Raw genomic sequence first — 116,726 nt, forward strand, 5'->3', positions numbered from 1 at the left:
TGAGAATGATGCCAAGACATCAGTAGAGGATTTTGAACGTAAGTATCCCTCGGGTAGCCCTCAGTAGCCCTCGGGTAGCCCTTGGTAGCCCTCAGACCTAGAAAGGTTGGGGACCCCTGGTTTACAGTATGAAGTTCAAAGACACCCTCAAAAGCCAGAGGAACTGAGCCAGAGGCCCTTAGTGTCATTTGTTCTAAAATCAACTCATTACTCAGAAATTGAAACTGTTCATGAAACTTACCCCTATCATTCTCCAATTTGTTGTGCCAGCAACCAGCAATCACCAATGATGCTGATTGGATGGGGGAAAAGCCACAGGACCCAACAAATGGCAAACAGCTCCTAAATTCAACTTCATCATTTATCATTCACCATGTTTTCTATACAGCTATAGCGCAAACACTGAATCTCTTCATGACTGGGTTTTTGGAAGACTAGATATAATAACCCAACCTGGCTGATTATGATAATAGTGATGGATATTGAAAATTGTAATTCACACACATTATAATTTGTTAAAACAACATACCATAGGTGCAATTGCCATGTTATATGTGAAGGATTCTGAATGCACTATTTGCATTCTTTTCATTGAACAGTTAGTGTCATTAAATGCTAATTTCTGTGAGGGAGCTGACAATTGACATTCTGAGAGTTACGTATCCTCTTGACCTCTTGCCTTGTCCTAATTAATCTTGTTTTCAAACACTTGAGTGTCCACCTCCTGTAGATTGAGTTGAGCCATTTTTGCAACCAAGACACTATGGTCTCTATCAAGATCTAATATGCCTGGTCAGCCATTGAATAGTACTTTCTGAAAATAACATCCACATGCCCATCAACTAATCATCCACAGGGTGTCAGAAACTTTTTTCCATAACTGCAAGTGGGCTATATGATAAAAGGAGACCAGGCAACATTTTTTCACTTCATGGGTGACCCAATACCATCAGTGCTTATGGGTTTGAAGTTCAACAAAACAAAATTGCCAAAAGAAAATATCATTTCATGTAACAAAGTAAGCTTGATCAAGTTTGTATCGATAGCACTCTGGCCCATTTTAGGACATTTTAGCATGCATCTCCAGCACATGCCTACCATCACTTTAATTTATTAGAAATAGGCCTATAGGCTAAATGTGTCCTGACCCACTGACTGAAAAAAAGATTATTTAACATAATGTATGTAACTTAGGTTTTCTAAAGATCCATTGGATGTGACATGTGTGTTGTGATATCTCCCAACTTCCTACATTCCTCTACCTTAGTTCTACAATGTAATTGCAGAACGCGCATTTGCAATGCATTTCAATGGTCAGCATCTAAAGTAGCTGAATTATGTGCATTTAGCAATCTAATCCATATATTTTCCAAAGGTTCATAATGTGCATTGAAACATCTCCCAACTTCCTCTATCCCTACATAAGCTCTGTAAAGTCCTAAAGATTTCATACTTTTAAATGCATTGATTTTTAATGGACGGCCATGAGTTCTGGGTCTAAAATAAGTGGGTTATTTGTAGTAAGCTATCCAATCCATATATTTTCTTAGGTCTATACACTGTAGATGTGATATAATGTGCATTGAGGCATCTCACAACTTCCTACATTCCACTATACCTCAGTTATGTACTGTGCTTTGCATTACATTGAAATGCATTGATTTCCATTGAAATCCATTGGACAGTTATAGGTTTTGGGCCTAAATAGGTGTATAATTTATATTAAACTAGCAAACCCATATATTTTCTGAATGCCCACACCCTACAGATATGATATAGCAATCATTGGGATTTGACCCACCCTCCTACAGGCTTCTACATCAATCTAACCTTGCATTATATTGCTGAAAAAGTGTACGACGGATACATTTTGACTTATATAATTCATAGGAAAGTACATTATCCATCAAAACTGTATATTTTTAAAATCCCTAAGGTGTCTACATGTGATGTAACATCTATAAAAACATATATCATCATCACAGACACTTGCATACGCCTACATCCATATACAGGCATGTATTGCAAAATGCACTGGGTGTCATTATAAAAGTGAGTAAAAATATAGGAAAGCTACCACTTCCAGAGGGCTATCATACCAAATAATGTCCCTCAGGCATGGAGGATTACAAAAAACATTGATAGACTTTGCCACCCCAGGTGATACCAATATGTGAAAATTTGGCCTCTGGCTCATGCCCTAATAAGGCACTCTAGGGATATCATGCTGAAATGTTCAGTGGTTACAATAAACTAGCGAAGCGCTATCAGTTTTAAATCACAAACATTTTATGAGTTCACTTTGCTGAATGTGTGCATGTGATTTCTTTGTAATGAATATATACTAATAAGCAATCCTGGTTTAATACACAAACTATTAAAGTACTGGGGAGTTTGAACATTTTCTTCATTGGCAACTGCAGTCTCACCCTTAACATCAACAGTGAAAACAACTGAGGCTACATGGAAGTTTTGTTAATCTTACAGATTATTTGTCCCCGATAATTGGCAATTAACCACATAAGGAAAATGTTTCAGTACTGTAAATAAAACTGTCAGGGCACATGTGCTATAATATTTGGATGTGAAGTAACTGAGTAACTGGGTATTCTGCAGAATTAATTGAGCTATGAATTGAACAATGCCTACTCAGGGTGTAGTTCTGGCAAAAAAAATACTTGCACCAGTATATTTATTTCACACATTATTTAGTCAGATACAAATACACCAGGAAAACATCAGTATTAAAAAAACAACTGCTTCGTGTTCTTCTATTCACTCTGCACTTGAAATTGTCTGTCAACAAAAGTGAAAAAATGAAAGAATTACAAACGTGTAGTATGTACAGTGTTACTTACACCTGTTTACCTTATCTGTTCTGATCTACTGTAAATCCATCAGTTGGATTGAAACTCACCCAGGCATAGTATCTGCCACCTGTCCGGAAAGACAAGTAAAGATCAGTGAAGAAGTGTCACCACAACACTGCAACAATCTTGAGGACAGGTTAAAGCAGTCTTGATCATCTTAGAGTAAAAAGAATACAAATCTACACACAAATTTGGTCACATATTTTGGCAAACAACTTACATCCTCTGAAGGTTACGCGTCCATTCTCGCAAGTTCCAACAGCAGTACGATAGTAATAGCTGGATCTGTCTTCACAGTGAAATGTCTCTTCTCCACCTCCATTGATGAACTTGGCAGAGGCTAACGGCATCAGATATTCTACTTTGCCCTCCACCTTGCAATAGTTTGCTGAAAGTACAGTTAAGTAAAGTACAGTAAAACATCACAAATCTCAATCCATGCTGTAAATATTGTGTTCCAACTCCGCTAACACCATGTGCTCCCTACATGCACCAATACTTCTTGTGTCAATACACTTACCTTCACAGCTTGGTGTTGTACTCCAATGACCATTTCTGCAGGTGATCTTTGCAGTACCGTTAATCTTATAGTAATTTGCACACTGGTATGTTACTGTATTTTTGTCACTGCTGACAGTAACAATATCACCATGGTGTATTGAAGGAGGTTCAGGGCACCGTTGACCTGGAAGAAATGTCAAGTTGTTTCAAGCAGGCCTAATCTGTTTTATTGTCCAAATCGTTGGAATTGTACTTAAAGGTACACTGTGTACACTAGTTGTTTATTTCCAGAATTCATGCTACCCATTCAACGTTACCTTTTTCATGAAGACTTACCACCACCATCAAATTCTAAGCATTCATTATGACTGGAAAAATTGCACTTTTCATACATGAAAAGGGGGATCTTCTCCATGGTCTGCCATGAATGTCCAGAAATAGACATTTTAGCTGCAAAAATTACTGTACTTGGGCCATACTATAAAGTATTAGTTTATTACTCAGTAAACTTTCATGAAAATATCAAATATGATAATAGGCAGCCCAGTTTCAATGAGCAGCATAGTTGCAGTACCCTTTTTGACCATTTCCTGCACAGTGTACCTTTAAATTAATAGCTGTAAATGAGATAATTCTCAGCACTAGCCTTACCTGCACCTCCACCCTGAGAAGCACCTGCATCTCTATCTGGAGCATTCCTTTCCTCTAAAAGGGAAAACAACCATGTTGAGTGAAAACAACCTTTAACATCCCATATTTACTGACAATCGAGCAGTGGTGGACAAAGTAAAAGTAAAAGTACTTTCTTGGTGTAATTACAACAGTAGCACATGATATTACATAGCTGTTACACCTTTTACTCCATTTTACCTACCTATTGAGATAGACTTTGTTATTACTGAAAAACAATAAAAACCCAACAAGGACCCACCACAAACTCAACCCAACCTTTGCAGAATCAGCGTATTGTAAGACAAGTACATTGGTCTACTTTTTACTCAGATAAGTTACCTGTGTTGGAAAGAAACTGTGTTTCTTTTTTTTTAACTTTTACTTTTACTTTGTCCACCACTGCAATCGAGTTACAAATAGAACAAGGACAATGCTGCTTACTTTCTGTTTTCCTGGGACACTAAAACCAGTCTCCAACAAATATTTCTGTACAGTACTCACTGACGAGGGTCTAAATATGTGTCATATCCCCTTTTATTACATGACTACACCAGGGTACAAATGTAAGCAAAACTGTTGTTAAACACGATGCAAAACATGATTGGACATATTTGAGAATGTTACAGTCCACATTGTTACATCAAACAAATGCACAGGAGTAAAACTCACCATTATGTCCTCCCCCGACATCTTGTGTGACTGGCACTGAAAATGGCATTTACCATTAAGCAGAAATAATTATTCATGTGTGATGTCTATATCAATGCATCTATATTCTTTCACGTTATACCACTCACAACAACTCAAACATTTACAGAAGTTGACGATTTTCCTCATACACATTAACCATCAACGATATATTCTTTCCATCTGTCTCAAACACACACAATACACATCCACACACACACACACACACACACACACACACACACACACACACACACACACACACACACACACACACACACACACACACACAAGCCCTTACCACATTCACCAGCTTCGGTCCATTTTCCTTGATAACAATCAGAATATGAAGGCCCGTTCATTTTGTATTTATCCATACATAGGTACTGCACCCCAACCCCGTGATTAAAAATGTCCTTATAATCCGCTTTTATTATAGCATTGGGTCGTTCAGGAGGGGCTGAACATGAGTTTGGGTTGCCTGTAAAAAAGACAAATATATTGGCAAACAAAGTAATTTTGTCGATAAAGGCGGGTCTTTATGTGGGCTACAATGCATCAGTGATGCATAGGCTTTCTCTTCTGCTGACATTAAAATGACAGATCATAATTCATGATAAAATGATAAAAAAGTACAAACTACAGTAGGCTACTACTAAGGCACAGGTGTAAACCGTTCCACCAGGCCAGACCAAAGCCATGGAAGTAAGAGTTGGGCTAATCCCATTGACAACTGTATTGCATTTTTACACAATACACTGTAGATGGCGGCTCATGGAGCCTTTCACACGCAGACTGCCATTGAGATAGTTGCAAAATAGTTCCAGGAAGTGAGCGTCGACCACAGAAAGTGCCGTAAAGGTAAATGTTATTCATTTGAACTCATTTTTACATCATCTTGGCTAGTTGTGTAGTGGTCCTGTGTGGGGGGCAACCGCCATTCCGACATATCGCCATTCCGACATTGACGTTCAATTGTCGGAATGGCGGTATCTTTTTTTCCATGAAACGTCCTGCCATTCCGACACCCCCACCTCCTTCCCTTGGAGCACGATTTACACAGATTTCAGCACCACATGCGTGGAGAGCTCCGGACATGCCGAAGGTTTATGCTGGCTCCCCTAAAAGCAACTTGGTCTCGGTATGGCGGAAGGAAAAAGTGAGCACGATTTACCATATTTCAGCACCACATGCGTGGACAGCTCCGAACATGCCGAAGGTATATGCTTGCTCCCCTAAAAGCAACTTGGTCTCGGTATGGCGGTATGAAAAAATGTCGGAATGGCGGTGTTTGTCGGAATGGCGGTATGTCTGAATGGCGGTATGTAACGTTGCTCTCTAGCGAAAAGAAAGTCGCTGCCTAGAATTTTTTGAAGCGGTGTTAATCACGTCACCAACTGACGTCCTGTACCACTGTTGTCACAACTCTGAATTCCATGGCTCTGAGCCAGACTATTTGTAGGCTACACATTCTTTCTGCATGTACATTAGACTTGGCTATTTGCATGTAAAATACTTTGTAAGGCTATATGTTAAAGAATTAAGAAATATTTTTTCCCAAACTTCATCAGTACAGTCCTGCTGATAATAAAATAAAAAAGGTGAATATTAAGCCAGTGTCAGGTGTCAGTGTAAACATACTGTGACTCACGTTGGCAGACAGGCAACGGTTCCCATTTTCCTTTGCGACACTGTACATAGCTTCCTTGTAGTACATAGCCCTCATTGCAATTAATGAGCACATACTCTTCATTCCTATAGTGTTCCTTGCCAAGACGATCTCCAATTCTACCATTGGAAACCTGAGGAGGAGTGCAGGCACTGCTGTCTAATAAATCAGATCATAGGAAATATATAAAAGGTTAATGGCACAAATGGTGTAATCTATGGCATCATTTGTAAACAGCTACGACGGAGAACAACTGGATTATAGTTTGTATACCTCTGAGGTGTAGGACTCCATTGTTTTTTTTTATGAATTGAAACAGTATCTATCTATCTAGGTTATCTATCACCATAATAATAATAATAATAATAACAATAATAATAATAATAACAACATAGGCTAGGCCTACACTCTAAGAAAATTTCCCTGCAAAATAACGGCAGTTACTGGCAATTATATTTACCTGTAATTCTACTGTTATTTCACACCAAAAATCAAATACAGCTCATTGCTGTTTAATGTATCACAGTATATAACATTTTTTCAGCAGCAATTGAACTGTTAAATAACAGTACTCTACAGAAAAAAACAGTACATTTCAGTTAAAAAATTGAATAGTACTGTGTGATGACAGGAAAATACTGGGTCATAGTTGTATTCATGAATATGGCCATGGCAACTTCCCACCCCACCCATCATTCTCCATAACTGTGGTACCCTGGCCATGTTACCACCCCACCCTCCCATCGTTCACCATGACTGGAGTGCCTTGAGCATGATACTATGGCGCTATGCTGTATTGAGAAAATGGTTTGCGGTGGTCCTTTGAAAGTGTGGGCATGAATACAATTTCAGAGTACACAGTGCTATGTTACAATGATAGTGTGCAAGGTGGGCTTTTTACTGTATCTCTTGATGAGCCAATGATGAATATAGCATTGGTCAGTCTTTAAAAAAATATTTTACACCAAGTAGCACAGCAAACAAGCAGAACAACAAGCTAGCTCTCAAAGCAATGCCTAATTTGCAGCAGGCACATTATATGCAACAATGCCACACATGATGCCACATACAGCAAGCTTTCACAAAGAGGAAAGTGTGCAAGCATGTAAGCAAGCTTGTAGGCAAGCTTGTAGGCAAACAAGTGCTATGCTGTGCCATGCAGGCCAGCCAGCAGGCAGGCAAGCAACTGAAGTGTTGATAGTCCAGATTTATATACAGGTGCAAGAGTACCATGTGACCAGAGTCATCAGGCCCTTGGCAGGTGACGCCCGTAATTGAATAATGGCATAACAGCCCTACTCAGGTGAGGCCAGGCACTGATTAGCAGATTGGTTTAGATGGGGCTGCTTGTTGCAAGAAGTTCTTAAAATGTTTCAGCCATTCACACTTTCATCACTATCAAAATGCATGTGCTACTCACACTTTGCTGCATCAAGCACTTTTTAAGTATTGTAGTTTCCTTAGAAATTGTTTCATCATGCTTGATAGTATCAGATAATCTTTAACCAGTCAGAATGACTTCAGTTCTTCAGGTGGTATTGAAGTTTGATGGTGATCACGGACAAGTGGAGGATGAATGGGTTTCAATGGTGCTGCCTAAAATAACATGTTATTTTCTAGAGATGCACCGGATCCGGTTCCGGTTCCGGATCCGTCAGGATAATAGAGTTTTTCACAGGGTCCGGGTCCGGCAGGATCTTAAGCAGTGGATCCGGTATCCGGCATGTTACCTAAAAATCAGGGTCTGGTGCATGTCTAGCCTAGGCTTTTCAGTCTTTCACAACCCCTATCACTGCATGGAGTGAAATCCCTTTGGAAGCGGCTATTGCAGGCAGTGTGGCAATAAGCCAATGAGTCTAAAAAATAGTTTGCGCCAACGTAATAAAAAGGGCCCACGTGTGCGAGTAGACTATATGTTTCAACCCTTTTGTAGGATCCGGTATCCGGTTCCGGATCCGGCAGGATCTTATTCAGTGGATCTGGTATCCGGCAGGATCCTAAAAATCAGGATCCGGTGCATCTCTAGTTTTTTCCACAACGGCGAATACTGCTATTGTGCAGTAGGCCTACTTACTGTTTATGCTCAATATGTGACTGAAAGTAATATTTTCACAGTGGTTGTCTGTTTTTTCGAAAAACAGTAGAATGCTGTTGCAGAATTGCCGTAAATAAACAGCTATTTGTTACAGTGTACCTAATAATAACAGTTGTAGTAATAAAGCTGCTACCTGTACACCGCTTTAAAACCAAGAACATTGGTAGGCCTACACTAAAACAAGATACTGAGTAGGCCTACTGACATAGACATAGGCTACTAACAGATGTTGTCCCCTCCTTTAAACAGTAGCTAGGCCTATACTATTCTGACAGAACTTGGATATTGAAGCCTACCGATGCAAAGAGGATCGTGGTTCCACTTTCCTTGTTCACAAGTGATGGTACCCCACCATCCGCCAGTAATGGGTTTGAACCCTTTGTCGCACCTGTAATTCATCATTCCTGGACGTCCCGGCTGCTGCTCAACAGGGTGAAGGAAACCGTTGTCCAACGGAGGCTGTGTACAGGGCTGCGCGACCACTGCAAAAGGGTGACACGTTGTATGACAAATCAAATAACTGGTTTCGAGTTCTATTTTAAGAACACCAGACCAGGCCGATTGTTGTTGTAGACTTGCTACAAAACAGGATTTTTACCTGCAGCTCTCGAACAAGGTAAAAGAAACACGAAGTGCGCAAAGTAGATTGTGATGTGGTAAAGGTTCGCCATCTCCCCCTGGATAGTGGTTCTCTGGCGTCTAAACAGCTCTCTGAACACGTTGTAAATGGGCGCTTGGGTCCAGTCAGACTTTGTAGCCTAGTCACTTTTTGGGGAGGGGCGTGAAAAGGGAAAGCAGTGGGGGAAATGAACTTTGAATTGATACAGTCTGGACACCCAAAAATAGGTAGTTTGAATGACAATATGAAATCGAGTCTTACACCCAGAAACGGCTTTATTGTTCTGTATAGACTAAGCAGCATGCGTTGCATGTAGTAGTAATCACTTGAATGAATCTGGCTGATTTAAAATAACCGTGAAATAATGCAACATTTTAGTAGACTCTTAAGAAACCTGTTTCACGCTTCCCTCCAAGAACTCTATAATGCGTTTGGTTTTATGACTGAGGTTTGTGGAGAAGCTTTTATGAAGTGGGTGGGCTGGTAACATAACTAAGCTTGCTTGCGCCTCGCTTGGGTCATTATGCCTTCCTTGAACACGGATTCCGTTGAAACGTAGTTGGTGAACATTTGTGTCCATGGACAGGGACTCCACAAAGATCTTTGCGGAGATGGTTGATTTAGAGAAGGAAGTACCCCCTCTTCCTCCCAGGTACAGGTTCAGGGATCTACTCATCGGAGACCAGAGCTGGCCGAGCGACGACAGGTAAGCTGGGAGTAATTTTTGAACAATGACAGCATGATACAGTTGATCGAGCACTACTGCCTTGGATGATTTTCTTGATCAGTGTACCTTGTGTTATTGCAGAGTGCAGGTCTGTTATGTAAATCAAAATACATTGAAAGAAAGACTCAAACTGTTCTTCATCAAAAACCAAAGATCAAGTACGTATACATTTTCCTTTATTTTAAAGATATGTTTTTTGATGTCATAGGCTATATAGGCACATGTCCAATTAACAATGACCAATTAAAAATATCCTTTTTTCTTCAAACAACAATTTTCCTCCCCTGCCCTCCTCAATGCAGTACAATGTGCATATAACAATGTGGTTAAATAAGCTACCTTCAGAGATGCACAGCCTAGATATAGGCCCAATGGGTGCATATCGGAGTGAGATGTGTTTTTGTGTGATTTGGGTGTAATGAAAGTGGCTGGCTAACTCCAAGGTCCATAGGGTTATTTTGTAGAGCAGTAACACAATTTCTTTTTCAGGTCTCAGGATCCGCGTGTTTCATTTCTCTCTTAAGGTCTTAAGCTGCATTTTCTACATAGCTCGAGTACTAGATGACTCTGAGCCCAAGTATGCATGGTAATTGAACTGCACATGCACTCTGACTATACTATCAAAATGCCTTTTATTGCATAGTAATAGTATTACATTACATTACATTAGTAATAATCATTAGTAATAGTAACAGTGTCATGTATAATACACAGTTAGAGTTATCAGTATAGTGTGGATTGCACAGCCTATGTTTGCCCGTTCTGCTCCTCTTTGGACCATTGCATCATGACTCCATAATGCCATACTGCACCTTTTCATTACAATGTTTTTCACAGTATATCTTTCACTATAACTTTCAGATAGGCCTACTTCTCTAGTGTATAAAAGCTGATGGTGAACTAGCTACACCGTCTGCCACCCAATGGCAAACTTGAGCTTGTGCGTGACTGATAACATCTTCTTTACCTTTGTACTTACTTTAATCCGTTTTGTCTACTCTTTTGTCAGCTGGAAATGTGATTATCAAAACCACACTCTGTTTGGGATAGACTGGTGAGTGGAGTCTGGGGATGAAGCAAATGTATTAATTTAAAAAACGATGAAGCTTCAACATTGTTTGTTTGGCTGTAATATTGATAACTGTCCACTCTGTTTAGGGCTCCAGTGATATGGGTGAAAAGGAGTATGGGTCTCTGGGTTTTACAGGTAATAAATGTACTTGGTCCTGCATGAACAGATGTGTAGAGCTATGGTTTGACACCAACATCTAGCGTCATTTTACAGTTGGGAAAGGGGTTGCAACAATATTCTTAGTCCCCAATCATTCTAGAGCACAGGTAGGCCACAAGTACATGTAAGTGTTTCACTGCTCTAATAAAGTAAGGTGATGACTCTTTTTGTAGGTGTTGGTTGCACTGATAGGTCTGTTTGAAACCATCCTGCTGACCTATTTAAGTTACAAGGTAAGCTATCCGTGAGTGAGTCATCCCATCAATGTTGATGTCAATAAAATGTCTGTTGTGAATTATGCAGCCAGACTCATGGTTTCAGTACTTGTACTCGTTTTACATTAGCTTCTGTATATTTATTTCTGGGCCTCTGAAAGTTAACTTTGATGATAACATTCATACTGCGGTGTACATACTTTTCATACTACATTATCTACATTTTTATTATGACAGGGTAATATATGGGAACAGGTCCTTCGGAGCACATTTATTTTGGAGATGGTAAACAATGTTCCCTTTTTACTCACGGTAAGTGGTCTCCAGGTTATATTAATAACTTGATAAATGTGTAGATTAACTTTAAGAGTGTGGGTTTTTGAATATTCTATAAAAAGAATATGTTCTATAACAATGCAAGATTCTAAAATTCCAAATTGTATTGTATGGCGCCCAGAATTCTATAGAACTTTCACTTCCCGAACATTCCCGTGACGATACACTCTTAAAAGTTAATAAGAACCCATGATACATCTTTCCCTAATAGATAATGTCAATAATATATAGGCATATGTGCTTGAACAACAGCATTCCCATATTTAATATACACATTTTTTTTTAGGTTTTGGTTGCTCCACTGAGAAACCTTTTTATTCCTGTGTTCCTGAATTGCTGGTTGGCAAAGCATGCCTTGGAAAACATGATAGTAAGTATTCAAATATCTAGATGATGCTACGAAGTTCATAGTAACAGGGCTCACATTTAAACGGACACTCCACCCATTTGCATTAGGCTTTCCATTGCTAGACACCCAGTCATACTTTCGAATGGTGGTGCAACACTCTCTCAATTCCCCCTGAGACAGGAGAAATCCGTATTCACCTCTTAACACTTCCTCCTACAATGATGTAAAAATCATCATTTTGCATCATTTTAGGCGGAAGTGTAAGAGAGGTGGATATCTGTTGAGACTACAAGCCTTTTCCCCACCCTTTCAATCCCGCCCATTAGGGGTTGGACCTAATGTGCTAACACTAACAGACATATCATAGATCAGTGTCCCAGTGATTTTGAAATCACTGGCATTGAGGCTCCAGTAAGTCACTGGCAGAGCTGCCTGGGTGTGGCCTGTGGAACTTGAGCATTGCAATGCATTATGGGGATTGTTGTCACAAATCCACAAGCACTAAAAAGTATTTTTCTGCCTTTTCTCGGCCAAGAAGGCACCCAATTAGACTACATATATGACCCACTTTCAATACATATTCATGTCTCCACCGGTGGAATGTCCCTTTAAGCCAAGTTCATTTTATCATAAATGCAAGTTTTGTTAAAAAAACGAAAGTTCGAGAGAAGCGTAATGAAATTTGGCATGCCTACTTCATCACTTGCATTATGTTCTCCACTCAACTGTCATTCACCTGAATTCAGCGCAAAAAGATAGGCACGCACTGGAATTAGCGCACTGGAATATGGAACGCCCCTTAATTAACTATACAGCATTTATTCTCCGCTCACCTGTCTCCAGTCAGAAATGTTCTTTCTCGCTCACACCCATCACCTCCCCTTTAGCCTCCTTTTCGCCACTGTTCAATTGATTCATCAGGTGTCTTGCCCTAGCTTCCTTCCAGTTCACCTCGCTCCATTGCTCTCCAACCATCTGCCGGGGGGTGTCCGCTCAGAGTTCGTACATATCTGTGGGCGCAGATACTGCCCGAGCTCTCAGTGGCGCCCCGTACTCCCGAGGTCGAGAATGTTTCTCTGCAGTGACAGTACTTCAGCACTAGGGCCAGCGATCTTGCCCAGTACGCCACATAATCTATCTCAGCTTCTTCAGTGCAGTGGTCTCTGCGGACCAAGTGAAGCACTTTGATGATCAGTCCACCGCGTGGAAAGCCACTCTCCTGCAAGAGTGAGAGTCAGAGAGTGAACTAATGAAAAAAGAATAACTGCTGCTGCTACTACTAATGCTACTACCATCACCACCATTACCAGTACTATAGGCCCTGCTAAAGTACTGACTACTACTACTGAAGCAACCACTTGTATCTCAATTGCACCTATCGACTCAACTACCCTAATGCCGTGTCCAGACCAAGAGCGAACTACGCTGCCTGGTAGCGTGGGTAGCAGAAGAAGTTTTGCCTTGAATTCGCTGTATTCGCTCCAGACGCAGCATTGACATGTTTGATTCAGCTAATCACATAACGGCCCTGGCTTGACAGCCTGGGACATTCGGAGATGTGAACGTTCCGATTGGTTTTCGCCGAACAGCGTCGGAGCGAATTCGCCTGCGATTAGATTTAGTTTAATCGTCAAAATTCACTCTGGTCGCGCAAGAAGCTTCGCTCCTGGCGAATTCACTTTGGTAGCGCAGGTCGCGTGCCCTCCATAGAGAAATAATGACTTCCGTCGCTTCAGTCGCTCCGTTCGCTCCTGGTCTGTACACGGCATAATGCAACCACTTCTAATAATCCAACTAGTTACTGCAAAACTGTGCAGTTTTCCTACATTACAATAGGCCAGTCCATCAAAATAAGCAGCATGATCAGGTCAACAAGGTGAGCTGGTGTAATGAACTTAAAGAGATGTCGGTGGAAATACACACTGATAGGTGGTTTATGCCTCGAGATCAGCGTCCCTGCGTCGTGATGCAGTGAGCCGCGCAGTTAACGGAGTGAAGCCCCCCCCATCACGCAGGTACTCTGGGGCACCTCCCCAAAATTGTGTCTCGACGCAGGGAGTGATGCAGACAGCGACGGAGTGAAGGGCGAAAATAGGTCTCTGATTGGTCTTCTCGACCAGCCTGCTCTGTCCTCAAGTCGAGAACAAGCTACTTCCTTGTTCTAACCTTCGTCGGTCTACGGACTGTGAGCTCTTCATTATATAAGTTGCCCGTGCTTTGTCGTTTCATTTATTTACACAAACCAAAGACAACACGTGCGCTTGCAAGTTACGACGCTGAAGTTATTTGGACAGTTGAACAGTGTTTCAGAGGTCGAGGAAACATTCCGCTTCGTCCTCGACAAATGAGCCACTTCTTTGTTCCAAACTACCGCGGTGGCTGCCAGTGCGATCAAACATGCACGTGATATAAAGATTTAATGTTTCATTTTCATTGTCATCGAGTCTGTGAAGCTAAAAAACAACCGACACGTCTAGGTTACTCTTTGTATTGAAGGCAGTTTGAGCGTGGAATGACATCGCGCAGACCGTGCTTCAAAACAGGGCATAAATCAAAATTAACTGCATCATGGCTGCGACAAGCTCACTCTGTGGCACTGGCAGGAAGCATAACCCACCCTTGACACTGAACAGTTTTCTTTAAGCAGAGGAAAGTTAAAAGTGTGGCCTGTGCTTCCATGTCAGTCCCATTCTACCATATGTGATTACAGTGTGTTTGTGTAGAACTGTGAACACTTGTGTTTCTTAGTATTTAGTATGAAGTATTTTTTTTGGGGGGGGGGGGGGGGTTGGCCTTCCTTTATTATTACAGGACAATGTGAGAGTAGACAGGAAATGACTGGGAAAGAGAGATGGGGCAGGGCCGGGAAATGACCCCGGCCGGCCTCAAACCGGGGTCCCTGTGGGCAATGTAAGCCCAAATGTGGGGGGCTGTGTTTTTTATAATGGAATGTGAGGAATTGTAATGTGACCATTTCTTTTGTTTTACCCTTTTTTCTGTCCTAATCCCCCAGAATGACCTTCATCGAGCTATCCAACGAACCCAGTCAGCCATGTTTAATCAGGTCCTTATTCTCATCACTACTCTCATCTGTCTCATGTTCACAGGGTAAGCTTTTTAACCCATTAAGACATGGCGTTATACAAATGCTGTTACCAGAATGACAATGACCAAGTCGTGGTGCATTACTAAAGGCTTTGTATTATGTGCAGTACTATGGTAGTTAACTTCTCAATGACTACTACAGCGTGCCACTGGATGTATGGCGTGCATTAAGGGGCAACAACACATAGAGTACCCAGCATGACTTGCCACTGCACAAGTACATACTGTATTAGTATGATGCACAAGCATCGGGCAGAGCACAATATGAGCTGCCACTGTTGCTGCTGCACCCTTTTAGGCTAATTCAATAGATGGAGGAAGGCACTGAGGACCATCCACTCTTTCAGTGGCATTAATAACAATATTGTTCCTTTGCGTATTAAATTGCTGCTCGTTTTCTGTGGTTTCCTGTCCCTTATGAGATGCACTTAGCATCCCCCAAACATGTTTTGTGCCACGGGTTACCACATGTCCCTTTTGCACTTCTGTAAGCACTTAGTGGAGCACTCCTCGATTTGAATAAATATGTCTTAGTATGTCAGCGTTTACAAGCAAGGGCTGACGTATCCATAGAGCTCTGCACTGTAATAATGTATGCAATATGTACGTGAATCAGAGGTACTTGCATAGGGATTGTACAGCAGTGACCATGCATGCATGTGATATCAGAGTTCATGCTAAGTTCAGGCTTGTTGTGTTCTTTAGTTTGACTGAATTCACCTGTGAAGTACGAGTAAGCAGCAGTTCTAAACAAAATACTATGGAATGATCAGTTTAAAAGGAACAGTCCACCATGTTTTGATTTTCACATATTTGCAGTATTTCTAAGCATTATTAATGAATGTGCATATCATTTTTAGGGGCCAAGCAGCGAAGCTGGCGAAGGCCCCTTGAGAGTTAGTAGGTTTTCTCATTATTTAGGGGCCAAGCAGCGAAGCTGGCGAAGTCTATGGCAGCCCATAGAACCGTATGTAGGAAAATGCTGTATATTGGCACACATTCGGGCCCGGCTCAGCATTACCCACAGCGATTTATAGGTCCCCCAGCCCCAACGCTCTAGCGCCACCAGCAGGTCAAAGGTGCAGGTACATTTCTGCTTGTAACTTTTGAACCGCTGGGTCAATTTTCAAAAACGACGAATCCAATGCACCCTATATGTCAATTTCCGCCTGGATAGTTTTCCCGCTATTTTGAATTTTGTGAAATTCTATAAAAATTCTACTTCTCCCACAATTTTTGACTATTTCGCCCAAAATTCTGTATATTGTATCTGTGTACTGAGCTCTCTAGGAAGAAGGGGTCTCAAGGAATATTGGATATCTTTTATCGTTCCGCCGTGACAGCCAATCAAAATTGTCATAAAAGTGGCGAAACAGGAAGTGAGGTGATATCTCAGCAACCCTTTGTCGGTTTCGGCTAGGATATTTTACACACATAGTAGTCAATCTCATTACCTCCCATAAAAAATCAGATCCCCAGTTCAAACTCTGTAGCGCCACCAACAGGTCAAAATATTAGCTACATTTTTGCCTGTAGCTTTTAAACAATATGCCCGATGTAAAATATATTACTATCACTATAATCCTTGGGCCAAGCCGAATCCAACGCACTATATGATGTCATGTCAACCCAGAGGAGAATTTTGTAAAATTCAATAAAACGCTACTTGTCCGACATTTTTTGTCAGAATGACCTGCAAAAAGGTACACATCACCTTCAGACTGATAGGCATTAGGCTATTGACAGAATTTTTTATACCTCTTATCGTTTGGTGGTGACAGCCAATCAAAATTGTCGTAAAAGTGGCGAAACAGGAAGTGAGGTCATATCTCAGCAATCGTTAGTCATATTCTTTTAGGATTTTTTACACACATACTAGTCCATCCCATGACCTCGAACAAAAAAAATAAAAAATTTCAAAATTTCTGTCCAATTGTGAAAACTTGGTATCCCTGTAATGCTTGGGCCAAGACGAATCCAACGCACCCTATGATGTCATTTTCCGACAGGATAGTTTTCCCGCCATTTCAAGGAATAAGGGATATATCTTATCGTTTGGGCGTGACAGACAATCAAAATTGTCGTAAAAGTGGGGAAACAGGAAGTGAGATCATAACTCGACAACCGTTTGGCAGATTCTTCTAGGATTTTTTGCACACATACCAGTCCATCCCATTACCTTCCACAAAAAAATCCAGATCCCCAGCTAAAAATCTCTAGCACTACCAACAGGTCAACATTTTAGCTACATTTTTGCCTGTAGGTTTTAAACCATACACCTGATTTTACAAATACTGCCATCATTAGAATCCTTGGGCCAAGCCAAATCCAACGCACTATATAACATCATTTGAACTGGAAGAAAATGTTCACCATTTTGAATTTTGTGAAATTCAATAAAAATGCTTATTTTCCTACAAATTTTATCAGATTTTCTCAAGATTTGGTACAGATGATCTCTGGACTAGTCTGAAAAGACACCTTAAAGAGTTTATTACATCTCGTACGGTTTGGCCGGGACAGCCAATCAAACGCGTCTGAAAAGTCGCATAACAAGAAGTGAGCTCATATCTCGGCAGCCCTTTAACGGATTCAAACTAAACTTGGTTCACATGATCACCTTCCCCTCCAAAGGATGCACAACAACATTGGTGAGATTTGGCCTAAAGGGGGTGCTGCAATTCATACTGTGGCCGTGGCGACTTGGGCAAGTTTACTGCTTGGCCCTGCATTGCTGCTTGCAGCTATATTTGTCTATGTGTTTGCATTGCCTAGTTTAACAGCATAGCCAAATTAAGTGTAGCAATGCAAGTCTATGGGAACAAACAAAACATTCTCAAATGTACTTATAAACTACTTATAAATATAATGTAAAATTCGCCAAAGTGCAATACAGCTATTTAATCCCGTCCTGTGATTACTTGTGGCTTGATGCTAATGTTCCTATTTACTTCCAGTGATTATGCTAAGCTATGCTAATAATTCTGATCCATTAAATCTAAGTACTGAAAACACTGAGAAGAAAATGATAGGCACATTCATGAATAATACTTGGAAATACTGCAAATGCTGTATGTGAAAATCAAAAAGGGGTGGACTGTTCCTTAGCATTGAGTATTCTTAGAACAAATATTTTGCTCTTTTGGTTTTGTGCTTGCAAGTGATGTCCTTTCCAAGTCTCCTTGCAAGTGTCCTTTGCTACTTCTCTCTTTGGTCTGTATTTATGTATAATGTTGTTGGTCATCTGAAAGACAGAATACGAAATCGGAAGTATTCTTGCGGTTTGACTCAAGCAGCTGATTGATTTAGTTTAATGACTGCTAAGTGACCACATGGCTGCCATTAGCTGTGACTGTAATGTGGCTTTCTTGGCTTTTAGTGTCTGGTGTATCTGTTTGCCCCAGTTGCAACACTCAGGGGGATGGGAGAAAAGATGAAAAGGAACTGGCGAGGTCCATTTACACGGCATTGCAAAAAAAAAACCTTTTGGATGATGCAATAACCTTTCCGGTCATCTCGATGTTGTTTACACTAGCATCCCAGTATCTGAGTCTGCTAGCATACCATAACGTGGCAGCTATGTCCCAAATAATATTTGGTCTAATTTTGATGTAGAATATTGTTCAAGTGGCATACTGTGGATGACAGCTACAGTGCTTATAAAAGTTAATTATATCTTTAGATTAGTTGATGTTTTTTTTTTAGATTAGATGCTTATGCTGCAGTATCTAATGATTCACTAAAAATCTATTAGTTAAACAAAACAACTCTCAGGTTTTGTAATGTGCTGCTCTCCATATATGCTCATTGGTCAATGTTAGCAGATATCTCTTAATAGCACTTTTGCTCTAAAGTAAACACATGTTGATTTCATTTTTTTAAACTATTATTTATTATTTTATGACATCCAAGCTAGTTTCAATTGGTTGATATTGATTATATGCCCCTGCTCTATAGCTTAGCTTACTGTTGAACACTCAACATGTGCATTGCAAATGGAGTTTCTCTGTCATCTTATTGTTTTTGTTTGCTCTGATGTGTAATATTTGCCATCAGGGCTGCTGACAGCTTTGGCTGGGCCGGGACCAGGACATCTGACAGGGCCCCAAACCCAATACATGCACAATTTAATGGGGATCTAATTCTGGGGCCCCTCTCTCTCTGGGCCTGGGACAATTGACCCCTTTGTCCCTCCCTGTCATCTTCCCTGTTTTCCATAAAACAGAGATAGCCATTGTTATATGCTGGCCTTAGGTGTCACTTGTTTTTAAAATACGCTTGACGTGTATTGAGACAACCTGTGCCATTCTGATATGCCATGGTGTTTTACAGTGCATTTTCTTTATTCTGATTGACAAGTTAATTCTTACACATCCTTTTGTTTCCTGTGGAGCAGTATATGTGGCATTCAGCATCTGGAGCGGGCTGGAAAAAAGCTGACATTGTTTGACTCATTCTACTTTTGTATCGTGACTTTCTCCACGGTCGGATTTGGGGATGTGGTGCCGGAAATATGGCCCTCCAAACTACTGGTGGCCATCATGATATGCTTAGCGCTGGTGGTTCTTCCCATTCAGGTAAGTCAGTTGACTAGACATGCAAATTATCGATTAACCCATTAATTGTTAGTTGATTGCCTTATCGATCGACTTACGATTAACTGATAAGCAGAGTTTTCCCCCCGAAATCTCAATGCTTCTCGAAAAAACCCTAAAATCTAAAAATTGAAATGAAAAATTGAGATAAAATACTACATTTAAATTAGTTCTATTAAAATTATTTAACCCAAAGCTGATTTAAATATTCCCACTATTCACACCCCTCTTCACACACACTCTTCACATGCCCATTTCACCTGGGTCTCTTGTCAGTTGAACTGGCGATTAATTGAGATTCATGTTTTTTTAATCAATTAACACATTCATCGATTAAAGTCGATTAGTCGATTAACCGTTTGCACCCCTACAGTCGACACAATAACTTTTCTCTTATCATCCATTTCATCTCACTCAGCAATGACTGTATGTACACTTTGTCTTTGATACAGTTTGAACAGTTGGCCTACTTGTGGATGGAGCGTCAGAAATCAGGTGGGAACTACAGCAGACACCGCGCTCAGACAGAGAAGCATGTTGTGCTGTGCGTGAGCTCAATAAAGATGGACCTGCTCATGGACTTCTTAAACGAGTTCTATGCCCACCCTCGACTGCAGGTTGGTGTTTCTTGAGACACGTTTAGTCAACATGTGAAGAGCCGGAGCCCTTGCCTTAAATTATATTTTATAATAATAATAATAATAATATAAATAATAATAATACTCTATATTATAATAATGATATAATAATAATATAGAACAATGATTGTTGTTTGTTATAATAATAGATGACAATTTGCTGTTCAATGACTTTTGATGATTGGATATTTGTAATCTTGTCTCCCTGATTATGTCTCAATGCCCGCATACCCCAGAAAGCAAGCTGTATACTGTAAAACAACTGGAACTCTCAAAGGATCATTTCAATACCCATTACAAACCTACAAATGGGAAGACATTGTTAGTCTCTAGGCCAGATATGCTGAGTGCAGTACATGTCATACAAAACCCCACACAGCAGTCTACATCCAGCCAGGACCGCTGCTAGGGTTTTGGAGGCCTGAAGCATAACTGGTCAGGAGGCCCCCCTCATAATTAAATAATAATAATTAATAATCTTCTTGACTTGAGTAATGGAATACACATTTTTTTTCACGAAAAAATGATGGGCCTTTTGATAACTAATACCGGTCATTTAATTATTTTTCCATGTTATTGCTTTTTTAGCTTATCTCCATTTAGGAGACCCCAATTTTGGGGGCAAAGCATTCTCTACTTATGCCTAGCGGCGGCCATGCATCCAGCTCTTATGAATATTTCCGCATGCCTCTTGTGTGTCTGCAGGATTATTACGTCATCATCTTGTGTCCTGCGGAGATGGACGGCTCGGTGCGCAGGGTGCTGCAGATCCCACTGTGGTCCCAGAGAGTCATCTACCTGCAGGGCTCAGCACTCAAGGATCAGGACCTGTCCCGGGCCAAGTTTGTCAGCCCAGACATATTATTTCACTGTGATTGAGCTTACACAACAAATATAGTACCGCACACACACACACACACACACACACACACACACACACACACACACACACACACACACACACACACACACACACACACACACACACACACACACACACACACACAAACAAACACACACACACACACAGTGATTGTGACTACACACATGTCCCAGTTTGTGTGTCTGTGTGTCTCGTTTGTTATTTCAAAGTTGGGACAAACATTTCGAAATGGCCCAATTTCCCCAGGTCAGGGCAGATGTGAAGAATTCACAGACTAAGCATTTTGGCTCATGCGCTCCAAAAACAGCCTGTGTCACAACCGTTTCCCGAAAGTGCTGTTGAGCAATCACCAAGTGAACTGTTTGCCCAACAGCAGGGGTCATTGGCAATTTCGGGAAATGCTCCTTGTGTGGGATTTTGTAGTTAATATACTGCCACCCAAAGGACAATTCTGGAAGTGAATTGCAGCGTTTCCAAATAGTTGGTCTACAACTGTGATACTCTGTGCTGCTATGTTTCAAACAAATGTTTGTTAAAAAAAAAAAACGCTCATACTTTGTAAGAGTATGATAATGAAACATTTTAAAAATTCCATCCGTATAGACTGATGACAATCTATTCCTGTATTTTTTTTCCAGGCTGGACGATGCTGAGGGGTGTTTTATACTCAGCAGTCGCTGTGAAGTGGATCGCACTGCTTCGGTAAGCTCACTGGGGAGAAATTATGCATCAGTGTATTATTAACATCCATATGTAATGCATGTCCAATGTAAATGATTTAACATTGGGTTCATTACCAGGATCACCAAACAATATTGCGAGCATGGGCTGTGAAGGACTTTGCACCTAACTGCCACCTGTATGTGCAGATTCTCAAACCAGAAAACACATTTCATGTGAAATTTGCAGGTAAAAAGACACTATTTAAAAAAAAAAATAAACAAATAAAACTTACTGACTTTACTAATATTGTTAACATTCCTGTGTTCCACACCATTCCATCGCATTCGACCCCAGATCACGTTGTGTGTGAAGAGGAGTTTAAGTATGCTCTTCTGGCCCTGAACTGCATCTGTCCTGCCACCTCCACACTCATAACCTTACTGGTGCACACCTCCACTGGCCTGTGAGTGAGGCTGGCCTCTCCAGCTATACATACTTGATATCTTATAGTAATGCAGTGGCAAATCCTGAAGTAGACAACTTAACTTGTATTTCATACATTTATTTGTCGATTCAATTGTTCATTCATTCATTCATTCATTCATTCATTTTTGAAAAAAAAAAAAAACACAGTCTCTCACTATTCTGCTATGTAATATTATGTGATGGGCTGATCAATTGAACTGAAGATGCCCCATACTTTGTTCTTTGCTGGTTTTATTAAGTGGCAATTTAGCCGTCTGACCTGTTTTTAAACTTTGACTTTCAAACATTATGGTGGACTGATGACGTCGTTGTGTGACAACCTTATAGAGAAGGCCAGCAGTCACCCGACGAGTGGCACAGAATCTACGGGAGGTTCTCTGGAAACGAAATCTACAACATTGTACTGCAAGACAGTGTGTTCTTCTCAGACTACAAAGGAAAAAGCTTCAGATATGCTTCTTTTCATGCACATCAAAAGTGAGTGTGCCTTAACTGAAAATGCACCTGATTAAGACAATCTAGATCATCTGGTTAAGACTATCTAGGCCTTAGAACAGAATTAAATACAAACGCTTGAAAAAGTTAAAGCATGAAATTACCAAGGATGCAAGGGCAGTAATGTACCAATAAGGTATGTTACGTACCAGTAATGTACCAGCTACTACTAGATGAAGTCCTGTATCTTTCAAAAATCTTGTTTTTCCAGGAGCTATACTCACTCAGATTTTTCGATGTACATCACTAGGTATGGCGTGTGTCTAATCGGGGTGCGTGAAAAAGGCAAAAACATTCGACTCAACCCTGGGCCGCATTTCACCATGAGTTCCACAGACACTTGCTTCTACATCAACGTGACCAAGGAAGAGGACACCGCGTTCAAAGCAGAGGAAAAGGACACTGGGAAATGCAAGAAAAAAATACATCTTCCTGTGCACAACATCATAGCCAACATGGGTAAGAAATTATTGTTCATGCTTTACCTTTTTCAGGACAAACCACGTTGTTCTGTTTATTAGATGTATTAGAAGGTTAGGGCAGTATTCCTGGTGTAGGCCTATAAATATATAGTTATCCTCTTGCACCTGTAATTAATCATTGATGCTGGATGCTGCATACACGCTGCATTGACCTAGGCGCCTGGAGCGACAAAAACACAGCATTCAGACTCTTGAGATTTGAGATTTTTATCAAAAATGTGGGTATGGTAGAGCTGAATTAATGTTTTGTAAACATCAACCTGATGCCCTGACTCGGACACATCATCAGTGTTGTTTCCTGGAGTCACTGTGTGTTTCGGGTCTTACAACAGACACCCTCAACCAGGCGACCCGACCAGGGCTGATCAGACCCCGGCCTGTGTCCGAGTGGCATTCTACTCCCCCCACCTCTCTCCCCTCCTCAGCCAGAGCCATCTGGACGCTTTCTCAGCTGCCTCTGTGTTGTTGTTGATGGCTCTCTTCCGATTGGCCCCTGTTATGCCTAGTGTTCTGTAGGCCTTGCTCAGGGAGTGGCTGGCAAATCCCTGGCTCCCTACCTCCACTGGCATACATCTAGTTCTCCAGCCATTTCGGCGACTGTCCTCCACTAGCTCCTGGTACTTCTCCCATTTCCTCGTCTGCGCATCCTCCATCCTATCTTCCCATGGAACTGTCAGCTCGAGCATGACCAGTTGCTTTGTAGCCTCAGAGACCAGGATGATGTCTGGTCTCAATCTGGACTGGGTGATGTGTGGTGGTATTTTCAGCTGCCTCTCCAGGTCAACTGTCATCACCCAGTCTCGGGCTATAGAGAGCACCCCTAATGCAAGACCATTCTAATGCAAGAGGATGGTCTTAGCTTTTAAATGCAACTCATTTCATTTCTTTTTTATGTGCTTCGGAGACTGAGGTATTTAGGTTTTTGAAGGCCAAAGGCACCTTTTCCCAAAATAGGGCTTGGGCATTTAACAGATATTCTTTGCAGGTGCCGTAGGCTAAAATGGGTTAATACGGTATGTAATTGGGATCTACTCTGCGCTCCGCCAGGCACTGTGGTTATAGACCTGCAGGACACCAGCAGCAGCCGTGACTCCACCCTGAACCTGCCGTCGGACTCCACCAGGGCCGGACGTAGGAGCAGCATCATGACGGTGCCAGAGAAGCCCGACACCTCCTCGCTCCACACCTGCGACTTCTCCAGCGACCAGTCTGGCGACGAGATGCTGCCTTCCTGTGACGACCTGGCCACCGAGGGGTACTGCACAGTTACATTACATTGTTACATTACATTACACTTCGCTGACGCTTTCATCCAAAGTGACTTTTACGGTATGTATTAGGTTCATTATGTCTAACTGTTTAACTTAAAAACTTTAGATTTTCTTTTGCCTTAAGACTTGTAAAAGTTTTTATCTTTTACCTGACATGTTTGAAGTAACACCGTCGAACTTAATGGCAAAAGAAAATCTAAAGACTTTTACGGTATTTAACAGGTATTGGTTACAGTCCTTGGTTGCACTGTGGGTCTAGGTGCCTTGCTCAATGGCACTTCAGCAATGGACCACCTCCGTAACCATTTGGCCACGGCTGTCCCCATTAGGCTACGGCTGCCCCCAATATGGCTGGCCAAATTCGCAGTTTCAAAGCAGTACATTTCCCTTGGATGACTTTCCCTTTGATACGTATGTCGGTTTGTGTTTTGCTATGTTAGTAGGTACACAAAGGGATATCCTCCAAATCTGCCGTACATTGGGAGCTCACAGACCTTCTGCCATTTGCTGAAGACCAAAGCATCATATTGTTGCCTGAAACTAGAAAAGGTATATATTCTTACTTGTGCTTTCCTCTGTGTCTGACTTAAAATTATCTGTTGTAACACCTTACAGTTGAAAACATGTCTTGTTTGTCATTTGCTGTGCAAGTGTTGTCAACTAACTAACCCAAGTCAAGCTTACGCCATCTGATCAGTGTTTATGTGAATCTGTGGCAAACCTTCACCGTAGGAGTGTGCCCATAACAGTAATGAAGAGGCCAGAGCTCACTGCTTCAAGAACAAGTTGATAATAGTGTCTGCTGAGACAGCAGGAAATGGACTGTACAACTTCATAGTTCCCCTCAGAGCATCGTACAGACCTAAGAAGGATCTCAACCCCATAGTGCTTCTGCTAGAGAATAAGTAAACCTCTTCCTCTGCCTGTCCCATCTGCTAGTGCATTATTCCCCTTGCATGGGTTACGTGTTGTGTTTTGTAGGGCTGTAACGATACTGTATCGAACCGAGAAATTGTGATACGTAGTCACGAGTCATGAGTAACGAGTCACGATACTGTATCGTGGTGCAAGAAGGCAGTATTGTGATAAGCCCTTTCAAAGTTCTGTTACCCTTCAGTCACGAAAACTAGTGCAGTGGTTCCCAAACTGGGGGTAGGGGGGGATACTGGTACCTCGAGGTACTGAAGGGGGGCCGCGGACAAAAGGGACATTGCATAAAATCGGGAAATCCACAGGTTAACAGCTAATAGATGTATTTGCTGTCCTGGATTTCTAGCAATATTAGCGGACAAATACTTTGTCTCCTAATATTGCTAGAAATCCATTTCTAGGCTAAGACCATGGTGGATGGGGTGTAACGCCGCATTATGTAATAACGGTGCAATATGTAATAATGTAACAAATTATTACATAATGTGGTGACAATCGCCGCATTGTGTAATAATTTACGCATTTCGTAATACATTTCTTGAACGCATTTCGTAATAACTTTTTTCTCATCTTGTAATAAATTATTACAAAATGCGAAATTTATTACGGAATGCGGCCGCAACTTTTTTTTTTGATGGAAATGTAATAACATGGTGCATTATGTAATAATCTATATGGATATGTTTTTTCTGCACTTGGATTCAGTAGGCGCAGCACACACACATAGTCTCAGTGACATGGTATAGTCACTGCCCTCTCTCTCTCTCTCTCATTCTTCTCAGTTCTCAAACTGCTCGAGAGTCGCGAATGATGCGGTTAAAACCGTCAAGAAATAATTTCACAACTTGTTGCGTGCAACGAGTCCAACGAATGTCTCGCACTTTCTGCTACATTACACCAATTTACAGCGACATTAAATAGGCCAGGTCTAAACACTTCACGAGGTGGTGAAAACTAAATTAAATATCTAAATTAAATATCTTGGATAGCCTATATAGACCTAGGCCTAACTAGATTTGTTGCAATACAGATTCATTTTCTAGAGCCAGAAGTGTTCCGCTGGACTGACGAAACCAAACACGATCAAGTTTGCAACTTCTTTCCCTCGTGCGCTGTCCGTCAGCACCACCTGTCATTAGACGTCCGATTAGCTTTCATTACGTGCTGAGGGAAAAACTCTCGCCATTAGGCCTATGTGCTGTTGCACTGTTGTGAGGGATATCACCAAATAATTTAGATAAAAGTCAGAACATTATTTTGGCAATGAAAGGCACACAGGTGGCTGGAAGCTCAAGCAGTCTTCAGTCTGTTCATTTAAGTTTTTGGGTGCTCTTGGATATCGGGGATCAGTTCATGTAGAGAGAAGAGTTCATCCAGGCACTCCAAAATAAGGTGCCCAAACGATAAGTTACATTAAAAAGCCTTTAATGGGACTGGGCTGGGGTTACATTAAAAGGCCGACATGTTTCGACCTCACCAGGTCTTCATCATTGAAAAGAAAGGCCTCCCTTAAATAGTGACATCACCACATGTGACCCACGCACTACACACATTTGCGCACACCATAGAAAACAAAGATTAAAAATAGCCTGGGGTAATAAGTGATGCCACAGAAAAAATGATTTTACAAAAAACAAGTAAAATCAATATCCTCATTTAGACCAGGATAGCGCATGGCATCCAGTTGGTGTATCCAAAAAGTCTGCCTCTGATTAGGCCTAAGTCTTTTTAGCCTGTCCCCACCCCTCGGAAGAGGTTTGATATGCTCGACGCCCTGTATGCGCAGTAGAGAATCATTTTTACCATGGTATTCATATGTTTCGCCATGGGATAGTCAAAATTGCCCACTCTGATACCATATTTATGTTCTGCTAGCCTATCTCGCATGCGCCTTTTTGTGCGCCCGATATAAAAGAACCCTTCAGCGCAAGGACAAGTTAGGCGGTATATGACAAATGTAGAATTGCAATTAATGAAATCTCTCTGTCCATATTCATTCGTGGTTTTAGTATCCACAAAAGATTTGGCTTGTGTAACATTTGGACAGTGGGGGCAGTTCATACATCTATGAACTGTCGTAACAAAAAAAGGACGGGACTGCTGCTGGCGATGATGTTTGTTTTTGGTCATTAACGTGTTGCGTTGTAGGGAGCGCGCTTCACTGTATGCGTTTTGGATGGCTTCCTTGGAATATTCATTAACTAATATTCACTTTCTGGATTTGACGATATATAAAGACGCGGAGGGACAGCTGCACACCACCTTATTCAGAAAGGCGACCTCTCGGAACACCATTCTGAGAGCGGATTCATTCCATCCCCCGCATCTCATTAGAAATATTCCACACGGCCAATTCCAGAGATTAGGCGTATCTGTGATTTCGAAAATGATTTTCACGAGCAGGCCGAGCTGATGGAGAAAAGATTCAGTGATAGAGCCTATCACCCTGAAGCCATACAAAACGCATACAGTGAAGCGCGCTCCCTTCAACGCAACACGTTATTGACCAAAAAGAAACATCATCGCCACCAGCAGTCCCGTCCTTTTTTTGTTACGACATAGGGCCTATAGTACACAAGCGACGCGGATCAGGCAAATTATTAAGAACAATTGGTCCATTATTGAAAGTGATGCGCAACTACGTGAGGTGTTCCCAGAACCACCCATGGTGTCTTTAAAGAGTGCACCCAGCCTAGGAGATAAATTAATGCGCTCTCACCTACAGGTGAAAAAGAGAGAAACCTGGCTGCGTAAACCCATTGGCACCTATAGATGTATGAACTGCCCTAACTGCCCAAATGTTACACAAGCCAAATCTTTTGTGGATACTAAAACCACGAGAGAATACGGACAGAGAGGTTTCATTAATTGCAATTCTACATTTGTCATATACCGCCTAACTTGTCCTTGCGCTGAAGGGTTCTTTTATATCGGACGCACAAAAAGGCGCATGCGAGATAGGCTAGCAGAACATAAATACCCGTATGCTATCAGAGTGGGCAATTTTGACTATCCCATGGCGAAACATTTCAATGAATATACCATGGTAAAAATGATTCTCTGCTGCGCATACAGGGCGTCGAGCATATCAACCTCTTCCGAGGGGTGGGGACAGGCTAAAAAGACTTAATCAGAGGCAGACTTTTTGGATACACCAACTGGATGCCATGCGCTATCCTGGTCTAAATGAGGATATTGATTTTACTTGTTTTTTGTGATGCTTATTTGTACTTCTGGTCATTTTTTTCTGTGGCATCACTTATTACCCCAGGCTATTTTTTAATCTTTGTTTTCTCTGGTGTGCGCAAATGTGTTTAGTGCGTAATGGGTCACATGTGGTGATGTCACTATTTAAGGGAGGCCTTTCTTTTCAATGGTGAACGTAGCCCTGATGAAGACCTGGTGAGGTCGAAACATGTCGGCTTTTTAATGTAACCCCAGCCCAGTACCATTAAAGGCTTTTTAATGTAACTTCCCGTTTGGACACCATATTTTGGAGTGCCTGGATGAACTCTTCTCTCTACATGAACTGATCCCCGATATCCAAGAGCACCCAAAAACTTAAATGAACAGACTGAACAGATTGCCAAAATAATGTTTTGACTTTTATCTAAATTATTTGGTGATATCCCTCACAACAGTGCAACAGCACATGGGCCTAATGGCGAGGGTTTTTCCCTCAGCACGTAATGAAAGCTAATCGGATGTCTGATGACAGGTGGTGCTGACGGACAGCGCATGAGGGAAAGAAGTTGCAAACTTGATCGTGTTCGGTTTCGTCAGTCCAACGGAACACTTCTGGCTATAGAAAATGAATCTGTATTGTAACAAATCTAGTTAGGCCTAGGTCTATATAGGCTATCCAAGATATTTAATTTAGACAGAATCCTTTCAAGCCGTGCAGCATCAACGTGGTCATATAGCCTACTGTCTGCACTTGTTCCGTTGCCTGCCTCATAGCAGAGAAGGAATGGCTTGCTGTTGTTGAGGATTTGTAACGTGGATTATCGAAACTGAAGACTTGATTTCTTTTATTGATACCTTTTTGTTTGGTATAATTACGGACAATGCAAATAACTGATTTTTGTGACGTTCGGACATTTTTGGAAGGAATATAATCGAATTAGTCCCGCCACTTGGGTTATTGTTTTTCGCGTGCATGTTGAATTTGATTGCAGCCTAATAGGCCTACTGAACAGTGGACTAAAATTGAAAATAGGACAAAGAGTGGCATTTTTCTCGGGTGCTATGACTTCTTGCTTTGCAAGAAGACAGTCTCCTCACTCCACGGGCAAAAAGCACCATGGTCAGACCCTGGCGCGCATGTAGGCAGACATGAAAGACTCACTACTCCACGGGCAAATATCGGGAAAAATTAAGCACCAACAGCATGGACAGCTCCCCACGAGTCACTTATAATGGTTGGTCTTTTCCTGGGATTTGATTCATGTTGTTTGGGGGAAAATATTAAAATAGCCTTTGTAATGTTAAGAATATTTCCAAAGAGCCAAGATGGGGCTTAAGATCAATATGGGCCAGGTTTGTCTCCGTGCGTACACACACACACACACACACACACACACACACACACTCTCTCTCTCTCTCTCTCTCTCTCTCTCTCTCTCTCTCTCTCTCTCTCTCTCTCTCTCTCTCGCCACAGACCCACGCAAGTGCAAGACAAGTTTTCACCTCCTCGTGAAGTGTTTAGACCTGGCCTATTTAATGTCGCTGTAAATTGGTGTAATGTAGCAGAAAGTGCGAGACATTCGTTGGACTCGTTGTACGCAACAAGTTGTGAAATTATTTCTTAACAGTTTTAACCGCATCATTCGCGACTCTCGAGCAGTTTGAGAACTGAGAAGAATGAGAGAGAGAGAGGGCAGTGACTATACCATGTCACTGAGACTATGTATGTGTGCTGCGCCTACTGAATCCAAGTGCAGAAAAAACATATCCATATAGATTATTACATAATGCACCATGTTATTACATTTCCATCAAAAAAAAAGTTGCGGCCGCATTCCGTAATAAATTTCGCATTTTGTAATAATTTATTACAAGATGAGAAAAAAGTTATTACGAAATGCGTTCAAGAAATGTATTACGAAATGCGTAAATTATTACACAATGCGGCGATTGTCACCACATTATGTAATAATTTGTTACATTATTACATATTGCACCGTTATTACATAATGCGGCGTTACATGGGGGCGTTGTGAAAATAGTCTTAAGTTCAAAAGGGGGTTCCCAGTAAAAAAGTTTGGGAACTACTGTGCTAGTCCATTATCCCCCTCGCATGGGCTTCGTGTTGTGGGTTGCGTGTCGTGTTGTGGGTTGCGTGTCGTGTTGCGGTCGTGTTCTGGATTCTTCCTCTCCTGTTCCTACTGCATGATGGCTACTGTTACTTTTCGGTTGTAACATCTAATAGTGCTTCAGGTGTCCCCCGGTCAATACCACTTCACAATAACCTTCTGCATAAACGGTTAACTAATGGTTAGCTAATGATTTGTTGTGCATCTATAATACTATTATAAGCATTGATATATCATTATTAAATCAATTGTATAACACTTACTAAACATTTGCTGATGACAATAGTATAATAGGGCTGCACGATTATGGAAAAAATTATAATCACGATTATTTAGATCAAAATCACGATCACGATTATGCAACAGAGCTTATGCCCCCCACCCCACCAATTTCCAGGGCGACATAATAATACCTTATCATTAGTTAACATTAGTTAACCAATTAGCGGAAGGTTATTACGAAGTGTTACCCCCATGGTCGCCTGCTGATGCTGGATTTGTCATGCTCTGTTGCAGGCCTGATGAGAACTTTCTGGAGACAATCTGCTGGTTCCCTCTGGTCTACTACATGGTCGGAACTATTGATAAGTATGGCACAGTTAAACTATTGATAAGTATGGCACAGTTAAACTGTTGATAAGTATGGCACAGTTAAACTGTTGATAAGTATGGCACAGTTAAACTGTTGATAAATATGGCACAGTTAAACTGTTGATAAATATGGCACAGTTAAACTGTTGATAAGTATGGCACAGTTAAACTGTTGATAAATATGGCACAGTTAAACTGTTGATAAGTATGGCACAGTTAAACTGTCGATAAGTATGGCACAGTTAAACTGTCCATAAATATGGCACAGTTAAACTGTCGATAAGTATGGCACAGTTAAACTGTCGATAAGTAAGGCACAGTTAAACTGTTGATAAGTATGGGAAAGTTAAACTGTTGATAAGTATGGCACAGTTAAACTGTTGATAAGTATGGCACAGTTAAACTATCGATTAGTATGGCACAGTTAAACTGTCGATAAGTATGGCACAGTTAAACTGTTGATAAGTATGTCACAGTTAAACTGTTGATAAGTATATATGGCACAGTTAAACTTTCGATGAGTATGGCACAGTTAAACTGTCGATAAGTATGGCACAGTTAAACTGTGGATAAGTATAGCACAGTTAAACTGTTGATAAGTATGGCACAGTTAAACTGTCGATAAGTATAGCACAGTTAAACTATTGATAAGTATGGCACCGTTAAACTGTTGATAAATATGACACAGTTAAACTATTGATACTTTGTCACAGCTTTTATAAACAGTTAATATGCATCGCACAGCTTTTACAAACAATTGATACGTATTGCACAATTGTTAGGTGTGGGGATGTCATATACCATGATTTCAGGCCTCTGGTTAGAACCTTATAAGATAGATACAGATCCTAGATAGCCTAACAGGGAGATCGAACCCATCAGTTAACCGAGTTATTGCCTACTGGTGCATAATGTAATTAATTTTTTCTTCTTTCTTCTTGAATGTTTCTGGGGTGTAAAGCCTGGATGACCTCCTTCGCTGTGGAGTCTCTTCTGCAGCCAACATGGTAGTGGTGGACAAAGAAAGCACCATGTGTGCAGAGGAAGACTACATGGCAGATGCCAAAACCATAGTCAATGTGCAGAATGTGCTATTAAGGTAAGAGTATGAAAGATGAGAGTAGGGTAGAGGGGCACTAAATGAGCAGGCATATGCTCCATGATGGTTGGGATAATTTATGGAAAATAACGGTGGTGAAACGGCAACAAAACTGCTTATTGAAAGGGTGTAAATTGAAATCATCTACCATTTAATGGTGTGATACGTGTATGTGTTTTTTCCCCCAAGTTCTCTCTTTATTTTCAAGTTGTATGTACAACATCAGAGAACGAAAATTAAAAGCTTCAGCATAAAGTAATCAATTCTCCCCACCCCTTCCCATGTTAAACAGCCAAGTATAATTCAGTATGTGTTGGCAGTGATGCTCCTGGTTTACTTGCAGTTTAAAAGCCTCGCTTAGACATAGCCAGCAGGTGGTAGTGTTGACAATAACGTGTGTGTCTCCTCTCATGTGGGTGATGATTTGATTCTGGCCTGAAGTTATTACCCAATCCTCCCCCCATCTGTCTCTCCCACTCATTTCCTGTTTCTCCCTTCGCTGTATTATCATAAAAAAAGACGATAAAGACCCTCAAACATGTTTTTTTAAAGAATTTGTTATGCTATGTTATTTTATCCTACTAGCACATTTATTGTTTTCACATTTTACCTTTGCACTTTGTTTTATAGGTTGCCTGCGATTTTTCCATCTTTGAATATCATCACAGAGCTGACCCATCCAGCCAACATGAGGTTTATGCAGTTCAAGGCAAAGGATTCCTATTCAGTGTGTCTCTCTAAATTAGAAAAGGTAAACAGGATCACAGACGTTTGTAGGTAACATCTGGACTTGTTAATGTCATGATGATGTTAATGATTCGAGAGGGTATTTTCTCTCCAGTCCATTACATTACATTACACTTAGTTGATGCTTTTCTCCAATTCCAAAGCGACTACAGTTATTATTTGTCAGGTATTGGTTAGAGTCCCTGGAGTAGTGTGGGCTTAGGTGCTTTGCTCAAGGGCACCTCAGCCCTGGATAGAAGACCAACACCCTAACCACAAGGCCTCGGCTGCCCCGTTCTGCCCCAAATCCACAAACAACTTTATTGGGAGACTTAACAATACAAGTCTGACAGGTGGACAAAGATGCGTCCGAAAGCACAAATATGGAGAGAGTATGGTGAAAAATGGTAGTGAAGGTTGCGTTTTGACCGATTTAAAGAATGCATTTCGGAGGGACAGACGGACGGACGGACATACCCTCTTATAGAGATGCTAGGACGCATCTAAAAACCCATTAATATTGGGCAGAATATCCTATTCCTATTTGGATATTATACTTGTATGTTTTGTTATTGAAAATAGCCAAATGAAATAACTGTTTTAATATTCGGTCAAGCCTTCAATTCAAAATAATTACACCACCGAATGTGTCTGAAATTAGCCTGTATAGCATCCAAGCTACTCTAATTATTGTTTAGTTGTTGAACCATCTACCGGTATATAACACTTAAAGGGATATGCCACTATTTTGGGGCTTAATACAGTTAAAATCGTTGGCTGGGGTTCATAAAGGTCGCAAAGTGTCTTATTTTTCATGTTAAGCGTTGTCTTGCTTTAAGACAAGTAAAAAGAGGGAATATGTCGCTAAGCTAGTGAAAGTCAATGTATCCATGTAGCATTGTAGCATGCTACATGGATCCATTGACTTTCACTAGCTTAGCGACATATTCCCTCTTTTTACTTGTCTTATAGCAAGACAATGGCTTACATGAAAAATAAGACACTTTACCACCTTTATAAACCCCAGCCAACGAGTTTAACTGTATTAAGCCCCAAAATAGTGGCATACCCCTTTAACCATCAACAGGATTTACTGCTCTCTATTTGTTCTGTTCCGCTCTCTCTCTCTCTCTCTCTCTCTCTCTCTCTCTCTCTGTCTCTCTGTCTCTCTCTCTCTCTGCATACACAGAAAGAGAGGGCAAAAGGTTCTAATCTGGCCTTCATGTTTCGACTGCCGTTCGCCGCAGGGAGGGTTTTCAGTATTGGCATGCTGGATACTCTCCTTTACCAGGTCATTCAGTTCATTCTACCTTGTGAGAGCTTCATTTTGTTAACAAAATGGCATCGTCCTATCATACAGTATAATGTCATTTTACATACATGAACTCACATGCTTTGCATGTCCACACATGAACAAAAACGTAAACAAAACCATGTGATGTAAATTACTTTGTACTTGTGTAGGCCTACTGCAATAGGTATCTTTTTCCTTCCATGTTTTCCCCCCCAAAATGTAACTAACTAAACTGTTGGCTTCTTACTGCAGTCTTTTGTGAAAGACTACATGATCTCCATTACAAGGCTACTGCTTGGGCTGGACACAACAACAGGATCTGGTTTCCTTTGTGCTGTACGTTTTCATAATTCTCATTTGTTAATATCAGTGAGCATCCATATGTATTTAAACGATACAACGAGCTGAACAGAATACGTATGCTATTTATAACATCACAATAAGAACAGCCATATACGTACATAAAGTTGGGGTGTACCATTTTTATGAACACTGTGGGCGTTTGTGTTTGTGTGACTTGTGTGACTTGCACTTTCCACAGATGACCATCACACATGAAGACCTGTGGATCAAGACATATGGGCGCCTGTACCAGAAGTTGTGCTCCTCTGTAGGCGACATCCCCATCGGGATATACCGGACAGAGCTGCTGGACCTGGAGCCCTGTGAGGTGCCTAATTAGCATGATTATCATCGATTTTCAAATCTCTTCGAGACTTGGTCTGACCAAGACCATAACAATTAACATTTCCTAAACTGCATGATTGACCCGCCTCCTTTTGTTTGCTAATGGTTGTTTGCTTCCTGACAAAGTGGAAGGAGTTCCCGATTTTTAGGGAGCTAAGAAAGTACTTGCATTGCTCTTGACCTGACTAGCAGCAATGCTGAAGGTGTTGCGTCACTAGGAGGGCACGACCTGACTACTGTGAGGTGCTGTGTTAGCTTCCCCTCCCAGCTCAGCATGTGGAAAATGACCTTTTCATGCCAAAAGAGCAGACCAGGTTTGATTTCCTCTGGCCCTCTCCTTTGTGTCTTGTTTACTGTCTTAAGGTTGGATTGAACTCAATAGGGCATGTGAAAAGTTGCCACTGTTGATAATGTCTCTGTACATGATCAATGCTGAATCCACAGCTCTGAGAATCCCCTTGTGTCTATTTTTAACCTTGGCTCCATGAAGACCACCATGAAGACCTTTGAGGAGTACCATCACAAATATGTGATTCGAATTTTGCCCAAAATTTGAGTTCTCATTATGATGTCATAAGGACTTTCCGAGATTTTTAACACAGACTTCTATGGGAGCTCTAGAGCGTTCGAGTAAAATTCTGGAAGAACTGGGGGAAAATCCTTATTCCTTAAAGGGTTAAGTGTGTTTATTTCTGTTCATACGTTCTAACCATAAACGCCTTTATACTCCATCCATCCACACAGTTTAAATATCTGTTAAAGCATTGCAAACATTGCTTTCCGTTAGAATCAATGCCTGTATACAAATGGACCCAGAAGTTCTATTTTTACTGCACTGTGTGATATTTTTAGTAGTTTATTTCCAGAATTCATGCTGCCCATTCACAAATGTTACCTTTTTCATGAACACTTACCAGCACCATCAAATTCATTATGACTGGGGAAATTGTACTTTTCATACATGAAAAGGGGTATCTTCTCCATGGTCCGCCATTTTGAATTTCCAGAAATAGACATTCTTAGCTACAAGCATTACTGTATTTTGGTCATACTTGTAAATATCAGTTTTTTTACTTAGTACATATTCCTGAAAAGATCAAATTTGACAACAGGCAGCTCAGCTTTCATTGTGCAACATAGTTGCAATACCTGCTCTGGCCACAATCTTATACGGTGCACCTTTAAAGGGACACTGTGCAGGAAATGGTCAAAAAAGGTACTGCAACTATGCTGCTCATTGAAACTGGGGTGCCTATTGCCAAATTTGATCTTTACATGAAAGTTTACTAAGTAATAAACAAATATTTTCTACTATGGTCCAATTACAGTCATTTTTGCAGCTAAAATTGCTATTTTTGGAAATTCAAAATGGCGGACCATGGAGAAGATCCCCCTTTTCATGTATGAAAAGTGCAATTTTTCCATTCATAATGAATACTTACAATTTGATGGTGGTGTTAAGTATTCATGAAAAAGGTAACATTAGTGAATGGGCGGCATGAATTCTGGAAATAAACAACTAAAAATCTCACACAGTGTGCCTTTAAGTAAAGCTCTGTTAAAGAATAACTGTTGAAAAGGTTTCAAAACTATTTGACGGGTTAGAATAGAACATTGGTATCCATTTGTATATGTAAGGGATAACGGTTATACGAGGTTATACGAGGTTAATGGCGAGGCGGTGGCCCTGAACTCTGGCGACGTGCGCAGCACTGACCTTTACTGTTGCCCCTTCCCCCCTGAAGGGCAGGCAGTCCCAGCTCTCGGGCACCCTGATGGAGACTTTTGAGGAGGAACAGAGGGAGCCATGCACCACTGACAACAGCCGTCCACCACGCTTCCACCGCAAGAGCATGCAGTGGGCCAGGAAGCTGAGCCGCATGGGCCCCCGCTACGCACACCGAGGCCTGGACAGGGGGCGGCACCGCCCTGGGCAGCCGCCACGCTCCGACAGGCAGGAGCTGGCCGACCTCATCAGGGACCGCATGAAGAACCTGGGGCTCTCCACTGACGGATTAGGTGAGTAGGGGTGGTGCGCTACATGCAAAAAGAAAATGAGAGGGGGCCGCTGTGGCGCAGCACGCTAAGCCCCCTACATTTGGGCTTACATTGCCCACGGGGATCCCGGTTCAAGTCCGGCCAGGGTCATTTCCCAACCCTGCCCCATCTCTCTCTCTCTCAATCATTTCCTGTCTACTCTCACACTGTTCTGTAATAATAAAGGCCAAAAAGCCCCCCCCAAAATACTTTAAAAAAAAAAAAATGAGAACTGGATTGGTGATTTCCTGAGAATATCTTTTACGGAAATCACTAATTGTTTTCAGTGAAGACTAGATAAAGCATGAAAAAAAAACCCACTTGAAATGAACTTAACCTTTCTATTTGGTTCAAAAGCATGTACTGTTGTTATGCAGTCATGTGCAAAGCCTTTGTTGAGAAAAAAAATAGTTCGACTGAGGTAGAGGAAGACTACTGTTTTTTTTAGTTAATGTTGTCAAACCTCGATGTATTTGTTTTTCTCCAGATTGTATGGAGGAAGGTGGAAGCAGCCTGTCTTATATCCTAATCAATCCTTCTCCAGACACAAAACTGGAGCTCAATGACATTGTGTAAGTAGATTGATTGGAGGCAAATCCTTTGTTGTGCTTGTGTAATGTGTATCTCATCCTGTTTGGGTTTAAGGGAACTCAATCTGTCATTGTGCGTTGTGATTTCAAGTACATTGACAGTATGTGGAGTTTCCACTTAATGCTTCACTTCATTTCTTTTTTCCTCTCCACAGGTACATCATTCGCCAGGACCCTTTCTCCTTGGGGACCACGGCGTCCGACAGCAGACTGAGCAGTATAGGTAACAGCCAGTGCCTTAGCCTCAGCCCAACCCTGGAAGGCCAACTTTGATTCAGCTCTGTTACTCAAAACACATTACATTGCATTACATTACATTGCAACATCACTAGAAAATACAGTTAGTAGGTTAGGTTAGTTTATTATTATTATTTTTTAAAGTAGAGTACACACACACACACACACACACACACACACACACACACACACACACACACACACACACACACACACACACACACACACACACACACACACACACACACACACACACACACACACACACAGTACATACACGTCATGTCAAAACACCTGATGTAATCTTAAGTATGAGCCTTAGCCTGACGTGATGCTCTATTTGAACCTTTGGAATGTGATATCAGTTGTGTTTGTGCTGTGGTTAGAAATGAAATGATGTGTCTTTGCCACCCGAGTGTAGCAGTGTTTGTCCCGTAAGAATGAAAACATAACCATGTTGCCTGCGTTTACCAGTTGCCAGTGTTTATTAGCATGACGTTTAAAATTCCTCTGACATCACCTCATTCACTTGTTGCATGACTCATAATGAGTCTACTTTAAAACAGTAGCCTTACACTCTTCAATATTCATGTGAAAATGCATCAGTTAAAACAAATAAATCATGTCATAATTATCATTGCTTACTTATTTTTCCAATACTGTAAATTGAACACCATTTCAGACAGTCAGTTTTTTTAGGATGTTGAAACAAACTAGTCTAGTGAACTAGCGCCACCCGCTGGCGGCCAATTTTTTTTTTTAATGTCATATTTAGTCTGGTTTATCAGGCTAGAAGCAAACCTCGTAAGTAAGAGAAACAAACAACCTGAAAACCTCAACCTTTCCACTCTCCAGAGGGCCGGGTGAATATATTCATTGGCATGTGATGAGTTATTCAATCAATACGGAATAAATTACTAACACAGTTGCGTATTAAATCACTACAACTTTGGGCTGGCTGCATGCTGGTAAGTGCGGAAAAGTGTACCCATGTATGCGAACTTAACTAATAAGCTGGGTGAAAGTAATTGTATGATGAAAATATGAAATGGAAGGATTGGCTAAGCAGGTCTTCACAAGCCATATCAACGCCTCAGCACAAAATCTCTAACCACCGGGCTGATTTGCACTACTGATGCGGTGGCCGTGGTTGGCTGGCTCCCAGGGACATTCTCTTTTAGAATTCAAGTGGTTAAATTATTCAGTTTAGAACATGCTCACTGTGGGAAAAGTACACATCCCCCTAATATGGTAATTTGCTGTGTGTGTGTGGCTGTTATCTGTCCTCAGTGGCTACAGTCCTGAGCAGGTGGAGGGAGGTGTGGGTAGTGATGCATCAAAACCAATTCCGTCTGCACCACAACAGCATGCGGCAGAACACATTTTGCACAATCACACTCCTTTTGTTTTATGGTGTGTGCGTGTGCGTGTGCGTGTGCGTGTGCGTGTGCGTGTGCGTGTGCGTGTGCGTTGTGCGTGTGCGTGTGCGTGTCTGTGTGTGTGTTTGTGTGTGTGTGTGTGAAACAAGTTACACTTCACGGTCTGTCTACAAAATGAAAGACAAATCACTGAATTAGGGAGCACAGTGTGCAAGGGCAAACATCTGCAGTCATGCAGAGCAGAGGCTATTTGTCAACCCAAGTCAGAGAATGCACACACATCAGTAGCACAGGGGCTGGACCAAACAAAAGATCACTGAAAGGAAAATATAGGTCCGCAACACTGTTTGAATTTAATGGCACAACATTCCGGACTCTCGGTCCTTAGGGAACGTTGTGCCGTTAAATTTTGTCTGGGAGCATCAAAGAGTGTTGCGGTCCTATATTTTCCTTTCAGTCAACTATTTGTCAACCGGACACACTGACACAGTGATGGAGGGGAAAACACAGGTGTAATGATATGGATGATTATACATTTTGTGGAGATGAGTATCTTTCGGAATCTTGCATGTGATGGCATGCAGTCCTGTTTTTACACAGCAGAAAGGAAATTCATTTGTCACTGCAGGTCTCATTCAGGCTAATAACCACACAGGTTAATAATTTGCACATATATCATATTAACTAGCAATTTCAAAACAGATGTTTTTGCCTTTTAATGCCATGTCCACGAAGCACATGCATAACTATGAATTTAATAAGTCAAAGAAATATAAAAGTGAATATGTAATGAAGTGTTGTATAAATCAATATATTTCTATCTCAGTGAAATGAGACAGTGAGATCAATGGCGCTTCACATCTGAGCGGTTCCTTCCTCCTGCATGCTTCTCTCGGCATGGTATCCCCCTGAGAGACTAATGCCCTGGGCCGTCAGAGATTTTATCATCTCGTTCGTCCCTGACCTGCGGAGTGCCGGTGCTTTCAAAGGGACTCGGTGGATCAGGTCTCTCCCCGGTGCCCTGCTGTGCTGCTGGTGAGGTGTCAAATGGGAGCAGCAGGAAGCCTCTTGATCCAAAGGCTGGAAAGTCCCTTGGGACACAGAGGGAGCTGCTTCTTGTAGATTGTGTGCGTGTTTGTGATGGATGGCAGTGATCGATCATCGCAAGGATATTAAATATGGATTTGAGGAGTATCCAGTGCATTTGCTTCATTTGATGAGAATGAACAGACTTGGCATTGGGATCTCCCAAGGTATTATCAGATGTAGTATTTGCCCTCCAAAAGATGTGCACACGTTTGGCCTTCAAAGTGTTGCTGAAATATTGTCCTTGTCACTTGGTTATACTTTTTGGCTGGCTGTTATAATGTACCACTAGCCCGTGTTACAATGGTTTTTGATATCATCTGAGTGAATACTGCTGTAATTTTTCACCCGTAATCCAGGGATCTGGTGGAATAAAAAGTAATATGGAAGGAATAGGGATGATGAGATGCTTAGAGATATTTAAAAATAAAGCATGCAGAAACATCACTTTGGCATCTCTTGTGTACAGAATTTTAGGCATGCCACAAATAATCAGAATGCCGAAAAACATGTGAAGGTTACCGGTGAGTATTTTGCCAGCATACAAATGACATAGAAGGAGCGATGGTGCCATTTTAGTGTTTTGTCTTGAATCTTTGATTACTTTAAAGAAGTGACAAATGAAGGTCAGGCCTACTTTGTTGTGTGTTCATCTCAGCTGATGTGACAGTTGGGGGCCCCTATGGCACTGAACACTCATCTGTATACTGTTTCAATTTTTCTTTGTCTGCTGGTCTATTCATGTGAAAATCACTATAGTGATACTTGTAACACTGCATTTCTTACAAAGGTGAACTTGACTGAAGTATACAATTGTGATGAGAAAAACATTTGTGTTGTTGAAGGTAGATAGACTGATGACAGTTTGCACTTTGCTCGGCTGTAAATGGGTCCCTTCTAAACGTATTGAATACCCAAATGCTTTTCTGTGCTTCCTTAGGGACAGGGCTGAACTGGTCATCTGGCATAGCGGGCATTTCCCACTGGTGAGTCAGTTCAGCACCGCTAAGCTAACAATTTAAGCCAAAAGTGCCCGGGCCCTATTTCTCCCCCAGTCCAGTCCTGCTTAAGGATATACACCACGAATATCCTCCAGCACACTCAAATATGTCGGCCAATGTCCTGTAAGTTAGAAGACAAGTCTCAGCAGAAACAGACTGAGAAAGAACATTCACAGTAGACATTGTGGTTGCTAACCTACAAATGACAAGGACAGACATTTTAGACTTTGCAACTATTTATAATAAACTGAGAAAGAACATTAACAGTAGACATTGTGGTTGCTAACCTACAAATGACAAGGACAAACATTTTAGACCTTTGCAACTATTTATATTTTTTGTCAGATGAGTTACTGACCATGAAAACTGCTTGTTCTGAAGTGAATGAGTTCAAGGTTCCACAGCGTTCAAAATGAAACATTGTGCACAGCTTTTTAAATGCAACATTGTGCACCTCCCATCACTCTGCACAACCCATTTCCCATCCTCATCCTGTGAACTCATGCAGCACGACCAGCATCCAGACTGTTCCCAGGCCTCAGCTGCTACAGACTCGCTCCTGTGGCGACTGGAGAGTGCTGTGCTTGCCTGCATGCTGCTTGAAGAGAGAACTTGACTTGCAAATGTGGTTGAGCCGTCCGCAAACAGCCAAGGTCCATCCATGCTGCAAGGCCTCCTCCATCCACATGAAAGGATGTTTGCACGACGCTGCAGTGGCTAGCTGCTCCTGTGCACCTAGACCAGATGTGTCACCACGGCCCTCAGTCCCCAGCCACAGTGTCCGCCTCCTCCTCCTCATCCCTGGAGAGACCAGACGGTTCCTGCATATTGATGTGCAGCGGCCGGGGCTCCGTTGACACCATGTGGGCTCATTAGGCTGTCCGCTTGGCAGAGGCCAGTGTGAAGGGGACACTCGCATAATACAGTATGCAAATGACACTACTAATTATGGCTGAGGGAGTATTTCCCAGGGACGCCGTCTGGTAAACAAACACACTGGGCTGAAAACTGAGCAAGAGGCAGTCAGAAGTCAGAGGCACGTCCCGGACATTTCCCTGTGGGAGTGCAGACAGGGAGGGAGACAGGACCACGATGCCCTTCTCTCCAACACAGAGAGAGTGTGTTGATTTGAGGCCATGTCTGAATGAGATGCTGAAGAGAAGGATGTCTTCAGGTGGTTACAATGTTACCACACATAACTGTAACAGGATTTGCAGACAGACCACAAAACAAAAAAATGCTGTGTCTGTTTTGAGGTCCTACCAAGTCATATTTTTTTTGTTGAAAGACAGTCTTTCTCAAATAAACTAAGATAGGCAAGTTAAACATTTAATAGTAGTTAGGACAGGGCATATCGTTTTTTTGTTCTCTGAACTACGAGAAACCCAATAATTTTGTGTAGTTCAGTCGGTCCTGAATATACTGTACAACCATTACTTGAAGAACTTTGCATGGGAACTTGTTCTTGGCCCAGCAATTTGCATTGGATTACCTGTACTTGACAACAGAAAGGAAAAAAGTGTTGCACACAGGAGCTGGATGCAATTCGGGGGGGGGGGGGGGGGTGGCATCCAGCTCTTGTGTGCGACCTCATATTTCCTTCCTGTAGAAAAAGTGGGCACTCCCCCTGGGTTCTACTGTAAGGTTCTATAGTCTATCCATCATTTGCACTGACGTCACAATATTGCGTAATCATTTTCGCTGGACGGCAGAAGCACACATTCTTACATAGGAATTATGCAGACGAAGACAACTTTGACCATAAAATACCAACGAAACACGCAGTTCTTTTATTTTTTTTTAAACGGGATATGTACCTGGCGTTATCAGTCTAGGTTGGCCACGGTGGATGTGTTCAAATCATATGCTGAATCTCAAATGGTGCACTTGTGCACTTTAGTGTTCATGTTTCAGTGCAAATGCCGTATTAGTTACGCACTGAAACATAGTGCCCAAAGTGCACAAGTGCGCCATTTGAGATCCAGCCATGGATTTATTCAAATGTATTCTGCTCCACTAGGTGGCATAACCGGGACGGGTGGTACGGGAAACTGGGAGAAGAAGAGAAAGTTGTTGCTTGCTTCCAGCCATGAACTTACTCTGCCTGCGATGTATTTTTTTATCCCGTGTTTATTTTCTTCAGTTAAGTTGTGAACTTAAACCAAACCTCTGCATTGGCAAAATACTAGCACCTTTATGCACCGTTTCTTCATTGGTGGCTGGGCACCGCGGATGGCATCCCCTTCTTCGTGGAATGGCACAGGTAAGATAATGCTGCTAACCTAACTTTCTACAAGACGCACGGCACATTTTGTGTCAGGCATTTCGCAAAGTGGTGTTTTGAATAGCATATCTTTTCATCTCAGATGTATCTTGTAGGTTAACTTGGATTCACTCGTTTCGTTTCATCCAAGTGGATTTCATTGTTGTTTCAGCCACGTCTGCACAATGTAGGCTATTGTAAAATATATTTCTATATCTTATTTTCTGTTTACATGTCCAATATGTTCATTTACTGTAGGCCTATTATTATTGACCACTTATGTTACCAGTCCATCACTGTTACCTGTCCTGTCTTGCACTTTCTGTCTGTCTGTAAATTGTCAGTCCTGTCTATGTCCTGGCATGGTAGAGAGAAAACGTAATTTCATTTCCCTTGTATGTGCATATGAAGAAAGTGACAATAAAAGCTGACTTGACATACTTCAATGTTTCAAATCGGTGTTGCATTACATTGCACATGTAGAAACACATAGACAGATGTCGGTTACATAGGCCTACTTTGATTAAATAATTTTGATTTGATTTGATTAAATAAATAATTTGAAAAGATGACCTTCACAAGAGAAAGATAAGCACAACAAACCTGTTATTTATCTTTTATTTTTATTGTTTAGTAATTGCAGGTTCATCAGTCAGGTGGTCAGCACCCAAACTAAAACCATGAGGCATGGTGGCCAGGATGACGTCCAAGAATTGCATCCCAGCACCACAGGTAAATACATGACTAGTAAGTTGGGATGACTGTTTATTTTCTGACATTTTACATCACATTTTAATTCAGACAATATTGCCAAGGGACTTAATTATTCAGTACTGTACCAGTACATTACAATGCATGGCTAGATTCATTTAAATAGCATGTTTTGTTGGCTCTTTTCTTTTTTTAATTAGATGGGGGAGCCAACATGAAGAGGTGTCCAGAGAGGCTTCTTTCGCTGGGCTTTGCAGCAGCACTAGGACCTCACCATCAGTGATGCTGGTCCCCTCATCCATCGGGCCTACCCTTACATTCCTCCCCTGATGCACTGATCACCTGTACCAGTTGTTGGAGTTTTCAGCAGGGCTCTAAATTATTTTTAATCACTAGTAGCCAAAATGGCTAGTATGTTAATCTCCGGTACATTAAATAATGGGTCAAAGTGCCAAGTATGTTTTTTCTTTTCTACCAGCAAAACTTAATTTTCCCAGCATTTGGCTGGTTGGCTGGTGAGCCCTGGTTGTCATTGATAGTGAGTAGTTGTGATAATAAATAACTGAAATGATGAAGTCCATCCAGACATGTTTTGCTTATTTTATTGTACTAATAGAACAACGTAGAAAATTTTCTGTGAACGTGAAGTGAAAGCCCAACTGGGAAACTCCAACTCCCATTGACATTGTGACACAGCACACAAGTGTTCACTGCACGAAATTGCATTTATGCTTCACCCGTGCAAGGCGGCAGTCCCCAATGGCGCCCCAAGTGCGGCGGTACCATTCTCAGGGTATCTCAGAGTGCGTCTTAATATGGGACCTTGCCTCCTCCACTTGCTTCTCGTCATGATGACATCACGGACATCATTATATTTCAATATCTTGCAAAAGCTCAATTGCAGAGTCTTTTTCTCATTTGCAATTGGGATGGTGAATGAAAAACAGTCCCTCAAAAGTTGTTGTGGCTAGGCTGACAGCTGGGAAACTTTATTGTTTTCTCCACGGAGGAGGGGCCAGGAGGCGGGACGAGGAGACAAGCGCAAGTGGAGGAGGCAAGGTTGCATATTAAGACGCACTCTCTGTCATGGAGGAGGATGGGGGAGAGCACTGATTTTTAACTCCCCCACCAACCTGGTGGGTCGGGAGTCCAACCGGCAACCTTTGGTGATACAAGGCTGACACTCTAACCACTTACCCATGACCGCCTGTCAATCTTCAGTCTAGTCTAACTAATTACATTGTCTCCACTAAATGTATATCTCAGGTGACGTGGGTATACTGGTATGGGGATAGTGCTGTATGTAAATAATATTAACCCATTTTAGCTGGCACCTGCAAAAAATGCCAGCTAATTGCCTATGCCCTTTTTTAAGAAAGGTGCCCTCATCCTATAAAAAAACAAATAACTAAATAAGTCTCTGAATATACATATACAGACATGAAATTAGTTTTAAAAGCTAAGACCATCCTTTTGCATTAGAACATGTTAATTCAGCTCTAACATACCCACATTTTTAATCTAAAAAAATCTAATATGTCATGCCTGAATGCTGTGTCGCTCCAGGCACCTAGGTCAATACAACGTGTTCACAGCATCCAGCATCAATGGGTTGACTATTACAGGCCTAGTTCAGATAACCATTTATTAATATAAATAAGTACTTGCACGTCTATTGTACATGTCCACCCCAGAATAGATATCCCCTCCCATCACCTACATAACCTTGAAATGTATTTGTACTTTGTGTCTAAAAATAAAGTCTTTGAGCCATTGAATGAACTGATTACTACATTGAGTTGGTATGATAGGTAGAAATCGGCTAAACTTGGTGTGCTGGACCTCTGGCTCTTCCATACATCCAATGTGTCATGACATCAGATCATCGCTCTTCTCATCTGGAGAAACAGAAAGAGAACACTTAGCTGACACTTATCCAAAGCAACTTTGTTACTCACAGTGAATTGTTAACTGTCCCTGCAGCATGGGGCTTGGTGCCTTCCTTGCTCAAGGGTACTTCAGCCTGGATGAGGTGAAGGGAGAGGTGTAGGATGGGATTTGAAACTGCAACCCTCCAATCTTAATACCACTTCCCAAACCATTAAGCCTCTGATGTGTGTGATTTCAGAGGGCAGGCAATTTGGATGACAACACAACAAAGTGGTGCACTGTGTATTATTGACAAGGACAACACCAAGACTGGTGGGCCTATGCATGTCATAGGCCAGCATGGATAAGGTCGTGACTAGCATTTCATGACAGCATCATGCTGGAGAGTAGGCCTAAGCTACTTGGGAAATCAGCGCTAGAGATGTACACATGGTTTATTTTTACATTTGAACCTTAACAGCAGGGCTCTAAATTAACTTTTTCCACCACCAGCCAATTTGGCTAGTAGACATTTTTTCTTACTAGCCAAATGGAAGGTCAACTAGCCATTTTTTTTATCTCACCAAAATAAACCATGCGTTAATTATGTTGCTTTTAATTATTCCATTAAACTATATCCTCAACACAGATAAACAATATAAACATTATACTCAACATATTTCACTGTTCAGTTTATTCTATAATTATTTAGTAATTATTTTTATTACCTGCATTTTCATTATTTTGTATTCAATTTCCTCTGAAAACAGTGAATTGCATCACACATGCCTCTCACATACCAGACCTACGCTGGACCATATACTACAGACAGCCAAACACTAGCCTATTACACCATCACTCAAACCTCACATGCAGTATAGGCCTACACCCCACACAAAAACAGCATGCCTTCAACACACATGTTGCACACATACCAGACTTTCAACATACACTAGCCAAACACACACAACCAAACACTACAAAACCTCATATCCCCCACACAGTATCACTTAAACTTCACACACTAGGCCAAATGCCATGGACAATGCACAGAAGAGAGGGTTGGGGAGGAGAAGAGGAGGACACACACACACACACACACACGCGCACACGCACACACACAGCCAACTCAGTGCGATGTGTATGATGTCTGCATTGTGTGTTTCTTTATGCTGCTGCTGCTGCTGCTGCTTCACACCTTTAGGTTCCTGCAGGATTAATACTTGCTTCACTCTAATATCATGCGCTTGGAATGACAATAATTAGGTGACGCTATGTCTAAACTAGTAGACATCCAATAACATCACGGAGACCACCAGCTTACTTTGCTACTTTCATAGCGTCGCTAGTTTTTTGTTACCGTTTTTTTTTTCACTTACTCGTTCATCCATGTCAAACTCGTGCATGGTCTTTCCGATGGCGTGGGCATTATTAGGAAACGACAACTCCATCGTAGGTACGGTAGTTGCGAGGACCTCGCAAATATCAGACGACTTCTGACAGCAGGGGGGCTACACGATTTTGACAGACAGCTGTCATGCTCCTCCACTCATGCCGTTTTCGCTCCACCACCACCACTCCATTTCAGCGTCACTACAGTTGCAAGTTGCATTCGCCGACACATAACCTTTCTCTAACCACTGCCACATTCTTTTTCACCCGCCCAAAACCTACAAAACCGAAGTAATCCGCGCTAGTCCGCGCATTGAAAATATTTGATCAACAGTAGTTCCAGCGCGGGCATCTAACACGCAGCCAATGAATGTGAAGCTGCGTTATTGTGATTAACGGCCAGCCAATGGGTGTGGGCTACATCATGACGGTAGGCCTAATGTTCATGGGTAATGTAGGCGCCGTTTTACGTTCATCAGACGGCAGTCAGCCACAGATCTGTGCTGGCAGCGGTTTTGACGTTCGGGCGCGCTAGAGTCTACCGGCCAATTTGGCTAGTGGATGATTTTTTCTACCAGCCAAAATTGATTTTCACCCGCATTTGGCGTGTTGGCGTGCGTTAATTTAGAGCCCTGCTTAACAGTATGAACGGCATAGCCTTGCTATTTCACCAAGAGCTTTATTAATTCCGTGTTTACGTTACAGCCTGCAATATCTTAGCATACGTCCATCATAGCGTAATGATGCTGCTAATTAACGTTAATCATGGAAAGCATCTTACATTGACCTCGCAAAAAAACCCCACTGAAATTGCACATTAGACTTAGCCTAAATTAACTAGCGTTCACGAATTAAGAGACAAATGATGATATAAAGGATGGCAAATGAGATACTTACCGTGGTGCTCATCCAGGCTACAAGGCTAGTTTGATGGTTTTCCAGTTGGTTGCCGCGATTCACCTCAGCTTTCTCGTTTTATTTTGAGATCCAATGAAAAGTCACGCCTGGTTTGTAACCCTATCTGTTTTTGTAACAAACAGCACAATGGGTGTTTACGGTGTTTAGTTTATCGGTGATCCAAGTTAGGTTATGAGTTACTAAACGTTGCGAGTCCCATAGGAATCCATTCATTAATGCTGCACTCTGCCGTCCAGTGGCCGTCCACTAGAACGTTTGACGTCACATGCAAATGATGGATTCAGAGACTATATAACCAAAGATTCTCTGTTCTGCTCTCTGTCTCTGGCGTTACTATAGTGACTTACCTAGTTATGTGGGCCTACAGTATGTGGATAATTGTTACTGGTGGGGTGTGTGGGTTCTTCTGGGAGGCCCTAAAATATGTTTTTGTTATTACCTACCAAGACCAGTAATTGGCTATGGCTGAACTTGCAATTAATAAAAAAAACCTTACACATGTTTTTTTTTAATGAATTTAAATGTTGCCTTTGAAAATGTACCCAATGTTCAAAGGCAAGCAGCATCCTTGGTAGCCTATGTCTTGGAATTCAAGTTGCATGTGGTCTTGGTTGAGAATACAGGAAACATCACTGCATCACTGATGCCTGAAAAGGCTAAAAACATATTTCAAATCAACCTCTGTTTATCAACGACCTTCTTAAAATAGTGAAGCCATTTGTTGTCGCCGAGTATTAAGACAACAGGGTTACACAGGACAGGCCGTTTGCCAAATGCTCTGACATTTCCACAACTTTCCGACAATTTGTTTTCCTGACATTTCCGATTAACTGGGTTCAATGCATTATGCAGTAAAAATGATTTTACTGCTCTCGCAATTCTCCTCTACTAGCCTACTGCAGAATCAATCTTTGTCATCTCATTTGCTTTGATTCTTTTGTTTTAGCAAGGTCACACTTTCTCAATAGATATAGTGCCTGAGTGTGTAAATGAGTGCGTGTGTGCATGTGCACTCCAGTGCGCTGCCCGACACGTCCTTGCTGATACAGGAGGTGCTCCCCTGCGGATCTCAAAATTCACAACAGGCTTGCAATGCACAATATCAACTCCACACAATAGCCGTCCTATCACATCACAGAAGTCTGTTTGTCACGACTGCTTGTGGGCAAAGCCGGCCCTGAGGACTGTAGCCTTGCATCTTGGCCACTAGCACGCTGCTGGTTGCACAATGAGGCCCTTTGTTTTCAAGACAGACGGACATTCCTGGTTAGTGTTGGTCACTGCTGGGAAGTCACCTACAGCAAGACCCTTCTCATTAGAGGGAGTGAGCACAAGTGTAGGCGACAATGACCTTTATTATCAACATACACTGTGAACATCAAAACCAACAAGGGGGAAAACCCTTCCCCCGCCTCCATCACCGTTTCCAATCATTCCAAAACAAACTCTTTGAGGCCATACAGAGTCGAGGACGTAATAATTCTTTTATTTATTGCAGAAAGACTAGCTCGCGCATAACACAAGTCAGTGACAGAGTTCGGGGGCCCATTTTCACATTGTCATTATGTCCAGAGGTACAAGCTTCTTTTGCAACCTCCTGCACCATCATCAAATGGCCTGGGGACTATGCCATGAGCCTGGCGAAGTAGTAAACCAGGTTTGATGAACCTTGAGCTAGTGGTAAATCATCTAATAGAGGAGCCTGGAGTCCTCTTTTCCTTAGGCAATTGACACCTGTGGACTATATAGTGGTAGGTTTACCACTTCCTGAAGGCTATCTTAGCCAGGTTTATTATCACCATGTTCTTGGAATAGTGCCCAGATGAAGTTAACCTAGAAATAGTGGTAAATCATCTAATAGAAGAGCCCTCATTTTCTTAAAACGACACCTCTGGCCATCTACTAGCAGATTTACCACTTCATGCAGGCTAGTTTAGGTAGGTTTATCACTTCAGCATGTTCATGGTATACTCCTCAGGAGGATGCCAACACACTGGTTCAACTGCATTTAAATTTACATTTCAGTCCTTTGTGTGACGCTCTATGAGCGGTGTCTACTGTAAATGTACAATCTGAATGGTTAAAAAAGTCCCTTCAATAATAAAAGGACAGGGCAAAAGCTCTGACAGTCAAAATGTTTGTTTATAGACAGAAAAAAACAAAACAAAACACAAAACAAAAAAGAAACAAAACATTTTTTTTTTTCATTGGAAGTCCATGCCCTTTACCAGCTCCAATCTCTGTCCGTGGTCATTTCTTCTCTGTTTGCAAAAGTGAAAACACATGAAAAGTGGTTTTCTGTAACACCATAAACCTTTTTTCCCAGATTCATAATTGTCTTCTCTAGATGCTAAAGTTGATTTCGAAGTTTAAAAAGATACAAAACTGACTGACATCACCATGGCAATAAGAAAGTATGTATTCCTGTCTTCTCTAAGTGCACCTCCCCCGTCGCCTGGTAACCCCTTGCGCTCCAGAGAAGCATTGCAGCAGCAGCAGCACTAACCCGGTGCTGCTGCCACCAGCGCAGAGATGGACACTGGGGGAGTGCCGCTGTAGGTGTAGCTCCAGGGGTCCTGGGTGGGGTGGCGGGACGGCCGGGGGTTTGAGCTGGAGGACTGTTCTGTTTGACGACTGGTGGTGGTGAGGAGCCCGGCCAGGAGCAGAGACATCAGGCACAGCCTCCGCACCGCACGCTTGGCACGGGCCGCACACGCTCAGAACCGCAGATGTGCCTTGTGTTTCACCATGTATCTGTCAACACAACAGGGAAACACACAGGTAAGCGCTCATAGCCTGACCAAGAGCATAACAATGAACATTTCCCAAACGGCATGGTTGACCCGCCTCCTGTGGATTGCTACTGGTTGTTTGCTTCCCAACAAAGTGGGAGGAGTTGCCAAGTTTTCTGGAGCTCGGAAACGATATTTACATTGCTCCTGGCCTGACTAGACGCAATGCTGAGGGTGTTGCGTCACTAGGAGGGTGTGGCTGCTCATGCTCATGCGGAGAGACCGCAATCTTTAATGAGCGGCAACACTTGGAATAGGTGCTGCTGACAGAACATAATCTAAAGCTGACAATCAGGAGCTTTTAAAATGACTGCAGTCGCCGACATAAATAGCTACAAGGTCGGTTATTTAAAGCACTACTATCCCCATCTACAACTTACACACCTGCTGTTAGGCAGACACTTAAACCAATGCACGCACACGCACACGCACACACACGGCCCATGTTGTGGGGACTGATGCAACTAATCCATAGGAACACAGCTAGAGAGGAGGACACAAGAGGTATGTGTGTAGTGCTACTAGTAGCAGTAGTAGTGTGTGTGTGTTTGGGGTGCGGTGGGGGTGTTCTGACCAGTACTGGATGTACTATGCCTCAGGACAGGCACTCAACAGAAAAAAAAAACAATCAGAGACAGCCAAATTGCACTGAGACAAAAGCGCAAAAAAAAAAATCCCTCGGCTCGCAGTGACTCAGCAAAGGTCTAAAGTGTGCCACAGCCACAGGCTGACAGACAGACAGACAGGTAGGCAGGCGAAAGACGCACGCGTGCACTGCAGATGAACTGATGTGCGACCTCCCGTAATGTTATGTGTCCTCCATCTGGGCTTGGTAATTAGCACAACTGGTGAAGCAGCGAGCAGAACTAATGAGAGATCAGCTGGCCCGATGAGGGAAATGATCACAGCCACCACGGAACCGGTTTTCTCCTCCGTTTGTCAGATTTACGCCCTCGATTTATACATAAAAAATGAGATCCTGCTTTTGGGGTCACTGGGGTCTTTAATATACAGTAGGGCGCATGTATTCACAGAAACGTAAAGATGAGGCCCTGCTTGACATTGCAGATTTGTATCATTATTCAGAGCAAACAAGCATTTTTGCACCTAGCAACATCAAGTTCGCTCATTCCTGCATGTTGTTTGCTCTGTAATATGGGGGTGGACTAAGGCAGCCGTCCATATGTTGGGCTTGCATGCCCATGGAGGGTCAGGTTCGTGGACTTTCACTCCCGTCCCATCCGGGTTCCAGAAAAAAAAATCCATCCCGGGCTGGAGTGAAAGAAACTAATCCCATCCCGTCTTCTCCTGTAAGAATGTCTCCCAATCCCACCCACTTCCACTCAAATCATTCATCTTTATTCCCACTCCTGCCAGCTCCCGTTGATCTTACAGATTGTGACTCCCATCCCACAGGAATTCCCGAAAAATGTAATCCTCTCTAGCCCTCACCTGTCCAGTGTCTCCCAGAAGCGGAGGAAGATGGGTCTGTCCAGGTGGCGCTTGTGATGGCTCAGCTCCAGCACGGTGACGTCCCACTTCTGTACGTTGGGATCTGTCCGCGCCTCGTCATACTTCAGGTGGAAGGCTCGGACTGAGGGGGAGGACACAGTATATTCAAGCTTGCACACAGTGTACTCAAACCAGTATTAAACTAGGCTATGTAAGATAGAACTGAAACTGAAATATTAGAAACTCAAATTAGGATAGTCTACAAGGGCCTACAAGAAAAAAAAAAACCTTGTCATTTGAAATTAACAAGCAACAGGCAGGCGTGTGTGTGAGAAATGCCCCTCCTTCCCTCTCTGTCAAAGACTCTCCCTCCTCTCTCTCATCTGTTGATGTTGTTTAAGGTGTTTCAGCGACTAGAAACTAGTCGGCTGTTGGCAGCAATTACATCTTTCAAAACAATAACATTGACATGACAAACAATAGGCTATCCGCTGACAAAGTAGGCTAAGGTTGCTGATGTTTGGTAAGCTTAGGGGCTCCGCGGAATCATGTCATGTTGATGCAGATATGAATGGTGAATATAACTTTGTGATGCGCGGAATTAACTTCCTGTGGGCTTCGGCTAAAGATGTAAAGATGTCTCTTTTACAGCAGATGTTTCAACTATGCCCTGTGCCCTTTTGACTGTGGCTTAAGTTATCAGCTATGCACACTGTCAGTCCGTGTGGCGTTATTGACAGTTGATAGATGGTCAGCATAACAAGGTGTCAGACTAGTCTAACACCTTGGTATGCTGACCATACAATATTAACCTTGCGAGCTGCAAAGGCGAGCCGCATGCTGTTCGAGAGTTGCACAATGAGGGCTGTAGAACTTGTACCGAAAATGCCCATTCAGAGGTTGATGTCTTTCAGTAGGCTATGCCTATTTTGTTTTGCCTACTTTTCTAGACCCGGTCTCTTTCTGTCAGCAGTCACTGGAAGCAGTACCTTGCAGAAGCGCACTGACGCTTTCAAAATTAAAGTAACGAACAACGGTCATAAAAGGGGAAAAAAAAAAACACTCAAGAAAACCCTGCTGCGTTAAGCGTTAACAAAATTGTCAGGTGATACTGACCTCAATAGTTATCGCACCGTTAACGTTGCCCAGTCCTAATAAAAAGTTAAAATCCATTGAGTAAAACCCTGGTGGCCTGGTAATGACCAGGAGAGCACAACTTAACTTCAGCCCAAACAACAAGACGAAGCAGGCATGGAGAACGGAGGGCCGACCGCATGCTCTGTGGCATCGACTTCAAACAGAACACATGTTTAGGGGCCATGGCTCTGTCAGTGGGAGTACTGGGTGTGAATGTGCAGATGACACCATACAGACTAAAACTCTATTTCCTTGTTTATTAAACATGCATCCAGGGTCCTGAGCCAGCACATATGGTTCTTTCCCAGTTGGCCATATGTGCAGTTCCCTAGACTGCATGCTAGGTCACATATACTGAAGAGGAGTGTGGAAACTTTCAGGCTGCGTCTTCCAACCCTATACTGTATAATGTAAATGTTCCGCCCACAGACGTCTCTTCAGATTCCCCTTGCAGTAAATGCTGCCTAGCCGTAGCCGTGAGAAAACTTACTTTTGGCAAAGATGTCCACTGGGGATCCGTCGGGAAGCAGCCACGGCCAGCCTTTGAACTGCCAAGCAGGGCCCTGCACGAACACAGCCACCACCCTGTCCCTGCAAGGACACACACAGAAAACAACAGCCTTTTACAAACACACAAGGGCTGGTTAAGACAGTCAAAATTGCTACTTTAGTAAACAAAACACAAAACAAACAAAAAAACTTCTTAACAGTTTGGCTGTTAATCATACACTGTACGAGTCAAACATATTCTAATGTTTATAATTCTTCAGAACAATCTGCTCTGTCAAACTGTCTCCTAGTAATGTGTTTCGGCAAGCTGTTAAATTTGCAAAATCAATTTTCAGGCAGGCAAAGCTTTAGTTCATACCAAAGAGGCTTGAGACAAGAGGGCTTACTCACGTCATAGCAGCGTAGTACGAAATGATGGCGAGGGGAGTACGGAAATGTTATTCACTGTGGAACAGGTCATAGGACACCGTGAATGTCTGTCAGCTGTCCTTAATTACCCCCAGCAATTACTGCTGACCAACAGCTGCCGTTAATTGGCCACAAATTATCCATCATGGTGTCGCCCCCACTGACCATGTGCAAGGGAGTACGAAAATTGTATCCATCGCACCCACTGACCAATGACCATGCATAAGGGAGTTCATTTTCCATCCACTCGTGTCCTTAGTCAACGCCCCGTACTACACTGTGGCCAATGCATTTCCCCTCCGAGAGATTGTTCTTCTCTGTTGAGTTTCTTTAGTTCATACTTAGTTAAAAAGCCACTCTTGGGTGTAATTATTCTAGTTTAATCTAGTGGGTTAGCATGACAGACAGACGTTTCTTCAGCATCTGAGAGTGCAGCTTTTTTACTGACTAAGAACTTTGCTGTTTGCTCGCACCCGCAGACCTTGTAAGAAATAGTTGGGAGTTGAGCGCACTTTATTAAAAAAAGCAAAGCTTTAGCAAATAATGTGAACAGATAAATACCAGTCTTGTGGCGCGAGCTTCAGCGGCTGGTCGATGACTCTGTACGGCACGGTGACGCTGAGCGTGTTTCCACCAGGCTGGATCTGGTCCTTCCGCCTCTGCAACAGCACCTCGTTATCACGCTGGATACCCTGCTTCTTCTTCTCCTCAGGGGTCACAAATCTGTGCATTAAAAAAAAATCAATCAGCATTAATTATCCTGTTGAGTCTTTAACAGTTAAGTCTTTAAACTCAATTGCTGCTGTGGTGTGAATTGCTGTCAGTCTTAGTAAATGCAGTACATAAATGCAGTTCTGTCCAATGACAGCATAACAGCAGTTTTACCCACCTCATGCTAATTTAATGTATACTTGGTCCAACATTGAGAGAAGTGTGTGACTACACTTGTGCAATACCACTGTTTAGTGCAATTTTGGCACAATGTGGAAGTTGAAGATCCACTTTTTGGAAGAGACTGCTGGCAGCAAGCACAGAGATAGAGATCTAGCATCAAGTACAATAGCACTATGTGGTTTAACACAACGGAAAGCCACATGAATGCTTATTCTGGTATGCTACTGTACTCTGCTGTTCACTCCTCCAGCTGGAACTGCAGGCTGGTCAACTGGATAACTGTTGTATGCAATTGTAGACATGGCAGTAGAAAACAAATCCTGAGCCTGAACCTTTAAAACACTTATTGAAATAAGAAAAACCTAATGACTATGTTTTACTCTCGCAAACAAACTCTGTCAAGCCTGAAATCAGGCACTAAGACTGAATACTATGATAGTATTACTATCAGGCCTGCAGTTGGCACGAACAGCTGCCATGTCACATAACCAGGAGCAAATGAGCCTTCCCGCTACACAAAGTCAATCCCGGAACTCCGTGAAGGACATGGTCCTCTCCATTGAAGGGCGTGCAAATAAGGGCATTATTACGTCGGATTAAGTTGTATTTATTTCAGAAAATTGGTAAACACAGCTGAAAGGCATCTCAATAAAAGATGATTTCAAATGCATACACATGCATTTATCGGAACTTTTGTGGATATAGTGGAATGATTGTACGTAAACTGTGCTTGTGTACTTACGGAGCATGGACAAACGCATCAGTTTATGTACAAATGATTACCTTACGTGAGGGGCTGTATTTGATGTTGGGTAGGCATCTTATGACACGCACTATCTTGTTAATGCCTTTATGACACGCATCATATTAACAGTCAGGCATAATTGCTGCTTTGCTTTCTGGAATTTACCTGGCAGCGGTGTCATTGACATCCACACATTGCATTCGTCACTGTCGGCTTTCGAAATAGAGAGGATCTCACTATGAAGCCTCCAAACTTGTTGGATATCTTCTTTCCGCTTTACAAATCCCATTCACCTCTATGGAGAAGCTAGTTCGCTGTGAATGACTTAGCATAACTAGCATTTCGCTGAATCTTGCTCAGTGAAGTTGTCAGATTTGCCGTGGAGAAAAACCCACTATGATGCTGCACAATCTCCTCTACAGTATTAGCGGTCTTGCGTTTCCATTAGTGTTTTGTTAAGTATGGCAACTTTCTTTGACGTGCATATATGGCTATTGGCTAAAAACACACACACACACACACACAGCCCTGATATTAGTTCAATACTTTTTTTTGCCTTAAATGTACAACAACAATATGATTTTATCAGCATCATCAACCTACAGTTGCTGTTACAGTTTTCATGTGTGTCTATCCTTAACAGCAGCATGGGGATGTAAAAGCCAATAATAGATGCAGTAGCCAATATTCAGTGACTCTCAAAGGCAGTTAAGCGCTGCCCCTAAGCTGCAGTGAAGTCTGGAGCCCCACATCCCTCCCCCACCCCCCACCAGCCTGAGCTGCCATGTAGTGACTTGTGGTGATTTATGGTTCTAATTAAACAGCAAAACAGCAATTACGCCTCTGATGTGCACGTCACTCTGTGTCTGTGTGTGTGTGTGTGTGTGTGTGTGTGTGTGTCTGTGTGTGTGTGTGTGTGTGTGTCTGTGTGTATGTGTGTGTGCGTACTTACACAGGGACCGTTAAAAACTTTAATGCGCCAAGGTCCTTGTGGTTTGAGACTATCAAACATCCGAATGCCTTTATGCGCACCCGCGCGTGCACACACATATATACACACACACGCACACACAGAACCATGAAAAATGGGCTGATCGTATGTCAAGTGAGCACTCTCCCTTTCTAGTCTGGCCACGTTTGCCCACACACTACCTATATCTAGTGGCCTTTCCAGAGACCATTACTCAATGACAAGTGGGTCTACAGCCATGCTATGTCACTGGATGCGGAATAAGAATACCATAAAAAAGGAAAGTAGCAAGAAAAAGGCAGCAGTAGGGACAAAGGGATGGGTTCTTTCTTCCAAACCAGTGGTTCTCAACCTTTTTAGAACAAACGCCCCCATTCACCTCATCATAAGCCTCCCAACGCCCCCTTGATCTCATCATAAGCCTGACAATGCCCCCCCTTAGTATTCAAAAATAAAATAGACTAATGCCCCTCCCCCAATGGCAACTAAGCCCCGCCCCCACTCAGCTGTATCCTTCTCAACGCCCCCCTAGAGCTCAAAGATCTGGAACACCTATGCACCCCCTAGAGCTGTCCAGCGCCCCCTGGGGGGTTGTAGCGCCCCCCGTTGAGAAACACTATTCAAAACAATAGACAAGGCTACTGAGGAGTGGTGAGACTTACTTCAGGTCCTGCAACAGGTCCTTAGCATTAAGCATGGTGATAAGAGAAGTGGTGGCCGCCGGGATGATTATTATAGGAGTTCTTGATCCTGCCAGAAGAAAAAAAACATCAGAGTTTCAGAGCTTTGCGCAGGAGGGACGTTTGGTCAGTGGAAATGATCCAACTCAATTTGTAATACACGTACAAGACAGATAGACTATTCTATTTCTTACCTTTCTTTTGGTTTGGTGGTGGTCTGGCTTGAGAAACTTGAAAGAAGAGAGATATATACATTTGTTAAAACCATGCAATCATGACTTCTTGTAATTATTATATTATTAATGCCTAATACCAATATTGCTTTAATATAAACAGTTTTCTCAGTTTACACTGATATACCTTCAAGCAGGCTATGCACAAGAATAAAAATGAGATGGTTTGCATCGGTTAAACCATTTCAATATAAAATTTTCCATCAGGCAAATTTCAGTCTTCACAAGAAATGTTACAGTGCTGTTTTGGCATCATTCCCTGGCAAATGTTAAAGACCGCAAAACTATTTTCAGCCGTTTCATAAAACTACGTTAGACAGCAAAAAACAGATTCAAATAAAAGCTGGTCTTAGTCAACTCCACCAATGATACAGGTACACCAACGTGCAAATATATACACGAACCATTGAGACCAAGGTTCTGCAGTGCCACTCTCCCGCTGAAGGTATTTTCTTGTCCGGGAGGGAGGAGTTCATAACAACGCATCGATCCATTAATCCAGTGGTTCTTAACCTGGGGTAACCATGGGGGTGCGCCAGAGATTTCAGGGGGTGCACAGAATTTTGTTTGTGTTGAGGTTTGGACCAAAATTCTGCTAGCAAACATTACAATTAAGCCAAATCAAAACCAAATTAAAACATCTTTCGTTCCCCATGTAAAGGTATTGAGGCATTGATTAATGTCTCAAGCCAAAATGATTGTAATGAATCACTTATATCATTTTAGTGCGTATACACGTGTAGAAGTTTGGGTTGGGGGTGCATGGCTTGTTTTGGGCACAGGTAAGGGGGTGCGTTAAGAAAAAAAGGTTAAGAACCACTGCATTAATCTAAATCAGAGTGGCGCTGGAGAGCTGCCACACACAGCCAGCAGGCTCATCCCTCACGCCAGCAGCACGCAGCACTGCACTCACACCCTACCTGCCCATCATGGACAAGGAGCATGTGTGTAGTGTACACAAGCTGATCAGACACTGTGGTCAAGTGTGGGCCGCATATATATAGGTGTATATATAAATGAGTTGTGCACCAGTACACATTTAGATTTAGTTGTGTATTTATACCAGCTGTATATGTGTATGTGTGTGTGTGTCATTCCGTTAAAACAAAACACATACTGCAACATATAGGAGGACAGTGCAACTGCTTTAGCGTGATAAATGCATATATACTGTACCTGGTCGGGGAACCGGCTGCAATGCAGGAGTCTGGGCCTTTCTGGCTGATGCCCCCTCCTGAAAAGAGAAGAGAAAGAGATGAGTTGAAGACAAGAGAAACAAAAAAAAAAACACAAACATCTTCCCATCAACAGAGATTATGAAGAGACTTCAGCCTCCAGTCCCTAGCGCCCCCTTCTTGATGTGCGAGCAGCGTTCCCAAACACTTGGGGTCATCAGCCGTAATTGAAGAGCTTCATTCATTTGAAAGTGCTCTCATGTTTGACTCTTTTTTCATCACCAGTCAAAATGGCTAGTAGATGTTAATCTTACAAGCCAAACACACACTCACTAATGGGTCAAAGTGGCAAGTAAGTTGGTATTTTCTACCAGCCAAACAGAAATTTCACCAGCTTTTGGCCGGTTTGCTGGTATTAATTTAGAGCCCTGGAAGCCAAAAGATAACGCCCATCCAAGGCACTCATCCCCACCCGCTCATCATAATCAGGCACAAAAAAATAGCCATGGGTTAGGGCATCAACTTTTCCGGTGAGAAAAACAGAGGTATACCACCCTCAGTCTAAAAACAGCAAATTGTACTTTGGTTGTCCAAAGCTTACAAATAGTTGCTGGCAAAAATCTAGCCCTACTTATATGAAGTACGTTTATGACCGCTTATTTCCTTTGTTACATTGTTTGGCAGATGAAACAACTTTGTTTAGCGGAACAACAGTAGAAGGTCAAATTCATAATATCCTAGGTAAAAATTAACCTGGACTTGCCATCCGCTGTCAGACCAACGGTACGGTTAGATCAGGCTAGGAAACTCTGACATATTTTGTTGTTGTTGGCAATGAAGCTACAGTTCTGTATTGGTCTCAACCAGCATAACTACCCGTACCTGTACCCTAGGAAGAAATCACCAAGAGTGCAAATGGAAATATATTAAAGTATTTTATCGCGCATCTAATCACTTCACCACCAGGATATGCTTTCTCCACTGACAAGGATTGGCGCTCATCCGAAACTGATGGCACCATGGTAACATATGTAACCTTAGTTTGGCAGAGGGAAAACAACTGCAACTGATATAGGCTTGCAACAATGCCTGTCCCTTTCAGGACAGCTGTTTGGGTATGACAGTTGAGGTAATTGTATGGATGTACGCAAAACATATTGAAAGAATGCCTGTGTGGTAGTAGGTTGCGTCATAATAGACATTTTCTCATCCAAACTGAAATATACTGTCATGACATCACATCATGACTGAGTAAAATAAAAATGGCGTAAAAAGGTGTGACTGTTTTGGTTCACCCTCCCGTTAGTCACATATGAGCGGACAAATACAGCAGAAGAGGAAGAAAGGAAGCGCATAGCTTCCTGTGCAAAACAATAATGTTTAGCCAAATGTGGGAAGCAGCAGTAATGGCCTTTTCACCCCAACAGGCCCCCCTCCCCTCCTCCGGCTGCATCCCTGGCCTCCCACAATGCCCATGAGGCAGCGAGAGAGACACAGCCTTTATCAACCAGGATGGGGGAGAGCCAGCACAATAGAATAGACCCGCATGGCATGGGGGAAGGGACATGAGGACGCGTCACGGGAGCACCAAAGAATGTCAGTTACATGGCTTCTGACAAACAAACATGCACACACACACACACACACACACACACACACACACACACACACACACACACACACACACACACACACACACACACACACACACACACACACACACACACACACACACACACAGGCGTGCACACACGATTAATCAGAACCTGTAAAACCTATCCAAATATCTAAAAAAACATTGTGTTGTACAGGCAGGCGCACATGGCTACATACATTCCATCTACAAGTAGAGCAGAGTGCACCCCCAATCTGGCCTATTTATAGAGATGCAGAATAAATAAAAAAACACATACATCAGAACCGATGACATGGGAAAATGTATATGTGCATTTTTTGAAACATAGTAAGACCATAGGGGCCTGAAAGACAGAGGAGAAAAAAGGGGAGTGTGGCATGTGCTGGAGAAAGAGGTGTGTGTGTGTGTCAGAGAGACAGAGAGACAGAGAGAGAGAGAGAGAGAGAGAGACAGAGAGAGAGAGAGAGAGAGAGAGAGAGAGAGAGAGAGAGAGAGAGAGAGAGAGAGAGAGAGAGAGAGAGAGAGGGGGGAGGATCATCCTGCCTAGCAACGCCAGGAAATCAGAATAGGAGCTGTTCACTGAGCACTCGCTCCTCGCAGATCGCTGCTCTCCGCGACTGTGCATCAGTCCATCACCCTGCTGCTGGAGCGGAGCAGAGCAGAGAGGAGAGTGGCTAGACCCAGGAGGCATGGATTATGAATGGGGGCGAACAGACTGAAGATCAAAGCACTCCGCATCCACGCGAGACGCCTCATTGTGTGACAAACCAAGGAGGGACTCACAGTCAGGCGCGTACGTAGCAGTTGGAAGAGAAACGAGAAGCAGACAGCAGAGCAGGAGAGAGAGGAAGCTTGAGGCTTGAAGCTAACAAACGGCAGAGGCGGAGGGGGCAGAGACAGCAGCAGCAGCAACACAGGGTACCAGATAAACGGGAAGAGAGAAGGGATTTGGGGAAGATACAGCGACTAACTAACCATGCAAAAAACACAAGGAGCTGCAGACAGAACGACGGACGGACTACCTTCACAACTGGCAGGGACACGTGTCAATAACCGTGAGGTGAGTGTGCCAACTGTGTCACGAAGAGCAGAGCTGCACCAACCAGCTGCCTCTGCTCTGCTCTGCTCAGCACAGGCGTGAGCATGGCCAGAAAGGTACATTCAACTCCACCACCAGATATTAATAAATAATAATGGTGGAATCCAATCTTTGTGTAGATCACGCATCCTGCACCCGTTACCTTCCACTTTGCCTTTTTAAAAAAAAAAAAAAATCACGTTGGCTTAGCACAGCGGAGCAATTTATACATTATTTAGGCATTAGGGCAATCAACGTAAGTTAAATTCTTTGTATGACCAGCGCATGAAAAGAAATTGACAATAAAGCTGACTTGAATTGACCACCACACACACATGCGCATTTTTGAAACACCACCACATCACCACCGTAGGTAGTGCAGAGGACACATTCATATTCCCACACTGCAAATAGTGTGCTGCCTGCCTGCTGACAACATGGCTCCAGGGGGCGATTCTTTCTGGTCTTGGTCAGGTGTACAGCGCAGCGTAGATGCTGCGTGTGATCTGAGCAAGGAGACATTTCTGCTCATATCCAGTCCTGTGATCCCCACCGACTAACAGGGGAGAGCATTGAGTGTTGAGCACTGCCGCTGCTGTGCTGTGAGTGCGTGTGGCCACAAACAGCCCTTTGTCTCCTGTCCGCTGCTGCACCTCTCAGAGGCCTGTGTCTTATCCCTTAGCATATAAGAGGAAACTTGCACTCTCTGGGAATGAGAGACCAGACACCGATAACTGAACAAGACAGAAAAGACAAGAGAAACATCACAGCTGAGACCCTGGCTGAAGGGATAAACTCATGTAAACATGTTCAGGTCAGGCACACTTCAGCAGAAGCATTTTTTTGTTTTGTTTTCAGGGGCATTCACAAACAGGATCCCTTGGCACTCCATTGATGTAATATATGTTACCCCTTAATCTGTTGTTGGATCTCTCAAATCCATGAAAAGTCTACATGTGCACCGTGTGTGCTGTAACCTTTTCATCTTCAGTGATCCGCAACTTGCAATTTTGTGAAGTGCTGTAATGCATTTTTGCTATTGCTAGTGACTGTTGTGCAGGGTTTATTTCTGGCTTCCACATGATGAAACCATGAAAATCTGCTTCAGCCATGGCACATCTCCCTACAATCCAAACACACAGATACCCATCTCAACTAAGGAGGCAGGATTTGAGCGATTTCCTAGGCAATCCTGTGGGTATCCATCTGGCAAAGAGCACCAACATTTCTGAAATGCAGAGAATATGAAAGCCAGTACAGTGCTAGTAACATTCCATGATGCGCCGATTTGACATGCTGTCAAACACAATACAAAAAAATCTTTGCTGACCATGCTAAGCTTTGGAGATTGTCGTCAAGCAATAAAATAAGAAGCATTAGCACAGAGCGATTTGACACAATAAGCTTTCAAGCTTTTGAAAATGTATGTTACTGGCATGTAAGCCCCAGCTTGTCACGGTCTTCTCTGGTGGCCATCAAAAATCTGGATTAAATCGCTCCTTTAAGTTTAGGGATTACGGGGGAAATTCTAAAAGGCGGTCACAGACAGGAAATGCACATGACACAACACGACACAACACACAACAGTCGAACATCCTATTTTGAGAGCACTTCCAAAGAAAAGCCTTAGCTTTGGAGAAGTGTCCGTCACAATGACTACAATGTCCTCGTTACCATCTCCTTATGTCAATTGTGTGAGTAAGTATAAGTATAAGATTGTGAGACATGCATTTCCAAACGCTCCTGATGATCCTTATAGACCAGCTGAGCAGAGAGACTGCAGAGCACATATCACACGGACACATAATAGCAAACCTGTGCCACAATCTGTTCAAAAAGGTTATTCCTTTTAAGGAGCTTATTTTCCATGCTGTCATTTTGAAGTAGTGCTACAATATCATTAATTGTATCGATTAAATACAACATTTAATCTTATTTTTCCATCATGATCAAAAGGTCAAGGAAATGTCTGATTCATGGAAGCTCTAAAAACAATTGCTAAGCATATAGTGAACGGAGAAGGCTAGTCTTGTTTGTCATGCCTGATGAGGCACAACTTGTTTTTGTGTGATTCCATTCTCATGCACACAAACTACCATTAATCTACTATGTTCTTTATCAAGGTACGGTTTGTATTATATGGTTAATTAACACAGCCTTTCCTCCTACCTTTTCCACAGACTACGACAAGAATGATGAAACCTTGATGCCACCACACCTGACCATGAGAATTTCTCTGACCACCTGCGTCACCATGAGCACCGTGTCCACTTCATCAAGGGAGCCACAAGCTCCTTGTTTAGGCCCATCATCATGCCCTAGTGGCCAACAACGCTCAACTGGCTCTGAGTGGCGTTGATGTGTGCCGCCACTGGCGCTCGGCAGGTGCCAGGATGCGGTGCAGACGACGGCACTGCTGCACGCACATCGCCGCACTCCTCACCCTGCTCTCCTTCGTGGGCCTGCTGCTCATCCTCGGCCATCAGGAGTGGCGACCAGGAGGCCGCGCCAGCAGCCGGAGGGAGAGCCAGAACACGGCCCCCCACCACGGAGGACTGGGGCAGCTCATCAAACCAGAGGCCACGCACAGCCAAAGCCGCAGCAACCACAGCAGCACCCAGCCCCGCAGTGCGGCATGGAAGGCCTCTGCCGCTCCGCCAGTCAACCCCAACCCCAAGCCTGTGGTGAACCTCAGCTCGTACCCAGGGGGGGAGGAGGGTGGGGTGGTGAGTCTGGAGACCTCGCTGGGTGCCAACAGCAGCCTGAGCGAGGAGATGAAGCTGCTGCTGGAGCCTTACGAGTACCTCCTGAACGAACCCGACAAGTGCCGGGAGAGCACGCCCTTCCTGGTGCTGCTGGTTGCCACGGAGCCCGAGCAGAGGGAGGCTCGCGACGCCATCCGCCAAACGTGGGGGAACGAGAGCGTGGCCAACGGCCTGGGCATGGTGCGGCTCTTCCTGCTGGGAATACAGAACGGCAGCAGCGGCCGAGTGGCGAGCGAGGAGCTCCAGCGGTCTCTGAGAGCCGAGAGCCAGATGCACCGTGACATCATCCAGCAGGAGTACCTGGACACTTACTACAACCTGACGGTGAAGACCCTGATGGGCATGCACTGGGTAGCCACCTACTGCCGCGGGGTGGACTACGTCATGAAGACGGACAGCGACATGTTCGTCAACACGGAGTACCTCATCCACAAGCTGCTGCGGCCCAGCACCCAGCCCAGGAGGAGGTACTTCACGGGTTACCTCATGCGAGGGTACGCGCCGAACCGCAACAAGAACAGCAAGTGGTACATGTCCCCGGAGCTCTACCCCAGCGAGCGCTACCCCACTTTCTGCTCTGGGACGGGGTACGTGTTCTCAGGGGACATGGCAGCCAGGATCTACCGGGCCTCCTTGAGCATAAGGAGGCTCCATTTGGAGGACGTGTACGTGGGCATCTGTTTGGCCAAGCTGCAGATCGATCCGACGCCCCCGCCAAACGAGTTCCTGTTCAACCACTGGCGCGTGTCCTACAGCAGCTGCAAGTACAGTCACCTGATCACCTCCCACCAGTTTCAGCCCAACGAACTGCTCAAGTTTTGGAGCCACTTGCAGAGCAACAAGCACAATGCCTGCATAAACATACCCAAAGACAAAGACAAGGGTGGCAGGTTTCGCCAAAGAAAACTGCTCTGGCCTGGGCTCAAGTTCTTGGGTGATTCCCATTAAATGACTTTTGACACTCCACGAGCCACAAAGGAAAACAAAAAAACAGAAGAATGTTTAGAGATTAGGGATACAGTAAAATGCAACTCAAAAGCACAAGATGGTACTACCACACATTGTCGATATTTTTTTTCTCGGTTGATTAAGAGTTTTTGTGGTTAAAAAGTACAATTTCAGTGTACATATTCCTGTAAAAGCAAAATAAATCTGAACAAGTCATTCCTTGACTTAATGTAATGTCTTTTGTGCGTCAATGATGGACAAAGGGGATAACAGCAAAACCATGACAGTCACTATGTAATGTGTTGAAAGTCAGGACACATGCTATAGTAGTTCCTTTCCTGGGAGCCTTCTACTAAATTAGTGTTTCTCAACGGGGGTGTTGGGAAGCCCTAGGGGGTCGTTGAAAAGTATACAGCCGAGTATGGGCGGGGGGTGTTGGCAGGGTTATGATTAGGTCAAGGGGGCGTTGGAAGGCTTATGATGAGGCCAAGGGGGCATTTGTTCAAAAAAGGTTGAGAATCACTGTACTAAATGGCACATTGCGTGCTGAGCAAGATTTCTGTTTGGAGCATTTAATTTGACCTGCAAATCAATGTTGAAGGGAAACAAATTACTCCTTTGGAAATTAAGCAACCCCTACCCGCCCACTTAGATACTGAAAATATGCAAGTCTTCATTTTAAGATGAAGAGGGCATACAGGTTTCATACTCAGAAACCCTCTCCTCAACTTCAGACTAAACCATAGGAATACGAGAGAAATGAAGAGTCTCAAAACCATTACACATAGCAACAGTTAGAAACCTCACCCAAATCAATAACCATTCCACTAATTAAAACCAACAGTCTCGGCCACTTGTTAGGCAAACCCATACGCGTCTATAACGGACAATGGGATAACAGCAAAACCACGACAGTCACTGTGTAATGTGTTGAAAGTCAGGACAAATGCTAGTTAATTTCCTGGGAGCGTTCTACTAAATGGCAAATTGCATGCTGAGCAGGGCTTGACATTAACTTTCACTCAGTGGCCACTGTGGCTAGTGGTTTACCTGGGGCACTAGCCATTCAACTATTCTACTAGCCACAAATTTTTTTTCATGACATGACATCTTATATATCATGACATCTAACCAGAAGACGAGGTGCTCATTAAAGCAAGACAATGAATGCATAGCTTTCCACGTGGAAATGAATCAAACAAGCTGAGCAAACAATTGATAGACAAGGGGGAAACAACAGCATATAGACTACTCTGAGATGTCATACCATAGAAAGCTACCTACTAAATTGGCTAATGACACTGAAATTGTTACCAGCCACAGCCAAGTTTTACCAGCATTTGGCCGGTTGGCAGGTGCCAGTGTCAAGCCCTAGGGCTCAGCAAGATTTTTGTTTGGAGCATTTAATTAAACCTGCAAATCAATGTCAAAGGGAAACAAACAAAGTACTCCTTTGGAAATTAAGCAACCCCTATCCGCCCCCTTAGATACTGAAAATATGCAAGTCTTCATTTTGAGATGAAGGCATGCAGGTTTCATAATCAGAAACCCTCCTCTCAACTTCAGAACCAGAGGAATACTCGAGAGAAATGAAGAGCATCTCAAAACAATTACACATAGCAACAGCTAGAAACTGTGCCCAAATCAATAACCATTCCACTATTTAAAGCAGACAACCATCCGTCTGGGTCACTTGTCAGGCAAACCCACATGCTCACCCACTTCACAAGGTCACTTCAATGAAGTCTTCTCTTCATCAATCCTCTGCTGATGTTCCAAGGGCAGCAGGATAATCACACAATCTTCACCTGGCAGAGGAATAGACCAGGCAAAGGAAAGGGAAGAAATTCTGCCCTTGATCCAGCTTAGCCTTTTCTTCATCTACACCACCATCAGCTCCCCCCCACATCTTTCCCTGACAGTGTACTCTACACAGAGCACTACACACATAATGTCCTTCATGATACCTGATCTTGTTCTGTGTGGGTCCCCTCTGAAGACAACGCAGTGTTAACACAGGTAACCAGAGCTCCCTGCTGACACCAGGGCCAGACGGTGGGGGGGACTTAGTGAAATGTTACTTTTGCTAAATCCTTTTCCAATGTTCATTTCATCGTGGTGGACTACCATAAAAACACTACTGCCATAAAGACGGGAGAGAAGGGCTGCGGAGATCTGTAAAGGCCCCCGTGCCGACATGACAACACAGGGAAGATAATTCACAATCTAAACAAAAAAATTGAAACAGAGCATGAAAAAAATGGTTTGAACCATTAAGACAGACCAGGCCTAAAAACAGAGTTGTTGATGCTGTATGAGGTAAATATGCATGCTGCCGCCGGTCTTAACGGTAAATATACACAGATTAGTTTCCTAGTACTAATGGGGAAAAGTGTTTCAAATTCATTTATGATTTTCTACCGTAACAAATAACAAGGCATGCGCCATCTACTATTGACGGTAATCTGGATTTTTTTTTTGTTTAAAGAAAAGCAAGATTAAAAGAAAAAGACAAAAACTATACTGACCTGTTCTGCCCATACAGACCACGTTCAGGGAAACTACTTCTAAATATAGGCTGACTTTATGTTTAGTTTTCTGCCTAACTGGAATAGTGAGGGCAGAGGACAGACATCACAGCGAAACCTTGGTCAGCTAGGTGCACTGCAAAAAGACTGGCTGTTACAATCCCAGAATCGTGCGGTCTGACACCAACATTTTCAAGTCGATAACAAGACAGTCGAGAAGAGATTTGTTCAGCAGTACATGTAGTTTCTTTACGACACAAATCTAAGTTTAGAAAATGATGCTATGGCCTTGTACCCTACCCCCTTAACATGCACTTGTCTGACCCAATTGTGGAGGACAGGAATTTTCTAACTCCGTTCCCTGGTCTACATTGATATCAATTCTAAAAGTTTGGCTTCTACATCAACAATTACACAGCTTCATGAATCTGAGACTTCGGATCATCCTTGGCTTTATGTGGCCAAGGCTGGTCATTGGGATTGCTTGCAGTTTCACCATCAACATTATCGCCCATGAAAATGGATTAATCAGCCAGCCATGGCAAGCAGTCACTAGACACATTCCTAATCTTGTCCTACAAACAGAACACTTGTGCATTTCAATTATTTGGCCCTGCCGTGGCCTAGCTGTAGGGCACTGGTGCTGCGCTGGCGACCCGGGTTTGATTCCGGCCTGGGTCATATGCCTATCCTTCTCTCTCTCTCCCGACTCATTTCCTGTCTCTCCTCCACTGTCCTGTCAGAGAAATAAAGGCAAAAAAGGCCTAGAAAGTATTTAAATTCTTCCTCTGCAAAACACATGACTACCACTGTTGTAAAGTGCTGCGACAATGCCACAGGAAATCACAAGATCCATGCGCAGTCGACTCGTAACACTTTACAACTGGGCAACTGCGGCCTGATACAGTCATTAGCTACTAGATTAGGTCTCTCACCTCGGCACCTGCAGCCCACAAATCCACAGCGTACACACCATCTCAAGCACACATTAAGACACTCAAGTCAAGTGCCACTAATCTGAAATAATGGTGCAATGAAACAACAGGCACACTTAATTTAGCAACAGCTTAAAAAAATGCAGTGAAAAATAACTGGCCTACATTTATGCATGAAGTAGTGTTTGTTTACTTCCACAGAGTGAGAGAGAGGGAACGTGGAGCGGAGATGGAAAATTGTATTGAGGTCAGGGTGGGACGGAGAATGAGAAAGAAAAAAAGAAGGGGTGTGTAGTGCTCCAACAGCGGAGGGGACAGAAGGCCAAAAGACAAAAAAAGAGAGCAGAGGAGGTCTGGATGAAACCCAGACGGTTCTCATATTCCAAGACATAAGGTCTGGCTGTATTCGCCCCCATGATCACTCACAGCACACTAAAACACTCCATCACATGCCCGCCCACCGGCCCAGCCATACACACCAGACCTCTCCCACATGGGGGACCCTCACAAAGGCTGAGAAGGGCACACGCATACACACACAGACGCACACACACACACAGACGCACACACACACACAGACGCACACACACACACAGACGCGCGCACACACACACTGACGCACACACACACACACTGACGCACACACACACACTAACGCACACACACACACTAACGCACACACACACACACTAACGCACACACTAACGCACACACACACACACTAACGCACACACTAACGCGCACACACACACACACACAGACACAGACACACACACACACACAGACACACACACACACACACACACACACACACACACACACAGACACACACACACACACACACACACACACACACACACACACACACACACACACACACACACACACACACACACACACACACACAGACGCACACACTCCCGGGCCCAGGCAAAACTGTCAGCGGCCCTGCACACACACAAACACAACCTCGAGGTGCCTTGAGCACAGCCTTACAAGTAATTTGACAACAAATAATTAATGAATATCTTGAAATGTCTGCCACAGCATGGCAGCAGACCCATGAAAATGAAAATGAAAGGTCCTGTCTGGCAGGCTAACACAGCAGGGCTCCGGCAACTTGACGCTTGACCTTTTCAGGTTACCGCTGCCTTCTTTAATAAAACAGGCACTCTGGTGACTCAGAGGCTGCCCTACGCTATGTGGACCTGGTGAATAAACCTGAAAACAGCTTCCATGCTACCAGCGGTACAGTATGTCAGCGACATCATAGGTGAGTCACTGGCCTTGAACAGCCAACAGAAATCACTGCACCACGCCGCTTCACAAACACAACACAACATGACTCAGTGCGTCTGAGTAAGTGTTGCAAGTCTAATGCAAAATATAAACCTTCATAATTGTAATACATGACACGGCTAATTACAATGCAGTTATACTCCCACACCTATACAGGATTATAAAATGGACCTTACTTCATGCCAGGGAAAATCACTGCCTACGTACCGTCACGGACTTCAGCGTCATGCCGTGGTAGGTTCCCATGGTGTCGATCTTGAAGCCCTCCGTTTCTGACAGGGATGAATTGAAAATGAGGGTCAAAGAGAGAACCACACACATAAACATGGAGGAGACAGCGTTAGGAATGGCCATAACTTTCATTGCGCTGGTTTTTGTTTGTATGCACTTGTCTAAGTAATAACAGAACTTATGAACACTAATTTACTTTTTTGCCCAAATCTTACCTTCACTTTTTACAGTATGTGCTAAATCTATGTACACAAAAAATGTGTTCTGGTGTGAAGAAGCAAACATTGGCTTTTGAATGGGTCTACCATAAGTAATATAGCGAGGAAAGGAGAAGGCAAACGTTAATTTCTTACAGAATTCAAACGAGAACATTCCCTACTCACCCTCTTTCCCTTTGAACCTCTCCTGATCGTATCTGTTGTAGGCGGCTGGGACTGGTTGCTTGTTTCTTATGGATGGGTCCTAAAACAGGAGTAAGGGCACACAGTTCATGTTAAGTATTGGACGTATAGAACAATGGTCTGCCAATTCCTTCTGATGGCTCTGTGAGCATGACATCCTGATTGCAGTTCCAATTTTTATTCCAAGAACTTACATGTATTTTACATACATAGACCCTTTGTGTTTACACATTGTCTGATCTGTACATTTATAATGTAGTTGTCTGTTGGCAGAAATTAGATCAGGTGTGTGTGTCTGTGTGTGTGTGTCCGTGTGTGTCCGTGTGTGGTCTCTCACCGCCTGAGTGGCGTTCTGTGCTGGTCTCTGCTCAGGGGCTCGGCCCTCCTCCCTGGCCTTCACCGACTGCAGAATGGCGAAGATGCTCTTGGAAAAATTCTAGAATCATCCAGAAGTACAAGATTAATACATGTCAATACAACCTCACTTGACTAATATTAGTTACATTTGACCTCACACCATTACTGCCTTAAAAACATTATTAAATAAAATTAATGTTGAGCAGAACTGCATGTAGCATGTCATAGATCTGTGTTATGGATCGCCAGAGAACAAAATGAATTTTGTGTGGGGGTGACTAACAGCACCTACACTTCCCTTAGTACACACTAGTAGCAAAAAGAAAAATGAATTGACTGCAACTACTCATAATGCAGTCTTTTTGGATCGTGATCTTGCATGAATTGAAATCATCACTGAACTGTGATCATAATGACCTGTGGCAACACTGCCATCTACAGTTCTGAAATAAAATAACAAAATACAATATCTGACCATAACAATTTTAAAGCCACCCTGGGCCATCTCTGAAGATGCCTGCTAAGATGCTTGCCTGAAAAGCTACACTGTTATTAACCAGTGAGCCACTATTATAAACTCTATTACAACTGAGCCTCTATTATAACCTTATTACTTGTGGTCAGCAAAATGGTAATGACCGAGATTTAACTGGCTACTGAAGACTATGCAAGAGGCTACAGCTTTTCCCTCCTCACACTTTGAATGTTTTTCACCCCCATGGGTTGATTCAAACCCGATCGTTTCTACTGAAGTACATGAAGCGAGATTTTCTTATCAGAAATTAGCGGATGTGCAGTCCAGATTTTGCAAGCGTGGTTTTCGGCCAACAAACAGCACAGATGGTCAGAAGTCTTCGTTCACCCATTAAAAAGATTAATTGAAGCATGTGCATGTGCATGTGTGTGAATATGATGATTAACTTGAAAAGTTGTCTAGTTTTCCAGCTTATGCGAGATGTGCCATTACACATGTATGTCTTTTGTTTTGCTATTACTTGACAAGCGCTGTGAAATATTTGGTCTGAGTGGGCAATAACAAGAGATGGAGATTATCATTACACGGTCAGTGCCAACTACCCATTGGCAAGTTTCATACCAGGGCAATGTAAGGACAACATGAATAAACTAGTGCATATGAAATTATTTTCTCTTGAAAGCGACAACAATAATGTGCACGTGTGTGCACTATTGCTCATTCTTGTAAATAATTGGAGGTTGTCATATTTAGAGGAGGTACCATGGACTAGTATTTCCATTAACATCGTTATCTCATGTCTGGGGACCTATTACAACTTCCATATCTGTGAATAATCCATTAATAATGGTGGACACAAATTAAAAAAAAGTGATACCATTATTTGGCCTATACCTTTCCAGTGCTTTGTAGAATGGTAGTGCGGGTCCGCCATACTCGCTCTCGGCTCACAATGTCTCTGGTCACGTCCACTTCAGCGTCCACAAAGCTCCTCTGCTTGAGGGTGATGTCATCGTCCAGGTCTGTTTTGATGGTTGATCTTTTCTTGGCCATGATCTTGGCCTTGATGGCAGCGATCTTCTCCACGGACATGGCCTCTGACAGCGACCTGAGTTGGGGAACGGTGTACATGTAAATAACATGTAAATAATTCACAAGATGAGTGAAGGAGATTGTGCTTAATCTTATTATTTTAAGTACAGTATTACCATGTTGTCTTTGTTCCCTGTAAATTCTAGGCACCAAATACGACCAATACCAAAACATTTCGCAGTGTTATCCCTTTGGTTTCTGTGGTCAGGTTGCTGACTAAAATACATACAACTACTAAGGCGATATGATTTCACAAGGCTACTACTTGAAATAAATGTGAAAAGCACAGAATCTCAACACAGAAGCCAAGTAAAGGCATGCAATTCATGCATGAATCCGCAACCATCTGAAGGCAACCTTCTGTATAGAAATCAGATTCTTCACACAAATTAATTTCACAACGTACGCGAGCACAGCCTCTTAAGAGCCAGGTATGAGCGTGCTTGCAGTTGTTTAAGCTGTACCTAATTTGGTCGGTCTGTACAATGCCCTCTTTATGTCCTTCAAGACGTGCCGCCAGACGCTCTTTATCAAGACGCACTCGCTCTTCATCCTGACAATGGAAAGAAAACGAATCAATGAATCAAAGCAGCAGACCACATTTGTAGTGAGAGTAGGAAATGCTGGTCGTCTCAATAAAGTTACCTCAAAGCGTGGCTTTTTCGCTTCTGATGAAGCTTCATCTGCTGCCCTTTTAACTGTTCACAAATTAGAGGATGCAAAATTACTGAACATACATTATATGGTTTGTATTGATGCAAAAAAAAAATACACAAGAAAAAAATAATATATATATTTAAAGTGACTAAAGGATAGTCATGTTTCAAACATAAAATAGAGGATATATATTACCAACCTTGTGTTGGTCTCTGCAACCCTATTTCAATGGGTGCACTCCTGTCGATACTTGCTGAAGTAGCTGTAAGGCAGAAAACACATCCCAGTTTAAGCAGATTCTGTGGTGCAGCATTTACATCAGTAATGTAGCAAGCAGCCATTCATGTGGTTTCACTTACCGTTTTCTCCATTGAGATACGATAGTAAGTCCTTTCGATCGGGTCTTCTTACTACAGGTATATTTTCTGTCTACAGGCAAGAAAAAAATATATGGTGAGTCTACTATCTAGGTGTTATCAGCAAGAGGGGTTTCCCTCATTCCCTCATCTAGGTGTTATCAGCAAGAGGGGTTTCCATCATTGGTCATTCCATTTTTCTGGTTAAGGGGCTTGACAATTGGCCATTGGGAATGCATTGGCCTCCAGCATGTAATCAGTAATCAGTACCCGTGTTGGCACACAAGACAAAAAACATTCATTCATACTTTCAAAAGATGTGTGCCCCTTGTGTTCAGTTAACTAATAGTGGACAGGTCTTATGAAAGAAACTGAGGCAAGGGGACAAACCCAAAACTTACAGCTGCCCTGCGGACATAAGAGGGGTGAGGAAGATGCACATTGTTGAGAAGGAAGAGAATTGAGTCCAAGGTGTAATACTCCTTGGGTTGGCCCTCCTTTCCAGTTCTGAAATAAATAAAATACAATGCAGAATGTTAGACCGGTTGGGATGACTGACACCTGGATAAAATCAATAGTTACAAAATTGAAACATAATCCTGACAAGAAAATACACACTTGAGGTCAAATGCTTGTGGATTATGAAGTGGTATGTGTGATTGTGATCATTGTCACTTCATGAAGCAGATTTGCAAAACGTTCAGTAAACTACTCTCTACAATGAACTTATAATGGTAATGTAATGCCGATGTGACCACGTCGGTCGCACAGTAGGTGGGTTGCTACTACTTAACTTTAACTGAGTCTCTACACCCTTTTCTCTATACACAAAACCCACAGCAACATGTTTATGTCTGCAGTCATTGCTACTACCGGTATATGAGTAGCCTAAGTGCTTCCCAATCTTACAGGCACACCACATGCATCGTATTATAAAGACGAATGAGACATATCATTGCGTCACCGCACAGAACAGAACACTGTCTGTTACTCAAATGACATCTGAACATATTTTCTGGACCTGTTTACAGAATTAAACTTCCCAGACTATTCCTCCTGGTTAGGTAGCTAACCATGTCAACAGTAGAGCGCTAATAAACACTTCTACTCAAGCTAACGTCAGAAAAATGTATTGCTTTATAAAACACAAGCACTGATGTGTACGAGACAACAACCAAAGCAAAGACCTTAGCCTAAACGAGCGAACATTTCGGCTTTGACAGCTTCAAACCAACGGGTGCAACAGCCTCCCCTGAACACGCAGATGAAAAGTTTGTGTGATTGTAGCATAGCCAATGTTAGCATCTCTTCCATCTGCTATGAGCAAACGATAGAAAAAAGAAATACCAGGATCGTGGGAAAGATAGCATACCCCCAAATAACGTAGTTGGTCTTGACATTCTTTGGCCACGAAAACTCCCCAAAGATCACTTCGTCTCCCTTTGCAACGATTTCCTTTTTCTGGATATTGTACTGACGAAGAACACTCAAAACGTCCGCCATGTTCACTTCTCTGAATGTACCAGAGAAGGTTCCGTTCAAAATCCAGACCAAACCATAGAGCTCAGATTGTACTTTCGTGCCAGTGGCTGTGGGGTCTTGAAAACGGGCTGCCCATACGTTTGCCTGAATTATTTGCTTCCATTCGCCGTCAGATAATTAATCTGTAACTGCCCGCGTATGCCCCCTCAGATAACTCAACAGATAAACATGCACTTTTATTTCCAGAATATGTTTTTTTTCTAAATGGATGCAATGTCAACAAATTGTACGTCTCATTCTCAGGCAAAAAATAGTCATTTGTTTTGGACGAGAGGCCATCATTCATATTTCTCTACAGGGAGCGAGTTTGCGAAACATAGGACGATATTGCGCCCAATCGCGTTTGGCGTCTCCGGTTGGCTACAACGGCTCCCTTGTTCCTCCCCTCTGATGGCTTTCATTTGACAGCAAGAATTTCAACTCTCGCTCAAAGCAGGCTTGCAGAACATTCGTGTTCAAATAATTTAGAATTTCAACTCTCGCTCAAAGCAGGCTTGCAGAACATTCGTGTTCAAATAATTTGGCCGATCTCTTGAAACAGACACTAGGTAACAACAAACAAAAAGTAGGCTACCCAAACCATTTACGATGCAGTAGGCCTACACAAATGCCGTGTCGTATTTCATTTGAGCGTGGTTTGGCACATCTCTTGAAACAGATGTGCCAAGTTAAACACACGTAGCCATGGCCTACCCAATGATGCAGTGAGCTCCAGTATTTCATTTCATTTTTATTTACATAACCTAATAAATGAAAGCGTCACTAAATGCAATGTAGCCTAATGTAGCCTTATGTACCCTAACTGCACAAACTCCTGTGTTTATACAAATGCTGTATCATGTCATTTTATTATGGTTTGGCTCATCTCTTGAAACAGATGACACTCAAAGCATAAACAAAAGCAGGCCTAGCCAACGATGCAATACAAATGACGTTTCTTACAATTTCATTTTATTCACATTATCCAAACCTCGAGGTGATCTGGTAAGTTGTCCACCCAGTCCATGGCACATGTGGTAGCAAATGTAGGATTAGGCCTAACCTTCTATTTATTATGTCGGTTAATCCATCTGGTGGTCATATTAGGAACTGCATTCTGCATATCAATTCATCCCCACTTCTGTAGATCTAACATTAACACATGGATACTTTGATAAGGTCTGTAGCCTAATGAAACACTGAAATTGCGGTGATAGTTTTCTGTTGTCTAAATACCTCAGTTTTAACCAACTTTGCCTGTGACCTGACAAAAAATAGGTGGCGTCATGATGACAGACGAGGCATATTGGATTGTAGAAAATGTATTAAATAGTATTTGGAACAAGGTGTAAATCTGATTTCAAGGAGTGAAACTGCTACAGTGGCATCAACACAATGATGAAAGACAATGCATATTGGATTGGATTTAAAACAAACTGCATTTTGTGATTTTACATTTTCCTTGGTTGGTTTGCATGTTTTTAAACTGACCACATTTTGTGATTTTACATTTTCCTTGGTTTGCATGTTTTTAAACTGACCACATTTTGTGATTTTACATTTTCGATATTTTGCATAGGCCTACTTATTCATTTTTGGTGTGGTTTGCTGTCACACTGGCTCATGTTGCTGTGCATCATGTTGCATTGTTTATCATGGTTTGTTTTGCTGTGCTGCTTGATTTTACATTTGCATGCTTATGATACGGCATTTATAAACACAGGAGTTTATGCAGTCAGGATTAGGCTACATTACATTGCATTTAGCTGACGCTTTCATTTATTAGGCTATGTAAATAAAAATGAAATCAAATACTGGAGCTCACTGCATCGTTGGGTAGTCTATGGCTACATTTGTTTGACTTGGTAGGCCTACATCTGTTTCAAGAGATATGCCAAACCACGCTAAAATGAAACACGACACGGCATTTGTGTAGGCCTACTGCATCGTAAATGGTTTGGGTAGCCTACTTTTTGTTTGTTGTTACCCTAGTGTCTGTTTCAAGAGATCGGCCAAATTATTTGTACACGAATGTTCTGCAAGTCTGCTTTCAGCGAGAGTTGAAATTCTTGCTGTCAAATGAAAGCCATCAGAGGGGAGGAACAAGGGAGCCGTTGTAGCCAATCGGAGACGCCAAACGCAGTTGGGCGCAATATCGTCCTATGTTTCGCAAACTCGCCTACGGGTGTAGGACTCTGCGAGTGCCTGCGATAGCAGTAGGTGCAGTCACATCCATGTTTTCTGTCAAGTCCTGCTTTTTATACAGTTCTCTTTCAAACACGAAATGTCACGGATTGCATTGCTAGCGGATTACCGTGCGGATGGTCAAGGTTGTGTCTGGTGCTGTCTGACCAATAAGAAGAAACACAAAGTCTAGTGAAACACTGCTAAAACTCTGCAAAAAAAGTCAAACATTAGACCAGAATTAGACCTATACAAAAACACGCACGTGCTCTCATATCGAATCAAGTTGGTATGTGGTTGCAGGTGAAATAATATGTACCATGGCTGTAGTTAAACAATGATGCTTTTAACACATTTTTGCCTGCATGGATTGGATTGTTACTTGTAGCAGTCTGCCAGACACACCATCATTCTCTTGCATGTCTACTGGGTCATTCAGAAAAGGTGGAAATGCTGTCACCTGTCACTGACATTGTAGATAGATACAGCCAGAGTTGACCTGATAATCACATACTTTACATATGTTCAATTAATAGAGACTGTTTTTGTAATGTAAAAGTCAACTCTATTGGTCTACTTATTAATATTTTATTTTTTATCAACTTAAAAAAAAGATACCCACGCTGTGTCACTAATATGATACATGGAAGTGTATTGTATATATTTTTTATTTAAAAATACATTTTTCAATGAAATTAACCTCATTTACATTTTCATTAACATTACATGGAATGACTACAACATATACCTATTTTAAAAATGGTTTAATATTATTTATAATATTAAATAAATATCTGTCACTCAAAATTACATCATTGGTGTTACTGCTGGACAAAATACTATTATTTTGAAAATTAAATGGGCTCTTGGGTGTTCCTTCTGGGTAAGAGGTCATTTGAGGAGGTGTAGTGGTCAAAGACATCATACAAGTCAGATATCTGTCTTCATTTCTTCAAAAATGTCATGATTTCTTGAAGAATTGTACATGAAGCTACGAAGCCCGTCATTGGTGTTACTCAGCTTAAAGCCACAGAGGTGAGCCAATTCAAAAAAAACTTGAATACATCAAATAAGTAAAGGATTTTGATATCACTGAAAGCATATTGTCTCCAACAGCTTCGGCCAGTTTGTTTTAACTGTAGTTTTCTCCTGAAAAAGTCATTGGTGTTACTGTAATTTGTGGTCATTGGTGTTACTTTTCTGCCTAAAATAACCCATAACACCAATGACATTCATGTATAAAAGCTACACCAAGAGCTCTTCAGCGTTGACGTCAACTTGTATGCGGCGTTTGGACTACCGGTTCCATGGCGATTTTTTACATTGCAAAACGCCATAGAGATTCAGGTTTGGCAAAAATATAAGTTGCACGGCAACAACGAACATTAGCGTGTCCCCGCATCCCTTTCTCATTAGTGGAACGGATCGTATCATCATGTTGGTGTATTCACATGTTAAATCATGACGATTATAATTCAATATTGCTAACCCCTTTCTGATCATTAAAACTTCCGAACTACATACTTTCCTTTGGTTGCCATGGGTACAACCTTCCGCACGTACATGCCGTTAGATACAGGCGCCGCTTCTGTAGTCGCCAAAAGCTTCCGGGTTTAGCATATGGACGCAACATCGTATTTATGTCGAAGTTTGACACAAAATGATCAACCATGTCATACCTACAGCCTATTTTTAACACCATCGACAGTTTGCGGGGGTTCGCTAAGCGCGTGCTTGCACTCGGAGCTTATTTGAAATTTACCCCTATTCATTCCCAATGGAGGCCGGAAGCCGATAGGAACCAGGACGTCCTTAAATGCTAACATGAAAGACTACAATCTACTACATGCTTCCGCTTCCGCTGAAGAACTCTATACATCAGAAATAAGGGAAACCAGTTTATGAAATCAGTTTATGAAATCAAATGCTAATAATATGAGTTTATGAATGACTTTACGAAATTAAAAAAGGTAATTTCCAAAATAAATTGGCATCTTTGCGGTCGTTTGAAGTTTTGTGTCATTGGTCTTATGGCACGTCACTGGTGTTACTTTTCACCTCTTTTTGACCTGGGTATTCCAAGAACATGGTTAAGTGATAAACCTGTCTAAGTTAACCTAGAGGAAGTGGTAAACCTGCTATAAGGCCGTCCACTGGTGTCATTCAGTTAAGAAAAATGGGAACTCCAGGCGCTTCTAGTAGGTGATTTACCACTACCTCAAGTAGGGGTGGGCGGTATGGCCAAAAATGTATACCTCGGTATAAATTTAGCCACGGTAAATATCACAGTATATACCACGGTATTGTACATTTGTGTATAAAATTTTGAAATTAAGCGTTTTGTGGCAAAATGACCAAAACACCATTTTTTGCATTTTATTTTTGGAAATGACTGGTCAAACATTGTTTTATCTATGTGGGAATTCTTGTCATTCAAATAATTTGAAAACATATTTTTAAACGTTTAATCCATAACTATAACTCTACATCTACAGGACGCAATGCGCTATTGCGGTAGACGGTGTGAGACAAAATCTCTATCATTGATGAAAAAATACTGCACACGATATTATACCGCGGTTACCGCCCACCCCTAACCTCAAGATTAAATTAACCTGGTTCACAATTGAGCCAGATTTGTGGAATACTCCTGGTTCACTTGAATTATTGTTATATTCAATAATATTTTCTTTAAAGGGACACTGTGTGAGATTTTTAGTTGTTTATTTCCGGAATTCATGCTGCCCATTCACTAATGTTACCTTTTTCATGAATACTTACCACCAACATCAAATTCTAAGTATTCATTATGACTGGAAAAATTGCACTTTTCATACATGAAAAGGGGGATCTTCTCCATGGTCCGCCATTTTGAATTTCCAAAAATAGCCATTTTTAGCTGAAAAAATTACTGTACTTGGACCATACTAGAAAATGTTTGTTTATTACTTAGTAAACTTTCATGTAAAGATCAAATTTGGCAATAGGCAGCCCAGTTTCAATGAGCAGCATAGTTGCAGTACCCTTTTTGACCATTTCCTGCACAGTGTCCCTTTAAGTGGAATATTCAAGTTTAAATTAAAAAAATGTTTAACAAATATGTAATACTGTGTGTATTATAGGTAACACCAATGACGAAAAAACAACAGATGCATTCTTTAATGAAATGTGTATATATATATATATATATATATATATATATATATATATATATATATATATATATATATACAGTGCCCTCCATAATTATTGGCACCCCTGGTTGAGATGTGTTAAAAGCCTTAAAATAAATTCAGTGTTTATTGCAGAAGAATACTGTCACACTGAAAATTGTAGGAAAATGTAGCCTTCAACTCAAATGAATTTTAAGAAAATAAAAAAAATCCCTGACTGAAAAATAATTCTATTTCATTAAATCACCTGTTCCACAATTATTGGCACCCTTAACAATTCCCAGGAAATAAATATAATTTAAGCATTTCTGTCATTTCTACAGTAGTTTACAAAGTTTACCAGAGTATGTAGGAACATTTAATTAGTAATTCATCACTTCCTGTTTCCCTGGGGTATAAATATGACGTGACACCGAGCCCATTTCTCTTATCCACTTTTAAACATGGAAAAGACAAAGGAGCACAGCATACAAGTGAGGCAGATGTGCGTCGACCTTCACAGGTCAGGCAGAGGCTACAAGAAGATTGCCACTCAACTGCAGCTGCCCATATCCACTGTGAGAGGAATAATTAAGAAGTTCAAAACACTGGAACAGTGGTAAACAAGCCTGGACGAGGACCCAAGTTTATTTTGCCACCACGCACAGTGAGGAGGATGGTAAGAGAAATCAAAAGATCTCCAAAGCTCACTGTTACAGAATTACAACAAATGGTAGCATCCTGGGGTCACAAAGTCTCCAGATCAACCATCAAGCGCCGTCTACACGCCAACAAGCTGTTTGGGAGGCATGCATGGAGAAAGCCTTTCCTCACTCACAATCATAAACGCAAATGTCTGGAGTTCGCCAAGTGGTATTGGGGCTTCAACTGGGACTGTGTGCTTTGGTCAGATGAGACCAAGATTGAGCTTTTTGGCAACAAACACTCTAAGTGGGTCTGGCGTGCCACGAAAGATGCGCATGCTGAAAAGCACCTCATACCCACTGTGAAGTATGGGGGTGGGTCAGTGATGCTGTGGGGCTGTTTCGCTTCCAAAGGCCCTGGGAACCTTGTTAGGGTGCATGGCATCATGAATGCTTTGAAATACCAAGACATTTTAAATCAAAATCTGTTGCCCTCTGCCCGAAATCTGAAGATGCGTCGTCACTGGGTCTTTCAGCAAGACAATGACCCTAAACATATGGCCAAATCTACACAGAAATGGTTCACCAGACACAAAATCAAGCTCCTCTCATGGCCATCTCAGTCCCCAGACCTCAACCCCATTGAGAACCTGTGGGGTGAGCTGAAGAGGAGAGTACAGAGGAGAGGACCCAGGTCTCTGGATGATTTAGAGAGATTCTGCAAAGAGGAATGGCTGAAGATCCCTCTTTCTGTCTTTTCCCATCTTGTGAAACATTATAGGAGAAGATTAGGTGCTGTTTTGTTGGCAAAAGGGGGTTGTACAAAATATTAACACCAGGGGTGCTAATAATTGTGACACACATTATTTGATGTCAAATAATTATTTCTTTATGTGGGATTTTTTCCCCACTGAATAAATGCACTTGTATTGAAGGTTGGATTTTTCTCTTTTTTTCCATTAAGGTCCCATATTATTTAGAAAAAAAATAATAATAATTGGAAGCTAAAAAACACATCTCAACCAGGGGTGCCAATAATTATGGAGGGCACTGTATATATATATATATATATATATATATATATATATATATATATATATATATATATATATATATATATATATATATATATATATATAAAAAATAAAATACATTAAGCTGGCCCTGGTGTGGATTAACCAAGTTAAGAAGCTATATATTGATATTAAAGAAGTTTCAAGTGCATTAGAAGGAATACATTTCAGTGGAAATATGTTTCCCAGATTCAACCGTTTCTGTAGAATGACCCTACTGAAACTGCACAACTTGAACGGTGTGCGTCAAATTTGTGCCAGACCAGACAGCTGTCGGGGCAGGAGTTGGGGTCTTTGTCAATAAAGAAATGACAGAACTGTAATAAACAGATTGCCACACCAGAATTTGAGGTTTGCCCCAACTCAAACAATACTTTTATCATGCAGTTCGGCTGGCACAAAGGAGTCATGTGTAGGCCTATGTCATTTAATTACAAAAAAAACATGTTACAGTTAAAACAGGAATATGTGCCGTTCGATGATGTCAAGTTACATATGGAACTATTAATAACACTTTTAGTTACATTTTAATTCTGCAAGCAAAACCTGTACTTTTGGCTATATTTAATAATTTTACAGTTGGCTTTAGGCCACTGTTTTGCATGTTACCTTCTTGCAAAACCCATTCTTGCCATCTTACAGCTGAGATCATTCCCATTCAAGGCTATTGTTTCTCATGTTTTGCAGTGTCTCTACTGCTTGTCTGTGACAGTGAAGCTTTGTTCAAACTTGGGAAAGTATGCCAGTTGCCCTTATTGAAAAACAGGGTAATGGTAACTGTTACGAATTACATTCATAAGAAGTAGGCTGATCTTCCCCAGGCTGTTTGGAACTCACAACATATTCAAGGTAAACTAACAAGGGACCATCCTTGCTCACCATCTTCCGTTTTAACTACCCTCTTGAGAGAAGTGAAAAGTGTGCCCATGATCTTGAAACATTATATACAAACAAATGGTAGAATGGTAGACTTCACATCTTCCTATAATGTATTATTTTCTTTCCCATGCTCCGAGTCTGTGCCCATTGTGTGTATTTATTTATTCTTATTGATTGCAACTGAGGTACTGACACAAGTACCTTAAAATGCCCCTACTGTATGCAACACTGGTGCTAGGACAACACAGAATAAGCAGTCTCCTGTGCATATAAAGGTATTCTTGGAGAGAATGCCTAGGCTAGAAGAAATACAATACATATTTTAGTATAAACCACATTTATTTGTTAAATATTTAAAGATGTATAAAGCAAGGTGTATTCAGTCTAAGGAGTAAAACAAATATAACAAAAGGTACATTCGGGTTTCTGTTATAACAAAAAATGTAGCAAAGTCCTACAATAGCATAGTTTAAATTAGTGATGTAACTATCCATGTTACACTACAATTAGTGATATTAAAAAAAAATAATAATAAAAAAAATTCTTTCACAGAATTAGCTTGTCTAGCAGCGTTAGTCGAGACAAAATGACCTTGATTTTGACCTTCATAAGCACAATACAGCAATAAAGAAATATGCAGGTGAAATACAGGAACGGCTAGATATACAACGGCATCTCTAAGCAAACATCCTATGACGTACAAATAAACAGGTTATCTGAAGTCAAATTCACACAGTATTCAGCTACTTTTTCTGCACGTCCTCATCATTGCTTTTGCAACAATACAACACTAAATTGCTTGTCATTTAAAGGACCCATAACATGTTTAAGTGCACCAGTTCAAAGATCCATCCAAAGCTTCTAGGTGCTGGTAAGGTAACGCAGGAGAGTTCAATACTTCAAAAGAAATAAGTTTATCGGATACTTATTTTACCTTTTGCTCGACCATTCAGTGTGAACAACACGTTTCGCCTAGGTGCGTCATCAGGCTTGCTCAGGCAAGTGTGCTGTAAACTTATTTAATCTGAAGAGTTTAAGTGCACCTTGTGCTTCGCTTGCTATGCTCCCTCTGTATTCCTCCACTTATTCTGATAAAATTGAAAATATAAAACTATTTTTGGGTCCAGCAGATATCACAGCACACCAATCACCAGTCGTACTATGTCATATCAAGGTTTTGGCTTCTCCAATTACAAATGCATGGCATTAGAAAATTATACATATATACTGTATATTTACTGTGTTGCTGGATCAAGAGACATCAAATTAAGACACCAACTTTGTGCGCTTGATACATTTTGCTTCATACATCTCCCCTTTCTTAGTACTGTATATTCACAATGTTTTACCAACACTATTGGACAGACAGAAAGGTCTGAAAAGGAGGAGGTGTCTAAAGACCAGCATTCAACATCCAATAACATGCCACATTACCATGCTTTTTTTCAATCAACAATCAACCAACCAGGGGTTCAAATATCAACTTTGTCGTCTTGATAAAAGGTTGATATCTCAAAATGAGTGTTTATGACATGGTATCTCTATGAACCACAGAAGTGAAATTCACATCTTCAATGTCTTCAGTGTTTTGAAACATTGAAAATTCATCCAGCCTGCTGGATATCAGGATACGTCGTAGATCAAACTTGACAACAAGAGAACTGTCAATGGAGAGTTAAAAGTTGCTTTGTTCCTTTTGAGAAGGTGCTGCTCTGCTGGGCACACCAGTCATGTGTGAGAAGAGATCAGCCCACCTTGAGGTTCTCCTTCCACGAGAATCTGTTCTCAGGGTAATGCTGATGTGCTGACAGACGAAACGGCGATGCTCATATGAGGTCCAGGACAAATTTGTGAATTACGTCCACTGCCCTGGAGTCAAAGCCACAGAGGTCCAGCATGCCCCGGTCGTCTGGGTCAGCCACCGAGAGGCCGGTCGTCGTCATTCCACACACAACCAACTTTGAAGAGATGCCCATTTTCTACAGATGACAAGAAAAACTGGCTTAATGCATTTTGTTTCATTGATGCATTAGCTGTGTGGATCATCAAGCTGTGTCGTTGTGAAGACAATGTTAATGAGAAAACCTGAAAAAACTGAAACCATAAATCTCAATACACCTTGGCTCCATGTGTATCTGGTGGTTCTTAAAATGCAAGTCTTGCATTTCTGGAACTTGAACGTTTGACGTTCAACTTTAGTTAGTGAGTTAGAAACTTTATTATCCCCAATGGGGATTTTTTTGTCAGCAGGTAAGGTACACATCAGGCAGGTTGTATTGCCTATGACATGATAAACACAAAGATTTAACACATACAATACACACCTAGATATAACACACATGACATGACAATAGGCAGGACAGGACAGGACAAACTATTCAACAGTTCCGCTCAACTTTCAACTTCACTGGTGTCACACAATGACCAAATGCAACGCTGTGCAAAAAAACACTGGCTGTGCAAGTACATTAGGTAGGGGAAGTGAATAGCACTAAGTAGGCCTATCCTATATCAAGATCCAGATTCCAAACTTGTCCAGATCCTTCCAGTTACAATGGACAATTTAGGAATTTAAAACTTGCATTATGTGATTAATAATTCAGGGTTAACATACAAACTAAATTACTCACAAACACTTACATTAATTACTCAAGCACTCTGCAACCTTGACTTTGACCTGTCACTTCAGTTGAAGTCTACTCGCCATCTAAAAACTAAATATTGAATTCAGATCAGCAACATTTGAGTTTACAGATATTACACCAATATGAAGGAATTCGTATTAACCCAGTTTGTCCTAAGCCCTTTTTGGGAAAGGGTGCCCTCCTCCTCTTAAATCCTAAATATCTCAGCCTCCGAAGCACATACAAACATGAAATAAGTTACATTTAAAAGCCAAGACCCTCCCCTTGCATTGTAATGTGTTCATTCAACTCTAACATACCCACATAGTTAATAAAACAGCTAAAACATCAAAATCCTGAAAAACCTGTATATGTGTCTCCAGGACACAATGGGTTAATGGGCAGTGTGCTATTGCCAGCATCTCTTTAAAAGCAACAAACTAAATCATGTTGTGATAAGTAATTGTGCATTATGGCGTATTTCTGTACTTTCAAGAAAGGTAGTGGTGCGCACATCCAAGATGCAGGTGCAGGACTGGTCTGATGAAGAGCACACCGCTCGAAAACGTATTTATGTACTTCAGAACTCACCTGTCTGTACATCTTGAGAGCTTCTGCAGGAATGGCCTTTCCAAACCAGGTCTCATTGTTGGTAAGGATGAGGAACACGTCTGCAGGCGTCTCACTCTCTAAGGCCCAGAGAATGGGCAGAGCGCAGTCCGTGCTGCCATCAGGGATCTGAACACCAAACACAACTCTACATCAGCAGTGCACTGCAGTTCCTTGGACGGTTTAGCCAGAGGTGATTGATAAGGAGGGGAGGTCCATTAAGTTGTTTCCTCCAGAATCAATATGACGTAATCAAACATTTTCTATAAGAGCAAGATAACCCAAACTCCACCAACCCGATGCAAAGGAGTGTGCTCAAATTTGGTCTCCTAAGGGGGTGTTGTCCCCTCCTTCTTTTTGTCTGTGATGGCATTTGGCGACGGCTTGCATGAGATGTGCGCTACCGCCATCTACAGTGGCAAGATAACTCAATTTATTCTCAACTGTACACCAAAGGTCTCCTAACCGAAGGTCTCCTAAAGGGGCGTTCACCTGACATCACATGGATCTAGGAAATGCAGTTGAAGTATCTTACTCTAATAGAAGATGTTTGACGAAATGTTCTAAGCTGCATGTCTATCAGCTGCCATGCTGCTAGGAGACTAGCAGAGGTTCAAAATGGAAGGAAAAATGGGGAGACTTTTTTATTTCTAAAGTCACACCAATATAGCAGATGAGAATTGATTCCACTTTGTTGCATTGGTGGTGACATATCTTGATTATCACTTTGAAAATCTTTGGTTTAGCCTTTCCCATCAAGAACACAGGTCACATACTGGTTTGAAGATCAACCAGTCAGTCCCGTAATTTGGTTTCTGCTTACCTTGACCAGTTCCGATATCACTTGCGTAACATTCATCTCATCTGTTAGGTGGACCGGATGGACATTTCCCTCTGAGAACACCAACAATTGAGTATTCTTTTCAGTCCGTGTGATAACCTTCAACAAAACACCATAACCACATCACCTTTAACCATCTACTGCAACCACTTCTTAAAGAGTTATGTCACAACTTGTCAACAGTTATTATTCCAAACACATTCTAAGAAGACTGCGGCATCCATCATAGCTCGTGATTTTCTAACAAAGCAAGCACATTCTTCTGCCCTCATGACACGTCTGCAACGTCACCCTTTGAGATGAGACAAGAAAGGCATTCAAGGAAATGCTGGTGGAATTCCTTTTACTCCCTTCACACACATTTGCAGCCAGTGATGCCATTATCTATCTATGCATCTGAAAAGTGTGTACGGGAGGCGTGGGTTGCTAAGACACACTGGGCTTGTAATGTTTGAGCTGCCCTAGCCCCAGGCCAGACTCTTGACATGATGTATAGGCTATGTAGTATGTGTGTGTATGTGTATTCTACTTTACAAAAAAAAAAACCCTTCTTTGCATCTACACTTGTTGTTCTGTATATTCCCCGAGCACTTTGTATCTGCTAGTGATGCTGGCTATGATTATGTCCCCGTTTGTTAGTCGCGTTGCTTATAAAGCGTCTGCCAAATGCAATGCAATGTAATGTAAGGGCTGGGCTGGGCTCACCATGCTCATGACGGCAGCTGCCATGGCGGCGCTGACAGAGCTCCCCAGGGCGGTGCTGCTCAGCGAGGCGCTCACGTCCACCGCGATCACAAACCGTTTAGCCGTGGCCTGGACATTCTGAACACAGGGGCCATGCAACACAGGAAGGGATAATTCAGCATACACACACACACCACACACGCATGTTTGTGGGAAACCGGGGGTTAAGTTATACATATTTGTGAAAATTCATTCTGCCGCATTACTGTTGACACAAACTCACATGGTTGAACTTACAGTGGCTTGACTTCAAGCACAGAAAATGCTAAAAATGGAGGTTTATTTTCATCTGCATTCATTCCAGACTGCATTCCCTCATGACATAGCTGAACTGCATTTATACTTAGTGGTGTCATATATCGCCACTTAACGAGATGGAAGGAGGATTATTCCTCGCACAGACTACAAATCCACTTACCCAAACTGACAAACAATATGGTATGGTGTGCCTTGCTTCACGTGGGCTTATGACATTAGCCCCTGGCCTAACAACTATTTCTACTATTTTTTTGTGGAGTACTTGTATATTCCTTACACTGAATCGTCCAAATTTAACGGATAAGCACATAACTGTAGTAGAAGTAGTATACTGTAGTAGTAGGGCTATAGTGATTTCCAGAGTGTGGATATCATTTTAAATGTGTTAACCAAAAGGCACGTTGTTACATAGTCATATTGAACAAATCTTCACTGGTGGCGGGCTGGTTTTCCATTGGTAATCGGTTGATTTGGGTTAGGGTGGGTGGGCGGCGGTTTGGGAGTATGTTGACCATTTTTGTGGACGTAGAGACCATGTAATGGTTCAATAAAGGGATTTTCAAAAGTCAAAGTCACTGACCTTAAAACACTGGTAAAATGCAGAGTCCAAAGCCTGAATGATCTGTCCATCTGGCTCCCATTTGAGTTTACTTCTGTTACCATGGCCTCTCTTGTAGTTTTCTGTCGCCACCAAGATGCTGAACGGATGCAGATTTGACTGAAAGATGGACAAATGTTTAATAAATAGCTAAGATTTACTGTATATTATGGACATACACACAGACATGGAAGCAACAATACATTTTTTATTATATATATAGGGATTTTTTGCCTTTATTTTTGACAAGACAGTGGAGGAGAGACAGGAAATGAGTGGCGAGAGACAGACAGGGAAGGATCAGCAAACGACCCAAGCCCTGAATCGAACCCGGGTAGTAACCCAGTGCCCTACCGTTAGGCCACGGCAGGGCCAACAATAAGGTATTTTATATACCGGTATATTACACAACATTATACAATTTAACACATATTTGTTTTACTGACCTGAAAATATTATACAGGTTACACAGTGAGTTAATAGTAATTTTCCAATCATTCAAATTAAACACAACCAGTCCCAGTGTGGTGATTTAAATGGGTGTATTGCATTTACATTGGTCTGCCTGCCCCTTTTGTGGTTTCAACCCTCAGTTTACTAAGGCACTGCATATATAAATCTATACACAATGGCAAACAGTTTAGGTAAGGTGAGCTCTGTCTTGGAAAATAGTGTTCAACTGCTCAAAACCAAAGACCAGTGTGTTGTAGTCCAGGGCACATGGCCTGTATCATAGACCGGTAGCTACTACACTGTACACCACTGATGTATTTTCATTTGGTTGTTGAAACCAGCAGGCTATTGTCTATTAATTATCAGCAATTTTCCCTTTCGTCACAGCAGTAAAATGTATGGAAGATTAAATACATCTACATGTAACGATGCACTCCTTCCCCTTCATGCCAAGTCTAAATACCTAATCAAAAGCCTATTTACTTTCCCACTGGGTTCTTAAGCCTTCTTGAAATAGAGATCGTAATGCGTATTATACAGGTCTACCACAGAATGCATAGGCCTGCCCCAGTTGAAACAGGGAGATAAAAGGCACCAAAACAACGTACTCATCCAATCTCTGTCAAGATGTAGCCCTGCAATCGACCACCTATAAATCTCTAATGTACAGCAGAATTGTTTTATGATATGATATTTGAAGCTATCTCAAAAATGGCTCCCACAAAATTGGTTAGGAGTAGGGATGGTACAAACCGCACCGAAAACCGAAACCGTACAATTCAAACACCATACCGAACCATGAAATGCAGTCCGTGGCAAACCGCAATTCATGTACTGCCCAGAAAAATATGTAAAGTAGAGATTCTAGCAGTATCTTACCCAGCAGTGTTTCCCATACATTGAGGAAACTATGGCGGCCCGCCATAGTTTAAATTTGTCCGCCATAGTTTACGGAAATGTAAAAAAAAAAAAAAAAAAATTTTTTTTTTTTTTAACGATATCCGTTTTTGTTAAAAGCGATTTGAATTACGATTTTGAATTTCCTTCGCATTTTCCATTAGGAAGTGACCATAAGGGTATTACAGTTGATTCATGTGTGCACACATGTAACATCGGGTGAGTAACAGAACATGTGCGCAACGATGCGTTATGACACGCCGATATGCGAGGATCTTCGTCCAAATCGCTAGTCGCATGCATCATCGCTAACTGCGTTTACATCGCGTGCCGCGTGTAAAGGAAATGTGTGTTGTTGACATGTATGGAATTCACTTCAATTTGTGCTGTTTCTTGCTTCAGTTGTGGACAAAACGATTGGCCAAACTCACAATAGAAAGCCTTTGCTGTGCTACTGCCCCAGAGAGCTGAAAAAAAAAACCTTCATAGAAGAAGTCACTAACAGGGGTGTTAACCAATCCAATGAGTTCTCTCATTGCTCTCTCTCTCTCTCTCTCTCTCTCTCTCTCTCTCTCTCTCTCTCATAGTAGCCTACTATTTACCCATAACAAATGGTGAATTTCTGAGCCCTTTTTAATTTGTAGCCTATACCACTGAAGGCATGATAATGCTTCATCATATTTTAGAAATAGGGCCTATGTGCCTTTTATATACCAAATGTTTATCATTTTGAAATTGTTTCAGTTGTTTATGACTTGTGTATGACTGAAATTATCTCTGCATACTATCAGTGCTGCATTGCTTTGTAAAGATAGGCTATTCAACACACTTTAAAAACACACTGAAAAGATACGGCCATAGTAGCCTACTAAAAACATTTTGTTCATAATAATGGTGATTAATAAATGGTGGTCTTAAATTTTCATACTGACATCCTTAAATTTGACTTGGTAGGTCACGGCAGACCATCAACTTCAAAAGTAGATCTTGGTTAAAAAAAGGTTGGGCACCCCTGCTATAGAGAGAACCACAAGTGCTTGAAAGACAGGGATCAAAATCCTAGTCAAGTTGTTGTAGTTAACTTGGGTTTGGGAGCAACATAAAAAACCTTCAGAGAAGGGACAGTTGGGATGAGTTTACTAACACTCCCTAGGCTTTGTTTTACAGTTGTAATGAGTTTGGTGACAGACATGACACAGCAGAAGAGACATCGGGCTGCATATAGAAATTAATGTGTAATGAATGTGAATATAGACATAAATGTGTAATATGTTGTTCAGCCCTTTTAATGGGAGGAATTTGGAAAAAAATGGCCCTGTGACCAGCACCCCTCATGAAGAATGTGTACACCTACAGATATCCTATGTGTGGGGGAAAAGGCATAGCCTACCCTCTAAGACCCTTTTTGTCTATGCGTTAACAATTTCACAGTGCTCTTAAATTCTTATCTCTGCTCCTATTTTGTTTTATTATTGTTTCCCAGACCCCTGCATGAGGGACGAATGAAACTGTGTTGTAAACAGAAATTATTCACTGTACTGCATTTTTTGACAATGACAATGTACTACTATTATACAAGTCATGGGTAAAATCTTATGTAGCCTTAATTCTCAAAATATAAATGGTTGAAATATAGGCCCAGGCCTACAGTTTCTCCATGCGCCAATGTCATACTGTAGTCATTGTTTTGCCGTTTTGCATTTACGCTGCAAGAATACAAACAGCCCCCCCCCCCCCCCCCCCCCCCCCCCCCCCCCCCCCAAAAGGCCCGCGTGAGAACTACCCCCCCCCCCCCTCCCCCCCCCGAACAAGATAAACCCCGGCTGCCCCTATAGTTTCCAAAATTTCTGTGGGAAACACTGCCCAGTCTCTCTGATTAATACATTAGTATATAAGACCAATCAGAGGATGACAATTAAAATCACACTATTTTCATATTATAAGCCTATAGAAACCATATGTACGATATTTAGTGATAAGTCTGATTCGATTAGCCACTTGAAAGAGGGCATTTGAAAGGCTGACGACAGCTGATTCAACTTGCGCGTCATCACTTTATAATTACAGTTATATTAATAGGGTTTAATATTCCCAGTGCACCACTTATCATGAACTAAAAAAGAACCGTAGAGAACCGAGAACCCTGACCTTGATACCGTGATATGAACCGAACCGTAAATTTTGTGAACCGTTCCACCCCTAGTTAGGAGCTGTTTTATATCATGTGTGCTTTCTATTGTATCGTTTTCATGTAGTTATTGATTTTAACACTGAACACTTCACACATCCTATTACAGTGTTTCTCAACGTGGGCGGTACAGCCCCCGAGGGGACGTTTGGGAGCTCTAGGGAGGCGTTGAGAAAGAATACAGCTGAAAGGGGGCGTTGCTTAGTTGCCATTGGGGGGCATTAGTCCATTTCATTTTGTATTAGTAAGGGGCTGTTGTCAGTCTTATGATGAGGTCAGGGGGCGTTGGGAGGCTTGTGATGATGCCAACGGGGCGTTTGTTCAAAAAAGTTTGAGAACGGCTGTCCGACGACAGAGCACATTGCAAATGTGCATTTCTAATTTGCCATATAAGAATACAGTGGTTACCTTTTTCAGAGCAGCCTCATTTTGAATCCTCTGGCAGACTTCAGTAACATCTGCACTCCCTGGGGCAATTAGCTTGTCAACAGTCATTTTGCCCAAATGTCGCAATAACGCAGCCAGTGGCATGTCTTTCAGCAAAGCTCTCCATACCTAAAACAAACCAGGACACACAGGATATAAAAGGTTTCCCCTCACAATCATATATGCTGCAAAGCAGTTTTATAATATAATTTAAGGGTCAATTGCATTTTCTGTGGCTCAGGCATTAGGTAGTACAACAACAGCTAATGGCCATAAATTAAACAGTAATTGGTAATTAATGTACTGTAATGAATATGCTTCTTAGACAATCCACTAAAACAAAGACGAATAATTTAATCCATACAATAGTGGCTTTAGCTGTGGTTGCACCACCTTGACATGGGCTACTACTAAAGCGTCATTGACCATTAAATCAACATACATTTTAAAAGAGATCTGAATGCGCTAGAAATTGAAAGTGCAATAAACAGACACATTGTTTTTGAAATGGTCCACAGCTTATTGCTCCCTGGTGCTACACTAATAGCAAATACAACTTCCAGATAAGTTCCCAAACAGACTGATCAGTTTAAGAACAACACAACAGCATATTGTAGAATTTTTCAGTTTGTCCCCCCTCTCTCCCCCTAGATGATTCCAGCATTCCAATTGGCTGCCTCTCGCGGTCATGTTTTATATAAGTCAATGTTTCATTCTATTTCAGTTAGTCTTTGGTTGTTGTTTATTGTTGTGGCTCGCCGCTCATTTCGCTTGGACAGATGACCCATTCATGTCTGCGCTGGAGCAAGAGCCGCCAATACCAAGACTACAAGTTATATTTGCTACTGTACCGTTATATGCCTGAAGTCTACAAGTGAAGTTATTGAAAGCAGGCCTACATCTACTGCTCCTTGTTGTGTGAAACCCCAACCAACTCACGTCGAACGTGCAGCACAACAATATTATACCTCTTTGGACTTGAGGTGGTTTGTGAGGATCTGTTCCCTCTCCAGCCGGTGCTCCTCAATCAGATGAATCACCTCCAACTCGTCCATTGAGTGCTTGGCCTTCTCCACAGCCTCCAAGTATGTCAGGACTTTGACAACCGCTTCAGAGTTTTCTTTGTCAGCATATGCCACCTGAACCTCTTTCCACCCCTTTGTTATATATTTATTAATGAGCGCAACAGCTGCAAATAACACAATAACAGATTAGGTGTGGTTGAAAACATAAAAGTGAAAGCTCTCTATTTACCTTCATCAAGGGAAAATCTCAAAAGTTGAGTGTATATAGTGCAATAATATACTGTGAGTGTAGACCACTCACCTTCATTGGCCGGCTTCATATGTGACAGTCTCAGAAGATCCTGGTGTGACCAACCTGCCCTGTGTTTGCATTTGGTCACAGCTTGGGCGAGAGCTATGGGGTCCTGGTTGTTGTACCAGTCCGAAACAGCTTTGCGCAGGCCGCGACCCCACATTCCACCCTTCATTCCATCCTTCAGCTCTTTCTTGTACTGGACGAAGGAGAAGAGCTGACTTGGTACATGACATATGTCCCTCAGGGCCCGGAAAGCAGCCTGTTTAGTCTTAGCGTCCGAATGTTGTGTGCATACAGCCAAAGCAAACAACGCGGGGTTTGACCGAACAGCTGTGCCGTCTTGACCAAACCGACGTATTTCCTCCACCACATCACATCCCTTGCCATTCTCCAGAAGCTGTATCAAGGTCAACGCGCTCTCCATCCCCAGTGAGGGTTCCTTTGTGCTGAATGTAGAGCCCTCCGATCCAAAACATAAAAACCGGCGAAGTCGGCAGAGATTTGCTGCATCAACGCGGTGACCATCGACAGAGTTTTGCAAAGATTCTCCTGCATCAGGCTGGGACTCAGTAGTGAGCGGCGCGCTATCCATGATTCTAGAACCTGCACAAAACAAACGCGAAGATATTTGATACTAAGTAGCAATGCACTGTCTGTCGCTACTTTGTCGTTTGCTGCTTATTAGATACTTTGTCTCCATAATTCACACATCCCACAAAGTGATACTGTAGCATGTCACAAGCCAATTAATATAGTTTCTAGTTAACTAGGCCTAGTTTGATTATAATATCCATAGATAGGTTGTCACAAACCTATACCAAACAGTAGGCCACCGAGCCCAGCTGAACACCGAAAAGGCCAAGTTATGTGCACTAGAGTTGTTGAGCTTTTGTCTTACTAAATGTTGACATGTATTTAAAGGTCCACCCGGCTGATTTAGCTATCACCATTGTATTGGCTAGCTATGCCCGATAGCAAAAACATAACTGCTGCAATCAGATGAATCTCAAGTTCTTGTGGAAATGCACTGACCCCGAGTAGGCTACAAACTACAAGTGCCGCAGTCTTTAAAAAATATTTGCTAATAGGATTATAATTTCAAGGACTGTAACACCAGCTTTGCTAACGTTAGTGGCTACCTGGTGGATATTATATTTATTGAGCGATTGAGAGACATCCCATCCTCAGTGCCGCGCCAGACAGCCGTAACTCGTTTTTCATTCTGACAAGTTCTATCGAACTGAAAAGTGAGTCATATCAAGATACCCTCCCACTTAAAAACCTCCAACTCGCTAATGTCAAACAGTGAAACTGTCAATCTCGGCAGTTCTAATATAAAGTTAGCTTCAGTTAGCTGGTTAGCGAGCCTGGAGTCTATGCTGGTCGAGTGAAGTTGAAGATGCTGCTGTCTAGCAGGATGCTACATTGTTGCAACACCCATAGGCCCTACTAAGCAGTGATATTTTCACTGTTCTTACAAAGGCATTTTTGTTGTTTTTGCGGCTGTTGTAGCCTAGGCTTACTTACCACAGCTTGGAGATTTTAGACAGTGCAACAAAATTCACACTATTCTCCACGTCGGATAGGGCCTCCCTAAAATCCGTCGGGATGTGACAAGCAGTAGAGTTGGCCGAAGTGGTTGCTGGGAAAGACACTCGCCCATCTGTGTTGACCATGTCCAGTCACAGCACAGCACAGACTGGCCGAAGTTTCTTCACCCTTCACGTCTTGTGTGCGGGGGAAAGCATGCGAACGTGCCCTGTGAACATTCAGATGACAGATCAGGTAGCAGCTTCAAACCCTTCATAAACAGAGAAGATTGCTGCTTCAAAGCAGTGCATTTCCTTCATGAGATGAGAGCAAAAATGCATAGGCCTAAGTTCCTTTTTTTGAGGAAAGCTTATCCTGAAGTAGTCCTGGGGAAGGGTAGGCCTACAGTGTGGGTAAGGAGATAATGACTTGCTTTTCAACTAATGGCCCCTGGAATGTTTATTTCTTACACATCTGGGTAATTTCACGTGAAATCTGACACTTTGGGACCCAAACGACACAGATTTCAATCATAGGCCTACTCGCTGTGCTTGTTTAGTAGCAAGGTAGCACCCCGGAACTTCATTTGTGTGAGGGTAGGACACTATGCATTCAGTCTTGATTATAGCCTATCAGTCAGTGTAAGTCACAAAAATATGTCTGTGGTGTTATTTGAAAGCTCTTTTCTGGCTCTACAAATTACACACACAGCATGGAATACAACAACCCTCAGAATAAGAATTATCATAAATTGAAAAATTAAAAATTGAATATAAAAAAGTATATTTTAAAATGGCCAGTTCCTTGTCTAAACATAGCCTGCAATGTCATGAACAACACCTGAAATGCTTGTGTTGGGTTCTTTATTCATTTCAGAGATAATGGGACTCAAAAATATGGCTTCATACAAATCACCTAGTAATAATATGGTAATACTATAGTAATATCACATGACAGCATGTCTATCGGAATATGTGAAGGATGGAGATGGTCCATGAGGATGCAGGAAGTTCAGTTTCACCCCTCCAGTGCTCGGCGTACATTCCTCAACACATGCTAGCCACTAGTTGCCATCATATACAGCTACAACATACCCTTTGATGCTTGAACATTCAGAAAATTCCTTTACTGAGCTTATTCTTTCAACCCTGCCTTCTCTGAATGTTGAAAATTGTCTAGCTTCCACTGTGTCCATTGACAATGGGCAGAAGCTGTGTAGTTTTTTGAGTACCTGGAATAGGGACCGATGAGGGTGCAGGGCCCTGCAGGAAAATGCCCGTTATACCAGATGTCCAGTCCAGTCCTGTCCCTGACACTACTCTATTACTACTTCATTACAACTCATTTCAACCTTTATGTCCCATTATCTCTGAAATGAATAAAGAACCAAACACCCAATTTTCAGGTGTTGTTTATGACCTTACAGGCTATGTTTAGACAAGAAATCGACCATTTTAAAGTATACGTTTTTTTGATATTCAATTTTAAATTTTTCAATATATCATAATTCTCATTCTGAAGGTTGTTGTATTCCATGTTGTGTGTGTAATTTGTAGAGCCAGAAAAGAGCTTTCAAACAACACCTCAGACATCTTTTTGTGACTTACACTGACTGATATAATCAAAGCTGAATGTATAGTGTCCTACCCTCATATAAACCTTAATGTAAACCTTTGCTAGTCTGTTTCTCCCTTAATATTGGTGTCAGATTCACACAAATGCAGTTCTGGGGTGCTACCTTGCTACTAAACAGGCACAGCAGGTATGATTGAAATCTGTGTCGGTCGGGTCCCAAAGTGTCTGATTTCACGTGAAATGACCCATCTCTGGGTCATGTCATGTGGGCTGATTTGATAGTGCTTAATAAGGGAGAAATGTGCAGAAACAGCCTGTGCTGAACAGGCCTACAGACTACGTAAACAGACTGAGTATTGTTGCAAAGATTTTGCTTTATTCCTTATTATTGAGTTAGTTTGGCATTTCTGGACTTATCATATTCCTAGGATTATGACACGCAGGGGTCTGTTAGGACCTAGTAGGCTAGGTATGCTATCTTTTCTTTTCATTGTGTAATTTCAGTGTGATTGCCAGTGTGTTCCAATGACTGTCTGTTGCATAGAAATGTTGTCCATATGCAACAGCTGTATGGCTGCAATGTCACCCACCTAAAAGCAGACTAAAGAAAATACATGTCCTTCGTACACTATCAGTCAAAAGGTTTTTTAGAACATCACACGTGCCCCTCATCATATTTACTTGGATTTCACTCTTCTCTTCAGTTAAACCAATTTGAAGGTGAGTCAAACATTTTTTTCCCTTCCCTTCCTTTTTTCCCATTTTTTTTACCTTCGTGCGATTTCAAGATATTCAGTCGATGCATACAGCTTGAATTGCAATTAATAGCTAGAAAACTAGGATGTCGGCCTATAAATTGTAGAGTCTAATTGAGGTTGGGTTTGTTTTTGGATACAGTCAATTAATGACACATGGTTTACATACCGGTGAAAATAGTTTATCATCAGGCCGCCTTACTGGCCCAATATGCCATTGCAGTCCCTAACATAACGTCAGTGTCATTTTAACCACTAGATGGGTCTGTTTATCCACATTTGTTGAGCGGTATTGAAGTAAAAAAAAAAAAAAAAACACAGTTCATTTTTGTACATTTAATGTAGGCCTACACTGGTACAGGCACAAATAGAATGTTATAAATATGGCTCAAACTGGACATTATTAATTGCATAAATATGAATGCATCTGCACATTACAAATGTGTTGACATTGAGCTTCAACACAAGTGTTCATGCAGCATATCCACAGAGTCGTGTCAGTCCACAACAATCAGCATTAAAAGTCTTTTCTCTTGATACAATGATGAAAGTCCTCATAATTAAGTAATTGTAAAGCAGGGCTCTAAATTAACACCAGCCAACCAGCCAAATGCTGGTGAAATGTCAGTTTGGCTGGTGAGTAATTGTTGCTCAGTCTCCATAAACTTTCAAGGCTTAATCCAGGACTCGTCTCTGCTTCTTTTTAGCTGTTGTGATGGCCATGGAATGTAGCTCCTTGTAAAAGTCTGACTGGAGGAAACGGGGGTAAGCACTGTTCTCCATCAGCTGAAAGATTTTTCTTTGTGCTGCAACAAAACAGGTTGGGGTAGGATTCTGAAGGTTCTTTGTGGTACAATCTCTTGTGTGAAAATCCAGATTGATCTGAAACAACAACAGAGACAATTTTAGATTGTGGTTAGGTTGTCTTGCTATTGGGAATATCTGATAACTAGTTAGTAAACCTCATATTTTAAGTGAGTTAACTATCAGATCTGAAAAGTAAAATGTCTATGTCTAGTTACATAGCATACATTCAATTTTGAAAATGATTGGGGTGATGATGATATGTCATGCTTACTAAATATGTATAAAGGCTTTACTAGTACACAGGATTTTCTATGGGGCACACATATAGAAATATACCGAAGTACAGCATGCAGTTGTCTGTCTACATGTAGGATGTGTGCGTCTGTTTGTGCGTACGTGCGTGCATGCATGCATGCGTGTGCGTGTGTGTGTGTGCTTACTGCATATGTGGTGGGCGGTAGTAAAAGTATTTTTCATGATGTTGACATCCTATATGCAGTTTATCTCAATGAGCTTGTCTTTTACATTCCTATGTCCTTTGTGTGTGTGTGTGTGTGCGTGTGTGTGTGTGTGTGTGTGTGTGTGTGTGTGTGTGTGTGTGTGAAAATAGAAATAATTATATGATAAATTATAAATAACCGCTGTAAAAATGAGACAGAAAGTCATTTTACACATTGAGACTGACTAAGTTTCCTGAAATGCCTTTGACTAAATCAAAGAAAATTTACATGCTGTTGTTTCATTCTGTCAATCTTACCTGTTTTGGAGAGCCGTTTCTGATGAACTGTTCATAAATGTCAACTGCTGTGGAGGACAGTGTTTTTTTTGTCTTCACACATTTGAATTCCTCACAGGCGAGCCAAAATTCTATGTTCTCCTCACAGAACTCTGACTTAAGAAATAAGGTAAATGCCATTTGTCCATCTGTAAAAGGAAAAAAAAGCTGAATGTCACTCTTGCAGAATATTTTATGATATTAAATATTAAATCACAACTCTTTTTACTGTACTTTAAAAAATATATGGTAGCACTTTATTTTAGGGATACATCTATAAGCACTAATACATACAATGTTAATGCCTGCATAGGTAACTTGTAAGGCATGTACTAAGCAAACGCTAAGGCCTACTAGGTCCTTACTAAGGTTAAATTGGTAATAAATCCCTTATTGTGCATGAACAAGACATTTGCGAATACATGCCCAACAAATGTTTGATTTTGCTTTGTACATGCCTTACAAGTTACTTATACAGGCATATTGTATGTATTAGTGCTAATAGATGTATCCCTAAAATAAAGTGTTACCAAATATATATATATATATATAATTTTTTTTTTTTAGAAATCTTACTTTGGTCCGACAGCAGGCAGTCAAAAGATTTTGTCCATAAGTCTAAACCAGCTACAGTCAACCTATTGAATTAAAATTGAACAAGACAAGTTGAAAATCCAAGGAAAGACATGTTATAACAGTAGTAGAAATAGAAGTAAAAGGAAACCCTGATTCTCACAATATGGCCTACCCTTTCATTTTTTTCTGTGATGTAGTTTTCATTTGACTTGGACGAATGTGAATTCTGAGCTTCCATGTCTTGTGTCTGAGAGAGCACACAAAATACCTCGTTTATTCAAACATGTTCATGGAGGATACAGATATAATGAAAATAGACATGAAAAGATGCTTACATAGTTTGTTTACAGCCTGGATGAAATACTAAGGTGTTGTCCTTGAACTGCCCCAAATCCATGTTGAACGATTCACACAGTCAGAATGACTGTTTCAGTGCAGCATTCTTTCTGTCCTCGTCTTGTACACTATAAGAGGTACTGTAGGTGTGCATCCTTTTATCTCCTGGGCTGTGGCATCTCTCAAGAGGAGGTCGAAGAAGTGCTGTTGGCGCACACAGGGCTGCTGACAGCTTTTGCTGGGCCCAGGACAAAGTTATCTAAAAGGGCCCCCTATACCCATTACATACAATGTAATGGGAACCAAATTCTGGGCCCCCTGTCTCTCTGGGCCCAGGACAACATACCCACTTGTCCCCCCCCTGTCGGCGGGCCTGGGTGCAGACATGCTGTGTGACGAAGGCAGTCATGAGCAGAGGCATACCGTGACATACAAAGGACGGCGGCAGGCTTGATGACTACTTAATTATAGCTACAATCCTTCGCCTGGCCTACTCTTGAAGACTATCTTTTTTAACGCACAACTGGGTTTACCTGGGGTTAAGCAGATGGAGCATTGTTTAAGTCAGGCAAAGGAATGCACAGTGCGTCATACTACTGTCCTTTCAGTCAGCAACTTGTCATAGAGAGAAAAGGGAAAGATAGTCCTACCCATGGGAGAGCACACTAAGCCACTGGGTTTTTTATGGTGACATGCATCCTGTAAGTGGGGAACATATGTCTCAAGAGACGTTTACGGCCCTTGAAGCCATTCTGTCCGGCCCCTGACATCATATTAATGTTATGCAGCTTCACATGAAATATGACATATTTTGTAAATGAATCTTAGAAATTACATTTGCAATACAATTAAGTTATATTCAGGGTATTTAGAGAAGCTGGGGTCTGTTTTAAAGGTGGCTGCCTTCAATAAAGGCCTTAAGTGCAGGGGTAGGCCTCAATGGTTTCATAGTAAATCATAGTGCGACCCTTGGAGGACTTTTACTGCACTTGGAGGAATTTGAAGTGGCCCCTCGAATGAAAAGACTTCCCATCCCTGCTGTAAGTGTTTTGCAGTCCATAGATGTTGCCTAAGCCTATGAAAACCAAGAATTCCACTACGAATTTCAACAGATTACACAACGTTTTTGAAAAATTATGGAGGCTATATTGACCACTTATTGTTACCAGTCTATCACTGCTACCTGTCCTGTCTTGCACTTAATGTAAGTCTGTAAAATGTCAGTCTTCTATATATCTATGTCCTGGCATGGTAAAGAGAGAAAACGTAATTTCATTTTCCTTATATGACTAGTCGTGCATATTTAAGAAAGTGACAATAAAAGCTGACTTGACTAGTTTGTGTCTTCTGTCAAAATATCGAAACTGTAACTCTGTATTTTAAATAACGTGTACGTAATGATCACTTCTAGCTCCTCTGTTGCACAAATAGAATATCATGGATAAAAATAGAAAGCTGTAACGCAGGTTGCACAAGTATGTCGGGAATGTGTCTGTGAGGAGAGGCAGACCAGTGACTGCTGATGGCCCTCCTGTTATGCAAGACTTTACATTCTCCACCCCAGTCATGTATTAATATCATTAGGGGTGTAAATAATAATCGAAATGTATCGATATATCGCGATATAATCTGACGATTGAATCGAATCGCATCGTATCGTGGGGCATTCTTAAGTATCGAAAATAATCGAATCGCTGGCCCCTGCCCAATGCCCTAGGTCCATAACATAATAGGAGTGGAAAAGTAACTGGAAAAAAGTCGAATCGAATCGTATTGTATCGTATCATGGCGCATTCTTAAGTATTGAATATAATCTAATGGCATCGCAGTGAGTAATAAGATATCGATATTGAATCGTATCGTCATGGAGGCTGTGATTTACACCCCTAAGTATGATCAGTTGTGGATTGACAGTTACATCATTTTAGTGTTAGTTTAGTAATATGCTAATCTACAGTAGCGGAGGGGCATGATACATTGTTAGAAAAATATTATTCACAACAGGAAGTTAGAAGCAAACTATATGGCGCCCTCCATAGTTTTGTCTCTTGCCAATATCAATTACCTTTAATAGAGTATGGATGAAAATGGACTATGCTGGACTGCACTGTGTAGCCTTGACTTATTCTACTACTTTTATTATTATTATTGTTGTTATTATATGTCTTCTATTCTTCCCCCTATATGTTAGGCTAAATGTTAAATGTTAAATGTTAAATGTTGAATTGTTATTTATTACTATCATTTATTCTTACTGGTTATCACTGGTCCATCACTGTTACTTCATTACTTCACCGTTATTGGTCCATCACTGTTACTTGTCCTATCTTGCACTTTGATGTCAGTCTGTTAATGTCAGTCCCATGTACTATATGTCTATGTCCTTCATGGTAAAGAGAGAGAAACGTAATTTCAATTTCCTTGTATGACCTGTGCATATGAAGAAACTGACAATAAAAGCTGACTTGACTTATGACTTGACTTGATTAGAATATTGACATTTATGAGCCAAAGTGTCGAATTCTATTCATTCATGCAATGTACAGTATCAACTGACAGACTATTGTAAGCATTCCTGTTTGTGTTTCATTTTCTGTGATCTGGTGGCCTAGTTGTTTGGTCTTCACAGGAAGCAGCAGGATTTGATTTGTTGCTGCTTTGTGTGTTACTGTGTTGCTGTGTTTGCTTTTCTGATGAAAGCTTTTTTTTCCTTTGACACACTTCTGCCCTACAAAGGCAAAGTGCAGTAACTATGCCACCATCGAAACTGAGAAAAATGCCTTCAAACCTGTATTAGGTTGGATGTTGTAGTTACTGCTATATTTGACATAGCAATATCTCTAAAACGGCACACATCTGGACCATTAGGCTTTGTGACAAGACAAAGACAAAGTATTTTCAGTTTAAACTTTAAACGGTCACTGCACTTTGCCTTTGTAGGGCAGTCTTGTCTCTGACTTTCATTAAAGGATGTGCAGACTTGTATAGTCCTGGGGAAATTGAAAGCGACCTCATGATATAACCTGTTAGTCCCTGTGTTTTGTCTATCTATTGCCTAAACTCCCCACAGAAATATTTGCCGGGTGCTCCGTGTAATTCACACAGAGTTTTTCCTGGCCAGAATTCTCATCAAGGCTATGTATAGTCAAATGGGAAGTATGAAATAACCTGAGCAGTTATGTGAGGAAGTGACTCATACAACCTTCAAATTGTGATATTAACCCATTGATGCCTGAAGCACCTGCAAAAAAGGGTGCTGAATGCCTGAGCCCTTTTTAGGGAAAGTTCCCCTCAGCCTATATAAACAAGTCCGACAGGCGGACAACAGATGCGTCCGTCTATGCCCGTTCTGAACCTTTTTTGCCCAAACGCCCCCTTGGCCTCCTCATAACCTGTCAAGCCAATTTATCAATAAGCCTACCATGTACTGTATAAGCCTGGATTTGAAAAAGTACCATAGGATTTCAACAGTGTTGGGCAATTTACTGAAAAACTGTAATGCATTGCTGATTACATGTTACTGTCTTTTCAAAATAATCCCTTACACTACATTTAGCAATGTGGGGACCTAAGGCGAATTTAGCTAGGGGGGCCATCGGTCCATCCCATATCACATTTTTTTTTAACATAAAATCTCTATTTTTGTTAGGCTATTTTTTTTTTTAATCACGATTTTTTATTTAAAAAAAAATAATAATTACAAACATAAAAAACAGGCAAACATTACAACCCTTTCTGGACAGATTTCAATGAATAGGCTATTTGCAATTTTACATAGGCCTACATTAAATAAACTAAAATGTGAAATTCTCTTTTCACTTTAATATGAGAGCAGTGATGTCCCCCCCTCACTGAAGTGTTATTTCATGTGTGTGCATGATGCTGTCACCTATTTGAAGTGACGTTGATGTTGGATTTCATGGAATACTTTTAAATGCCGCTTTGGGAAGAAAACAGAGTAGGCGACAGGTGAACTGTCTTTCTGTCAAAACAGTGGTTTGCAGGCGTTTGCGTTTTCACGTGGATATTGTCTTCGTGGACCGTAACAGACAAACAGTAAGTTCCATAAACTAATCAATGAGACATTGGCTACGTGTACATGATGTTTTTAAGTCCGATTTAATAAATGCGATTTAAATAGATCGGATTAAGAGTTATTTTGCGATGTGTATACATGGCACTTTCACTTAAATGCGATTAAACGTCTGGGGAAAATAAAGCATTGCGATTGGACTGAGGACGCACGTGTTGAGCGAGCCAAATAAGGCACGGGGGCGTGGTTCAATGCCACCGAGATGCAGGTCATCTTCCCCACGAAAATCGTTGCCTCAGGCGGACTGAAATCACAACATTTCCCCCTTTCTCCCTGGATCATTTACAATGCTACATTAGCTACCCTGTTAGCATAGAAAAACGAGTGGTCAAATGGTAATGTGGAGTAACTTTGTTGTGCTTCATTACTTCGTGGGGCACTTTTACATCAATATATGGAAGCCACAACATTTATAGTCGCTTAGGGACTTTAAATTAAGCAAAACTTTCATGTGAAAATCAACAGGAAGTGCCGCCATGTTTTTCTCACTGGCATTGCACGCATGAGCTCCAGGCCAAAACTGAGCGACTGCCACCTTGTGGACACAAGAGGGAATCACAAGAGGGGGAATCACAAGAGGGAATCACAATTCAGAAACGCATCACGGGAGGGCGGACGGACGGACGGACGGCGGACGGACGGACGGACGGACACCAAAGCCTCTTATAGAGATGCGTGGGACGCATCTAAAAACCCAAATATCTCAGCTTCTGAAGCACAGAGAAATACGCACTAAGTTGCTTTTAAAGGCTAAGACCCCCATCTTTCATTAGAATGTGTTCATTCATCTCAAACAAACAAAGATATTTTAAAAAGTTGTCTCAGATTTCATGAGCCTGAATGCGTAATGCAGCTCCAGGCGCCAGGGCCATTGTTGCACAACGCAACATCCAGCATCAATGGGTTAATACATCACAAGTTGGAAAAATGAGCTGATAATCATTATGCCGTAGATTTGCGTAGATATGTGTTCACACACAATATTTATTTCCTTTATCTTTTTGATTTATTCATACATTCAAGACAAACAAATCATTGACTTCAAACATCTTTGACTTTTAAATATTCTGTAAACCAATGTAGCTATTTGGTCAAGATACATAGACACACAGCAATATGTACAATCTGCTCAACATATGTATAGGAGGGTACTTTTGTACAAGTCTTCAGCAAGGTGAAGTAGGTAATTAGTGAAATCAACTCAACTATTTTAGGTCCATATAGACAACTTTATGGTAGGATAACTACAGTAAGGCTTTTTCTGCCTCTGCTGTATTAGTTTTCATAATAAAATGCGCTATACGTAGCTGGGAAACCAGGTGCATTTTGAGACACATTTATGTCATCCTCTGGGTGAGTACCAGACATTCTGTTTATCTGTGAAACTAACATAGCATCCTGTTTGAAGTTCCCCTACAATTCTGCACACGAGGTCCCATGCAGCACAGCCACACAGCCACACAGCAGACCGGCTGAGGCGACTGAGTCAGCTTTTAGGAGAGCACTACACACACGCACACACACACACACACACACAGACACACACACGCACACGTGTACGCACACTCACATCTGATTCATACAGCCTGGCCTACATGGCGGCGGGGCAGATCAGTAGATAGCAAAGTGAGAGGCTCCCCAGCATTTCCAACATTTCTGTAAATACAATTGTATCCTCATGCGTGTGTCCAATGTTTTAGGAATCCTCAAATTTTAGCCATTCTTCATTTTTAGTCCGACAGTCTTTGACAGCAACAGTCCGGTGTACATGAGGCAGGATACATTTCCGCTGCTGCATCAGGTGTCATGCTGAGGCCATCAGAGAGCTGTAGATGTCGGAGCGAAGAAACCTGGGATAGGAGTCCTTCTCCATGAGACTGTATACAATCCTCTGTGCCACATCAAAGCAGGATGTGTTGGGTGTCTTCACGCTTTGCCTGATGGCGTCTCTGGTCTGATGGTCAATGTTTATCTGAATGAAGAAATAGGTCAGAGGGTCAGAAATACCCGACACCATATATGGGGTTAACAAGATGTGTGTATAATTGGTCGTTGTGCAGTGATAGTGGTAGCCGTACCTCTTTTGGAGCATTAGCTTCAATATAACTGTCAAATATCTTCTGGGCTCTGGATGAAAGCCGGGATGAAGACCTGATTTTTTTGTACTCTTCACAGATAAGCCAAAACTCAATATTCTCATAGCTGTACTCTGACTTGAGAAATGTCTGAAAAGCTGCCATTCCATCTGAAATTAAAAAAAATAAATAAATAATGTGTGAGAAACTTCCACAACACATTGTGAGAAATTTCCCAGTAATTCCTTAATGTTGACTATTGAGTAACTATTAAAATGCATTTCTCTTTACTTGTTTAGGCTCCTGGAATACTATGAACAATACAGCCAGAAGTGAAAGACGTGTGAGGTGATTACATACATTTAGACTTGAGAAGATTCTCTAGGGATTGAGACCACAATAGAGTGTCCTCAGGATTAGGTCTGTTGGCAGAAAATGATTTTGCATGTGTGAAAAAACTGGCAATAAATTAATCATTCCTCACTAGTTGGAGAAATGGTATCAAGTCAAAGAATGTGACGATTCCGTTTTTATTGCACTCACCTCTCTCTGCAGTTTGTTTGCCTCTTGAGATCCTTGTTTCTGTGGAATGTGTAAAAAAAATTAGAAATGGATGGACGTCATTTTTTAAAATGATAAAAAAAATGCAATTAACAGGAGGCTTCACATCCATCAGACTCACTTAATTTTGCCTCGCTTCTCACTCCTGTTCATGGTCCTCCTGTTGTCCTGCTGGTCTGAAGAGAGTATCAACCAGGGCATGTTACAGCCTGAGGTGGAGTGCAGCTAGTATTAGTACGCTCTGTCTGTGTTCAACTGTTTATGGGAGTCATGCAGATCACTCTTTTTTATAGGGTTTGTGTGAGCAAAACCGTTGATATGACCTGGATTAGGCGTCACTGGCTCTGTGTCACCAAAACCACAGAGAAAGAGGAAGTCGTCAGTGACTGACGTGTGTGTGCTAGCTGAAACCTGCGCCCGCCTGTGCTGCATGACTACAAACCTGCCTGCCTCTCTCTCACCGTGTGTGTTTACAGCATTTGCTACAGATGCAAATATGACAGTGGAAAGTTCTTGGTGAGATAAGCAAATGCTGGCTTTTACATATCCTACTGCTGATGAGGCAAGGCTTTGTCTATATTCATGACATCAAAGGCAATGACACCTCTGATTCTCAACTTGTGCTCGGCCTCGCACAGTACAAGTCTATACACAGTCTTTCTATGTTTCTATGTTGACGATCTTCACATCCTTACAGTCTAAAGCAGGGTTTGGGAACCTTTTTCATTCGAGGAGCCACTTCAAATTTCTCCAAGGGCCGTAAACGTCCTTCGTACTATGAACACAAACCAGGATTTCTCCCTGCACTTTAGGCCTTTATTGAAAGCAAGCACCTTTAAAACAGACCCCACCTTTTCTAGGTCCCCTGAATACAACTTAATTGTATTGCAAATGCAATTTCTAAGATTCCCTTACAAATTATGTCAATTTTAATGTTATGCAACTTCACATGCAATATGTGTCAGGGGCCGAGGAATAAAACGTCCTCAAGGGCCGTAAAATGACCCTGGAGACATGGGTTCCCCACCCCTGGACTAAAGCAGCATATAGCAACATAGGCACACTATGGCAACAAATACATGAGAGGATGAACGACATCATGGATTTCAGTGCTCTTTGACCTTGAGAGCGATGTATTAAGGTCAATTCAGAGCATCTAAGTATGTAGGGAGCACTGAAGTGTGGAGTGTAACATGATAGTATCATGACACGCAAGCATGAAAGTAGGAAGAGATGTGTGCAGAACATTCTGTCCCACAACAGTTACCAAAATTTTCTCTCAGCATGCACTCAACTTCTCCATTTGCGGCCTCTCACTGTCTGAAAGAGGGGTCTGTGGCTGTGAAAGTGAAGTGAAGTGAGTCATGCAACACTGTGCAACGTTGATCAGACCGTGTGATCTCTGTTGAGCAGCTCTTGAATGGAGGCAGTGCAGCGCTGTCTGTGTGTCACAGGGTCAGGGATCAGTGGTGGTGCTCTGTGGGTTGGCTCCATGGATTACGCCGCTAACATGGAGCACAAACCCTTTCAGACAACGTGCAAGATGGGGGACAAAAAGGTCTGCTGTGGTTCATCGTAGCCCCTTAATGCACGCCGTACCTCCAGTGGCAAGCTGTAATAGTATTGAAATGTTAACTACTATAGCACTACAACACTATGACATAACACAGGGCCTGTAGTATTGCACTACGACTTGGCCATTGCCATTCTGGTAACAGCAAAATAATAACGCTGTGTCTTAACGGGTTAAACTCTATGTAGAAAATATTGCAGGCCAACATAACCATCAAGAGCGTTTTGGTTCTGTCTATTGTTATAACTCTCAGTATGAAAGTTATCTCTCTTTATTATAATTTGCTTATTCATCTTCTTTCACAAAATATGAATACACACCACGGTTAACGATAGGAAGGTTTAATGCCACACAAGTTGAAGTTGGAGGCCTCAAAGCACATATCACATATTCTCTCTCCATTCTGTATAAAGACACACAAATGCAACCCATTTAACAAATGACATGATGATGTGATATGAAATGGGTTGAGCAAGGGGGTTGGCTGTGTATAATGTTGTGGACGTTCTCTGCGCTCCTAATGTTGTTTATGTGGTAGAAGTGGTCAGGATGAGGTTAGGGGTGGGGCTTGGAGATGGTGTTGATGCACGTCTCTCTTTTAGTCGTGATGATGTTGATGATGTTAATCAGATAAGAATAGTCACCAATCATGATTACATTACAAGAACGTATACGTGCTAGATTTCAATGGGAGCAAAAGGTTGACGAATGTACTATTATCATAAGGGGGAAAACAAACATTCTTATGACTATGAAATCATGTCATCACTGACCATCACCTGTACAATCCACAGATGGTCTGTTTCAGCCTGGCTCTCACGCAGACCCTTCGCGCTTCGTGCATCTTCGTTAAACTTCGTGACCTCGCCCATCTGCGTGAGAACCAGGTTAGGTCTGTTGAGGAAACATCAGACTTTAATGCACCATTCAAATTGCAGTCAGTGCCCCCTAAAACAATGCACTGTGTGGTTGGTTCCTATGGGCAAGGAGTCTGTTAGAATGGGGGGGGGGGGTGCACCCTACTGACTGACTGAACTAAACATGGTACTCTTCCTCTTTTGGCTGTTAGGCATATGTATGTTTGTGGAAATGTGTGTGTTGTGCTGTGCTGTGCTGTGCTGTTTCTCACATGGACAAAAATATGACTTAAAAATATGGCTTAAAGTGTGATACATTTGTGAAATCTCTGCATGTATAATTTTAGAAATGACAGTAAACAGCATGATTTTGCCCATTTGCTGTTCAGGTGTGTGTGTTTTTTTTTCATTTATTGTAAGTGCTGAATATGAGCAGAAGGCGAGAGGAAAGGGAAGCTGTGGTTTACAGTGTATTCCCCAGAGTAGTCATATATTGAGGACAAGTCGGACAACCAACCATTCAGAACAGCCTGTTAAAAAAAAGCTGTTATGTTATACTCAACTCTTAAGAATTTGATAGTGTTTGTACTGTCAGAAACACTGTTGACAAATATCTGAAGTAGGCCTAAGTACAGTTAGAGTGTAATCATTCACTGTGTGTCTTCGAGTTAGTCAGTCCTACATCCTGAATACCTGCTTCATGTGTGGTACAGACATCACAGGCGTGACACATTATTAAAATCCAAATGTAGCTTTTGTGCCATTCACACTTTTGTGAATACAGTTTATCTCTCTGCAAATGTGTATTTGTCTCAACTCCAAAAGAATATGAATTTATTTAATGTCTTTATGAGAACTGGCGCAAACATAGTCAAATGTTTATTCTTTAGTCTTTCGTTTTGCATTCGTATCTCAAAATAACCTTTGTCCAGATGATCTCCAAGTCTAGTTTCCATGCACCGATGGGACTTGTTATATAATAATGCAAAACACAGGAACAGGTCTTGTTGCATCTTTGTTGCCACCTAGAGTAAATGGGTAGATGACAGATAAGCTGCAAACATTTTTTTTTCACAAAACATTGTTTATGAGGGAAAAAAGTATATGTCTGCGTAGTGCAGCAATTGATCTTTCAAAAAATCCAAGTGGTCACAATGTAGGTCTATTAATTGATTATGCAATTTGCTGAAAATATGTCCTTTGGTGTGACGTTAAGAAATATATATATATATATTAAGTAATGTAGAAATGGCTTGATGGAGTTTTATGAACATTGTTACATTCTTCATATTTATTGCAATGTTTTAAAGTGTTAATTCAATGAGAAATTACCATTTAAGTATTTTTTTTCCCATTAGAGGTGAGCTTATTAGAAACCTTCAAGGAAATACAGGGATATCTTTCTTTTTACATTTTCAAAATTGTCCGAATTTATACTAACATTTCAGGGATGATAATTTGTTCTTCCCTAATGCAATATTCAGTGTTTATCAAAAATGTTGTTAAGCTCAAACAAATATTTGAGCGTTTAAAAAATGTCACACCATAGGACATTCATGTCACCCTAAAGGACAGAAATGCGAAACTGAGCCAGAAACAAATGTATCAACATGATTATTTTGTCTTTTGATCATAATGTAATGTTGTAGTCAATATGGACCTACACTTTGCACTTTTAAGTCTTTGAGTCATAGATTATCTTAACACTTAATGACAACCATGAGGTCATTAAATGTAACCTGCAGAGCTCATAAGACTCATACTGAAGTGTGACCTTAGCATGACCATCACACCTCACCCTCTTTGTAGGTATGCTATGACTGTCACACCATTGAACCTGTAGTGTGTAGTGGCCAGTGCCTGTTTGGTATCTCAAGCTGGGAAGCACATTTATGCTATATATTGAGCTCTCCGCAGCATACTTTATTCATCTATACTTCTCTATACTCTCTCACTCATCTTTCCTTCACTGTTACCGTTATATTCTATGGTTTCAAAGCACCATTAATGACATTTTATATCATTTGACGGTATCTAAAATCAACAGCAAATATTCATCAACAATGCATCAAAGTATAAATTCTAATGGCCAATAAAGGAATAAGTAATTTGAATACACAACATGTAGGCTAGTCAAACAACAAAACAAACAAAAAATGTACTACCAGTTGTTTTAAAAGCTATTTCTCAGATATCTAGTCATTTGGTGTGACCTGTTTGTCCTTTGGTGTGATACTCCAAAGTGTCACACCATAGGACTTTTACCATCACACCATAGGACTTTTGTGCTTTTGAGTTAATTTAAAGCCATGTCGTTTCCAACTGAAATACAATTTCACCTTTAGTAAGATGCATTTGCATACATCAACATAAGAAAAAAAAATATAAAAAATATACAGTATTGTCAAAATGTATTTTATGGCTGTCACACCAAAGGACTACAAAACTAATACATCTTGTGGTAGCAAAACGTAATTGATTGATTGAAGAACTCTGAGAGAAAAAACTAAAATCCACCCTTGCTATTGGCTTCTTAAGGGTCTGAAGTCACAATTTAAGAACAGCTGGAGCTTCAACAATAGATAATTATCCACAGAATTACCCAAAAATGTGATGTCACACCACAGGATATTGTTTTCTGTGACAAAGTTTCATAAGTCCATATGGTCTCAGAAAAACGGGAAAAAAATTAAACATTGCCACTTGCCAAAATAGACACCTTGAAAAACATGCCAGGATTGTCTAGAGAAATGACTGAGCTTTGATTATTTATTTAAAAATGTTATAACATGGAGAACCAGGCTTGCGACAGTCACACCATAGGACAAATGTGGAATTTGACTCAAAATTAAGTATACTTATTTAAACTCTGGTTTTATTAAACATTACTTTTTCACAACATGGACACTAGTTTGATCATTTAAAACATTGACAATTTCGAAAGCATGAATTTACTTAATTTTAAGAGCCTGCGACAGCAAAATGTTCACGTCACGTCATCTACCCAAATAAAGTCATGGAGGGAATTGGACCAGGGGCAGAGCTATAGGGAGGGCGAGCAGGGCACTTGCCCCTGGGCCCAGGGCCCTCCCTTATTGGTGGTGGGGGCCCTATTGTGAGCTTGGCAAGCTGTATAGGGGGGCCTATAAGTGTCTTGCCCTGGGGCCCCGTCTGCAATTGTTCCACCACTGAATTGGATGATTGCATTACACAAGCTGCAAGACTGTCTGCCTCCTGTCATGTGGATTATGATGAAGCGTGTTCATTGAGTGATCTACAGTGACAAGTGCTATCCTAGTGGCAGGCCTACTGCTCTTACCTTATTTGCTAATCTTCAACAACATCAAGTGTCCACAGTAGTCAAAGGTTCAAATACAACCACATGCGTAACTTACTTGTGAAACAGTCCCCCTAGTGGGCTAAAAATGAACTGATGATGCACAGACATGAAAGTAAAAAAAAACACCTGGGAAACTCCAACTCCCTTTGTCATTGTGACACAGCACTCCACAGTACCCAAGTGAACACTGCACACAACCAAGTTGCATTTATGCCTCACCCATGCCAGGGGGCAGCCCTCAATGGCGCCCCAAGGGAGCAGTGTGACGGGATGGTACCATGCTCAGGGTACCTCAATCATGGAGGAGGATGGGGGACCACACTGGTTGATTACCAACCTGGAGGGTTGGGAGTCGAACTGGCAACCTTTGGGTTGGCAACTGGCAGCCTACAAGTCTGACACCCTAACTGCTTACCCATGATGCACAGACATTCACTGATAGCTGCAGCTGCACAGAAAACATGACTGCATCATGACATATTTTCATGCAAAAGGCCTGGCCTTGTATAATTAATAAATCATATGAATGAGTGAAGTAATATATGTGAAATATAAGTTCAGACACAAAAAAAACATTTCATGTCAACATACATGACATTGTGGTGATTATCTGTGATGTTCCACCTGCCAGTATTTTTGACAACTTTGCTATGATTGTAAGTCCTTACACTTTTTGTTGCGATGGTATTCCTATTTGTCTTTTCCTTATTTCTAGATGTTCTGCCCATAATCAGCATGTATAAAAAGCTGTTCAGCACTGTAGCTTTCATGATTTCCTTCTAACATGATCACAGTATGAAAGAAACGAAATTTCCTCTATGTGTTTTCATTTCCACCGATCAGCAGATATATTTTTTGTCACATTGGTAATGTGTAGCTTCACAAAATAATTAGGAATTCTGAAACCGATTATATTTTAGTATTGATTGATTGTTTAAATAATAGAGCATGGATGACCGTCACATGTTGAGGCCTTCCCTCCTTCCTTCTGAAGTTCTTCTTGCCTTGTTAATATGAATGCTCCCAGAAGAGTAAGAAGATTCTGGACCATACAACATGTATGTGATTTCTTATTGCCATTTGTCATTTTGTCATTGCAGTAACAACTTAACCTCGTCACTCACATACTTTTTATTTTTCTAGAGAGAGCACAACGCTAGCACAATGTTTTGATCATAATTGCTGTAGCAGTTTTGAACTTAAGTGGATGATATTACAGCTCATGTTTCCTCCATCAATCACACTTTGAAAGCTATATTTTCTCATCATCTTTGGTTGGCATGTTTATACTGTTTTTTATTCTTCCTTGTATCATTGCATGGAAACATGTCCACCACTAGGTGCTGCTATTGCACTCAACTTGCTGGACGGGTTTGTCAAAACGGATGGACAGCTCTGAAGTAAATTGGAATGCCCGCAGTTACATGGAATTTTCCGGCAAATTACTTATTTTGAAGAAGCTATCTACAAGCCAGTATAGGCCTATGCATACTGCAGACCAGGGGTGGGACTTATGGAACCTACAGTATGCCTCAAGGGTCGTTAACGACCCCCGATAATTTTAATGTTATGCAGCTACACATAAAATGTTACATGTTTTGTAAAGAAATCATAGAAATTTCAGGGTGCCTAGAAAAGGTGGGGTCTGTGTTAAAGGTGGCTGCCATCAATATAGGCTTTAAGTGCAGGGGGAAATCCTGGTTTGTGATTTGATTTAAGATTAAAAATCCAATTCACCATCCATTAAATAATGAAGCTGTAGAAGTTCCATCTGGAAAAGCATACAGTAAGACATGCAGTGTTAATTTGAGCCTTAGAGAGAACTCTGGGACCAATTACACTCAAATAGGCTGAGGGCCAAAATCAAAATCTGAAACAAAGTTGTGGGACAAATTAAATTGTTCAATAGTTTTTTTTTTTTTAACTGATTAAAATTGTACTGTAAGTGTAAGCACTTAATACTCAGTTAAATTTCATACTCATTCTGTCCCATCAGATATGGTAGTTCAAATGTGCCTGTAGGCCTATATATTGTGTTGCACATGACTGCGAGCTGTTTCATTGGCCTGGGCCTACTCATATTCCTGTGACACATCAAATTTCATGTTCAAGTCTTGCTACGCTATACAGTACACTAATAGTGTATATGTGGGCGAACTGTAATATACATTTGAAATGATCTCACAGGCTGAATAAAATGACTCAGTAAGCCAGATTTGGCCCTCCGGCATAAGTTTGACATCCCTGCACCAAATATCAAGACAAGCTGGGCTACTTCACAGTGACTAGAACCAGGGATGACTGGAGCACTCTGCAAGAGTTTTTTATAATTATTTTGGTGCACAAAGTGACTGACGTTTTGGCGCACCTGCACTTTGTGCACCAACATAATAATTTTAAAAACTCTAAAAAAAAAGTTGAAGTGCTCCAGTCATCCCTGGGTCTAGTCACTGTGAAGTAGCCCAGCTTGTCTTGATACTTCTGTCCTCAACTGTGAGCACCAGCCTGAAGCGTAGACATCCCCTCTTCAAAATCCCTGCTCCAAGTGTTTAGTTAACTCTGTATTTTGTTTTACTGTGCAGTGTAAACCGCTGTAAATGTCAATCAGTAATGGCCCTCCAGAATCATAAACCTGGTGAATGCATGCTTTCCCTGTTTTCAAGCAAAGCCCAAAAAGCCATGCATTTCATTTAAGTATCTTTTATTTAAAAAGGTATTTAGTTGACATATTTGGACGTGGCTGCAGCCATGCAAATTCAAGGACATAAGCATATGTTTTTTGTTTCTTTCTTCTTTTTTACAGATAGTGTCAAGTCATCTCATTGAAAAAATAAATAGAGGTGTATAAAATATTCATTAATAAGCTAAACATACAATAATCGTCAGTGTTACTGCAATCCAATTGGTCCCATGGAAATACCAATGATCAAAATGTTTAAGCAACTGAAAAATCTGCTCTAATGGCTTCGATCTGCGGTATTTAATCCTTTCCTG

At 41.7% G+C, this 116,726-nt stretch overlaps 7 protein-coding genes and 1 long non-coding RNA gene across 8 annotated transcripts; 3 read left to right on the forward strand and 5 right to left on the reverse strand.

The window, feature by feature from the left end:
- Positions 1 to 2,655: 2,655 nt before the first annotated feature.
- On the reverse strand, positions 2,656 to 9,225 carry LOC134465209 (complement factor H-like). The gene is made up of 10 exons (XM_063218753.1): positions 9,093 to 9,225; positions 8,791 to 8,976; positions 6,382 to 6,558; positions 5,032 to 5,211; positions 4,713 to 4,748; positions 4,023 to 4,076; positions 3,391 to 3,555; positions 3,091 to 3,258; positions 2,918 to 2,937; positions 2,656 to 2,796 (listed from the first exon to the last, which is right to left on the reverse strand). The coding sequence occupies exons 1-10, from the start codon at positions 9,163 to 9,165 to the stop codon at positions 2,776 to 2,778; spliced, it is 1,080 nt and encodes a 359-aa protein (XP_063074823.1). The 5' UTR covers positions 9,166 to 9,225; the 3' UTR covers positions 2,656 to 2,775.
- A 135-nt stretch (positions 9,226 to 9,360) lies between these two features.
- Positions 9,361 to 38,729, forward strand: LOC134465210 (potassium channel subfamily T member 2-like). The gene is made up of 29 exons (XM_063218754.1): positions 9,361 to 9,819; positions 9,922 to 9,998; positions 10,330 to 10,426; positions 10,850 to 10,894; positions 10,999 to 11,047; positions 11,245 to 11,304; positions 11,524 to 11,598; positions 11,909 to 11,992; positions 14,985 to 15,079; positions 19,473 to 19,653; positions 20,124 to 20,288; positions 21,015 to 21,151; positions 21,831 to 21,894; positions 21,993 to 22,101; positions 22,210 to 22,318; positions 22,669 to 22,818; positions 23,087 to 23,295; positions 24,366 to 24,573; positions 25,033 to 25,138; positions 25,322 to 25,494; positions 31,351 to 31,422; positions 32,387 to 32,524; positions 33,155 to 33,275; positions 34,440 to 34,541; positions 34,797 to 34,880; positions 35,086 to 35,214; positions 36,977 to 37,250; positions 37,756 to 37,840; positions 38,014 to 38,729. The coding sequence occupies exons 1-29, from the start codon at positions 9,692 to 9,694 to the stop codon at positions 38,129 to 38,131; spliced, it is 3,444 nt and encodes a 1,147-aa protein (XP_063074824.1). The 5' UTR covers positions 9,361 to 9,691; the 3' UTR covers positions 38,132 to 38,729.
- A 5,138-nt stretch (positions 38,730 to 43,867) lies between these two features.
- Positions 43,868 to 44,784, forward strand: LOC134466313 (uncharacterized). The gene is made up of 3 exons (XR_010038272.1): positions 43,868 to 44,011; positions 44,468 to 44,556; positions 44,736 to 44,784. It is a non-coding gene; the product is annotated as an uncharacterized LOC134466313 (long non-coding RNA).
- Positions 44,785 to 50,179: 5,395 nt separating this feature from the next.
- On the reverse strand, positions 50,180 to 76,039 carry cdc73 (cell division cycle 73, Paf1/RNA polymerase II complex component, homolog (S. cerevisiae)). The gene is made up of 17 exons (XM_063218756.1): positions 75,841 to 76,039; positions 74,870 to 74,975; positions 74,472 to 74,541; positions 74,312 to 74,374; positions 74,101 to 74,153; positions 73,920 to 74,008; positions 73,258 to 73,471; positions 71,869 to 71,967; positions 71,514 to 71,592; positions 71,107 to 71,171; positions 59,712 to 59,769; positions 58,497 to 58,532; positions 58,285 to 58,372; positions 55,575 to 55,736; positions 54,586 to 54,686; positions 52,959 to 53,100; positions 50,180 to 51,468 (listed from the first exon to the last, which is right to left on the reverse strand). The coding sequence occupies exons 1-17, from the start codon at positions 75,969 to 75,971 to the stop codon at positions 51,432 to 51,434; spliced, it is 1,593 nt and encodes a 530-aa protein (XP_063074826.1). The 5' UTR covers positions 75,972 to 76,039; the 3' UTR covers positions 50,180 to 51,431.
- Positions 61,878 to 67,223, forward strand: LOC134465212 (beta-1,3-galactosyltransferase 2-like). The gene is made up of 2 exons (XM_063218755.1): positions 61,878 to 62,406; positions 64,605 to 67,223. Exon 2 carries the CDS (start codon positions 64,818 to 64,820, stop codon positions 66,135 to 66,137), a length of 1,320 nt encoding a protein of 439 aa, XP_063074825.1. The 5' UTR covers positions 61,878 to 62,406; positions 64,605 to 64,817; the 3' UTR covers positions 66,138 to 67,223.
- An 8,220-nt stretch (positions 76,040 to 84,259) lies between the features above and the next one.
- ro60 (Ro60, Y RNA binding protein) lies at positions 84,260 to 96,635 on the reverse strand. Its single transcript, XM_063220209.1, has 9 exons — positions 96,407 to 96,635; positions 94,886 to 95,482; positions 94,528 to 94,748; positions 93,542 to 93,688; positions 89,578 to 89,715; positions 88,701 to 88,817; positions 87,978 to 88,094; positions 87,137 to 87,283; positions 84,260 to 85,900 (listed from the first exon to the last, which is right to left on the reverse strand). The coding sequence occupies exons 2-9, from the start codon at positions 95,469 to 95,471 to the stop codon at positions 85,748 to 85,750; spliced, it is 1,626 nt and encodes a 541-aa protein (XP_063076279.1). The 5' UTR covers positions 95,472 to 95,482; positions 96,407 to 96,635; the 3' UTR covers positions 84,260 to 85,747.
- Positions 96,636 to 98,390: 1,755 nt separating this feature from the next.
- LOC134466315 (regulator of G-protein signaling 21-like) lies at positions 98,391 to 101,346 on the reverse strand. Its single transcript, XM_063220210.1, has 5 exons — positions 101,233 to 101,346; positions 101,070 to 101,144; positions 100,898 to 100,959; positions 100,304 to 100,470; positions 98,391 to 99,621 (listed from the first exon to the last, which is right to left on the reverse strand). Exons 1-5 carry the CDS (start codon positions 101,292 to 101,294, stop codon positions 99,415 to 99,417), a joined length of 573 nt encoding a protein of 190 aa, XP_063076280.1. The 5' UTR covers positions 101,295 to 101,346; the 3' UTR covers positions 98,391 to 99,414.
- Positions 101,347 to 106,023: 4,677 nt separating this feature from the next.
- LOC134465214 (regulator of G-protein signaling 21-like) lies at positions 106,024 to 108,206 on the reverse strand. Its single transcript, XM_063218757.1, has 5 exons — positions 108,084 to 108,206; positions 107,945 to 107,983; positions 107,762 to 107,823; positions 107,405 to 107,571; positions 106,024 to 107,298 (listed from the first exon to the last, which is right to left on the reverse strand). The coding sequence occupies exons 1-5, from the start codon at positions 108,161 to 108,163 to the stop codon at positions 107,131 to 107,133; spliced, it is 516 nt and encodes a 171-aa protein (XP_063074827.1). The 5' UTR covers positions 108,164 to 108,206; the 3' UTR covers positions 106,024 to 107,130.
- Positions 108,207 to 116,726: the final 8,520 nt, after the last annotated feature.

Source organism: Engraulis encrasicolus, chromosome 16 (assembly GCF_034702125.1).
Source record: "Engraulis encrasicolus isolate BLACKSEA-1 chromosome 16, IST_EnEncr_1.0, whole genome shotgun sequence".
Classification (NCBI taxonomy): Eukaryota; Metazoa; Chordata; class Actinopteri; order Clupeiformes; family Engraulidae; genus Engraulis; species Engraulis encrasicolus.

Excerpts from the sequence above, each read along its gene's own strand:
- LOC134465212 (XM_063218755.1), top strand. The coding sequence starts at position 64,818 with ATGCGGTGCAGACGACGGCACTGCTGCACGCACATCGCCGCACTCCTC.
- ro60 (XM_063220209.1), bottom strand. The coding sequence starts at position 95,471 with ATGGATAGCGCGCCGCTCACTACTGAGTCCCAGCCTGATGCAGGAGAA. Across the intron at positions 88,818-89,577 it reads CATTTTACCAGTGTTTTAAG|AATGTCCAGGCCACGGCTAA; the intron begins GTCAGTGACTTT and ends CCCTGTGTTCAG. Across the intron at positions 87,284-87,977 it reads TGATATCGGAACTGGTCAAG|ATCCCTGATGGCAGCACGGA; the intron begins GTAAGCAGAAAC and ends TTTGGTGTTCAG.
- cdc73 (XM_063218756.1), bottom strand. The coding sequence starts at position 75,971 with ATGGCGGACGTTTTGAGTGTTCTTCGTCAGTACAATATCCAGAAAAAG. Across the intron at positions 71,968-73,257 it reads TTCTACAAAGCACTGGAAAG|AATTTTTCCAAGAGCATCTT; the intron begins GTATAGGCCAAA and ends GGATGATTCTAG. Across the intron at positions 59,770-71,106 it reads TGACGCTGAAGTCCGTGACG|GAGGGGGCATCAGCCAGAAA; the intron begins GTACGTAGGCAG and ends TTCTCTTTTCAG.
- LOC134465210 (XM_063218754.1), top strand. The coding sequence starts at position 9,692 with ATGGACAGGGACTCCACAAAGATCTTTGCGGAGATGGTTGATTTAGAG. Across the intron at positions 11,048-11,244 it reads TGGGTCTCTGGGTTTTACAG|GTGTTGGTTGCACTGATAGG; the intron begins GTAATAAATGTA and ends CTCTTTTTGTAG. Across the intron at positions 23,296-24,365 it reads CAACATCATAGCCAACATGG|GCACTGTGGTTATAGACCTG; the intron begins GTAAGAAATTAT and ends GCGCTCCGCCAG.
- LOC134466315 (XM_063220210.1), bottom strand. The coding sequence starts at position 101,294 with ATGGATTTGGGGCAGTTCAAGGACAACACCTTAGTATTTCATCCAGGC. Across the intron at positions 101,145-101,232 it reads CCAGGCTGTAAACAAACTAT|ACACAAGACATGGAAGCTCA; the intron begins GTAAGCATCTTT and ends GTGCTCTCTCAG. Across the intron at positions 99,622-100,303 it reads GAAACGGCTCTCCAAAACAG|ATCAATCTGGATTTTCACAC; the intron begins GTAAGATTGACA and ends TTGTTGTTTCAG.
- LOC134465209 (XM_063218753.1), bottom strand. The coding sequence starts at position 9,165 with ATGGCGAACCTTTACCACATCACAATCTACTTTGCGCACTTCGTGTTT. Across the intron at positions 4,077-4,712 it reads TGTCGGGGGAGGACATAATG|AGGAAAGGAATGCTCCAGAT; the intron begins GTGAGTTTTACT and ends TTTCCCTTTTAG. Across the intron at positions 2,938-3,090 it reads ACGCGTAACCTTCAGAGGAT|GTGGCAGATACTATGCCTGG; the intron begins GTAAGTTGTTTG and ends CTTTCCGGACAG.
- LOC134465214 (XM_063218757.1), bottom strand. The coding sequence starts at position 108,163 with ATGCCCTGGTTGATACTCTCTTCAGACCAGCAGGACAACAGGAGGACC. Across the intron at positions 107,984-108,083 it reads GAGAAGCGAGGCAAAATTAA|AAACAAGGATCTCAAGAGGC; the intron begins GTGAGTCTGATG and ends CACATTCCACAG. Across the intron at positions 107,572-107,761 it reads GAATCTTCTCAAGTCTAAAT|ATGGAATGGCAGCTTTTCAG; the intron begins GTATGTAATCAC and ends TTTTAATTTCAG.